This window comes from Aotus nancymaae, unplaced genomic scaffold (genome assembly GCF_030222135.1).
Source record: "Aotus nancymaae isolate 86718 unplaced genomic scaffold, 86718_ANA_hifiasm-v0.15.2.pri h1tg000011l, whole genome shotgun sequence".
NCBI lineage: Eukaryota > Metazoa > Chordata > Mammalia > Primates > Aotidae > Aotus > Aotus nancymaae.
In genome coordinates, this window is record NW_026988422.1 from 5,813,009 (window position 1) to 5,957,187 (window position 144,179).

General features: G+C 34.4%; 1 long non-coding RNA gene across 1 annotated transcript; it reads left to right on the forward strand.

Annotated features, from left to right (window-relative positions):
* The first annotated feature begins 43,888 nt into the window (after positions 1-43,888).
* LOC135274155 (uncharacterized) lies at positions 43,889-98,566 on the forward strand. Its single transcript, XR_010341934.1, has 3 exons — positions 43,889-44,071; positions 44,242-44,467; positions 98,505-98,566. It is a non-coding gene; the product is annotated as an uncharacterized LOC135274155 (long non-coding RNA).
* The last annotated feature ends 45,613 nt before the right edge of the window (positions 98,567-144,179 follow it).

Genomic DNA, 144,179 nt, shown 5'->3' on the forward strand with positions numbered 1-144,179 from the left:
ACTTTGACCTCCCAGGCTCAAGAGATCCTTCTGCCTCAGTCTACCAAGAAGTTGAGACCATAGGCATACACTGCCACACCAGGTAATGTTTGTTTGTTTGTTTGTTTGTTTGTTTTTGTAACACAGGATCTCCCTTTGTGGCCCAGGCCAGTCTCAAACTCCTAGGCTCGAGCAATCCTCCTGCCTTGACCTCCAAAAGGGCAGGGATTATAGAGGTGAGCCACCATGCCTGGCCACAACAGAATTTTACCCTCCCTAATTTGTCAGAACATCTCTTTAGAAAATAAACTAAAAAATGAGATTGTTTTCACTTTTGAAGTATTTTTTCCATTTCTTATTTCTTCTAAATGTTTGAATCCAGTTATCAGTCATTTTTTTCTGTGCTCTTGTTACTTCTTCACTAGATTATAAATTCCTTAAGGATAAAGTTGTAATTAATTTTTGAATCAATATCATGTAATGGAGAGAACACCGGCTTTGGAATTACACATATTTAAATTCAGTTTCTAGCTCTATAACTTTCAAGTTTCAGAACTAAAAGTTACCTTTCCTTTTGTAATATTAGCTTCTTTCTAAAACAAATATACTGAGATGGAACAGGTATCCCCTCTTAGGGGCTTGTGGGCTCCACAAGCACAAAAATAAATGAAAATTTTGAATTCTTTAAGGAAAATTCCAGACACCTGGCTAACCCTGAGAAGCAAATGACTTGTTAAGCAAAAATGTCATAGCTTAAAACAGTAGTCAAGGAAACTAGAATCACAGAATGCTTGATTTCCCTTTAGAAACTAAAAATAACATATTATCATATGCCACTGAGTTGTTTCTCAGAAAGCTGGAGGTAAGTATACCTCAGATAAGGGGCAGCTAAGGTCTCAACTCTGACCACTGTTTATTTTTCTTTCTTTTTTTTTTCTGAGGGGCCTGGAGAAACTCACACCCATGAGCCAGACCTAACATTCTTGTCTGCTGACTCCAAATTTATAAGGAAAGCTCCTCTGCCTTAACCAATTACAAATTAGAAAATGTTTGAATCTACCTATGATGTGGAAACACTCACTTCAAGATATCCTACTCATTAGGCCACAATCAATGTGTAGCCTCCGTGTGTTGATTTATGATTTTGCCTGTAAACTACTTTCCTGAAATGTATCCCTGCCTTTAAAACCCTTACCTATAAGCCATAGAGGCTACAGGGACTTAAGCATTAGTGCCTGATTCTCTTGGCTTGGTGCTCTGAAGAAAAGTACCTTTTCCTGCTGCAGTCCTTTATGTGGATATCTGGTCTTACTGAGTGGGGCAAACAGACCCCAGCTGGGTTTGATAATAATACTAGAAGCTACCTCAGAATACAAAGAAACATATAAAGTGATAAGTAGATGTTCATTTGTTCCTTATCAACTTTCCTTCTCCTTATTAAAAATCCTGAATTATTTCATAATATGCCTTGAATGTAGGGAACACTCAATAAATTTTCATAACAGTATAAAATATAAATATATATGTCATTTCAAATAGTAAATACACCCTTAATATTTATTTAATGTTTTTTTTTTTTTTTTTTTTTTTTTTTGAGACGGAGTTTCGCTCTCGTTACCCAGGCTGGAGTGCAATGGCGCGATCTCGGCTCACCGCAACCTCCGCCTCCTGGGTTCAGGCAATTCTCCTGCCTCAGCCTCCTGAGTAGCTGGGATTACAGGCACGCGCCACCATGCTCAGCTAATTTTTTTGTATTAGTAGAGACGGGGTTTCACAATGTTGACCAGGATGGTCTCGATCTCTTGACCTCGTGATCCACCCGCCTCGGCCTCCCAAAGTGCTGGGATTACAGGCTTGAGCCACCGCGCCCGGCCTATTTAATGTTAATTAAATATTTTAAATATATAGAATTCATTCAGTTAACTCCAAAAATGCACAATAATTTCATGAGATTATTATAATTTCTATTAGAAAATTATCAGAATTTCTGCTGATATTTTAATTTTTCATATGCAAGTAAAGGTATTCCTGAAATGATATTAAAATACAATAGACATTGGCTCAGGAATGCTTTCAAGTAAGTATATTTCTACTAAGGTTGTCAAAATGGTGTATTTTTAAAACCCGTAGGTATTTTCTAAAAATTGCCACACTTCACATGAAATAATACTTCTAGAACATGTCTCTGCCCTGTCCATTTTTGTGCCAGTTGGTACAACAAAGCTTGCTTGTAGTGAATTGGCAAAGAATCAACTTTGTCTCACATTCAAATGGATGATAATTTTTCTCAGGTATAGGGATTTTTTTTTTTTTGTAAATATACCCGTGACCAAAATTGCGATTATAGAAGGTAAAAAATAGTCCAGAAGAAGTGGAAATCTGTCTCTCTCTCTCCCTCTCTCTCTCTCTCTCACACACACACACACACACGCATGCATGCACACACATGCTTCTCAAAATCCCTATGACAAGATGATGCATGAAGAACTCATATCAAGTTTGAAGAAACAGGTATTTTCCAGACCTAATATACCTTCAGGGTGTAGTGTATAACAGGAATTTCTATCTGAAAACAAGATCTTATCAGTTCAATATGGAGAAAGGCACATTTGAAACATTTATAGCAACTCCAGAGGAGAGAAATGAAAGTTCTACCTCCAAAGAATTAGGAATCAGAGATTATGTTTCTGGTTGCATAATTTTTTAATGATATTAAGTATAGTATAAGACATTTTAACAGTGCAGTTAGCCCAATAAACTAGGAATGCTTGATTCATGCCCTACTTTATCAAATAAAATTGTATGACCGCCATAAACAGAGACTAATTAAGTAGAAGAGAAGAATTAAGCTCTTGAAAAAAATAAAGGTTGATGAAATCATAAAAGGAAGAATCTAACAGCCAGATACAGTAAAGATAAGAAACAGGAAAATATTAATATATCTCTAGACCTAAGACATTGCCATCAGGATGATTTATCTTCTTGCATTCTTGAGAGACTTCATTTAAAATTCAAATTTCCATGAAAAGATAGAGGGAGAATCATCTTGTTTGGATTCTGTCTGCTTTCCCATAGCAGGTTGTCTTCTGCTTTTACTTTAATCTCTGGCCTTGAATGCATAAAGTTTGTGCTTTCTGATAATTCTCTAGTGAAAGAGTTTACAAATTTAAGAATGAGGAAACAAAGCTTAACTTAGACCATGGTCTTAGCTTAGTAGACTAAAGAGTACAGTTCTGAGAATATATAAATTTCATTTTAAATAAAGACTATTTGGATTTCACAATTATTGTCACCACTTTGCTTAGGGTTATTTAATTTAAGGAAACACACACAAAAAAAAAACAAGAAATATTTAAAGATAAATTGGATTTCCCCATGTAAGTAAAAAAATAAATGTTTTAAAAGTGGCCCAAGAAGGTTACAAGTTGAACATATAGGTAACAGAAACTAAGTCTATGAATTAGAGCTAAACTTGCAGTTTGCAAGCCTGGAGTCTGTCAGATATTTCACTGACATGCACTGATTATAACTTTGCCTATCAGATGAAAGCAAAGTCAGAATAGCCTCAGTCATCCCTCACAGAGCCTAAGATGCCTACATACTTATTAATCTTTCCCCTATATATGTTAATCACATATTTGCTTAGCCTTTGTATAACATCATTGAACTCCACTCAGGATTATAAGAATATCACCTTTGCTTCACTACCCTTTTCTCTCATTTTCTATGTAACAGCATGTGTGAATGCTTAGTCTCATGTAGCCCACTTTGAGACACATTCTTAGTTTGTCCTGAGCCCATATTTTTGAGCTGTTAGTCCTCAACTTTGGCTCAGAATAAAACTAACTCTAAATTTTCTTATGTCATAGTCCTTGATATTTATACAATCAGTTGACACTTAGAATGAAGAAACTCTATAATGAAAAAATGAAACTATAGAAACTATTTTAAAAACACCCAGCAGGGGTATACATATATACAAATATAAAAGAACATTGATTGTGTAGAGCAACAATAACTACATCATATATGAATTATAATATCTATAAATGTAAAATATATAGCAATAGCTCAAACCACAAAAGTAAATGAGTAGAGTTAAAAGTGTAATTGCCTAGTTTTTCCTGCCCCCTTTACAAATAAGACCAATACACTGAGACCATGGTATTACAGTAAAAAAAAAAAAAGGGCGGGGTGGGGGGGGTTTAATTGACCTGAGTGCAACCACATGGGAGATAAGAGTTCTTACTCAAATTAGTCTTCCTGAAGGCTCAGAGGTTAGAGAACTCCAAGGATAGTTTGGTCAGCAGGGTACCGGGGAATAGATGCTACTGATTGGTGGGAGTGCAATCATAGGGGTATGGAAAATGGTCCTCATGTACTCTCTGTTTGGGAAGCCACAGGACAGGTTGAGTCATGAGTCATAAGTCTGGGTAAGGTCAGTAAGTGACCAGAATGCAAAAGTCTGAAATATATATCAAAAGACCAATGTTAGGTTCTACAATAATGATGTTATCTATAGGAACCATTGGGGAAGTCACGAATCCTGTAACCTCTGGCGAATGACTCCTAAGCAGTAAGGGTTTATAGAAACTATACCTACAGCCTATCAGAATTCAGTCCTCTGTCATAATTCTAATCTTGTGGCCTTTCATTAGTCTTACAAAGGCAGTTTTTGGTTTCTGAGCAAGGAAGAAGTTAGTTTTAGGAAGGGACTATTATCATTTCTGTTTTCAAGTTAAACTATCAGATAAGTTTGTCTCATGACTAGCTTGGCCTATGCCCAGAAGGGAGTAAAGACAGCCAGCTTGTTAGGCTAGAAGTAAATGGAGTCAGCCATGTTGAATTTCTCTCTACTAGGTATTTATTCAAAAGAAAGGAAATCCGTATATTGAGGAGATATCTGCACATCTATGATTATTGCACCATTATTCACGACATCTAAGATTTGGAAGCAGCCTAAATGTCCATCAACAGGAAAATGGATAAAGAAAATATGACACTTGTACAAAATGGGGTACTTTGCTTCCATAAAAAAATGAGATCCTGTCTTTTGCAACAACTTAGATGAAACTGGAGATCACGGTATTAATAAAGTAAACAACCCAGACACAGGAAAACAGACTGCATGTTCTCAGTTGTTCATGGGAAAAATTAAAATAAACTTATGGAGATTGAGAGTAGAATGATGGTTACCAGAGGCTGGGAAGGGCAGTGGGCAGGCAGGGCAGGAATGATTGATTAATAGGTACAAAAAAAATAGAAAAAATAAATAAAATCTATTATTTCATAGTACAAATGATTGAGTATAGTCAATAATAATTTAATAGTGCACTTAGAAATAATAAAAAAATTATAATTTGATTGTAACACCAAGAATAAGTGCTTGAAATGATGGATATCTGATTTACATTCATGTGGTTGTTATACACCGTATGCTTGTATCAAAACATCTCACATACCTCATAAATACACTTACTATGTACTCACAAAAATTAAAAATAAAAAAAAATTAATACTAACTTCACCCAACAGACATTTGATATTTTTCTTTTACTGATTTATAATACTTTGTGAAATTATGGGGTGCATTTGTATTTGTTACATACATACAGTGTATAATGGTCCAATCAGAGTATATGGAATATCTATTACCTTGAGTGATTATCTTTTCTTAACGTTGGTAACATTTCAAGTCTTCTATTCTTGCTATATCTCTTTCTTTCCCACTCCCACCCTCATATTCTTCCCAGTTTCTTGTGTTGATTATTTTTTCTCTATCTCTATGAAAGTGAAGTTTTTTAGCTCCTGCACTAGAGTGAATAGAGATGTGATATTTGTCTTTCTGTACCTTATTTCTCTTAACACAATGACATCTACTTTCATCTATGTTGCTGTAAATGACTTGCTTTTTAATGGCTGTGGGGTATTATATTGCACATATAAGCCACATTTTTTCATTCATTCATTCATTGATGGACACAAATTGATTTTATTTCTTTGCTATTGTGAATGATACTGCAATAAAATGTTAATGAAGGTATCCCTTTGATGTACCTAATGCTTGTTCTTTGGGTAACACAAAGTAGTTGAGTTATGGTATTGTATGGTAGTTCTATTTTTAGGCTTTTTTCCCCCCCAAAATCTCTATAGTGTTTTCCTTAATAGTTATACTAATTTACATTCTTAGCAACAATGTATAAGAATTTCCTGTTCTCTATGTTCTTGCCAGCATCTTTTATTTATTTTTTTGTCCTTTTAATAAAAGCCGTTCTATTAAGGGTATCATAATACTTACTGCTTTTTGATTTGCATTTTTCTGATGACTAGTGATGTCAAGCATTTTTTCATGTGCCCGTTTGCCATTCATGTATCTTCTTTTGAGAAATGTCTATTCATATTCTTTGCTCACATTTTTATGTGATTATTGGTTTTTGTTTCTTTATCATTTAGTATTTCTTTTATATTCTGGATATTTGTCCCTTGTCAGATGAAAAGTTTCCAAATATTTTCTTTCATTCAATAGGTTGTCTGTTCACTCTGTGGCTTGCATTCCTTTGTTATGTATAATATGTTTTTAGTTTAATATAATCCCATTTATCTATTTTTTATTTTAGTTGTCTGTGCTTTTGGTGTCATAGACATAATGTGATGGCCTAGACCAATGCCCTCAACTATGTTCCATATGTATTATTCTAGAAGTGATAGTTTTTGGTCTTATATTTGCTTTTTTCATTCCTCTTTAGTATGATATTTGTATATGGTAAGAGACAGGAGTCCAAATTCCTTTTTCCACATATAGATATCCAATCTCTCCAGCACTTGAAGAGGGTGTACTCTCTTTAGGATATGTTTTTGGTGCCTTTGTTGAAAATCAGTTAGCTGTAAATATGTGAGTTTATTTCTGGGTTCTCTATTCTGTTCCTTTGGTTTATGTATGTCCATTTTTATACTGACCATTTTTTTTATAGCTTTGCATTATATTTTGAAGTTCACGTAGTGCAATGCTTTTAGTTTTGTTAGTTTTGCTCAGAATTGCTTTAGCTTGCCTAGATTTTTTGGTTCCATACAAATTTCAGAATTTTTTTTTCATTTCTGTAAAATATGACATTGATATTTTGATAGAAATTGCACTGAATCTGTAGATTGCTTTGGGTAGTATGTTTGTTTAAACAATATTACTTCTTCTGATCACTAAGCATAGGATGTCTTTTAATTTGTTTGTCTCTATAATTTCTCTCATTTATGTTTTGCAGGTTTTTTTTATAAAGGTGTTTTACCTCTGTGGTTAAATATATTCCTAGAAATTTTACTTTATTTAAAGCTATTGTAAATAAAATTGCTTTCCTGATTTTTCTTTTAAACTCCTTCATACTGGTGTATAGAAATCTGATTTTTGTATGTAGATTTTTGTATTCTGCAATTTTTACTAAATTTATTACTTCCAAAAGTTTTTGTTGTGTATTTGATTTTTTCTAAATATAAAATTATATAATCTGCAAAGAGGAATAATTCGACTTCCTCTTTTACATTTTGAATGCCAAATATTTATATTTCCCTCTTACCAGAACTGCTCTGGTTAGGACTTCCAGCACTATTTTGAAAGTGATAAAAGTGCGTATCCTTATCTTGTTCCAATTCTTAGAGGAAAGGATTTTAACTTTTCCGCATTCAGTATAATGTTGGCTATGCCTAGTTTATTGAGAGGCTTTATCATGAAGGAATATTGAATTTTATCAAGCACTTTCTGCATATATTGAGATAATCAGATGTGATGTATTATGCGGATTGATAGGTGTTTGTTGAACCATCCTTATATCCCTGAGATGAATCCCATTTGAATATAGTGCATCATTTTGTTGATACGCCATTTGGATTAGGTTTACTAGTACTTTCTTGAGGAATTTTGAATGTATGTTCATTAGAAATATTGACGTGTAGTTTTATTTATTTGTTATTTTTTGTTGTTGTGTGTTTGTTTGGTTTTGCTATCAGGCTAATAATGCTGGATGCATAGAATGAGATAGGAAGAATTCCCTCCACTAGTGAGCATTAGGTTTTTTGTAAATTTTGTGGACTTTGGCAGTGAACCATTGTTGGGAGACTTTTATTACTGATTCAATATCATTACTCATTATTAGTACTGTTCAGATTTTCTAAGTCTTCCTGATTCCATCTTTGCTAAGTTAATGTGTCCAGGAATTTAGCTACTTACTCTACATTTTCCAATTTGTTAGTGTAAAGTTGTCCATTATTGTCTCTGATGTCTATATTTCTTGCTAGACTTGGGAAGTTTTCATCTCCTGTTTTGTCAAATAGGTTTTCTAACTCTTTCATTCTCTTTCCATCTTCTACGACCTCAATAATTCGAATATCTATTCACTTTATTGTGTCCCGTATGTCACTATTTGTTTTCTTTTTTGTATTATTTTTTAAATTTTGTCTGTGTTGTTTAAACATTTCTGAGATTCTTTCTTCTGCTCAATCTAGTATATTGTAGCTTTAAAATGCATTTTGTATTTTATTCAATATATTCTTCAGTTTCAAAATCCTTGATTTTCAGAATTTCTGGGCAAGATGGTTGAATAGGAATAGATCCAGTCTGCAGCTCCCAAGACCAATGCAGAAGGTGAGTGATTTCTGCATTTCCAACTGGTTCATCACATTGGGACTGGTTAGACAGTAGGTGCAGCCCATGGAGGGTGAGCAGAAGCAGGGTGGGGTGTCACTTCACCCAGGAAGTGCAAGAGGTCAGGTGACTTCCTCCCCTAGCTAAGGGAACCCATGAGGGACCCTGCAGTGAGGGACAGTGCATTCCAGCCCAGTTGCTACACTTTTCCCAAGGTCTTTGCAATCTACAGACCAGGAGATTCCCTCAGGCACCTACACCACTAGAGCCTGGGTTTCAAGCACAAAATTGGGCAGCCTTTTGGACAGAAACTGATCTAGCTGCAGGAGGCTGTTTTTCATAACCTAGTGGCACCTGGAACACCAGTGAGACAGAACCATTTACTCCCCTGAAAAGGGGGCCAGAGCCTTGGAGCCAAGCAGTCTTGCTCAGTGAATACCAACCCCATGGAGCCTAACAAGCTAAAATCTACTGACTTGAAATTCTTGCTGCCAGCACAGCAGTCTGAAATTGACCTGGGACACTCCAGCTTGGTGGGGGGAAAGGTATCCACCATTACTGACACTTGAGTAGGTGATTTTCCCTTCACAGTATAAACAAAGCCACTGTGAAGTTCAGACAGTGGGGAGCCCACCACAGCTCCACAAAGCTGCTGTAACCAGACTGCCTCTCTAGATTCCTCCTCTATGGGCAAGGCATCTCTGAAAGAAAGGCAGCAGCCCTAGTAAGGGGCTTATAGATGAAACTACCATCTCCCTAGGACAGAGCACCTGGGGGAAGGGATAGCTAAGGGCACAGCTTCAGCAGATTTAAAGGTTTCCTGCCAACTCTGAAGACAGCAGCAGATCTCCCAGCACAGCACTCAAGCTCTGCTAAGGGACAGACTGTCTACTCAAGTGGATCCCTGACCCCTGTGCCTCCTGATGGGGAGACACCTCCCAGCAGGGGTCAAAAGACACCTCATACAGAAGAGCTCCAGCTGGCATCTGGCAAGTGCCCCTCTGTAATGAAACTTCCAGAGGAAGAATCAGGCAGCAATCTTTGCTGTTCTACAGCCTCTGCTGATGATACCCAGGCAAACAGGGTCTGGAGTGGACCTCTAGCAAACTACAGCAGACCCGAAGAAGAGGGTCCTGCCTGTTAAAAGGAAAAATAACAAACAGAAAGGAATAGCATCAACATCAACAAAAATGACTACTACGCAAAAACCCCATCCAAAGGTCAACAACATCAAAGACCAAAGATAGATAAATCCACAAAGATGAGGAAAAACAGTGCAAAACCCAGAATGCCTCTTCTCCTCCAAAGTATTATAATTTCTCACCAGCAAGGAAACAAGACTGGATGGAAAATGAGTTTGATGAATTGACAGAGTTAGGCTTCAGAAGGTGGGTAATAACAAACCCTTCTGAGCTAAAAAAGCATGTTTTAACCCAATACAAGGAAGATAAGAACCTTGATAAAAGGTTACAGAAATTGCTAACTAGAATAATCAGTATAGAGAAGAACATAAACGACCAGATAGAGATGAAAAGCACAGCATGAGAACTTTGTGAAGCATACACAGTGTCAATAGCTGAATCGATCAAGCCAAGAAAAGGATATCAGAGATTGAAAATCAATTAATGAAATAAAGTGTGAAGACAAGATTATGGAATAAAGAATGAAAAGGAACAAACAAAGCCTCCACGAAATATGAGACTGTGTTAAAAGACTAAACCTATGTTTGACTGGTGTACCTGAAAGCAAAGAGGAGAATGGAAGCAAGTTGGAAAACACAGTTCAGGTTGTTATCCAATAGAACATCCCCAACCTAGCAAAAAGGCTAACATTCAAATTCAGGATATACAGAGAACACCACATAGATACTCCTCAAGAGGAGAGAGGAGCAACCCCAAGACACGTAATCGTCAGATTCACTGAGGTTGAAATGAAGAAAAAAATGTTAAGGGCAGCCGAGAGAAAGGTCGGGTTACCCACAAAGAGAAGCTTGTCTGACTAACAATGGATCACTCTGTAGAATCCCTACAAGCCAGAAGAGAGTGGGGGCCAAAATTCAACATTCTTAAAAGAATTTTCAACCCAGAATTTAATATCCAGCCAAACTAACCTTCATAAGTGAAGAAGAAATAAAATATTTTACAGTCAAGCAAAGGCTGAGAGATTTTGTTGCTAGCAGGCCTGCCATGCAAAAGCTCGTGAAAGCAGTACTAAATATAGGAAGGAAAAACCAGTAGCAGCCACTGCAAAAACATACCAAAATATAAATATTATGACACTGTGAAGAAACTGCATCACCTAGTGTGCAACATAACCAAATAGCATCATGATGAGAGGTGGCTCAGATTTACACATAACAATACTAACTGCAAATGTAAATGAGCTAAATGCTCCAATTAAAAGACAAGGACTGGCAAATTTGATAAAGAGTCAAGACCCATCCAGGTGCTGTATTAAGACCTATCTCATGTGCAAGGACACACATAGGCTCAAAATAGAGGCATGGAGGAAGATTTACCAAGCACGTGGGAAGCAAAAAAAAAAAAAAGAGAGAGAGAAGGGATTGCAATCCTAGTCTCTGATAAAACAGACTTAAAACCAACAAAGATCAAATAAGACAAAGAAGGACATTACATAATGGTATAGGGATCAATGCAACAAGAAGAGCTAACTATCCTAAATATATATGAACCCAATACAGGAGTACCCAGATTCATAAAGTAAGTTCTTGGAGACCTATAAAGAGACTTACGCTCTCACACAATAATGGCAAGAGACTTTAACACTCCCCTGTCAATATTAGAAAGATCAATGAGACTGAAAATTAACAAGAATATTTAGGACTTGAACTCAGCTCTGGACCAAGTGGACCTAATAGACATCTACACAATTCTCCACTGCAAATCAATAGAATATACATTCTTCTCAGCACCACATAGCACTTATTCTAAAATTGACCACATAATTGGAAGTAAAACACTCCTCAGCAAATGAAAAAGAATGGAAATCATAACAAACAATCTCTCAGACCACAATGCAATCAAATTAGAACTCAGGATTAAGAATTTCACTCAAAACAGTACAACTACATGGAAACTGAATAACCTGCTCTTGAATGACTACTGGGTAAATAATAAAATTAAAGCAGAAATAAATAAATTCTTTAAAATGAACGATAACAAAGGCACAACATATTAGAGTCTCTGGGACACAGCTAGAGCAGTGTTTAGAGGGACATTTATAGCACTAAATGCCCACAGAAGAAAGCAGGAAAAATCTAAAATTGATACCTTAACATCACAATTAAAATAACTAGAGAAGCAAGAGCAAACCAATTCAAAAGCTAGCAGAAGACAAAAAATAACTAAGATCAGAGCAGAACTAAAGGAGATAGAGACACAAAAATCTCTTTTAAAAAAGAGATTTTTTTAAAAAAATCAGTGAATCCAGGAGTTGGTTTTTTGAAAAGATTAGTAAAATAGATAGACCATTAGCCAGACTAATTAAAAAATGAGAGAGAGAAGAATCAAATAGACACAATAAAAATGATAAGTGGAATATCACCAATGATGCCACAGAAATATAAACTACCACCAGACTGAGCAATCCCCTGGCCCCTGGACTGTGTGCTCTGGCACAGGGTGACTTGGCAAGACCAGGCCAGATGGGTTTGTTCTCAGGTCCCCTGATAGTATGTGAAGGTACCAGGCATAGTAGGTAGGTGTGTGACCATCCCCAGGCCACTGGCAGAATGTTTGAGTTAGGTACAGCCTGCCATTGGCAAAGGTAGTGTGACTTTCTTAGGTCAGCAGGTAGGAAACACATAGGCCACTTGTGCCTCAGCCCCAGCAGTGGTAGCTCATGCTTTGGTTGTGCCTTTGCTCTGGCAATGTCAGCTCATGCCTCACTTGTGCCTCAGCCTGTACTTCTTTTCTACTTCAGGCCTGGTACCACTGGGCCTCAAGACAGTCTGAAGCCTGTTTCAGGAAGGGCTCTAAAATGGCACCTCACTGTAACTTCCTAGGTCTCAGGGAGCGTGTGGGACCAAGTGTGAGCTTCCTCTCTGAAGCAGTGCTGTCACACAATCTCTAGATGCTCCCTAGTTAGTTTCATGGTTTGTGAATGTTAAGGGGCTCTCCCATAGCTAAGATTGTAAAAGTCCATGGTGTGGGTGTGGACAGCTGAGGGTCTCTCACTTACCCTGTCCTGTATTGAGGAGTCTCTTTTGGCTCCCAGGCAATCCGAGCCAAATAGCCTGCCTTACTTCTCTCCTCTTATTTGCTTTAGTTATTTCTAGTCACTTGTTTTGTTGTTTAATTCCTATATTGTCTCTTGGATGATCTATTAAAAATGTGATTAGTCACTATTTTGGTTCTTAGGAAGGTACTTACAGTCAGTTGTCCTGAAGCTCCTGATAATAGATATTTTAAAATAGTATGCTCACAACTGATAATTACACAGATTTTTCAAATGTGCCTATAACTCATTTCAAAATCAAGCCATGAAAAGATGCTCAGCATATTTAATTATCCAGATAAATTAAAATTCAAAATCATATCATTATGCAGTCACTAGAATTGCTGAAATAAAAGACCAACAGCACAACATGTAGGAGGAAGTGCAAAGCAATCAGAGCTCTCATATACTGCTGGTGTCATAATAAAATAAAACATACAATTAACTTATCACCCAACAATTCCCAAAGGTTTCCCCAAGAAAAATATAAACAGATTTTAACTAAAAAAAAGTATACATGTTTTAGAATGAAAGAATGTTAATTAAAATGTCATTCAAAATAACAAAAATTTAAAAAATCTAAATATTCATCAAAAGGATAACAGAAAAATAAAATATGATATATACAGCCATTGAATACTGTTTAGTTATCATAAGGATAAAATACTGATACAGTTGAATACATAGATGTATCTTAAGATTTTCTTGTATTAAAAAACAATTTTAAGAGTACGTACCATACTGTTTTATTTCTGTGAATTTCAATAACAGGAAAAACAAGTCTTTAAGTATAGAAATCAGAAAAGTGCTTGGCTTTAGGAGTGAGAAAAAGAAAGATAGGCAAAATAGGTGAAAGGTTAGAGGTTCCCAAAAGAGAATTATAATCTATTTAAAAAGATCAAATAACACTGTAAAAGTGAATAATAAATTATTTAAAAGTTAGCTCAGTAAATGTGTTTAACACATTCAATTAAAATAAAAAAGCATAGAAATATGGAAATGCAGGAGAGAATGGAGTACATCAAAAAAGACAAATGTGTGGATAAATGTAAATAAATAATAAGTACACACAGCAATAATTGTGATTTTTGTAAGTTTAAATTATATGTAGACATGAAAATCTAGAGAGCACTAATGAAGAAGGTTGAGAGTTGAGTAAATGGAGTTTAAAAGTTCTAGTTTTCTGTCATATTAGTAAAATGTAAATATGTTTATTTCTATTATATTAAATAAATGAATGGTAAAAAGAAGAGAGTACATAAATAGTATTTAAACAGAAAGAAAAATAAAATGACAAAGCACTGATAAAATGAAAAAATAAAAGGAACAAGAAAACGAAGTAGATGGTCAAATTAGCAAATCAATAGTAATAAGTTAGAAAAACTTGTTAGGTAATTATGTTGAATATAAATGGACTGTGTAAAGCCAAGTAAAATATAAAACTCTTAAATGGTTAAAATGCAAGCTTACATGTATTCTAATTACAATATATACATTTTAAATATGTTACAAAAAATGCTGAAGGTAAAAGAATATGAAAATATGTAAATATTACCTATAAGAAAGTTAGAGTAACTATAGTAATAGCAGACAAAGAAATTAAAGCAAGAAGCATTGCAAGATATAAAGCAAGATATTTAAAAATAATTAATAAAAGTTTAACAGGAAACTGCCAAAATTTTAAATCCACGTTTACCTACCAGTATAGCTTCATAAAGAAAAATAACTGACAGAAATTTTAAAAAATAAGGAAATTTACTACTAGAGATGTATATTTAACAACAACAAAAACCTCTTTAATAGCTATTATGGTAACCATACCACGCATCAATAATAATTTGAAATAACTGATCTGGAAATGAAATTATAGTAAATGACAACACTTCCACAAATTTGATGAGATTTCTAATTGTTAAAAATGTGTATATAATATTCACCAAAAACAAGTGTGTGTTATTTTTTAAAGAAAGCCTAAACAAATGTCTTAAGATTTTAAACTTTTCTATCTTCTAACAACAAAGGATGAAATTGCCATTAAAATATAAAATTGAAAGTAGAGAAACAAAAAACACCAGGAATTTATGCAGTAGACATTTAAATGTCAAAGAAGACATCAATGACTATTAGAATATATCATGACATTGATGATAAAGTAGAATATATAAAAGATTATGGTTTGCAGTTAAAACCGTAGTGTCGAAAAATGTATAGCTCCAAATGCATATTTTAGAAAGGAAGAAATGCTGAAACTCTATGATTTGCCTAACTCATTAAGTTAGAAAATCAGTAACATTAAATTAAACTTAAGAAATGTAGAGGAGAAATAATAAGGACATGCAAAATTTAAAGAAATTTAAAAAAAATATAGAATGTAAAAATACAAACAGTTATAATGAGGACATATTACAAACAATAAATTTGAATATTTGACAAATTGAATTAAATGTATAGGCACATCAAAATAATATTTACAAAGAAACCAAAAATAAATAAAAAATTTTGATAGTCTAGTTTCTATTGAATAATTTTAATGTTTTGCTAATAACCTATATGCATATACACATATTCAGAAGTCAGGATAGCTTCACTGTTTAATTCTTCCAAATATTTAAAGAAGAAATAACACCAATCTTATATAAAGTGTTCTAGAAAATATTGTAATAAGTGACATTATGTAACCTTTTTTATGAGGCCTGAATCAATTTAATGTTTCTATTTCACAAAGATACTAATAATACAAGAAATTATGAAACAGTCTTTGTCATAAACATAGTTGCATATTTATGAACAATTAGCAAATGTAATCCAATAACATGTAAAAATAAAAATTTAGTATAAGCAAAAAATAGATTTAACATAATAATGATTCCACAGAGCTTTTCCTTGGAAAGAACGTAACATGCTGATTTTATGTAAATATAACAAGCAAAACAATAACCATAGTAATCACGAGAAATAAAAGACTTTTAACAGTATATCAGAGAACTGAAAGCAATATAAAACTAGTAATTAAGACACTGTGGTACTGGCATAGAATAGAAAAATTACAAACAAACCAAGAGTTTAGAAGCATTCCCTAAAAGTCAGCACATCAGAAAACAATTTTTCTGTTTTTTAATAGCTAGTGTTTTAACAATTATATATCTGTATAAACAAAAATATGACTTGTCTTATCTGACAAAACTTATGACATTCATAAAAATTAATTTCTGATGGATGACACCTAAATTTAATATTTTAAAAATAAAGATTAAGAGGACATCTTAATGACTTTGATTTAAGTGAAAGTTCTTAAAGGTGATCACAAGTCACTAAAAATAAAATAGAAAGTAATATATTGACATACACTGAAGCTATAAAGTTTTATGCTTTCATAGTGTATTAGTTCATTCTTACACTGCTGTAAAGAACTACCTAAGAGTGAATAATTGATGCAGATAAAAAGTTTATTGACTCACAGTTCCACAGGCTGTACAGGAGGCATGGCTGGGGAAGCCTCAGGAAACTTACAATTATGGCAGAAGGGCAAAGGGGAAACAAACACATCTTCACATAGCAGCGGGAGAGAGAGATCTAAGGAGGAAGTGCTACACACGTTTATTAAGTTGGTGCAAAAGTAATTGTGGTTTTCGTATTACTGTCAATGAAAAAATCACAATTACTTTTGCACCAACCTAGTAAGCAGATCTTGTGAGAACTTTATCCCTAGATAGTACTAGAGGGATGGTGCTATACCACTAGAAACCACCTCCAGCATCCAATCACCTCCCACCAGGCCCTACCTGCAACACTCAGAATCACAATTCAATGTGAGATTTGAGTGGGGACACTGAAGCAATCAGAATCACAATTCAACGTGAGATTTGAGTGGGGACACTGAAGCAAACCACATGAAATAGAAAGTAAAACGAAACCCAGAGCAAAAAGAAAGATGTCTACTAGGAGACGGAGCAAAAGAAAAAATAGAAGCCTCCATTGATTGCCCCCCACCCCCGCAAGGACGCCAATTTAACAACTATCTACACACACACACATAAACACACACAACGTTCATGAGAAAATAATCAGGTTAACTCTCCTATTACCCACTTTTAACCTCACTTTGCTAAAAGGGGCAATGAACACGCAGAAAAAACAGTTTTGAATCACTTACAGATGCCACCCCTGTCTCGCTCCCCAGCAGTAGTGGCTGTAGAGTGCAGCTCTGGGCAGCAGGGAGGGAGAGCACAGCAACTGTGAGGCATCAACTCAGTGCTGTCCTATTAGAACAGAAAGAAAAACTGAATCAAACTCAACTAATGCCTGCACACGGAAGAAGCATTTAAACCAGTTCTAGCCAGAAGGTAATTGCCAATCCTAGCAGGCAGAATTTGAATGTTTGGAAATTTAGCCACTAAGGATCTAAATAAAATTTGATAGGCAGTATAGGCCACAAGGGCTGTAACTCTTAGGTGAGTGCTAGTGGTGAACTGGCCCAGAGACAATGGACTGGGAAGCATATGACCTAACCCCAAAAAGTCACCTCCTTTCCACATGAAGAGAGGAGAGGGAAGAGTGGGGAGCATATTGTCTTGAATCTTGGATATCAGCTTAGCCACAGCAGGATAGCGCAACAGTCAGAGTTGTGAGGCCCCCATTTCAGCCCTCGCTCTGGGGTGACATTTCTGGACACACATTCAGCCAGAAGGGAAAATGTGACTTTGAAGGAAAGTACCCAGTCCTGGAAACATTCATTACCTGCTACCTGAAGAGCCCTTTAGCTCTGAATAACCAACAGTGATACCCAGGTACTACATAGAGGGCCTTGGATGAGCCTCTGAGACTTGCTGGTTTCAGGTGAGACAACATTCCCAGCTGTGGCGGCTGTGAGGTGAAACTCTTTTTGCTTCAGACAAGCAGAAGGAAAAGTGAAGATAACTTTTTCTTGTAGTTTAGGTACCAGCTCAGACACAGGAATATAAAGCACCAGGCAGGCTCATGGGGTTCCTGTTACCAAGACTTGACAGATGGGTAGCATTTATGGACCTTCCCTGGGCCAGAGGTGAGCCCCTGTCCTGAAGGGTGAGTCCTGGGCCAGGCAGAATTTATTGCAAGCTGCCTGAACTGCACTTGTGCCTTAAAGGAACACTGAGGGTGGTCTGGTAGTACTCCACAAGTCCTGCGGTGATCATGGCTCCAGGGTAAGAGTCTTCTGCCTTTGGAAAGGAGGAAAAAAAGGACTGTTTATGGTGATTTGAGGGCCAGCTCAGCCACAGTATAATAAAACACCAGATAGACTTCTAAGGTGTTTGACTCTAGCCCCTGATAGCACTTCTGGACTTACCCAGGGCTTGAGGGAACTTGACACCCTGAAGGAAAATATATAGGCCTATCTGCCTTTGTCACCTGCTGATTGTAGAGTCCCAGAGCCTTGAGTAAACATAAGCAGTAGCCCTGTTGAGCTTGGCCTGTCCTATAAAGCAGATAAAGCTTAGTTCACAACGCCCAAGTTTTTTGAATACTGGAAAGCCTTCCCAAAAAGGATGAGTACAAACAAGCTCAGACAATGCTCAGACAATGAAGACTACAATAAATACCTAACTTTTCAATGTCCAGACACCAAGACCATCTACTGGCATCTCCACCATCCAGGAAAACATAACCTCACCAAATGAACCAAATAAGGCACCAGGGACCAACCATGGAGAAACAAAGATATGTGACCTTTCAGAAAGATAATTCAAATATCTATATTGTGAAAACTCAAAAGAATTCAAGATAACACAGAAAAGGAATTCAGAATTCTATCAGACAAATTTAACAAAGATTGAAACAACTTAAAAAATCAGGTAGAAATTCTGGAGCTGAAAAACCCAAGTGACACACTGAAGAATGCATCAGTCTCTTTTAGTAGCAGAATTTATCAAGCAGAAGAAAGAATGACTGAGCTTAGTAACAGGCTATTTGAATATACACATTCAGAGGAGACACAAGAAAAAAGAAAAGATAAACAGTGAAGCATGCCTACAGGTTGTAGAAAATAGCCTCAAAAGGGCAAATCTAAGCATTCTTGGTCTGAGAGAGAAGGTAGATAAAAAGATAAGTTCATTCAATAATGTTCATTAGTAATGGAGAACTTCCCAAACCTAGATAATAATATTAATATCCAAGTACACGAAGATTATAGAACACTAAACTGATTTACCCCTAAGAAGTCTATCTCGGGGTACGTAATAATTGAACTCCCAAAGACCATGGATTACGAAAGGATCCTATAAGCAAAAAACAAAAACAAAAGCAAAAACAAACAAAAATTCAATGGATCTCCAGTATGTCTGGCAAATGACCTTTCATTGGAACACTTAGAGGCCAGGAGAGATTGGCATGGCAAATTTAAAGTGATGAAGAAAAAAAAAAATACCTTTACCCTAGAAAAGTATATCTGGAGAAAAATACTTCAAACATGAAAAAGAAATAAGCACCTTTCCAGACAAACAAAAGCTGAGAGATTTCAATACCAGACATGTCCTACAAGAAGTACTAAAGGGACTATTTCAGTCAGCAAGGAGAGGATGTTAATGGACAATAATCACTGGAATGTACAAAACTCTCTGATAATAAGTGCAGAGGAAAACACAGAATAGTATAACACTGTAGCTGGTGTGTAAACTAGTTTTATCCTACATAGAAAGATTTGAATATATGCTAGTCAAAAATAATAATTATAAAAACTTCTCAAGAATAGTGTCATATATAAATAGAAACAACAAATAGATAAAAAGTAAGCATGGAGGGTAGGCACAGTGGCTCACGCCTGTAATCCCAGCACTTTGGGAGGCTGAGGCAGGCAGATCACCAGGTCAAGAGATTGAGACCATTGTAGCCAACATGGTGAAACCCTGTCTTTACTAAAAATACAAAAATTACCTGGGTGTGATAGTGCGCACCTGTAGTCTCAGTTACCCAGGAGGCTGAGGCAGGAGAATCACTTGAACCTGTGAGGCGGAGGTTGCAGTGAGCTGAGATGTGCCACTGCACTCCAGCCTGGTGACAGAGCAAGACTTCATCTCAAATTTAAAAAAAAGTTGGGAGGCTGAGGCAGGTGGATCATGAGGTCAAGCGATCAAGACCATCCTGGTCAACATGGTGAAACCCCATCTCTACTAAAAACACAAAAAATTAGCTGGGCATGGTGGTGCGTGCCTGTAGTCCCAGCTCCTCGGGAGGCTGACGCAGTAGAATTGCTTGAACCCAGGAGGTGGAAGTTGCGGTGAGCCGAGATTGCGCCATTACACTTCAGCCTGGGTAACAAGAACGAAACTCCATCTCAAAAAAAAAAAAAGTAGATGAGTGAGGATAAGTTGTAGTTTTAATTCACTTCCTTTTCATTTATTTGTTTTTTAAGCAAATGGTGATTATAAGATAGTATTTGCAAACCTTATGGTAACCTCAAACTGAAAAGCGTACAAGGGAGACACAAAAAATAAATGCCAGGAAACTAAATCACATTACCAGAGAAAGTCACTTTCATTAAAGGAAGACAGAATGGAAAGAAAGAAGGAGAATTAGACCAAAAACAACCAGAAAACAAATAAAATGACAGGAGAAAGTCCTTATTTGTCAATGAAGCATCAAATGTAAATGGATTAAACTCTCCAACTAAAATACACAGCCTGACTGAATGGATGAAAAAACAAGACTCATTGATCTCTTGCCTTTGAGAAATATATTTTAGCCTTTAAGGAAACACATAGACTAAAAATTAAGAAACAGCAAGATATTCCATGCCAATGAAAACCAAAAAGAACAGGAGAAGCTATACTTATATCCCACAAAATAGATTTAAAAAGCAACTGAAAAAAAGAGGAAAAAGTGGTCAGTTCAGCAAGATACTACAACAATTTTAAGCCTATATGCATCCAACACTTGAGGACACATATATTAAGAAAATATTATTTGAGCTAAAGAGAGATAAGCCCCAATACAATAATAGCTGGCGACTCAACAGCCCACATTCAGCATTGGGAAGATCTTCCAGACAGAAAATCAATAAAAAAAATTAGGCATAATCTACATTATAGACCAAATGGATCTAATAGTTATTTCCAGAACATTTCATCCAAGAACTGCAAAATACACATTGTTCGCCTCAGCACATGGCTTATTCTCAATGATAGACCATATGTTAGGTCAGAAAACAATTCTTAAGACATTCAAAAAATTGAAATAATATCAAGCGTCTCCTCTGACCTCGGTGTAATAAAACTAACAATCAAAAACAATAAATCTTGAAAACTATAGAAGTTAAACAATATGCACCTGAATGACCAGTGGATCAATTAAGAAATTAGGAGGAAAATTGAAAAAAAAATTGAAACCAGTGATAGTGGAAACACAACCTACCAAAACCCACAGGACATGGAAAATACTGTACTAATAGCAAAGTTTACAACTATAAGTGCTTCCATCAAAACAGAGAAAAAACTTCAAATAAACAATTTAATGCTTAATATGAAAGATCTAAAACAGCAAGAGCAAACCAAACCCAAATTTGTAGAGAATATGAAATAATAAAGATCAGAGCAGAAATAAATAAAACTGAAAGGAAAGAACAATAAACATCAACAAAAATAAAGTTTTTTAAAAAAAGAATTAAACAAAAATGATAAAACTTCAGTGACAGTAACAGAGAAAAAAAGTAAATCCAAAGAAATTAAATCAGATATAAAAAAGGAGACATTAAAACTGTTACTGTAGATTTTTAATGGATCATTAGTGGCTACTGCGATCAACTACTTGCCAATATACTGGAAAATCTCAAGGAAATGGATAAATTCCTAGACATGTATAACCTACGAAGGTTGAATCATAAAGATTAGATTTCTAATCTTTAGAAATCTGTTGATTAACCTAAACAGACCAATAGCAAGTAATGAGATTGAAGCTGTAATAAAAGAGATGCCTAGGACCCAATGGCTTTATTGCTGAATTCTACCAAACATTCAAAGAACTAATACCAGTTCTACTCAAACTATTCTAAAAAAAAGGAGGAGAAGGGAATACTCCAAATTCATTGTACATGGCCAGTATTACCCTGATACCAACACCAGATAAAGACAGATCAAATACATAAAACTACAGTCCAATATATTTGATAAATATGGTGCAAAAATTCTCAGTAAAATAGTAGCAAACCAAATTTAACAATCTATTAGAAATATCATTCATTGTGATCAAGTGAGATTTAACTCTCGGATTCAAGGATGGTTTAACATATGCAAAACAATTAACATAATACATCATTTCTGCAGAACAAAGAATAAAAGCCATATGAATGTTTCAGTTGATACTGAAAAAGCATGGAATAAAATTCAATGTTTCTTTATAATAAAGGCCCTTTAAAAAAAAAAAACCTGGGAATAGAAGGGTGATACCGCAACATAATAAAAGTCATATATGATAGACCCATACCTACTATCATCCTAAATGGAAACAAACTAAAAGCTTTTCCTATAAGATCTGAAACATGATGAGAATGCCCACTCTCTCCATTGTTACTCAATATAGTACTGAAATTTCTAGTTAGAGCAATCAGACAAGAGAAATAAAGGGTATCCAAGTTGAAATGAGAGAAGTCAAATTATCATGATTTGCAGATGATATAATCTTATATTTGGAAAAGCCTAAAGACTCCACCAGAAACACTATTAAAACAAATTTATTAAAGTTGAAGATAAAAAATCAACATACAAATCTCAGTAGCATTTCTATATGCCAACAGTAAATGATTTGAAAAAGAAATTTAAAAAGTAATACCATTGACAATAGCCACAAATAAATTAAAATACTTAGGAATTAATTTACCCAAAGAAGGGAAAGATTCTGTATAAGAAAAACTATAAAAACACTAATGAAAGAAATTGAGGACATCAAGAAATGGAAAGATGTCTCATGTTCATGGATAGAGTCAATATTGTTAAAATATCCATAATACCCAAAGCAATCTATAGATTGAATGCAATCACTATTAAAATACCAATGGCATTCTCACAGAAATAGAATCCTTATGAGTTTATATGGAACTAAGAAAGATCCAGAATAGCCAATGCAAAAAGAATAAAACTGGAAGAATAACATTACATGACTTCAAATTATTCTATAGAGCTCTAGTAGGCAAAACAGCATGGTACTGGCATTAAAAAAAAGACATATAGACTAATGGAACATAATAGAGAACACAAAAATAAATCCACATACCTACAGTGAATTCAATTTCAAAAAAAGTTGCCAAGAACAAACATGGGAAAAAAGACAACTTCTTCAGTAAATAGTGCTAAAAAAAATGGATATTTATATGCAGAAGAATACTACTAGATCCTTATCTCCCACCATATACAAAACTCAAATCAAAATGGATTAAAGACTTCTCAGGACAGTAGCTCACATCTGTAATCATGGCACATTGTGAAACTGAGGCAGGCAGATCACTTGAGCTCAGGAGTTTGAGACCAGCCTGGCCAACATGGCGAAAACTCATCACTACTAAAAATACAAAAATTGGCTAGGTGTGGTGTCACACACCTGTAATCCCAGCTACTAAGGAGGCTGAGGCATGAGAATCACTTTAACCTGGGAGGCTGAGGTTGCATTAAGCTGAGATCACAACACTGCACTCCAGCCTGGGTCAGTGGTCTTACAAAAGAGGAGTAAAATGGATTAAAGATTTTAATTTAAGACATCAAACTATGAAACTGCCACAAGACAACATTGGAGAAACTCTCGAGAACATTGAATTGGGAAAATATTTCTTGAGTAATATTACACAAGCACTGGCAACCAAAGCTAAAATAGACAAATGAGATTACATTAAGTTAAATAGCTTTTGCAAAACCAAAGAAACAATCAATAAGGTGAAAGGACAACCCACAGAATGGGAGAAAATATTCGTAAACTACTCATTTGAGAAGGGATGCATAACTAGAATATAAAAGGAGCTCAAACAACTGTATAGGAAAAAATTTAATAATTTGATCAAAAATAGGGGACAAGTCATCATCATGGCAAATGGCAGGCAGGACTAGATTGCAGCTCCCACACAGATGAACAGAGCAGCATGTGGAAGCTTGCACTGTAGATTTTACCTACAGATCTAAAATGCAAGAACAAACCAATAATTCTAAGAGGACCCACAGACCCTCTGAAGGAAGCCTACTGCTCCTTCAGGAACTGAGAGACACCCCAAATACAAAAGTGGAAAAGGAAAAGCTGCCTCTTCTGAACACACACCCCCACTGAAGAAACCGAAGATCTGTTTGTGGGAGAAGTTTCTGAACTTACCTGGAGCTGAGTCCATTTAGAGAGCCGAGAGAAACACAGTCATAGAGAAAGCATCAGAAAGGCCCTGGGAGTTCTTTCAGTACCCAAGCAAGCCATTCTTGCCTGGCGCCACAGTGATCCAGTAGGAGGGTGGCTGGATGGCGGTGCGGGTTGTGCAGGGGAACACCACAGGGAGAAGGAAATCTCCAGAGGAATTTTGTAACAATTTGAACAGTGCAAGAAGCCTCCTGGCCAAAATGCAGGGGAGGGTGCAAATCTGGTGTCAGACTCCACAGACAAGGGAAGAACTAAGCCCTTTTCTTTCGCACCTGGGAGGCCTGACTTTCCCACAACTTGGAGACAGACTCAGTGCTGTGAGGAGATCACAGAGTGATCTATGTATTAAAAAATTGGTAAATGAGGGAGAGCAATAGGGGAATTGGTTGGCAGAAGCTTCAGGAAAGGGTTACATTTGGTATAGTCAAAAGAAATAGACTCTAAAGGGCTAAAGTTGACTTTTATCATTTATATACTCACTATTTTTACTTCTATTTTAACTGGCTATGTCAAGTTCTGAAAGACATATTTAAAAATCACCAGTTATAATTATGTTTTTGTCAGATATTCAGTGTATTTTTAGGAATATTTCTTTTTTATGTGTTACTGCTATTGTTGTTCTATTTAAAATGATTTACGACTCTTGTACCTTTTTTCTAAATTATACCTTTTATTATTGCATAATGTGACTCTGGGTCCCACTTTCCCACTTAATGTTTTTGACCTTAAATCTCACAGTTTCTGCTATTAATATTGCCATTTATGTTTTTTTCCCTAGTTTCTGAAATCTCTATTCATCACCTTGACCATTTTTACCTCTTTGTTTTAGATTTTTGTTGTTTTTTTCTTAAGAAACATATAGTTGGAATTAATTCCTAACCACTAATGCAGTCATTGTCTTGGAATATTTAGTTGATTCATAAATAATGTATTAACAAATGTCCTTAATTTATGTCTTTGATCTTGTTTTTTTTTTTTTTTTTTTTTTTTTTTTTGAGATGGAGTTTCGCTCTGGTTACCCAGGCTGGAGTGCAGTGGCGCGATCTCGGCTCACTGCAACCTCCACCTCCTGGGTTCAGGCAATTCTCCTGCCTCAGCCTCCTGAGTAGCTGGGATTACAGGCACGCACCACCATGCCCAGCTAATTTTTTGTATTTTTAGTAGAGACGGAGTTTCACCATGTTGACCAGGATGGTCTCGATCTCTTGACCTCGTGATCCACCCGCCTCGGCCTCCCGAAGTGCTGGGATTACAGGCGTGAGCCACCACGCCTGGCCGATCTTGTTTTTTCTTTAACATGGACTTTGTTAATTTTGGTTTTCTATTGTTTTTGGCTTAATACATATTATTTTCTTTTTGTTCATATTATCAATTTTTAAATTTTACTATAATTTATTTTATTAATTTTGAACTTATTTTTTATAAAAATTTAAGGTCATAGCAAAATTGAGTAGGAAATACAGAATTTCCACACACCCTTTCCGTGCCTGCACATACATACAGGCTTTGGCAATATCAATATACCAGTGTGGCATATCGGTTAACAATTGATAAGCCATCATTGTCACATCATTATCAACCAAGTCCACAGTTTACATTAGGGTTTATTCCTGGTATTGTACATTTTATGGTTTTTGTTTGTTTGAGATTGGGTTTCACTGTGTCACTCAGGCTGGAGTATAGTGGTATGATCATAGCTCACTCTAACCTCGAACTTCTGGACTCAAATGATCCTCCTGCCTCAGCCTCCTAAGTGGCTGGAACTACAGACAAATTCCATCCTGCCCGACCAACTAAAAAAAATGTAGATAAGGTGACTTACCATGTTGTCAAGGCCAGTCTGAATCTCCTGGTCTGAAGCAATCCTCCAGCCTCAGCCTTCCAAAGTGCTAGGGTTATAGGTATAAGCCATGGTACCTGGCTCATTCTATAGGTTTTGACAAATGCATAATAACATGTATCCATTATACAGTGTGTGGACATTTCAGATTGGTTTCTTTTACTTAGTAATATGCTTTTAAGATTTCTGTGTTTTTTTTATGCCTTGATAGCTCATATCATTTTAGTGCTAAATGATATTCCATTGTCTGCATGTACCACATTTTATTTATCTATTTATCTTTGAAGGACACCTTGGTTGATCCAAAGTTGTAGCTATGATACATAAAGCTGCTGTAAATATAAGCATGTGGAGGAAAGAAGGGAACTGATTGTTTAATAGATATGGAATTTTGAAGAGCAGGGCTAATAAATATGGTCTGCAATTAGTAGAGATAGTTGTATAACATTGTGAATATATATTAAAAATTACTGAGTTTTATAATTTAATATGATTAAGAGTAAATTTTAAGTAATGCATATCATCTTTATATATACATATCTCATATACACTCTCTCTTGAGTTGTGTAAAGACAAATTAATTCAACTTCTAGCAAAAATATAGTAACTATTTTTAAAATATCATCACTCTAAAATAACACAAAACCTTAGCTTTTTAAAAAAGTGCTATTTGAAGGATAACAACCAATGGAGCTATGACTTAAATGTCCACTCATCAAAGATAACATTAAAATATAAATGCAACCTGCAGAGTAAAGTACTTGCAATTACATATATATACACACACACACACACACACACACACACACACAAACACACAAAAGGCAAATAATCTATCTGACAAATAGCTCAGAGCCAAAATATATAAGAAATGTCGCATATCATTAAGAAAAGAACAAACAATTCAATATAAAAATGAAAAAATATTTGAACAGATTATTTACAAAATAAGATATTTAAATGACAAATTGGTATATAAAAATTGCAAACTATCATTAATCGTAAGAAACACGACAATTAAAACTGCTTTGAAATAGGACTACACCCAACACTTGAACAAAAACAAGAAACTAAAGGGACAACAACAAACTTTAGAATGGACATAGAGTAATTAGAACTTTTATATAATGCTATTTGGAATGTAAGCTGTTTTGGACAACTGAAGTGTCTGCTAAGGTTGAATACATGAATAATGCTTGACTTAGCAATTATTCCTTTAAGTATGCACTCACAGTAGAAATGTACAAGCATGTTCATAAAGAAATCATTCATAAAAGTTTTAAACTGGAAATGCAGTAAAAATTCATCCACAATAAAATGGCTAAGTTACTTGAAGGAACTTCATACAATAGAATGTGAGGAAGTTAAATAGGATAACTACTACTGCATGTATAAGAGGGATGGATTTCCTCAGACATAATACTGAATGAAAGAAACCAGACCTTAAAAAGTGCATTCTGTACAAATGACCTTACAGGAAGCTCAAAAATTAGTAAAATTAATGATAGCGAATTCAGGATAATGTTACAATTGATGAAATTAATGACTGAAAGGAGGCTTGAGGGAGTCTTCTTGGGGTGTCACTAATGTTCTAAGTATTAACCTGTTTTATTCCCAGGTACGCTCACCTTGTAGAAATTCATTCAGCTGTACTTAAAATTTACTTTCCACATTATTCATGTCACAATAACATTATTTACAATAATGAAGTATAGTTGTGGGGAATAATTAATGATTACTAATTATCAAACTAACTATAGTAGATCAGGGAAGAAATAATAATAAGTTAAATTAAGGCAGTAGTGTGGAAATGTAAAACATTAGGATGAACTAGGATGGACAGGTCTTCCTGAACAACAGATGTAAAATAAGAGAGAGGGAGCTTTTAGTGTGTACATTGACCCTCTGTATCTATCCTTAAGCCTTTATAATGGAACTGACAGTATTTAAGTGAAATACAAGGTACACGAGATACTACTACATATGCTTTTGCCCAACTGAGATCAACCAGATCACACAGGTAGAACAGTCCAATTGAATTTGATAAAGTATAATTAATAATGGTTATTTTAAGCCATTGTATTTAGATATTTTATGCTGTAATAAATAAATAATGCCAACAACTGTTTTATTTTTTATCTGAGCACTTATCACTACCTAATATGACTTAATCATTTATTTAGTTTCATTATCTACCTATCTAAAATTAATGAAAGAAGCAAGCTTTTTGTCTTTTTAATTGCTTCATTCCCTGAATCTGGAAATGCACATACATTTGTACTTATTTCTATACCAACAAATACATTTAAGTTGCTTTATTTGTTTTCTGTGAGGGAATGCTTTCAAAAGCTGGTTACTCTCCAACTCCCCAACTCCCCACACCCTGCTGAGATAGCATGGGGAGAAATGCCAGATATAGGTGAAGGGGAGGAAGGCAGCAAATCACACTACCACGTGTGTACCTATGCAACAATCTTGCACGTTCTTCACATGTACCCCAAAACCTAAAATGCAATGAAAAAAAAAAAAGAAAAAGAAAAAAAAAACTGGTTACTGAAATATTACCATGGTTTGCTTCAGGTTTTTAGATGTATGCTCCTGATATAGTTTATTTACTTTTTTCTTCTTTTGATAACATGATAATATTTTATGTATTATGTTTAAGCAATAAAATAATTATTTATTTTAATAAAATTAAATATTTTATTTATTTTAATAAAATGAATTATTTTATTATTTAAATTATAGAAGTGAAATGTAAATGTCAATTATGATTATAATTATGAAAGGGCTAAATTAATTATTAAAAGATAAATAACTTTGGAGTACATAAAAATATGTAACTATATAAAGTGCATAAAAAAACAACAATGAAAAGTGTTTTGGAGGGCTGGACACATTGGCTCACGCTTGTAATCCCAGCATATTTGGAGGCTGAGGCAGGTGAATCACGTGAGGTCAGGAGTTTGAGACCAGCCTGACCAACATGGTGAAACCCTGTCTCTACTAAAAATACAAAAAAATAGTTGAGTGTGGTGGTGTGTGCCTGTAATCCCAGCTATTCAGGAGGCTGAGGCACAAGAATTGCTTAAACCCAGAAGGTGGAGGTTTCAGTGAACCAAGATCAGACCACTGCACTCCAGCCTGGGCAACAGAGTGGGGCAAAAAAAAAAAAAAAGTGCTTTGGAAAAGAATATACTGAAATTATATCAAAGATATGTCAGCCAACTGCAAATAAAAATAAGAGCAAAAATTGACATCAGAAACATAGAATTTAAAGCGAAAGATGTTAACTGATCCAAAAAGAACCACTGTATTTTAAAGAAGAGTATAAAGAATTACAAACACAGTGGATCCTTAATTGACATGGAGATTAGTGGTACTGATGTCTTTCTTGCACAGTTAAAAATTCAAAAATAACTTTTGACTCTCCCAGAACTTAACTAGTAATAACCTACTGTTGATTGGAGGCCTTAAAAATAACATAAACTCTTGATTAAAACACACTTTGTATGTTGTATTTATGACATACTATATTCTTACAATAAAGTAAGCTAGAAAAATTATATCGAGAACAATCATAAAGGAGACAAAATCAATGTGTTATTCATTAAGTCGAAATGGATAATCATAAATGTCTTTATCCTCATTTTCTTCACATTGAGTAGGCTTAGGAGAAGGACAAAGAAGAAGTTGTCTTGCTGTCTCAGGTGTGGCAGAGGTGGAAGAGGTGAAGGAAGTGGAAAAGGAGGCATGAGAGGCAGGCACACTCAGTGTAACTTATATTGAAAAATATGTGTATAAATTGACTCATATAGTTCAAACCAGTGTTGTTCATGGGTCAACTGTATTTGGAATTCATGAACATTTTTGGACAAATTTCATAGCATTGCTATTTAAAAAAAACAAGAGAAAAATTTCCTAAAATAAGGAGAAAATATACTTTTTTCTGGAAAATATATTTGAGTAAACAATCGAAATAATAGTAACATTAATAAATGGATATCAAATATATACAAGTATCTAAATGTTATTTATTTCCCACAAATTAATTCAAGAGCTCATAGTTTTTGGTAATACTATTAAGACAAAAAAATCATGACATAAAAAAGAACAATGGCCTCCAGCTCTATCCAGGTCCCTGCAAAGGGTATGATCTCATTCTTTTTTATGGCTGTATAGTATTCCATGGTGCATACATACCACATTTTGTTTATCCAGTCTATCAGATGGGCATATCCGTCGATTCCACATCTTTGCTATTGTGAATAGTGTTTCAATGAACATTTATATGTCTTTATAATAGAATGATTGTATTCCTTTGGGTATATTCCAAGTAATGAGATTGCTGGGTCCAATGGTATTTCTGTCTTTAGGCCTTCAAGGATTCATCACACTGTAGTCCACAATCGTTGAACTAATTTATGCTCCCACCAACAGCATGTAAGCATTCCTTTTTCTCTACCACCTTTCCACCATCTGTTATTTTTTGACTTTCTAATAATAGCAATTTTGACTGGTGTGAGATGCTATCTCACTGTAGTTTTGATTTGCATTTCTCTAATAATCATTGATGTTGAGCTTTTTTTTTTTTTTTTTTTTTTGTCTCAAGGAGCCCATTATGCTTAAACTAACAGAGAAACAGAAAACCAGATATCTCATGTTCTCACTTATAAGTGGGAGCTGACTGATAAGAAATCAAGGACACATGGAGGGGAACAACACAAACCGGGACCTTTGGGATGGTGAAAGCTGGGACGAAAGAGAGCATCAGGAAAAACAACTACTGTGCACTAAGCTTAATACTAGGTGATAAAATAATCTGTACGACTCCCATGACATATCTTTACAAACCTGCACATGTATCCCTGAATTTGTAATAAAAGTTTAAAAAAGAAAATGATGAACAAAGAAGGAAAGAAATAGAAACAAATCAAATTTTTAAAATAAAAGAAAAAGGATAAATAAGGCAAATCATGAGTCAAAAATAAAATCAAGTAAAAAAATAGCAGTACAAACAAAATTATGAGATGTGGCACAAATCAATATGTAAAGAAAACCATAATCCTAAAATTTTTAATATCAAATAAAAAAATAAATTCCTCAAACCCAACATCCAACTAAGTAAACAAGGAAATGCATAATAAAAAAAAATCAAAGTAATGTAGAATAATTACTACAATAAAGATAACATGAGCAATTTAGGAAAAAGAAATGACAAATAACAAATAGAGAAAGCAAGTCTTTTAAACACTAAAAATATTAAAAAATATTTCTTACAAAGTAATCCAAACTAAATTTAAAAATAATCATAAACAGTTGGCAATGAATGAATGAATAATGTGATATAGCTGCATAGATCAAATACATTTTTAAAACAATGGAAGATTGTATCAAATAATCCATATCAAAAATCATAGGAAATTATAGGATATTCTGAGAAAATATAATTGATCAAAGCTGAATAAATTAAATAAAATCTAAATATGTCATTATGTGAGAATAACAACAAACACAACAGCAAATTATCTTCCAATACACCTATAATGATATTGAGTTCAAACTGTTTTATAAGAGATTTCCATAGAATTTTTAGACAATAGATTAAATTTACATAATTAGAATTGCTTCAGCACACAGAACAGCTAGCTAAAAGTGTTTGCCATTGCATTTTTTGAACTCAGCATATTTCATGCAAACTTGCAGAGGATGGCATTAAAGCAAACACAAATTAAACCATGTATATTTTTAATTAAATTAAGTAGCATGTACAAAAATAAATATAATAGGATGAACTAGTGTTTATCCCTAAAATTTAAGTATGACCCAATTAGAGAATTCATTAGCTGCAAATTATGTCAAAATAAGTTAAAGATGGACTTGATCAAATTCTACATTCATTCCTGGCAAAACAATCAAACCAGAACAGACTATTTCTCCAACATAATAAAATAAAACTGTATCAAGCCAAAAGCAGTAGTCCTGGTTAATGTTTAAATATTCCACTGATCAAACATCTGTATTAAAAATCAAGAACAAGACAAAATGTTCAGTCTCATTCTAAATCAATAACACAAGAAAACAAAATAAAAAAAATCAGAAACAGGAAAACCATTTCGATGTTTATGAATTGCCTACCTAATCAGCTCAAGAAAGAAATTAAAGAAATCAGCCAGTTGCAAAATATTTTAATACAACTTTCAAAAAAATATATGAGGATAAAAATAATCTCTTTAGGAACAGTTGCTCAAAATCATGAGAAACTTAATCACATCGAATAATCACATCGAAATATGTGCTATGTAAATGGAACAGGAATTTAACTATTAAACAAGATAATTTAAATAAATGCTCTGGGATAGCCTGCATTAATATTTTCAAAGATACATTACTTCTCATGTTACCCTGTTTGTTAGATTTATAATGAATATTTTATTAGATTTTAGAGCTGGAAAATAATGATTCTTAAGTTCATCTAGAAATATAAAGATTTGTGTCAGAAAATGTAATTAAAAAGTCTAAATTTATTATATAATAAATGAGGTTACAATTTTATTTTAAATAAATGGTCACTAGTGTCAAGTTACATAGTATAGGATAATCACATTAAATTTAAATTTAAGAGTTTATGTTGAAACATATAAGAATAGTATTTCTTTTTAGTGGGTAAAGGATAGAGGTTTATCCTATAATTAATGCCAAAGTGAAACTCATCTATATTAAATATTTAATATATCAAAAATATAAATACAGTTATATATCATCAAAAGTCCATATAGGTAAATACATATATAATCATAAACTAGGAAACAATATATTTAATAACAAAGTCAGTTGACTACATAACGTCTTTTTAAAGTCTGTGTGAAGAAAGACCATAGTCTTTAAGAGGAGACAAACATCAGGAAAACTGTTTGCAACAAATAAAAAACACGAGGTTAGTATCATAAATATGCAAAGCTATTCTTACAAAATAATTTCAAAAATTCAATATCTACATCTTATAATTCACTATATGTTATAAAAATTGAACCATAAAACACTAAATGCTTGTGAAAAAATATATCTGTGTCAATGCTAATTATAATAGTAAATACATTATTTAATAACTATAATGTATATTAATAAATATGTGATAAATAAACTGGAAAATCCAAGAATAAGCTAAATTTAAATAAGAAGGGATTTGTTTAAATGTATCTTTATACATCTAAGGTAATATTACAAATTTTATTAAAATAGCATGCATTTTACTATGAAAATTATTTTATGACATAGTTCATGTGCAGAAAATACCAATGATTTAAACATCCTTAAATATTAAAGTTTTAAACTTTTGTGAAATAAAAAGTATAGTTATATAAAACTAAGGCATAGAAAACTGTAAGGATTTATATGTATCTAAACATATCATAAGAGTTATCTCTGGCTAGAGGAATAACAGTTATCTCTGGCTAGTGAAGATACTATATATTTTCATTTTCCTCGTGCCTTCTCTACATTTTTTAAAGTTATGGGTTGCTTTTATATTTCATAGGAGTTTTTTGTTTTCCAAGGCTGTAGATTAATAAGTACAAATATTAAAGTAGGATGCCTAGATAGAGACTTGGATGAATTGTGAAAAATATCCTTTAGAAATACTTTATCTCACAAGCTCTAGTCAAATAGCTAGGACCTAAATACATCAATTTGTTCTTAGTCTTGTGCTTTTTTTTTTTTTTTTTTTTCCATTTTGTGTGTATCTACATACCTGTTGCAAGATTAACAGTATGGAGTGCTGACAAGCTAGGAAGCAAGGAACTATTCCTGTGACATCAGTAGTTGGGGGCTTATTGCTTGGAAGAGGAACAAGATCTTAAAAAAGAATATTGAAAGAATCAATGAAACATTTATTAAAATCTAGGTACTGATTTTCACAATTGTCTTTATGATTCACCTAGTGGCCAAACTAAGATAATTGTTGATGCAGTTTTACTTAGGTTCCAAAGTAAAGACTACTAATTGATTCATATTAGTGGAAATATCGTGTAAAGCTAGAAGTTAATGTATGCCATATGTCTGTCCCCTCAACTGTATGTTGAATATTACCATTGTGGTGGGAATTAACTTTTCCATGATGTGTGGGCAATCTTTAGGATAGAGGTTAACATTCAACAGCCAGAAACATCAATCATAATGCTTTTCTTCTGCACATGTAGGATCTCATAAATACTTTATTCAAAATGACATTTGTACAAAGAAAATGAAAATAATAATTACCTTGAATTGAGTTGTAAGAACTCTTCCTTTTATGAGCAATGTTGAATTTGAACAAGTTTATGGGTAAATATACAAATTCTGATGTAAAGTGCTAATAGGAATTTTTTGGATTATGTTCATGAAAATATATATTGTCTTCTGTTTCACATCTTTTGAATGTATGTATTAATATTTGACTATTATTCATTGGGGTATGCATTTAGAGGATAGGAATAACATTTTTTTTCTGAAATTAATATTTTAATTTTCTGGTTACAGAAAATGTATGTCTAAGAAAATTTGGGATATATAATAGTATAGTAAGGATCACATCTGGTCAGACCACTCATAGATCTATAACCCTTCCATTAATTCATATCTTCTTAATATTAATTAATATTTATTAATGTGTATTGGCTTCCTGCTAGCTTTGTCTTTTTTCTCTTTCCTTTTCCTTTCCTCCATCTACTGCTTTCTTCCTCTCTCCCTCTCTTCCCTTATGTTCTACCTTCCTTATTCCTTTTTTCTCTCTTTGTCTCTTTTATTTTTATTTTTTTTAATGTATCAACTGATCTATCAGACAGATGATCTCTCATCTTTCAAACTATTTATAGTTAAGGGCATATTGTATATGCATTCTCCAATTTCATTTGCCTTTTTAAAGATTAATTTTTTATTGTGAAAATTTTTAACATATTGAAATGTTTGCTATAAGTATAATTTTGAATGGTTTATAAAATTCTACAATTAAAAGGCCTTGATTAAGTCACGCCATTAATGTTGGCTTGAAATCCTTCTTTATATTGCTGTTTTTTAACTGCCTCTTTTTATTGTTGCTATAGGACAATGCCAGAATTTCTATCTCCTAAATGACTTTAAAATGCTGTACACATCAACAAGGTATTTAAAATTTAGATGAACTTTCTATATATATTTAGAAATATTACCTAGATATATTTAATTTAATTTAGTGCATGTGTGTGTTTGTAAAGTTCAGCTATTGTAAAAGAGTCATCACTTTCATGAAAAAAGATTATACTTACCAGAAATTATGAAGATAAATTTAATATATACCTAATTCATCATTTTTCAGCCATGTTTTCTAAAACTCTTCCAAATTGAGTGTGCCCATTGGACCTCAATCAGAGACATAAAGAAAAATGAAAACAAAAACAAATAAACTAGATTGAATTATACAAGCTCAGTAGAATTATTGTGAAAAGGAATCAGCCAATATAACTATGTATTTTTCTCATATCTTTATTGATAAAGTGAAAGTTGTCATACTGCCAAGAACAAAATCATCTGTGAATTCTCAAGAAGAAAAATAAATACTATTGCCATAGGTTATTTTCAATCCAAGGCCAAAATAAAGGTTTTTAGAAAGAAAATTGGTGCTCCAAAGTAACCTATCTGAAAACGAAGTCTGTGGAGCCACCACAGAAAACCGTTAATAGTCACGTCTGGGGGATTCTAGACATTCTGTAGCTGTTTTCTGGAGTTCAGAGTAATCAATCCATGCAATCTCACTTGCCTTACCTACTGTACAATGTTGTGCCTCAATTTTTTCCCTTTATTTTTCTATCTATGACTCAAGATTAAAAAGTACCAGACCGTGAAAGAATGCTACAGTGTTAGAGCTCATATTGCAGTAATTTCTGTTTGCTGTGCTGTGAATTCTCTTCCTTTTTATTCTTGCTTTTTTCCCTTTCCTTTTTATAAATGAAGTCTGAATCAGTTACTACTGCATAAAGATAAGGCTACTGATATGAACACCAAGAAAATTGTTATTTAGTAAAATGATAATGCATTAAACTTGGGTGGCACTTTTCCTCACAACCTTTCTTGAACATTAATCATCCTCAGACTTCCCCCATCAGGCAGGAAAATTGGACAAAGAGGCAAAACGATATGCTGAGAACTGTCAAACTTGTTAAAAGCCAAAATGAAAACAGAGGCTAAAGTTTTTCAAAAATAAACCACAGATTTGCATTGGTATCTGCCTGTCTTCTTTTATAGATAGACCAGTCCAGCAGGAGATAGAGCTTGCTCATTGACAGATTTATGCAATGGGAATAAAAAGTCAGGAAGGTGATAAAATACTATTCCCTGTGCTCTGACATAAATATCTGTAAGAAGGAGCAAGCAATTTTTTCAGAGGTCAATATTCTCTTAATTAATTTACTTTTATTACTTTTTTTTCAATGGGACATAAAGTTAAGGGTATATTTAAGAAAACCCCTCTCTGCACCAGAGAAGCATTGACCATGTACTCTATCCTCCACCTGTGAAAATAAATTCTGATGTAACAGAATTGATATTCAGGGGCATACTGTGGGATTTTAGAGCTTTTGATGGAATACAAAAAAAGTTTCAAGTATTTTGGGTATTCCTCTTATGGTTTATTTTGGGTGGTTTTTTGAAATGGCCTTGTGTTCTCTTTTCTCTCTCTTGTATTCAATGCCCTCTACTAAGGAGAACAAAGAACACACCTATATTTGAACAAGTTGAGTTCATTTCCCATTGTAGCAAAGGACAATGCACATCTTGGGGAATTGTGGAGCATCCCTGTAAGTGAGTTTTAGAAATGACTTATTCTATCTGAACTTTGCTTTAGTGATTTTGGGGAAGATTGTAAGAAGTGGGGCTTACTCTGAATTGGATGTTATCATAAGGTTTAGACAATTCTATGACTGAGTTTAATGTACAAGAACGATAGGTGAGAGCAAGTCTAACACTGTGTTTGGTAAGGAAATAACATTCACTCATATTAACTGGTTTAAAGAAATGTTTAGTCACTTATTGGATGTGAACAATGCTTATGTTTTGCCTGTGTACAGGAATTATTATGAAGAGGCTTTGTCTTAGTCTTGGTCTATCATAGTGACAGAGTAGCCTTTGTCAGCTATTAATATTTTCTGAGATTGTTTATGTACACTAGATGAATATCAAAGCCTAGTTGAAGAGCCAGGACAGCCCATAACACCACCAAGACTTAGCTGTTACTACTAGCAGGCCGACTCCTGGAACTCAGGGGTTGCCATTCTCTTTCTCTCTTCCTCACTACAATATCCCAGGCCTGAATCTCATGTCTCATGGAGAGGATATTATAGAAAACCAAGCAGGCAATAGATGATAAAAAACAGAAGTCATAAGAAAGGGCAAGGCTTAAATTACACTTTAGTATAGACAAAAGAAGGCATCAGGCTTCAGAAATAGCCTAGCTAATTTCAACATTATAAGATTGTGAATGTATTTGAGTCAAAAGCAAGATATGATCATGAACAACATTCATTTGACTTTAAGTAAAGTGAAAGGAGAAAGAGAGAGACAAAGATTTTATTTAAGAACCAAGTACCTGAGGCTGAGCAGTATTCAGAGATGCTAAAGACACTATTTTTCCATAGGAATTAAGAAGCACTATGTAATTTTCATCTGTACCCATATATCATCATCATGCAGAAATAAATGTATTTCATGGTGAGACATGGAATTTTTAGTCAATATTCAGATATCATACTTTTTAAATATGTTTTCTATGTTTAAAAATTTATATTAGTTCACTCCATTACACATTTATGCATCAATTTATTTATTTCGTGAAAGTGTTACCAAGTCCACGTGGTATACTAAGTGAAGTGGATATTGAATGAAGCAATCAAATATAGTTTCTGCCCTTTCAGCACCAACATTTCACATGGTAGGAACTTATTTTTAAAGTAATTAGGAAAACATTCTTAGAAGAATTAATTGCTCATATGGGCTTCTGTCTTCCTCTCACATCGGAGCACTGAAGAAGTCAACTAAATGAGAGAGAAGCAAATGGATCCGAGGAAAGTAAAAACCTACAATAAAAATTATAAAAAATCTCCTGAGGAGAAAAAATTCATCTGTGACTTGTATATATATATACACACACATATACATGTATATATATACACACGTGTGTATATATATGTGACAGTAAAGAAAATGGTTTGGGGAAAGCATTATATGTAGTCAATTTCTGTGCCCCCATGCTAAGCAGGACAACACAAAGAAACCAGAGGCTCACTGGACAGATGAGCAGATAATAATGTGTGGTGCTAACCACCTCCTCATTCCCACAAACACAGCTTTCACACCAATGCTTACACGCACTCACGCACCAATGCTAAAGGACCTTTCTTAAAATAATAACAGCTCTTGGAAAACAAGATCATTGGTAGTGGAAGTTCAAAATGTTACTAAGGGAAGTAGAAGGATTGAGGTTTGGAAACAGAATGGCCAATAGGGGTGGTTCTCTGTTATATGTAATCCCTGTACACATGTGCATACAAACACACACACATGCCCAAAAACTTAAACATAGTGATAAGGGCAAAAGTTAGTCCTAAAGCTTTGAAATTTTCCTGCAGTATACATTTCCAGTCAAAGTACTTGATAGTCTCATAAGAAAAGAAGCTAATTGGCAGAAAATAACAGAAATAATTATAATTACCAGGTATATAATTAACAAATAACTGTTCAACTTGTACGAGTACAATGAGAGTTTATAGAACTAAGATAAAGATTGGATAATTAAATATTATCAAAGAGATAGGAATTATAGGTAACAATGAACATGAAGTTATTAACATGAAGCTATGATGATGGAATGAATAAGCAAACATTTATGGATAAAGAATAATTTAGTAACCTAGAATACAAGGTGAGAAACTCTTAAAAATAACTAACTGTATACATAAATAAATAAAAGCATCAGAAAGGTAAAGTAACATTTTAAAATGTGCAAAAACAAAAGAAACAAATTAACATATTAACATCTATGTCATTGGAATTCTTAAGATATGAAGAAAGTAAATGTAAGGGGAAGAATATTAAGAAAAAGAACTGCAGAGTTGCAACAATTAATAATAATGAATTTCAGATTAAAAAGACTAATAGGGAACTAACCAGATACCTGAAGCAAGTCTGTACCTAGACACTTCACAATGAAAATAAAACCAAGGGATTATCAAAAGTAATTTGAAATATTCCAAAAAGAGAAAGATTCTCCACAAAATAATAGAAATATATTGCCATAATATTTGAAAAATATAAATTAGAATAAATAATAAAATTGAGTAATATTTTCAAAGCATTAAAGACAATTTGAAACATAAACTTTTGCTTTAAGATAAAATAATTTTTTTCTTTTTTTGAGACGGAGTCTCCCACTGTCTCCTAATGCAGTGGCGCCATCTTGGCTCACTGCAACCTCTGCCTTTTGGGTTCACGTGATTCTTCTGCCTCAGCCTCCCGAGTATCTGGGATTACAGGTGCACACCACCATGCCCAGCTAATTTTTTGTGTTTTTGGTAGAGACGGGGTTTTGCTATGTTGGCTAGACTGATCTCGGACTTGACCTCATGATCCGCCTGCCTTGGCCTCCCAAATGGTTGGGATTATAGGCAAGAGCCTTGGCACTCAGCAAGATAAAATAGTTTTCTAAATGTGAGAGTACAATCAAGATATTCTAAGATAGATAAAACTGCTGAAGTTGAATTCTACAATTATTTAAAAATCATACTTGGAGTAAATAGTCTAATTAGCAGATACATAAATCCAAGAGAAAGCATTAAGATAGAAAGATAATATCAGTAATTAAATATAAAAAGTTTATTTTCTAAAAACATCCAGTACAAAACAAAATTACATATTTTAGAAGAGGTAATTAGTCTTCGGAAAATGTCCAAAAATACACAAATGGGTTTTTATCAAAGCAAAATTAAAGGAAAAAGAAAGACTCACCTTATTAGATAATAGGATGACAGTGTATGCTCCAGTACATGCAACAAATTCCTAGTACTCAAAACAACATGGAACTAGTTTAGAAACAGCAAATAGATTGATGAAGTAGAATAAACAAAAAAAAAAAACCTCTCTCTCTCTATTTATTTATATGTATAAATAGTATATGATAAAGGGAGAAAAATACAGATAACTTTAATAGATGTCGTTGGGGGATTCATATAATGTTAAAGATAATAAAGCTGAATTTCTGCCTTATACCATATACATATGTATGCTCATAAGTGCAGTAAATTTATTGTGAGTTACGAATAGAAAAGTATAATTAACTCAACTTTTCTGAAAGTACAAAAATAAAGAAAAAGGCAAGAAGGCATAAAAAATCTTGTAAAAGCTAATATGTATTTTGTGTTTTACAAACACTAAAGAGCTATATAAACTTTATTTATTCCAGTCTTATAATAAAACTTTTGGAAGCATAGTTAGTCAATAAGTGACTGTTACAGCAATCTAGGTACCTTAATTTGTCATTTTTATCAGTTATGTATAAAGCCATGATATTAGAAGAAAGATTCATAAGTAAAAACATAAACATTTGTTTGTGCCTTAATAATCTCCATTGATGTTTTCCTTTTAAAAAAGGAACAACTATTTTTTGGTTAAGTTCAGAAAGTTTTACATAATACCATTTTGTAATATTTGTATAAATACTGCCTTGTAAAATGACTTATGTGATAGCATTTTATATGTTAGTTCATATTTAACCTCAGTCCTTAGAAGAAAAAAAATAAAGTCACTAATAATCCTCGGCATATACTTAAGGGTAAATAATTTGGTATCAAATTATGTTCTTATAAAACAAAAGTATTTCTAACTTGAATTTTCCACAACTTGCACCTGTATACTTGGCTAAGATACAGTTAAATTTTTCTTCAAGTGAATACACAAAGGAAGATCATGAAAGGAAAATAATTGTTTCAAATGCTTAACCAAAAGTTACATCGTGTAATTTTTCACTTCTTCCTTTTTTCCCAATGTATTATACCTAAACCCAAGATGGAGTCTTATTTCGCATTACCACTAAACATCACATATTTTTGATAACTAGGTAAAATTTGGAAAAATCATAAAATTTGTCTCAAATTTTATTCACTGTTGGTTCTAGAAACTAAGCTCTTAAAAGACAGAGATAATTAGACTCATACATAAAAGTTATTAACTTTGGGAGAAATATTGTAGTATATTAAAATAGTTTTAAAGGAAAATAGAAATATTTCTATCTTAAAATAAATGTATGTTTCAATAAGCACTTGTAGGAAATTCCTTTTATTAAGAAATCTTTGATATAAAAAGAATATTTATATTTTCTGAATCTAAGGTTCAGCATTCCTGAATTCAATAAATTGAGCATGGATTCAATTTATTTGGGAAAAAAGAAAGGGAGAGATTAACAGACTTAAATCAGGAAATCAAAGTTTTTATAAGCAATTTCATTTGTTAAATTTTAATTATTAACATTTTCCAACAATGGGAATCAAATATATAGAAAAAATATATGGTTAAAATAAGAATTGTGTCTTTAAAATTACTTATATTCTCTTAAAACGTCCAGTAAAGTTCAAATATTTACTTGAAGTCTGTTACAGGGTTTAGGTCTTAATACATTTCCACCATGAGGTTAATAGAAGTCCAAAATTCCAACTGAGCTCTTCTTCAGAACTTTCAAACCTCTGTTAATCTTTCTTCATACACTGATTGCTATCTATGATGATAAGGGAGTATTCAGGACATTTTTAAAGTAGCAACTATCCATCTGTTGCAATCCAGACACAATGTGCCATGTCGAATAGACAGAAGGGGCCTAGAGCCAAAAAATTCTGACATTTAAAAGGTCTTGACACTATCCAGAGACTCATGCTCAGTTACAAGCCAAGGATAGTTCACTCTCACAACAGAGCTATTGTGTAGCTGTGCAGCACAACTCTGTTTCTGATTATTTCCTCTTTCTTTGTGACAGCATAATTGGAAAGGTCAAGAGTTAACCATTAGTTTTTCACCCAACACTTTGAAATAGACTCTTTTCAGCCATTTATTATGATTATTCATTAGAAGTTTTATACTGAAAAAATACATCTTTGATTGAAAATAATTCAAGGAAAGAATTTTTAAATAATCCATCAACTATGTTTCACATTATTTTAATTCATTTTAAAAATGTGTACATTTCTCTCTTATTTGTATGGTTTCCATGTTGATTATGGAATGTGCCTTTGATTTCTTCTCATCTGGTCTCTTTTCTAAGTATCATTAATAGAATGGCACGTATTTGTTCTACATATATTATTATTATTAGTGTATCTGCCTGTAACTATATATAGCATAGTATATTGTATTATATTCAAATAATTTATCTATTTGGAGAAATTCAACCATGAAAGCTATGAATAAGTGAAATGCACTTGAACTAGCCAATACCTATAGGGAATGTATAATACATTATGATGCATAATAATACATAATGATACAGAGCTGCCTCAGAAATCTCAGGGAAAATATCCTAGATCTCAGAATTGCACTGGACTATGACCACACATGATTATTTCCATTATCTCAGATATTTAAAACTGAAGTTTGGACTCAGATTCTGGTTTTGTGAGTGAGAATCTAGTGCTCCTTTTAGCATAAAACTAGCATTAATCTAAAAACAATCAGAAGTCTCATGGGCATTTCACATAGCTGAAATATATATCTCCTTAATAGCCCATTCATTTTTTTTCTTTTGAATTAAACTCTTAGGAAAAGATATGCATTCGTATCAACAAATCCAGAAGGACAGTTGCAGATTTAATGTCTTTAAATAGCAATTGCAATAAACATTTGTGGACTTTCCTACTACATTTGTGCTGAAGGAGTAAGGAATATGCCATCCCAAAATATGTCACTCTGGCATAACGACTATTTTGAGGTAAGGACTTGAAAAACAGCAGGTGCAAGAAGATCACTCTGAATGTCATGCTGTTTCTTAAAATCAGGAGATAAAAATCTGTTGTGAAAAATGTCCTTTTCTTCATGATCAGAAGGAAAATATCAATAGGAAGTTGAGGTTAAGAGAAATTTGTACAAACCAACCTTGTTACACTAACTTATCTTTCTAACAATTTCTCCACTCAACTTTGCATTGCTTTGTCATTTTCATAATTTACTACTCCTTGTTTAATTCAATACACAAGGGTTCAACTCTAACAGCATTTTTGGGTCTTTATTTCCTTATGAGAGCTCCCAAATCACATAAAACTTATAATAAATAAATGTATATGCTTTTCTCTCGTTGTTGATCTATATGCTACCCCGAGAAGGTAAAGATAACAGTTTGTCTTCCCTACTGGTACAAGTGCACTTTGGTAAAATCGTTACAGATATCACAATTATACATTGTGTGTGCCTCTAAGGGGAGATCACAAAATCTCAGTCCACACATAGCCAACACACAATCTTCTGCTTCCTCTTTTGTAGGGCACTGGTTCAAGGAAAAAGTAATATGCTAAATAACCAATGTTATAGAAGTATGACTAATCATTTTGTTAGCAAGAGCACCTCCGCATTAGACAAGCAAAATTTTATAGTGGTAATGGCTGAAGACATTGCTCTCTTCAGTTGCCTATCTGACTTCTGTTTTATGATAACACACATTAACTTGGTGATTGGTTATGAATATGTAATGACTACATTGCAGACATTATGGGTTTTTGTTTGTTTGTTTAAATAGAAACATACCTAGCCGGCAAAATCCTATTCAAGTAAAAGTCTAAAAATTGAATTTTTGTTGCAGATTCCAAAAGATGTATGGGCTTCATCTTTCTCTGGTGACTTCTCAATATGAAAATGTGAACTGAAGATAGGGTCAGAAGTTCTGAGTCAGAAAATTTTGAAAGTTTGGATGTTATTTTTAACTATTCCTACTTGATATAAGAAGTCAATCACAATAAAAAAGCAAACATTATAATTCTTCTCCCTAATTTTACCAGGTAAGAGTAAATGTTCTTGTCTTCTATAATAAGATATTGTCTGTGGCAGTTTTAATGTATCACCTTGTATACTTTAGAACATACTTTGTTCTAATTCATTTTTCCCATCACCTCTATGATTTTTAATGTCAAGAGAAAAATGTAATTTTTTTTTTTTTTTTTTTTTGTAGCTGCTCAAGTACCTAATTCACGCTGGATGCTCAGCAAACATTGCAGATCTCATGGATCATCACCCATAGCCCTTGATTGATCTATTACATCAGGGAGAAAGGAACAGTGGAGCAGATCTTGACAGCTGGGGCAAAGCTGTGGAACTTAACAGATTACAGAGATGTGCCCTCTACAAGACTGCAGTAATCTATTAATAGAGAAAATATTGCACCGTTCTGGAAGAAGGTGAGTGGTTAAGGTCTGATCCAGACAGGTTGCTGTTCTGGGAACAAAGAACTTCACTTGGAAGGAAAAAGAAAAGTACAGTATATGCTATTTCTTCATTTGGGAAAAAAATATAGCATCAAGTAAATTTGCAAGTCATAAAATCTCCATATCATTCAACAAATGTCCCACATGTGACCCTACAGATGCTTTATCATAAGGAATGCAATATGCCTGGAGATCTCTAACATAAAATGGTAAAGTATGGACATTCACTAGGCTGTGCCTAAATGTGAGAAGGTGGAATACAGATGAGGAAGAATAATTAAAAACAACAGAGACCAAATATTTCTAAATGGATTATGAGAAGATAGCACATGTAGTGTATTTACATATTTCTTAGAAACTTATACAAATAATTTAGTTAGCTCTGTCTGCAGCTATGCTTACAATCTGTCTAATGTGCACTTGCTTTTTTTGTCTGAAAAATCAATTTTCTTCTCGTTTAGAAAGTTGGCTAAAAGAACAGAGAATTGCAGATACACAGGATGTATTGAAAAACAGGATATATTAACTTCACATTTTCTCACTAGAGAGCCTTTCTACTGTTGTGAAAAGAATAAAATCTCATACATAACTTTTGAGGCATTTTTCATAAGCATTCACCATGAGCTCTTCATTCATCTCAGGAGGAAATTGAGTTTTGTATTAGAAAAATGTTACCTGAGTACATTCAGTTTCTATATTCTCTGTGCTTTGATTCAGAAACATGAGGTAGCATAATGTATTCATGAAATCTAATAATGAATCATATATGTATGTTTTAAAATTTCAACCCATTTTATTTTATAATCACAAGTATGTGAATCATAGATTTCAAATTATGGATAAAAGAAACCATAGAACTTGGAAATTATAGAAGTTAGCCCAACTAAAAGAAAATCCATCCAATTAAAAATAATTATAATACCTTTTAAATGCCTCCAGATATGTTAGTCTCTATCTTAGCAATAGGATTTTAAGTATAATGAATTTATGTGCTTCTTATTCTTACTAATATATTTCCTATAGTGTATGCATAAATGAGATATACTAAATTAAATATTAGATATTGATTCTCTGATGTTTGAAACCTATTAACTACAGAGCATTGTTTTTCAAAGTGCAGTAGAATGATGCTTTTAAAGTTTTTTATTTCATTTTGTTTTCTAATTTGAAAATATAAAAATGGCATTAAGAACCTTCATAGATATGCTACTCAAAATATGCTAAATTTACATAAGTAAAATGTTCATCCATTTAAAAAATTTGTTCTAATTGTCTCATCTGCTCCTTTCTTCCTTTCCTACTTTCTTTTGAGATAAACAAATAGGGGTGGTTCCCGACACACAATGGTTCCACTTACTACTTTTTTACTTTATGATAGTGCAAAAGTGATACAGTCATTCTGTTTTTCACTTTCAGTGTGTTTATCAGTAAATTACACAATGTATTAAACCATTTATTATAAAATATACTTTGTCTTAGATGATTGTGCCCAACCATAGACTAGGTCAGTATGCTGAGCACATTTAAGGTAGGTTAGGCTAAGGTATGTTGTTAAGTAGGTTGGCATATTAATTGCAGTTTCAGCTTATATTTTCAACAAAGAATGTGTTTATCATGACATAATCCCATCATAAGTCAGGAAACATCTGCACTTTTGCGTTCCACATTGTTTGCTCTATTGGATTTTTCAGCTATTCCCCTTTGCACTATTTTTTTAAAGTTACTCTAGGGATTACAATTTGTTACAGTCAACACTAATAAATATACTACTTCACTAATAATGTAAGCACTTTGCAATTAATTAATTTCATTTATTTCTTTATATACAGTTATGCTATTGTACATATAATTTCCACCATATTCATATTGATTTAGACTTAAGCAATCAATAATATTTTAAATAATTTTAAATACTCTTTTGTATTTATCCACATATTTATGATTTCCATTTGTCTTCCTTTCTGTGGAAGAAAGGATTATCCAGGCTTTCACCTAGGATTATTTCCCTTCAAAATAAAGACACTTCTTTTGTATTTTCGCAAATTTCTTGTATCCAGTACAAAATTCTTTTGAAGTTTATATTTCTTGAAAAGTGTTATTTCACTATCAATTTTAAAGTAATGTAGGATTTGAAATTTATTTATTCAGCATGTTTAAAATGTTGCATTTTTCTTGCTTCCATCGATCTGACAAAGGGGGAAACCACAGTACTTTTTTTTTCCCTCAGAATTCATTGTATTTATTTTTCATGACCTAATTTAATGTTCTTGCATTTTTGAATTTCATCAGCTTGACCGTATTGCATTTGGTGGCGGTTTTCTTTGTATCTATCCTGCTTGGAGTTCATTAAGTTCTTGAATCAGTCAGTTGACATTTTTCATGAATTTTGGAAAATTTCTGTTGTATGTTTTCTCTCCTCTCCTTCTGGAATGCCAGCCATCTCTAGATTTGCTATTTTGATTTATTCTCACAGGTCTCAGGTACTCTAATGTTTTATTATTATTTTTCTGTTTGTAATTCAGTTTGTACAATTTATATTGATTTTATTTCATTTCAGTATTTATTTTGCTTTGTCCAGTCTTCTATTTCCAATTAAAATTGTTTTATAAAGATATCATATTTCTCTCTCTAAAGTTTCCATTTGCATCTTTTATTTAGGGATTCCTTTTTTTTTAATGTCTCCATTTTTTTCACCAATTTTTTTCCAGTTTTTCTCTAAACTATTTTAAAATATCCAATTGTTATACTAAAGTCCCTGTCGGCTAATATTAATATCAGTGTCATCTGTAAGTTTACTTAGCTTACCTGTATTTATTTTACTTCTGATTGGAAGTCCTATTTGCCTCTTTTTAAGTAGGCAAATAAGTAGGTATTTTTATTATATATAGATGTTACAGATGATATATTATAAAAACTGGATTGTATTATCTTCTATTATAGATTATTGAGTTGTTCTGGAGGGAATTTCTATTACTGTTGGATCACTTTGATCCTGTCTAAACTTAGTTTTAGGTTGGGGAGGTGGTTCTATTTTAGGTGTGTTTTCAGAATTTGTGTGCAACTCTTTTTTTATATAATGATTTTTATTCTTACATTTTTTTCTAGTTGATGAAAGCTTGAAATGTAAATAACTCCTCAGTAATTCACTTCAAAACTCTGTTTAATTCTCAGATGTTACCTGCTAATGATTACAAAATCTTGTTCTTTAAATGTGTAGTTTAGGATTCAGTCAAAGAACAAAGAGCTCCACTACACAGATTTCTGAATCTTCTTCACTGCAACCCTTCATATTAGGTGTTGTTCCTCACAAATAGCCACCACTTTGTCACTTTTTTGATCTGTTTGTTCTGTCCAACAAGACTGCTGCTGCTTCTTTGGGCTGTACTTCCAAGGGTTAGGAATGACTTGAACCAGAAGCCAGGTGATGATATGTGCAGAGCTCACCTTTGAGGCATCCCTTCTTCAAGTCTCAGAGCCCCGTGCTGTCTGTTCTCAAATACATGAAAAGAGCCCCTTGACAGGTTTGTTGAATTTTAGAATTTTCCAGAATAGTAGAGTAAGTCCAAGACCAGCTGTATTGTCACTGACAAATCTAGAAGTTAACATGAATTTATTTTTAAATATCATTTTATTTAGATTGTAGTGATTCTCCTATAAGCTGCAGAAAGCTTACTGTGGTTATTTTTTATTGTTTCTAGTAAACATTATTGTCATTTTTTATCATAACTAATATATATTCATTACTTTAAAAAATACTGTACTTTATAGTTTTAAAAGTCCATTGATTTTTTTTTTCTTGAGTGATGGCAAACTTTGTTTTCTCTTATTCTGGGTATTATTTTTGTTGTTGTTATTGCTTTATTCTAATGAGTTCAGTTCAATTAAAATATGTTGCCCCAAAGCCAAAATTGACAAATGGGATCTAATTAAGCTAAAGATCTTCTGTACAACAAAAGAAACTAACATCAGAGTGAACAGGCAACCAACAGAATGGGAGACAAATTTTGCAATCTATCCATATGACAAAGGGCTAATATGCAGAATCTTCAAGGAACTGAAACAAATTTACAAGGAAAAAAAACATTAAAAAGTAGTCAAAGGTTGTGAACAGGCATTTCTCCAAAGAAGGCATTTATGTGGCCAACTAACATTTGAAAAAAAGGTCATCATGACTTGTAATTAGAGAAATGCAAATCAAAGTCACAATAAGATACCATGTCACACCAGTTAGAATGGCCATTATTAAAAAGTCAGGAAACAACAGATGCTGTAGAGGATGTGGAGAAATGTGAGAGTGTAAATTAGTTCAACCATTGTGGAAGACACTGTGGCAATTCCTCAAGGATCTAGAACCAAAAATACCATTGACCCAGCAATCCCATTACTGGGTATATATCCAAAGGATTATAAATTGTTCCACTATAAAGACACATGCACACGTATGTTTACTGCAGTACTGTTCACATTAGCAAAGACTCGGAACCAACCCAAATGCCCATCAGTGATAGACTGGATAAAGATAATGCGGCACATATACACCATAGAATACTGTGCAGCCACAAAGAAGGATGAGTTCATGTCCTTTGCAGAGACATACAGGAAGCTGGAAACCATCATTCTCAGCAAACTAGCATGGGAACAGACAACCAAACACCACATTCTCACTAATAAGTGGGAGTTGAACAATGAGAACATATGAGCACAGGGAGGGGAACATCACACACTGGGGCCTGTCAGGGGCTGAGGTATAGGGGAGAGACAGCATTAGGAAAAATATCCAATGTACATGATGGGTTGATGGGTGCGGCAAACCACCATGGCATGTGTATAACTATGGGACAAACTTGCATATTCTGCACATGTATCCCAGACCTTAAAGTATAAAAAAAGTCATAAAATAACATATAAATATAAACTTTTAAAAACAAGTGACTCAAGCATTTCTTCAGCAGTAAAATTAGTTTCCATAGATGAGGGAAAAGCTGTATTTTGTGGTCCACTGACACATAAACTCTTCATCTATTTGAACTTTCTGAAAATCAATAATTGAAAAAATATTACAGTATTATACATGGAAAAAAGCATTCAGTAATCAAAATGTTGTTTAAAGTAAAATCTCTTGGATATTGAAACCAAGAAGAATTTGGAATTAAGTCTAAACAGTTTCTATTAATATGAATGTTAAACTCAAAATAAGTCTAAAAATACACTTGAATTAGAAGTAATACAATTTAAGAGTAAACTGATGACATGGGAGATTGAGATGAACACAGTATATTCTAATTTTACATAATGCTTAAGGAAAGAAAATAAATGTGGTTTAATTATTTAATATTAACATAATATGGCAACTTTTTAATTATATACTATACTTTAAGTTCTGGGATACAGGTACAGAACATGCAGGTTTGTTACATAGGTATGCACGTGCCATGGTGGTTTGCTGCACCCATCAACCCGTCATCTACATTAGGTTTTTTTCCTAGACCCCATCCCCTGACAGGCCCTCGTGTGTGATGTTCCCCTCCCTTCTCATTGTTCAACTACCACTTATGAGTGAGAACATGTTTGGTTGTCTGTTCCTGTGTTACTTTGCTGAGAATTATGGTTTCCAGTTTCATCCATGTCTCTGCAAAGAACATGAACTCATCTTTTTTTATGGCTGCATAGTATTTCATAGTGTATATGTGCCACATCTTTTTTATCCAGTCTATCACTGATGGGCATTTGGGTTGGTTCCAAGTCTTTGCTATTGTGAGCAGTGCTGTAATAAACACACGTGTGGATGTGTCATTATAGTAAAATGATTTATAATCCTTTGGGTATATACTCAGTAATGAGATTGCTGGGTCAAATGGTATTTTTGGTTCTAGATCCTTGAGGAATTGCCACAGTGTCTTCCACAATGGTTGAACTAATTTACACTTCCACCAACAAAGTAAAAGCATTCCTATTTCTCTACATCCTCTCCAGCAGCTGTTGTTTCCTGACTTTTTAATGATTGCTGTTCTAACTGGGGTGAGATGGTATCTTATTGTGGTTTTGATTTGCATTTCTCTACAAGTGATAATGACTGTTTTTTCATATTTGTTGGTTTTCATAAATGTCTTCTTTTGAAAAGTGTCTGTTCATATCCTTAGCCTACATTTTGGTGGGGTTGTTATTTTTCTTGTAAATTTATTTAAGTTCCTCGTAGATTCTGAAAATTAGCCCTTTGTCACATGGATAGATAGCAAAATTTTTCTCACATTGTGTAGGTAGCCTGTTCACTCTGGAGTTTCCTTTGCTGTGCAGAAGCTCTTTAGTTAGATCCCATTTGTCCATTTTGGCTTGTGTTGCAGTTGCTTTTGGTGTTTTAGTCATGCAGTCTTTGCCCATGCCCATGTTCTGAATGGTATTGGCTAGGTTTTCTTCTAGGCTTTTTATGGTTTAGGTCTTATCTTTTGTTAAGTCTTTAATCCATCTTGAGTTAATTTTGTATAAATTATAAGGAAGTGATCCAGTTTCAGCTTTCTGGATATAGCTAGCCAGTTTTCCCAATACCATTTATTAAATAGGGAATCCTTTTCCCATTGCTTATTTTTGTCAGGTTTGTGAAAGATTGGATGGTTGTAGATGTGTGGTGTTATTTCTGAGGCCATGTTCTATTCCATTGGACTATATATCTGTTTTGGTATCAATACCATGCTCTTTTGGTTACTGTAGCCTTGTAGTATAGTTTGAAGTCAGGTAGCGTGATACCTCCAGCTTGGTCTTTTTGCTTAGGATTTTCTTGGCTATGAGGGTTCTTTATGGTTCCATATGAAATTAAAAATAGTTGTTTCCAATTCTTTGAAGAAACTCAATGCTAGCTTGATGGGTATAGCATTGTACCTGAATCTCTGGGATACATTTTAAGCAGTATGTAGAGGAAATTTTATAGCACTTAATGCCCACAAGAGAAAGCCAGAAAGATCTAATATTGACCCCTAACATCACAATTAGAAGAACTAGAGAAGCAAGAGCAAACAAGTTCAAAAGCTAGCAGAAGACAAGAAATAACTAAGATCAGGAAAGAACTGAAGGTGATAGACATGAAAAACTCTAAAAAAAATCAGTGAATCCAGGAGCTGGTTTTTTGAAAAGATTAACAAAATAGATAGACTGCTAGCCAGACTAATAATGAAGAAAAGAGATAAGAATCAAATAGACACAATAAAAAATAATAAAGGGGATACCACCACTGATCCCACAGAAATACAAACTACCGTAGGAGAATATTATAAACACCTCTATGCCAATAAACTACACAATCTAGAAAAAATGGATAAATTCCTGGACACATACACCTTCCCAAGACTAAACCAGAAAGAAGTCAAATCCTTTGATAGACCAATAACAAGTTCTGAAATTGAACCAGTAATTAATAGCCTACCAATCAAAAAAAGTCCAGGACCAGATGGATTCATAGCCAAATTCTACCAGCATTACAAAGGAGTTGGTACCATTCCTTTTGAAACTCTTGCAAGTAATAGAAAAACAGGGAATCTCCCCTAGCTCCTTGTATGAAGCCAGTATTATCCTGATACCAAAAACCTGTCAGAGACACAAAAAAAGGAAAATTTCAGACCAGTATTCCTGATGAACATTGATGCAATAATCCTCAGTAAAATACTAGCAAACTTAATCCAGCAGCACATCAAAAAGCTTATCTGCCATGATCAATTCAGCTTCATCCCTGGGATGCAAGGCTAGTTCAACATACACAAATCAATAAATGTAATCCATCACTTAAACAGGACCAATGCCATTTTATGACTTTTATAATTGTGGAGAATAACTCTGACTCCAGAGTTGTTCATCACAAACAAAACAAATACTAAAACTGTCCTGCTTTTGTTTTGTTTTACTTTAATTGTCTACTTGTTTTCTTTCTATTTCATTTTATTAGATTTTATCTTTATCTTTGAAATTTATGAATGTAATAAAATAGGTGATAGCATACATTCCTATAATACATAGTACAGTTACTTGTTAATTCCTTTTGTTTTGAAGAATAAATCTTTTATTATATTTATAATTTTAAATGAAACTTTTTATAGAGATGTTATTATTGTAGAGTTCCCTGTGCCTTTAAGAAATTATACAAAAATATCTCATATAGCCTTTCCCTGAAAAGTAATATGCAAAGCTATAGTACAGTATCACAACCAGAATATCTACATTGATGCGATCTGCCCATCTTATGTAGATTTCCCAGTTTTGTTTGTACTCATTTGTGTGTTTGTGCATGCATGTGTCTAGTTCTGTACAATTTTGTCACATGTGCAGGCTCATGTCTCCATCATTAGCCAAGAAACAAAACAGATTCATAACCAGAGAGAGCCATCATATTGCCCTTTTTAAATCATGTGCATCTCCCTCCCGGCCCCATGGACATTCTGAACTCCTGATTGTCACTAACTATTTTCCAGTTCTAAAATTGTTTCCTTTAAAAAATATAATGTAAATAGAACCATATAGTATGTAATTTTTTGGAACTGGCTTCTTTTTTCACTCACCACAATTTTCTGGAAATTAGATTTCACTTTGTTATTACTCCCATTCCATCTTTTCTGTTTCTCATTCCAATGTTTTCTTGTACCTGTGCGTGATGTACCTTATATCTCGTCTCTTTTCTTTTCTGGAACCAGAGTCATCAGATCTTTTTGAGTTTTGAGATTCTCAGATTTAAATGCATACTAAATAATTTGGATCTTTGTCAAATTTGTTCCATTGTTATTACTTCCAACACATCTTAAAATTCTATAGACAATGTTCTCTTATAAATAAAAAAAAGTCTCCTGTTCACACATTTTTAGCTAGTTCCTCCTTCATAGAAGAAATATTTTCTTGTGAATCAATAAACATACCAGTTTATGCATATTTCAGAAATTCACCTCTAGAAAAACTATTTTCTCTAATTATTTACATTGGTCTCATATTCTAAAATATTATTTTTGTAAAACCCTTTCATTATTTTTTATTAATTTGTAAGGAGAGATTATAATATCATTAATGCTCTTCATTGAAAGTGCTATCACAAATGTCTGAAATTCTTTTGGGTCCATATCAAAATTAGAAAGAAACTTACAAAGTTTTATTTGCTTTGTGGTTTAGGGTACTGGAAGAATTTGGAGGTAGTCTTACATAGGAAATTTTCCCCTTATTTATTTTTGTTTTGTTCTGTTTTCTTTTTTCTATTTGCTATCGACTGAATCGTCCCCTCACCCCCTAGTCGTATGTTGAAGTGTTAACTCCAATGTAATGGCATTTGGAGATTATTAGGCTTAGATTAAGTGTTGAGATCTGGAGGTCATCCTCATGATGAAATTAGTGTCCTTGAAAGTGATCTTATAAGAAGAGGAAGAGACATCGGTGCACTCGCCCTGCTAGATAAAAACATAATAAGAAGGCAATCACCTACAATTCAAAGATAAAGCTCTCACCACACACCAATGCTGCTAGCATCATAATCTTAGCCTGTAAAAATGGAGAAAATAAATTTATGTTTAAGTCATCTAATCTTTAGTATTGTGTTATAGGAGCCTGAGCACACTGCATTAATATCAAAGTGTTAATTTTTTATTTTTTGTTTTTTGAAATCTAGGAGTTTGGTGGAAAGGTAGCAAATTTTTAATACTGGGGAACTGCTTGTAAAGTAACCAGTCATAGATGTGATCATCACTTATGACTCTTTACCAGGTAATACCTCAAAAGATGAGAGTCAATCATGGTCATATGCTATACTGTAACTTATGAGGAGTTTTGATGTTATCTATTGTGAACTTCAAATCACTTCTACATTTCCTCAATCTAGTTCTGCAACTACTCTAAGTTGTGTTACTTCTTCCAATTTTGAAACTTTACAGAAAAATAACTTTAGTCTCTAGAACTTTGGTAGGCTGAATAATGGACCCCAAAGATATCCCCATCTTATTTCCTAGAACCTTTGAATATGCTACCTTACATGGAAAAAAGACTTTACAAACAGAATTAAGTACAAATCTTGAAGTGGGAAGATTATCTTTAGTTACTAAATAGTCTCAATGAAAAAGCAACAATTCTTATAAAAGGAAGGCAGGAGGCCCACACAGACAGAAAGACAGTGATAGAAGCCAAGGATAGAGAAAGAAGTTGGAAGATGCTATCTTGCTGGCTTTGAAAATGGAAGATTGAATAAATGGCTAAGGAATGCACTAAGCTTTCAGAAACTAGAAAGGACAAAGAAACAAATTCTCTTCCAGATTCCCCAAAATGATTGTGGTCCTATCATTCTATTTTAGAATTTCTGACTTCCAAAATTATAAGAGAACAAATTTGTTTTCTGGAAAAAACTTTTTGATAATTTGTTACTACAGTAATAGAAAACTATTGCAAATACTAATATAAATATTTTGAGTTCTAAATGAGTTCAATAAAAAGTATGTTTCATTGGCTAAATTGGTGGTTTAAACTGTAAGCTGAAATACATAACAATAAAATTTTAATAATAACTAGATTAATATATGATCTTGTGGTTTATAAAGAAGTATACATATCTTTTTTTTTTTTTTTTGAGATGGAGTTTTGCTCTTGTTACCCAGGCTGGAGTGCAATGGCACGATCTCGGCTCACCGCAACCTCTGCCTTCTGGGTTCAGGCAATTCTCCTGCCTCATCCTCCTGAGTAGCTGGGATTACAGGCACGCGCCACTGTGCCCAGCTAAGTTTTTGTATTTTTAGTAGAGACGGGGTTTCACCTTGTTGACAGGGATGGTCTCGATCTCTTGACCTTGTGATCCACCTGCCTCGGCCTCCCAAAGAGAAGTATACATATCTTTAACTATTTTCAGAACAAAGCAGATTCATGTTATATTTTAATCTACTTACAGAGTACTTTAGAAATAATTCAGAAGTAAATATTTATATCTAATGATACAGTTTGAATATTTGTCCTTTCCAAATCTTATGTTGAAATTTAATCCCCACTGTCAAAGGTGGGGCCTGTTGGGAGGTGTTTGGGTCATTTGGGGCAGATCCCTAATGAATGATTTAGAGTTTTCTTTGTGATAGTGAGGATTTCTCATGTTTAAAAGTGTGTTTGCCACTTCTTCACTGTATCTTGTTCCCTCTCTTGTTATGGGATATGCCTGCTCCCCTTTTGTCTTCTGTCATGAATGTAAGCTTCCTGAGGTCCTCACCAGGTGCAGATGCCAGCACCATGTTTCCTGTATAGTCTGCAGAACTGTGAGCTAAAACAAACCTGTTTTCTTTATAAATTATCCAGTCTTAGGTACGTATAGCAACTCATAAACAGCATAATACAGAAAACTGGTGCCACGGAGGAAAGCAGTGCTATAACATTGTGTGAAAATGTGGAAGCAGCTTTGGAACTGGGTAATAGAGAGAGGTTGGAAAGGTATGAAGGGCTCAGAAAAAGGAGAATGAAGGAAAGTTTGGAAATTCTTAGAGACTAGTTAAATGGTTGTGGCCAAAATGTTGGTACTGATACAAACAGTGAAGTCAGGGCTGAAGAAGTCTCAGATGGAAATGAGAATCTTATTGGTAACAAGAGCAATAGGCAAGAATAGCCTTATACAGAAAATTGGTGCCAAGGAGTGAGGCATTGCTATAAAGATACCTGAAAATTTGGTAGCAACTTTGGAACTGGGTAATGGGAAGAGGTTGGAAGAGTCAGAAGGGCTCAAAAAAAGGCAGAAAGATAAAGGAAAGTTTGTAACTTCTTAGAGACTGGTTAAATGATTGTGACTAAAATGCTATTAGTAATATGAACAGTGAAATAGTCCAGGCTGAAGAATTCTCAGCTGGAAATGAGGGATTTATTGGGAATGGGAGCAAAAGTTACCCTTGTTATGCCATAACAAAGAATTTGACTCCATTGTGTTCATGACCTAGTGATCTGGGGAAGTTTGGACTTAAGAGTGATGACTTAGGGTATCTGGCATCAGCAAAGCACTCAAATTGTGGTCTGACTGCTTCTAACAGTCAACTGTCAGATGGGATTGCAAATAAATAACTTAAAGTTGAAACTTATATTTTAAAGCAAATCAGAGAGTAAAAGTGGAAAATCTGCACCCTTGCCATGTGGTAGAAAAGAAAATCTAGTTTTCAGGGGCAGAGTCCAAGCAGACTTCAAAGAAATCACTTGCTAGAGTGATTAGCTACCTAAAAGAAAGCCAGAAGTGAATAGCCAAGACAATGGGAAGAAGTCCTGAATGATATTTTAGGGATTGCTAAGGCAACCCCTTCTATCACATGCCCAGAAGTTCAGGAAGAAAGGATGGTTTCAGGGTCCAGACTCAGACTACTGGTGAGCCTCAGGAAACTGCTCTCTGCATCCTGGCCACTCCACCTCCAGCTTTGGCTCAAAGGAACCAGGTACAGCTTGGTCGCTGCTCCACTGGTTGCAAGACATAAATCTTGGTGGTTTCCACAAGGTGCTAAGTATGCAGATGCTCAGAATGCAATAATGAAGTAGATTTGGGCTTCCTCCTAGATTTCACAGGATGTGTGGGAAAGGCTGGATGTCCAAACAGAAGCCTGCCACAAGATCAGAACCCCCACAGAGAAAATCTACTAGGGCAATGATAAGGGAAAATGTGGGGTTGGAGCCCTTACACAAAGTTCCCACCAGGGAATTGCCTAATGTAGCTGTAGGAAGTGGGTTACCACCCTCCACACCTCAGAATGGTAGCTTAACCACAGCTTGCATCTCTGACTGGAAAAGCCATAAGTACTCAATTCAATCCTGTGAGAGCAGTCATATAGGCTGCACCCTTCAAAGCCAAATGAGTGGGGCTACCCAAGGCCTGGAATACCACCCCTTGAACCAGGATGTGGGACATGAAGTCATGGATTATGTTAGAGCTTATGATTTAATACCTGGGTTTCAGACTTGTGTGGTGGCTAATACTTGTTTCTTTTGGTCAATGTCTCACTTTGGCAACTGAAATGTTAACCCAATGCCTATATTGCCATTGTATTTTGGAAGTAAATAACTTATTTTGATTTTACAGACTCATAGGTGGAAGGAAATGAAACTCAGATGAGATTTAGGACTTTGAATATTATGTTAAATCAAGTTAAGATTTTAGGGGACTACCATAAAGAGATTATTATATTTTGCAATGTGAAAAGGACATAATATTTGAGGAGCCAGAGGCTGGATGATATAGTTTGCATGTTTGTCTCCTCCAAATCTCATGTTAGAATGTAATCCTCAGTGTTGAAGTTGGGGCCTGGTGGGAGGTGTTTGGGTAATGGGGGTAGATCCCTCATGAATGGCTTAGTGCTGTCCTCATGATAGAGTTAGTTCTTATGATATCTGATTGTGTAAAAGTGTGTGGCACCTCGCCCCTTTCTCTTGTTCCTTCTCTCACCACATGACATGCCTGCTCCCCATTCACCTTCTGCCGTGATTGTACGCTTTCTGAGGCCCTCAAAGAAGCAGATCTCGGCACCATGATTCCTGCATAGCTTGCAGAACAATGAGCCAAAATAGACCTATTTTCCTTATAAATTACCCAGCCTCAAATATTTACGACAGTGCAAAAATCGTCTAATACAGCTAGCTAGTCATCAATAACTGCATCTGTAATATAAATATGTGAAATACAAGATAATTGGATACATCCAAGAAAGTTACCTAATAAGATCCTTTGAATTTAGGGTTGGGAAAAAACCATTTTGAGAGAGGAAGAGAGAAAGAAGAAAGAGAATCACAAATCTGATCTCATCATCTCACCTCTAGAATAATCTAGAAAGGGAAATAATAGTGACTCTTTTGGAAGTATGTGATCAATAAAAATAGCACAAATTGGGCTACCTATAAGGACAATGTGAAAAAAAAAAATAACTGAAGGATTTTCCTGGAGAAGTAGTAGGTTTTGTTTGTTTGTAGTTCTAAAAATCGTGACTGGGACTTACACATTTGGAAGATGAGGTAGACTACATTTTTTTTTCCCACTAAGTATGAGCAAAAACCATCAACATTATGTGTAAGACAAACATAAGAAGACTCCAGAAGAAGGAGACAGAAAAGGAGAGTTGCTAGAGACCCAAGAATCAGATCGGAATTTTCTTTTTGCCTCATGTATTCCAGTCTGAATACCAGAAGCTGACAAACTGAAAATGCCAGTAGGAACAGTAAGTCCAAGAAAAGCCATTTCTCCTTTACCAAAGGAATAGAAAAGTGGCATCCTAGAGAGGCAAAAGCATTCAGACAATAACTATTCTGCTCTAGCCACACACCACAAAAAATAATTATAACATCTACCTCCCCAAAACACACACATGTGCCAGCAATGTTGAGTGAGGAATTTAGGATTACATTATTTCCAGACTATAATGAAGCACTCCAGGCACCAGCTTGATATTAGAGAAGGCTGAGTAGGAATTTGGAACTTCTATCACCACTGGACTATAACAAGGCCTCCTAGTGTCAGTGGAGACCAACTGGGAAGCCTGGTACTTTATGCCTGCCTGGCGGTAATGAGGCATCCCTCTCCCACTTTGCTGGACTGATTTCCAAGAAGACCAGTGGAAAGTTAGAACTGTCACAATCACTAGGTTTATTAAAAGGCACCCTCTCCATTGATGTCAGATAAGGACAACTCTAGGTAATAGTAGTAAGGTGATCCTCACAGCCAGGGCAGTGTTTTGGGAGGCCCAACATGGGAATCTGAACTTCTACTCCATTGTAGTAGTAAAAGGAGCTTCTCATCCACAGCCAGTATCAATAATGTCCAGGTGGAGGAACCAGAGTTCCACCTCAGATACCAATAACCAGAACTTCATTTCCCCTTCACCAATCAGAATAGGGTTGGAAGAGGCCTGGAAAAACATAAACCTTTAAATAAGAACCAGAGTCTTGTATCACAATACCACAAATGTGCAGGTTTTGATCAAACATCACGCTTTCTTTCTTTATACCAAGAATGATATTTTAAATTGAATGAGAAAATACAATCGACAGATGCCATGATGAAGATAACACAGATGGTAGAATTGTCTGATAAGATTTACAAAGCATCTATCATAAAGATGCTTTTGCACAATGAGCAATTATGAATATGTTTGAAACAAATTAAGAAAAGAAACTCTCAGCAAAGAAATAGAAGATCTAAAAAAGAAATAAAGGGAAATTTTAGAACTTAAACATATAAAAACCAAATTAAAAAAAAACTAAACTGAATAGATGGATTCCACAACATTCTAGAAAGGAGAGAAGAATAAATCAATGAGCTTAAAAATAGAACAATACTGATTACCAAAGCAATTTTCTCTTATTTTCAGAGAAAATAATCTGAAAAATCAAAACCTAAAGATGTAAGTATAATAAAAGATCTAATACTGATACTTCAGTCCCAAGAGGAGATGAAAAAGGAGTTGGGAATAAAATGTTATTCCAATAAATTATGACTTAAAATTCCCTAAATTTAGCAGAAAAAAAACAACATAGATTCAAGAAACTGAAAAAACTAAAAAGGTAGGCCAAAAAGAATCCAAACCAAGCCCCATCATAGTGAAAATTTTGATAATTAAAGACAATGAAAAAATTATGAAAGTCACTAGAGAGAAAAATGCATCCTGCATATTAGAAAAGCGATTTGAATGAGAGCTAATTTTTCAAGCACTGAAAGAACTGTTAACACAGAATTCTACATCCAGTGAAACTATCTTTAGTAATGAAGGGGAAATTAAGACAGTCTTAGATGAAAGAAAACTAAATTATCAGCTTATTTAAATAAAAAAATAAAATTATAAAAGGAGGAAGCTTGGAACATTATGAAAAAATAATGCAATCAGCAAAAATATGAGTCTATTAAATAAATTTTCTTTACTTTTTTTTAAATTACATTTGATGTTTGAAACAAAAATTATATCACTAATCTGGTTTGCAATGTGTGAAAAACATTTAAGAAAGAAATAAAATATCTAAGTTAGTGGAGAGATATGTAATATTCCTTGGTTGGAAGACTCATCTCAGTAAAGATATGAATTCCTTCTAACTTGGTATGCAGATTTTACACAATTATCAAAATCACACCAATAAGTTTGGTATATATAAACAAAATTATTCTAAAATGTATTTGGAAGATAAATATAGAATAGTTAAAACAATTTTTAAAAGTATAATTAAATGAAAACTAAATCCCTACCTGCTTTCCAGAATTACCATATAGCTACAGTACTATATCATATGAGTTAAAGGATAAACACATAGAATAGAGAACCCAGAAATAGACCTATACCAATTTAGCCAACTGATTTTTAACAAAGGAGGAAGACAATTTAATTGGAAAATTACAAAATCAACAAATGGTACTTACTGTAGCAATGGGATATCGCCAGGGAGTGGTGGGGAATAAACTTGACTAAAATCTCTCTTACTTAACAATATTTAACAGAAAATAGATCACAGATTAAAGTACAAAATGTAGTGTAAAACTTCTAATGCATGTCACAGAAGAAAATCTTAAGGATTTAGGACTTACTGAAGAATTCTTAAAATGGGATTTAAAGCATGATCTATATAATAAATATCAATAAATCAAAATTTACAATAAAATTCTAGCAGAATTACAAGATATTGAATAAAATTTAGCACTTCTTGCTCTCTCTGCCTTATTTCAGTCTCAGGTCCACCCTTTTAGCTATAACCACAAGAGAGTTCTAACTACCTTATTGTTGTTACTGTTTTTTCTTTTCACTTCATTTATTCTTTACTAAACCTGATCTGGATTTCCAATTTCTAGAGTATTTTTTAATCATTTTATTTTCAAACTGCCCATTCTTCTAATAACAATCTAGCCTCTTTTTTCTCTTTTGCTCCTTTTTTGTCCAATTGCATTTTCTTGTGAACTAATACCTGCCCACCTAACAGGCCAATGTTTCTATTTCCTCATTGACATCACTGCTGCTGCTATGTTAAGGGGTCCTCTCATGACTCACAAACAAGATTAATATCCACAAAAGGTCTCATTTACCCTTTTTTTCTAAATAATTACAGTTATTCTCCCAAAACTAAAATTAGTTTTCTCCTAATAATTGTGTTGATCATTGCCAATGTGGACACAACAGGTCCATCATGTAGATAAAAACAATTTTAATATAATTTTTTTTTTTAAAAAAACCTTACATTTTATTTATTGAAAGTATATAATAAGAAATTTGAGAATTAGATTATTCTTTATACTTAAATAGACAACATATATCAATAGTTTTTGGTGTTTTACCCTGAGACTAGTTGAATTATTCTCTATCGCCCATCTCCCAAAAAATACTCAAATGGCCAAAACACAGAATTTCTCTTTCTGTGGGCATAGGAAGAGTCAATATTTTCTTCCATGTTTAAAATTCAGGAGTGACACTCTCAGAACCTTCCACACAGTTTAAGACTAGCCATTAGAACATTTATGCAAATAGACTACTCATATGCCAGTACTGAAAATTCATACATTTTTTGTTGATATTTAATTACCTTTGTTCATAACAAATCTTTAATGTCCATTACTGATAGTTTATATTACTGATACACCATTATTTTTACACATACTAAGGCAATTACTTGTGTCCACAGACTTCTTAGGCCTATTCTTATTTAATGAGTAATGAGCAGCAGAAGAAACAATATTTTTTGAAATTTCCAGATGTTGAGCATAAAATGTATATTTGCTTTAGTCCTTAGGGCTTTCAAACTTTCTGTTCTATAGGAGGGTAGAAAGTTACAATGGGAGAAAAGACAAAGAACAAGATGGGTAGCTGAGATATGGCAGCCTGCTAAATAGTTATGATAAACCTGCAATATTTGCTGTGTAGCAAGTGAAACAGCACTCTGCATTGTGTAGAAGTAATTAGGGAGAGGTTCCCTCGGCTACTTTAGTCAACACTATTTGAGGAGGCAAAATAATATATGAGACAACACTCATTAAAGGAAACTCAAAGCTAATGGGATATATTACTAATATTGTAAATGTGGTGTTTATTTAAAAAAAATCTTAATCGAAAGAAAAAAAGAAATTGTATTCCCTTTCTTACGTGAAATAATCAGAAAAAAATATGATTCAGCGGCTGAAATCCTGAAGAAGTCATATACAAACAAGTGAAATAAATCAAATATTTAATTAAAACTCAAACTTACTCAAAGAAAGCTCAATTTTGGTATTGTATGCAAATTTCAGCCAGTAATATTTTTTCAAGTAACATAAAATCTGAAAACTAATGTTAATATTAGGTTATTTTTCACTGTGCTAAAACTCTATCCATTTTGTCATTTGCTTTACAAATTTTTACTTGACCAAAATTATTTACATAATACAAGTGATATAGTTGGATTTCCTATATATTTGTTTATTTTATTCAACCATGAAATGGAATCTTGTTAGGGGAAAACAGTTAATTAAAATTTGTAAACAACACATAGCTAAGCACAGCAAACACACAAAGAGTAATATAATGAGGTAGTTTCTGGTGCATGGAAATTAACATCCCCTTAGGGAGATTAAATAACTGAAAGAAAAAAAGAAAAAAAAACTGAAGAATGGTGTATTTAAACTTGATTGTTGCATCAAGTGTATAAATATTGTAAAATTTTAGCAAAGGAAGGGTCTGTTATAGCTTGAATAGTAGAATGAACTCTCCTAATGGAGGAATGGTTAGCTTTCATGCAAAAATCTTAGTATAATTAGAAAAGACCGTGAGAATGGCATCATTGTTATTTGTCCAAAAAGAGGAAGAGCAAAAACACAAAGGTAGAGTACATATGAGAAGTGAGCCAAGGGAGGAAAGCAAGCAAATGGAGTATCTCTATCATAGCAAAACAATGTTCCTTTAAGATGCCCATGTCCTAATCCCCAGAATTTGTGAATATGTTAGGGTTATATGGAAAAGGGAATTAAGGTTGCTGATAGAATTAAGGATGCTAATTAACTATCTAAAACTAGAGAAATATTTTTCCTTATCCAGGTTTGCTCAGTGTAATTAAAAGATACCTAAAAGTCAACAAGAAAAACCTGAGAGTCAGAATCAAAGAGGCAGATGTAACTACAGAAGCAAAATTGGAGTGCTGAGGTGTGGCAATTATTCAAGCCTACTATGCTGGCTTTGAAAATGAAAAAAGAGGGTAACCCACCAAGGAACACTGGAAGCCTTTACATACTGGAAAAGATAAGGAAACAGACTATCCTCCACAGCCTCTAGAAAGGGAAGAAACCCAGTATTAGTCTGTTTTTACACTGCTATAAAGATACTACCAGAGACAGGGTAGTTTGTAAAAAATAGAAATAAAAACAGTTGACTTGGCTCACAGTTCAGCAAGGCTGGGGAGACCTCAGCAAACATACAGACATGGTGGAAAGAGAAGCAGGCACATCTTACATGGCAGCAGGAGAGAGAGTGTGTGAAGGGGAACTGTCAAACATTTATAAAACCATTAGATCTTATAAGAAATCATTCATAATCATGATAATAGCACAGCAGAAACTTCTATCATGATCCGTCACCTCCCACCAAGTCTCTCTGTTGACATGTGGAGATTATGGGGATTACAATTTGAGATGAGATTTGAATGGGGACACTGAGCCAAATCTTATTATTCCATCCCTTACCACTCCCAAATCTCACATCCTTTTTACATTTCAAAACCAATAATGCCTTCTACAGTCCTTAACTCATTGCAGCATTAACTCGAAAGTCCAAGTCCAAAGTCTCATCTGAGACAAGGCAAGTCCCTTCCACTTCTGAGCCTGTAAAATTAAAAAAACAGAAAAACAATTTAGTAACTTCCAAGATACAATGGAGGTACAGGCATTAGATAAATGCTCCTATTCCAAATATGAGAAATTGGCCAAAACAAAGAGGCTACAAGGCCAGAAAAGCCTTAAATCCAGCAGAGCAGTCATTAAATCTTAATGCTCCTAAATAATCTCACTTACCTCAATGTCTCACATCTAAGACATGCTGATGCAAGAGTTGAGCTCCAACTGTCTTAGACAGCTTTTCCCTCATGGCTTTGCAAGGTACATCCCCCATCCCAGCTGCTTTCATGAGCTGGTTTTGAGTGTCTGTGGCTTTTCCGGGTACACAGTGCAAGCTATCAGTGGATCTACCATTCTGGGGTCTGAAGTACAGTACCCCTCTGCTCAAAGCTCGGCTAGTCAGTGTCCCAGTGGAGACTCTGTTGGGACTGAAACCCCACATTTTCCCTTCTCATTGCCCAAGCAGAGGTTCTCCATTGGGGCTCCACCCCTGCAGCAGACTTTCACCTGGACATCCAGGCATTTCCATACATTCCCTGAAATCTAGGTGGAATTTCCCAAACCTCAATTCTTGACTTATGTGCACCTGCAGGCCCAACATTATGTAGAAGCCACCAAGGCTTGGGGCTTGCACCCTCTGAAGCAATGGCCTAAGTTGAACCTTGACATTTTTTAGCCATAGATAGAGTTGAAGTGGCTGGGACACAGGGTACCAAGATCTGAGGCTGCACACTGCCTGGCTCATGAAATCTTTTATCTTCCTTAGGCCTCCAGGTCTGTGATATTAGGGACTGTCCCCAAGAACATCAACATGTCTTGGAGACATTTTCCCCAATGTCTTGGCAATTAACATTTGCCTTCTTGTTTCTTATGCAAATTTCTGCAGCCAGCTGAATTTCTCTTCAGAAAATAAGTTTTGCTTTTCTATGGCATTTGTGGGCTGCAAATTTTTCACACTTTTAGGTTCTGCTTTCCCTTTAACATAAGTTCCAATTTCAGATCATCTTTCTTAAGTTCAAAGTTCCAGAGTTTTCTAGGGCAGTAGCAAAATGCTGCTAGTCTCTTTGCTGAAGCATAGCGAGAGTGACCTTTGCTCCAGTTTCCAAGAAGTTTTTAATCTACATCTGAGACCACCTCAGCCTGAACTTCATTGTCCACATCATTATCAGTATTTTGGTCACAACCATTCAAGTTTCTAGGAAGTTCCAAACTATCACACATCTTCCTGTCTCCTTCTGAGCACTCTAAACTATTCCAACCTCTGCCTGTTACCCAGTTTCAAAATCATCCCCATTTCCAGGTTAGCTTTATAGCAGTATCCAACTCCACTGGTACTAATTTACTATGTTAGTACCATTTTCACACTGCTATAAAGACACTTCCCGAGACTAGGTAATTTACTTTAAAAGGAGGTTTGATTGACTCACATTTCCACATGGCTGAGGAGGCCTCAGGAAACTTACAATTTTGGTAGAAGGGGAAGCAGGCATATCTTATGTGGCAGCAGGAGAGAGAGCGTGTGAAGGAGAAACTCCAATGCTCATAAAACCATCAGATCTTGTGAGAACTCACTCACTGTTATAAGAACAGCGTGGGGGAAACTGCCTTACCTCCATGATCCAGTCACCCCTCACCAAGTCCCTCCCTCAACATGTGAGGATTATAAAGATTACAATTCCAGATGAGATTTGGGTGAGAATACAGACCAAAACCGTATCAAGCCTTAATGACACCTTTATTTTAGTTCACTAAGACTTGTCTTGTTCTAACCTACAGCACTATAAGTATAAGGAAGGCAAAGTTTTACCTCTGCCCTCTTAGAGCCTCCTGCTAAACCTGAGAATTAAATTGATATGAATAGATTTACAGGAGAAAAGCATACATGTGTAATATGTTTGACACAACAAGGGAGCTCTCATAAGGTAATAAAGACTCAAAGACATGACAAAATTTACGTACCTTTGTAGTAGGTTCAGCAAATAGAGGCAATTGTACAAAAGCGATTGTATTGTATGGTGAGGCTAAAGAAAGATAATTATTTTAACAAGGTCTAGTTGTATAAAATTATCTTGTTTATGACTCCGCATCCCAAAATGTTTCTTTTTTCTTGGTATAGCAGGGAATCTTTCACATGGAAATTTTTATCTCCTATTTGCAGGAGAATGTTGAAATGCCCTTTTTGCATCTGCTATTTTTCGAGTGCCTTTATATTGAAGTAAATCTTATGTCAAGGTGGCATATTTTGGGGTGGATATTCTGCCACCATTCAAAAGATAGTATATTTGTATTCCTTTAAACCACTGTGTTTATGGTGCCTAGAAGCTTGAGTTGTTATCATTCTAAGGATCAATATTCAGATAAAAAGGAACATCTTTTATTAATGGTGTGAGAATGAAAATCAACATAAAATAAGAAAAAATATATATTTTTAAGTCAAATCTTGGAGACAAAAATAAGAGAAATATGGATGATAAATATATTTTTTGAAAAGAGATAAATTGGCAATATATAGGATGATTCTTTTCAATTATTGTTTAGTTACTATTTGTATAGGAGTTATGTGAAATTAACAAAACTTTTTGAGGAACAATTTTCTTTATTATGAATTGGATTAACATTTCCAATAGAGGTATAATGTGTAGATAAAAACATCTTACTAAAGCCGGGCGCGGTGGCTCACGCCTGTAATCCCAGCACTTTGGGAGGCCGAGGTGGGTGGATCACGAGGTCAAGAGATCGAGACCAAACTGGTCAACATGGTGAAACCCCGTCTCTACTAAAGATACAAAAAATTAGCTGGGCATGGTGGCGCGTGCCTGTAATCCCAGCTACTCGGGAGGCTGAGGCAGGAGAATTGCCTAAACCCAGGAGGCGGAGATTGCGGTGAGCCGAGATCGCGCCATTGCACTCCAGCCTGGGTAACGAGAGCGAAACTCCGTCTCAAAAAAAAAAAAAAAAAATTTACTAAAGTAGGAAGAATTTCCGATATGTACATATAATACGCACCATATATAGTAAAATATGTCATCCAAATGTATAAATATAATTATCTCAATTTTATTTTTAAAAGGCATACTCATTAGAAAAGAGAAATTTGTAAGGTAATGATGACCTCAAGTACATTTTTCAATTTAAGTTATATAATTAATTTATAATTATTTTACACTAATGATAAATTCAGATCTATATACATTGAAATTAATCACTGTCAGCATAATTCACATCATGACTATTAAAAATAACAAACATAAGATTCTATAGTTTATTTAATCTTATCCTCAGTCCACCATATCGTTTTTACTTAGTAACACAAATGCCTCACAAACTATAAATAACTCCTCTTTTCCTTTTTTGTTCTCCATTATTTTGAATGGAAATAGTTTGACTATTTCAAAATATGGACTAGGGTTTTCACCTAGTTCATTTCTTTTTTGAGATAGAACCCAGGGACATTTTACTGATTTTAGCATATTTTATATCAACCTTTTTGAGACTATTTTGTTTGCATTAACAAGTGAATATTTCAGACCAGCATTCCTCAAGGTCTTTCAATAACTTAAAAATTCCTGTCAGTGTACTCAGTTATACCATTATATCTCTGTGAACAAAAATGAACTGTGAGAATGAACATTGGCATGTAAACTACAATCTTTCATGCTTTCTCATTTTATAGTTACCTGTGTGTAATGCCAGTTTTATAATAACACTTCAGTGACAAAAGTACGCTTTCAAACTAGGAGTAATCTTCGATAAAGAGAACAGAATAAAGGCTATTTGTATAATAATCACATTCTGATAATGAATCACTTTATTCTTTATTTCCTGTAAAACTATATACATAGGCATGAACAATAAGCATACAAAGGTACGAGAATGAGTTATTTAGCAATTATGTTATCTTTTATAAGTACTTTAAACTGCATAATTGTTTAATATCTCTTTTAGCTTTCAGGTTTCTTTTATTTATTCACTACTATTTTCTTCATACTTGAGAAAGGTTGAAAATATTTATCACTAAAAAACTGAAGCTACTAGACTCCAACTCTCAAATAATAAACATTTGATTATATTTACCTTAAAAAAAATAATTTATAGACTTTATAGGCCATTTCTTCCCAGCAACAGAACATGAAAATAAACACTAATAAATGATTGTGTGGGTATATACATGTGTACATATATATATATATATATAAAATAGGTACCTTATGGAATATATTAAAACATTAATAAAATGAACACTAATAAATGTGTGTATACATGTGCACATATTTCTTAGCCTTCATGTACTCATATACATATAAATTATATGTAAATGACATATATGACATGTAAATCATTTGCATATAAATGATGTGTACATGAAAGCTAATACAGAGTTTCTCACTACAGAATTATTATTTCTGGCTGCATGATGAAATGTTTCTCAGAACAGCTGCTCTGAGGGCTTTTTGAGATCACTATCTATAAGAACAGGTGTCATTGTCTTTTTCACTTCTTTGACACTTTCATTGATGGTGCAAAAACAGTAGTAGATGAGAGCACTAGCATAAATTAGAGCAATGGCATCAAACTGTAATTGTAGTCTCTTGCAGAAATTAAAACATCAGTTTCAGTCAAGATTAGCCAATAAAATTTATTCATTTGTTTAAATAAAATATACACTTTTAAAAAGGTACAGACTTTAAAAAATATTTCTTGTAACAAAATGGGAAGCAAATTATAGTTATATTCAGATTTCAGCATTTGGAAGACATTTTACTAAAACTGAAAAAAGGAAGCCTTCCACTTCAAGGGAAAAAATGACAGTATGTCTATCTAACGAGAAAAATTAAGGTATTATGAGAAAATTAGAATTTTGGAAAACTTGTATCTGTTACCATAATTTGGAAGCTTTCCAATTCTTAAAAGACTTTCTAATTCCATCAGTAGTGATATTAACACACAAAATTTTCTTTTGATATTTTAAAATGAAAAGTGATAACATTTACATAATTAGTTACATAATACCGTAAAGCAGTAGTTTTTAAACGACCAATATATGATTTCAAAAATCACTTATGGGTAAAATATTATTTCAAAGTGCAAGTTAAATTAATAGCATTTAACACTTGAGTAATGTTTAGTCATAAGCTTTCAGAGTCTACATTGCAACTTATTTTCTGAACTATACCATGTGGCGAGTTTGATATGGTAACAAAAAATCCACTATTATGTTAAACTATTATTATAATACTTTCCTTTTTCTAACTACACTTATGTGAAAACTCCGCTTTTCTTCATATGTTTCAATCAAAGGAACATATTAAGATTCTTGTCTTTTACAGTAAGCAGTTAATGAGATTTAGATATATGTAAATCTCTACCTCTATCACTAATTTTTATTATTCTGAAATATATAATTCTTTATTTTTATAAGAGATACACACCATTTTTTATCAAAATGGAATGTTTTGTACTGTTGTTATATGAATTAATAATTGAATACTCAATTTTTTATTTTATATTTTCTCTTTTTTGATTAAAATTATTTGCTTTATTACATCGAGGTTAGAAATTAAACTGTTGTATGCTAGGCTGTCTAATCCCTATAAACTCAAAATAATGTCACTGAGATATATATATAAGATATATATATTATATTTATATATATATTATGTATCTATACATATATACATTATATATATAAGTATAATATATATAATATATATTATATATATATATAAAGCATGAAAAGATTCTATATCTATAAAACTTATGTGTGGATCTGTTAACCAGAATAATATTTGAAAACATAGTAGGTGCAGGGAGACAGAAGAAAGGCAAGAAGACTGAATACAAGCCTCCAGTGATCTTTCCCTCCACAAAACACCAAATTTAACAACTACCCCACACACACACCAAAAAACACCTTCGTAAGACCCAAAACTCAGGTCAATGACCACAGTACCTGATTTTAAAATCCTATTAAGAAAAGAGACACCAAATAAGGTAGAAAAGACAGTCGATTTGCCTACATCACTTCTCCCTAACCCCAGCAGAGGCTATGTGGCACGGAGAGAACCTGTGCACTTGTGGGAGGGAGGGTGCAGTGACTGTGGGGTTTTGCATTGGAACTCAGTGCTGTCCTGTCACATTAGAAAGCAGCATGAGGCAGAATTCAGCTGGCACCCACAGAAAAAGCAATTCGACCAGCCCTAGCCATAGGCAAATCGTCCACCTGAACTTGCTTGAGTTCCAGCAAGTTCTGCCACCATAGGTTAAAGTGCTCTGGGATCTGCAATAAACTTGAAAGGTAGTCTGTGCAATAAGGACTGCAATTCTTGAGCAAGTTCTAGTGCTGTTCTCGGCTGAGAATCAGTGGACTTGAGGTGTATATGACTAAGTAAGACACCAACTAGGACAGCTAAGGGAGAACTTGTATCACCCCTCTCCCAAACCCAGGCAGCAGAGCTCCCAACTCCATCAAACACATCTTTCTTTTGATTGAGGAGAGGTGGAGGGAAAGTAAAGTGGACTTTGTCTTTCAACTTGGATGACAGCTCAGTCACAGTAGAACAAAGCATCAGGCAGGGTCCTGAGGATCCCATTTCAGGCCCTAGCTTCCAGATGACATGTCCAGATACACCCTGTGTGAGAAGGAAACCTGCTGCCTTGAAGGGAAGGAACAAGTTCTTGTGGGATTCATCACATACTGACTAAAATCCCTTGGGCATGGAATAATCAGCAGTGGTGGCAAGGGAATACTTGCCACAGGCCTTTAATAAGCCTGAGAGAAACACTGGCTTCAACTGGAACCCAGCACATTCCCAGCTGTATTGGACACAGGAGTGCTTGTGTTACCCCTCTCCAAATCTAAGCAGGTCAGCACTGAGAGAAAGAGAGAAGAGAGGTGTGAGAGAGAGAAAGAGAGAGAATGAAAGAGAGAGAGAGAGAGAGAGACTAACTGAGACTCTGTTGTTTGAGAGAAAGTAGGGGATGAGAACAAATGCCTATGCCTGGTAATCCAGGGAATTCTCCTAATTCTCACCCAAGACCATCAAGGTAGCACATCCATATGTCTGAAAAAGCCACAGCAACACTGGACTTGAGGTGCTCTCTAATAAAGATGCAGCTGAAATGACCAATGACATAGATTGCAACGCCCATGTTCTTTCAAATACTTGAAAAGCATTCCCAAGAAAGACAAGTAAAAACAAACCCAGAGTGAAAAGACTGCAAAAAATGTCTGAATCTTCAATGCCTAGACACCAATGAACATCCACAAGCATCAAAACCATTCAAGAAAACATGACCTCACCAAATGAACTAAATAAGGCACCAGTGACCAATTTGATTCATATGTGACCTTTCAAACAGATAATTCAAAATAGCCATTTTGAGAAAGCTCAATGAAATCCAAGATAACACAGAGAAGGACTTCAAAATTCTATCAGATAAAGTTAACTAAGATATTTAAATAATTTTTTAAAAATCAAGCAGAAATTCTGGAGCTGAAAAGAGCAATAGACATGATGAAAAATGCAACAGAATCTCTTTAACAGCAGAACTGATTGAGCAGAAGAAAGAATTGGCAAGCTTGAAGACAGGCTATTTGAAAATACACAGTCAGGGAAACAAAAGAAAAAAGACTAAAAAAATGAAACATGAAAACAGGATGTAGAAATAGCCTCTAAAGGGCAAATCTAAGTTTTTGGCCTTAAAGAGGAGGGAGAGAGAAGGTGGGGGGAGAGAGAGAGAGAGAAAGAAAGAAATAAGGGTATAAAGTTTATTGTCAGCATCATCCTGTTACAAAAACCTGGCAGAGACACAACAAAGATAGAAACTACTTCAGGACAATATCTCAATGAATAATGATGCAAAATTGTTCAACAAAATACTTGCAAACTGAATTTAGCAGCACATCAAAAAGCTAATCTGCTACAATCAAGTAGGTTCTATCTCTGGGATAGGAGATTGGTTCAACATACACAAATCAATAAATGTGATGCATGACATAAAAAGAACTAAGAATAAAAACCACGTGATTATCTCAATAGATGCAGAAAAGGCTTTCAATAAAATTCAACATCCCTTCATAGTAAACACTCTCAGTAAACTCATTATTGAAGGAACATACCTCAAAATAATAAGAGCCATCTATGACAAACCCACAGCCAACATTATACTGAATGCACAAAAGCTGGAAGCATTCCCCTTGAAAACCAGCACAAAACAAGGATGCCTTCTCTCACAATCCTATTCAACATAGCATTGGAAGTCCTAGACAGAACAATCAGGCCAAAGAAAGAAATAAAATAAATTCAAATAGGAAAAAAGAAAGTCAAACTATCCCTGTTCTCAGATATAATGATTCTATGTTTAGAAAACTGCATAGTCTTGACCCAAAGTCTCCTTAAGCTGATGACTTCAGCAAAGTTTTGGGATACAAAATCCATGAACAAAAATCATTAGTATTCCTATACAACAAAAGTCAAACTGACAGCCCAATCAGAAATGCAATCTCATTAACAATTGCCACAAAAAGAATCAAATATGTAGGAATACAGCTAACCAGTGAGGTGAAAGGTCTGTACAATAAGAATTGCAAAACACTGCTTAAAATGGAATGGATAGAAAGAATCATTATTATTAAAATGTCTATACTGTCCAAAGCAACTTACAGATTTAATGCTATTCTTATATCAAACTACCAATTACATTCTTCACAGAACTAGAAAAAACTATTTTAATATTCATATAGAACAGCAACAACACAAAGACTGTATAGCCAATACAATTTTTTGTTGTTGTTGAGACCCTAGGTCTCACTCCAGGCTGGGGTGCAGAGGCATGATCATGATTCACTGCAGCCTCAACCTCCTGGGTTCATGCAATCCTCCTACCTCAGCTTCCCAAGTAGCTGGAACTACAGGCATGTGCCACCATGCCCACCATGTGTATTTTTACTAGAGACAGAGTTTTGCCATGTTGCTCAGGCTGGTCTTGAACTCCTGAGCTCAAGTAATTCACCTGCCTTGGCCTCCCAAAGTGTTGGGATTATAAGTGTGAACCACTGCACCTGGCCCAGCCAAAGCAATTCTAAGCAAAAAGAACAAAGCTAAAGGCATCATGTTACCCTACTTCAAACTATACTAGAGAGCTACAGTAACCAAAACAGCATGGTACAGGTACAAAATCAGACACATAGATCAATGAAACAAAATAGAAAGTCCAGAAATAAGGCCACACACTTACAACCATCTGATCTTCAACAAAGCTGACAAAAACAAGCAATGAGGAAAGAACTTCCTATTCAATAAAAGGTGCTGGAATAATTGGAAAACCATATGCAGAAGATTGAAATTGGACCTCTTTCTTACATCATATGCAAAAATCAACTGATGATATATTAAAGACTTAAATGTAAAACCCAAAAGTATAAAAGAGAAACCCTGGAAAGCAACATACACAATACTATTCTGGATATAAGAACTGGCTAATATTTCATGAGGGAGAGGCCAAAAGCCATTGCAACAGAGCAAAAATTGATAAACAGGACCTTATTAAACTACAGAACTTCTGAACAGCAAAATAAACTATCAATAGAGTGAAAGGACAACCTATAGACTGGGAGAAAATATTTGCTAGCTATGCATCTGAGAAAGGTGTAATATCCAGAACCTATAGAGAACTTAAATAAATTTACTAGAAGAAAACAACCCCATTTAAAAAATGGGCAAAAAGCACAAATAGACACTTTTTCGAAGAAGACATACACACTGCCAACAAGCATATGAAAAAATTCTCAGTATCACTAATCATTAGAGAAGTGCAAATCAAAACCACAATAAGATACCAGTTCACACAAGTCAGAGTGGCTATTATTAAAAAGTAAAAAAATAACAGATGCTGGCAAGGTGATGGAGAAAGAAAAGACACTCTGTTGGTGGGAGTCTAAATTAGTTCAGCCATTGTGAAAAGCACTATGACAATTCCTGAAGGAGCTAAAAACAGGAACTATCATTCAACCCAACAGTCCCATTACTGGATATATCCTCAAAGAAATGTAATCGATGTAACATAAAGATATATGCACACATGTTCACTGCAGCACTGTTCACAATAGCAAACATAAAATCAACCCAAATGCCCCTCAATGGTAGACTGGAGAAAGAATATGTGGTACAGAGACACCATAGATTATTATGCAGCCATAAGAAGAATGAGATCATGTCTTTTGCAGGAACATGAATGAATCTGAGGACCATTATCCTTAAAAAACTAACACAGAAACAGAAAATCAAATACTGCATGTTCTCTTAAGTAGGAGCTAAATGATGAGAACACATAGACATGAAGAGGGAAACAACAGACATTGGGGCCTACTCGAGACTGGAGGGTAGGAGAAGAGAGAGGATCAGAAAAAATAACTATTGCTTACTAGGCTTAGTACCTGGGTGATAAAATAATCTGTACAACCCTCATGACATGAATTTGCCTGTATAACAAACCTGCACATGTACCCCTGAATCTTAAAGAAAACTTCTTTTTTCAAAAAAAAAAAAGGGGGGGATTTTAACAGAGAACTTCCCAAAGAGAAAGAAGTCGATACTCAAGTACAAATTTATAGAACATCAAACAGATTTAACCCAAACAAGAATACCTCAAGACATTTATTAGTGAAACTCCCAAAGGTCAACAATAAATAAAGGATCCTAAAAGCAGAAAGAGAAAAGAAATATATAACAAAGGAGCTTTAATATACCTGGCAGTAGACTTCTCAGTGCAAACCTTACAGGCCAGGAGGGAGTGGCATGACATACTTAAAGTGCTAAAGGAAAAAATAGTTTATTCTAGAATAATATATCTAGTTAAAATGTCCTTCAAACATGAAGGAGAAATATGTTTCCAGACAGATAAAAACTGAGTGATTTTATCAACACCAGAACTACCCTATAAGAAATGCTAAAGGGAATGCTTCAGTCCGAAATAAAAGAACATTTATGAGCAATAAGAAATAATCTGAAAGTACAAAACTCACTGGCAGTAGTAAGCACACAGAGAAACACAGAACATTATAACACTCTAATTGTGGTGTGTGAACACTATAATTGTGGTGTGTGAACTCATATCTTGAAGAGAAAGATTAAAATATGAACCTATCAAATAATAACTACAAAAACATTTCAAGACACAGGTAGTACAATAATATATGAATGAAAACAACAAAAAATTAAAATTAGGAGGATGAAGTTTACAGTTTTTATTAGTGTTCTCTGTGTGTTTATGCAATCAGTCTTGTCATTTAAAGCACAGGTTATAAGATATTAGCCTCATGGCAATGCTAAATTAAAAAAAATAAATATACAAAAAACAAAAAGGAAGAATATAAAACAGAAGACCAGAGAAAACCACCTTTGCTAAAAGGAAGATAGGAAGGAAGAAACAACAAAAATGAAGACCACAAAACAAACAGAAAACAAATAAAATGGCAGGAGTAAGTTTGTACTTGATAATATAATTTTAATTGGACCAAATCCTCCAATTAGAAGTCATAGAGTTGTTGAATGGATTTAAAAAAAAAGAAGACCAAATGACCTGTTGCCTAAAAGAAGCATACTTTATCTATAAAGACACACATAGAATAAAAATAAAGGTAAAGAAAAATACATTCTATGCAAATAGAAACCTAAAAAGAGCAGGAGTCCAGGCTAGGGGCTGTGGCTCATGCCTTTAATTTCAGCCCTTTGGGAATGTGAGGCAGGAGCATCACTTGAGTCTAGGAGTTTGAGATCAACCTGGGAAGCATAAGGAGAGTCCTTCTCTACAAAACACAATTTTAAACATTTAACTGGGCAAGGTCGTGGATACCTGTGGTCCTAACTACTCAGGAGGCTTAGGTGGGAGGATCACCTGAGCCCAGGAGTTTGAAACTGCAGTGAGTGATAATTGTGCCACTGCACTCCAGCCTGAGTGAGAGAGTGAGGCCCTGTCTCAAAATTAAAAGGAATCAACTTAAATTTAAAAAAAGATTAGGAGTAGCCTTAGTTATATCAAACAAAATAGATTTCAAGACAAAAACTATTAATGAGACAAAGAAAATTATTATATGATGATAAGGTATCAATTCAGTCAGAAGATATAACAATTCTAAGTTGGTACCCATTACTGGAGCACCTAGATAAATAAAGCAAATATTATTAGAGCTAAAGAGAGATATAGACCCTAAAGCAATAATATTTGGGGACTCCAGCACCCAACTCTGAGCACCAGACCGATCTTACAGACAGAACATCAACTAAAAAAGATTAGACTTAATCTGCACTATAAACCAAATATACCTAATATATGTTTATAGAACATTTTATCCAGTAGCTGCAAAAAATACATTCTTCTCCTCAGCACTTGGGTCATTTTGTAGGATAGACAATGTGTTGGGCCACAAAGCCTTTAAATATTCCAAGTCCTTAAAAATTCAAAAAAAATCATATAAAATATCTATTCATACCACTATAAAATAAAACTAGAAATCAGTATCATGAGAAATTTTCGAAAGTATAAAATACATGGAAATTTACATAATATTCTCCTGGATGATGAATGAGTCATGAAAAAATTAAGCAGGAAATTTAAACATTTCTTGAGAAATGAAAATGGAAACAGGACATACAAAAAACCTATGGAATATGGTGAAAGTAATAGGAAAGTTTATAGCAATAAGCACCTACATCAGAAAAGTAGAAAAACTTCAAATAAACTACCTAACACTCCATCTTAAGAAATTAGAAAAATAAAAACACACCAAATCCAAATTTAGTAAAAGAAAACAAATAATAAAAATTAGAGCAGAAATAAATGAAATGGAAATGGAAAAACATACAAAAGATCAATGAAACAAATAGTTGCTTTTTTGAAAAGACAAAACAAGTTGACCAACCTTTAGCCAGATTAAGTAAAAAAAGAGAGAAGAAACAAATAAGATCAGAGATGAAAGAGGAGACATTACAACTGATAGTGCAGAAATTAAAAGGATTATTAGAGGTTACTATGAGCACCTGTATGCCTATAGATTGGAAAACCTAGAAGAAAGGAATAAATCCCTAGATGCATAAAACCTATCAGGATTGAACCATGAAAAAATCCCAAACCTAAACAGACCAACACAAGAAATAAGATTTACTTATTATTTGTAAATATAGCGAGTGTTTACTAAATCTCATTAGGTTGTGTTAGTCTTTTCAGGTTTTGGATTTCTTCATGGTTCAATCTGTAATAAAAAGTTCCTCAGCAAAAATAAATAAATAAATAAATAAATAAATAAAAGCCCAGGACCTGATAGCTTCACTGCTAAATTTTACTAAACATTTAAAGAATAACTAATGCCAGTCCTACTCAAAGTATACTGAAAAATAGAGGAGAAATGAATACACTCAGACTCATCCTATGAGGACAATATTATCCTAATAGCAAAACTAGACAAAGACACATCATAAAAAGAAAACTACAGGTCAATATCTCTGATGAATATTGATGCAAAAATCATCAACAGAATATTATTAAACCGACTTCAACAATACTTTAGAAAAATCATCCATTATGACCAAATGAGATTTATCCTAGGGATGCCAGGGTGGTTTGGTATTTTCAAATCAATCATTGTGATAAATAATATCAACAGAATAAAAAAAAACATATGATCATTTCAATTGATGCCAAGAAAGCATTTTAAATTTCAATTGATGCTAAAAAAACATTTAAAATTCAACATACTTTTATCATAATATCTTTAAAAAAACTGGGTATAAAATGAATATACCTCAACACTGTAAAAGCCATAGATGACAGACCTGCAGTTAGTATCATACTGAATGGTTAAAAAAAAAGAAAACTGAAAGTGCTTTCTCTAAGATCTGAAACAATACATGAACACACACTTGCACTGCTGTTATTCAACACAGTACTGGAAGTTCTAGCTAGAGCAATTAGTCAAGAGAAAGAAATAAAGAGCATCCAAATTGGAAAGGAAAAAGTCAAATTATTTGACTTTTTTTCAGATGATATGGTCTTATATTTGAAAAATCCTAAAGATTCCACCAAAAAATTATTAAAAGTAATAAACAAATTTAGTAAAGGTGAAGGATACAAAACCAACATACAAAAACCAGCGACATCTCCATATGTGAATAGTCAACAATCTGAAAATAAATCAGGAAAGCAATCCTATTTACAATAGCTACAAATAAAATAAAATTCCTAGGAATAAACTTAACCAAACTAGTGAAGATCTCTATAATGAAAACTATAAAACACTAATGCAAAAAACTGAAGTACACACCAAAAACTAGAAAAGTATTCCATGTTTATAGATTGGAAGAATCAATGTTGTTAAAATATTCATTCTACCCAAAGCAATATACACGTTCAATGAAATCCCTATGAAAATACCAATAACATTCTAACAGAAGAAAAAAGTAATCTCAAAATTTATATAGAACCCCCGCAAAGACCCAGAATTACCAAAGCTATTCTTAACAAAAAGAACACAACTAGAGGAATCACATTACATGATTTCAAATTATACTACAGAGCTATTGTAACTATTAGCATACTACTGGCATAAAAAGAAAATCATAGGCCAATGGAACAGAATAGAGAATCATGAAATAAATCCATACATCTACAGTGACCTCATTTTTGAAAAATGTGCCAAAAACATACACTGGGGAAAAGACATTCTGTTGGTACTGGGAAAATTGGTCATCCATATGTAGAAGAATGAAACTAGATCCCTATGTCTTACCATATACAAAAATCAAAGAAAAATGAATTAAATACTTAAATTTAAGACCTCAAACTATGAAACTACTAAGAGAAAACATTGGGGAAACTCTCCAGGACATTGATCTTCCAAATACTTCTTGAGCAATATCCAACAAGCACAGGCAACCAAAGCAAAAATGGACACATGTGATCACATCAAGTTAAAAAGGTTTCGCACAGCAAAGCAATTAACAAACTGAAGAAACAAACCACAGAATGGGAGAAAACATTTGTAAACTGCTCATTTTGGAAAGGATTAATAACAATATATAAGGAGCTCAAACAACTTTATAAGAAAACATCTATTAATTTTATTTTAAAATATGTAAAAGATTTGAGTAGGTTTTTCCAAAGAAGATGTTCAAGTGCCAAACAATATATTAAGGTGCTCATCGTCACTGTTAGAGAAATGCAAATCAAAATTACAATGAGATATTATCTCAACCCAGAAAAACTTTTCATTTTGTCACTTCTTTGTTCGTGTTTAAAATTAAAACAATTGAACAAGTGGAGATAAAAGAATAATAATGGTTACCAGAGGTTGGGAAAGGTAGTAGTGGGTGAAAGTATAAATGGTTAATGAGTACGAAAGTGTGGTTAGATAAAATGAATAAGACCTAGTATTTGATGGCACAACAGGGTGATTATAGTCAACAATAATTTATTGCACAATTTAGCATAACTAAAAGAGTCCAATTTGGATTGTTTTTAACAGAAAGAAAGGATAAATGCTTGAAGGGATGGACACCCCATTTAACTTGATGTGATCATTATGCATAGTATCAAAATAACACCTCCTATGTACCCACAAAAATAAAAAAATAAATAATAAGGTTAATTGAGAAATTAATGCAATCTATTATTTATGAAAAGAATAAATGACATACATTTTCTATGGAGAAAAATGAGTGCTCTGCATGGAATATAGAGAAACAGGGTGACACTGAGAAGAACAGTTGTAAAAGTATTGTTAAGAAAAAAGGATAGCCAATTTTAAAATAAGAATTTTTTAAAGTAGAAGTTTGGGAAATAGAAAAGAATTTATTGCAGTTAACTAGAAAAAACAGACTTGTGAACACTAACTTATAGATTAGAAACAGAAGTGAGAAAAAGTAAAATAAAAGAACTCATTATCTTAATTCAAAAATACTATATATTTAATATGTACTTCTATTTTATAATGAATTGAATATTTTATTATTAATAAAATATTTAAGAATACTTAAAAATACTAAAAAGTAAAGTGTTTATCATATTATCTGACATCTAATATGAGTTCTTCAGTATTATGTCACTAAATTTGTAAATCAAAGGTTTCAGTTAATTACATTTCTGGATATTATAGAATTTGATTCAGAAAATGCTTTTCCAGGAATTTCAACTTACTAATAAAATGCTAAATACTTCTTTATGATGAGCAACAGTTAAATTATCTAAGTAGATATCTCATCTGTGTCTATTACAACACATGGTTTAGAATCTTTTAACAGAGTTTAATCCTTCCATCTAATTTTTAGTTTACCCAATGTGAATCAACTCAGTGTTTCTCAAAATGAACCTTGATATTCAATTTTTTTTTAGCTGAAGAAACTAAAGACATTGACTGAATTAGTTTTATGTTCCTTTCAATTTATTTATATGCATTAACTCTTTTATAAATATCAAAATTCATGACATCTTAAAATGTGTCTATTTGTAGTGATTCATTTATGTTTAAGTTGTCTAAGATTTTGAACAGGCATGCAAAAGTCACATTAGTGGCAGAAAATATTCCAGATGGATATGTTTTTTCTGCATTTGAAGCTATATAGTAGTAATATAAAAATACTTCATGATATAGTCATCCAATATGTAATTTCATTTTACAACACAAAGTGAGGGTAAAAAGTAAAAGGTGATAGATCCCACTAAAACCATTGGTGCATTAAATGATCATTAATGTATAATTTCACATTCTCTTTTATATGGAAAATTGAAAATTAGTTTTGCTATTATGTTGAATCAAATTACTCTAAATATGCATGAATATTTACAGCTTTCCTGTCTGTCCTTTTGGATAATGAATATGAACGCATACTCTCTAGATGGCAAAGCACTATTTAAATGTAGGTTCTTATTATAAAAATTTTATCTTACTAGTGACAAGGAAAATAATGCTTCATGGTACTTATTTTAAGAAAATGTTACGGGATTTTTTTTCTTTTCAGATCTTGGTATTAACTCAGGTCATCATCAATTTTTCAACCTAACTGCAAAGAGTTCATTAATTTACTAAATTGTGTTTTAAAATAGTATGAATGCCATGTGTACCAGATTATTTGTGTTCAGCTCTCTCCTCTTTTAGATTTAAAGAAGTTCGATTGATTACAGCTTTCTAAGTCAATTAGTTTTTTTCCTACTCTTTTTCTCTACTTTTCTATTTTCATAAGAAGCTTAAGCTGATAACTGAAAAAATGTTGATTTCTGCTTCTCTCTCTTTGCTATTTCCTGTAGTTTTCAGGGGCGATATTTTAAAATCACTCAGGAAGTTGTGTGCTGTTGCTTGCAGTATTATCATTTGATTTTATAGCCAAATAATCAACTTAGATTTTCCAAGACAAACAGATGGGAATATGTAGAAAAAGAAAACTACAAGTGAGAATTTCTCAATATGTCATTTTTCATATACTATGTAGACATCTGATTAAGCATATTTTAAACATCTATAGATTTTACAGAATTTATAGTTAAATACTAATAGTAAAATGTATATGAAAATAGCAATGTATATACACATGTAACTTAACCTATTAAAAGTCTTTAGAGTACATTAATCCAAAAATATTCACTGAATATCTTCTATGCTTCAGGCACTACTCTGAGTGGTTGGACTAGGAAAGGAAATCAGAAATAATTCTTGCTAAGAAATTGACAGTCCTATGGAGGACTGAGACAAGTAACAGACATATATCCATGAGGTAGGAGAATGTAAACTGAGCATCTCACCAAGGCTTTGTGGTTGAGATACTTTTCTACAGGGGAAAAAAAATGTCCAAATTGATACCTGAAGTTTAAACAGGACAGAGTCTAGATAAGAGTTAGTGGACAATTCTAGCCAGAAGAAGAGTGTCTTCAAATACTATAGATCAGTGGGCAAGGTGCATTGGGAAAACACAAGAAGCTCTAAATATTTGAGTGTTACATTCCAAGAGAAAACAGCTATGAGGTCAGGCTACAGGGGTAATCAGGGCCCAGGTCAAAATCAGCCATGTTAAAGCACATGGATTTGATCCTGGGGCAATGGTGAGGCAATGGAAACCCTTCACAAGAGCTGCACACCCTCAGACCTCAGATTTGCATTCTTGTGGACAGTGCAATCACAGATTGATGAATTAGGAGTCACGAAGATGAGGTTTGAGGCAGTCTTAGTAAAGCAAGATGTGGTAACCTTGACTTATGTAATAATGCAAAAGAGAAAGATATCAGGATAGATATTTGGGTGAAGCATAATACATATAAGACTAAGAAAAGATATCTTGGCTTAAAAATGAGTAAATTACTTAATAAACTCTCAGAAAGTTTGCCAAGAAGATTTCCCTTTTAATACTTTGAGTTATGTGGTCATATAAATACATATACAGTGTCCAATCTGCAAAGGAACAAAGTAAGATTTTTCATTCTGTGTAAGTTCATAGTAAAATAAGTAACTGATGGGCACTTCATCACCCTGAGCAAATTTATTCATTATTTGCCACAAAATAATCCTCATCATTATTTATTTTCTATTATGTAAATGAAGAAAACACTCAAGTATTTTAAAATTTTAGAAGCATTCTAATTTGGTACCTATTTAGGCCTTACTTTAATGGTATAATCTTGCTAGAAAAAGCATTTGTTTCATAAATCCCTTTGAAATCATTTCCTAAAGTTTATCTTTACCACATAATCATATCCCTCTTTTTATAATGGCTTTTGCTGGTATAAATAGACATGCAGAGATTGAGTTCCAGTCAGTAATAATAAGCTAACCGTATATGGTACAATTAATTTTTTTACTAAGCTAAATAAATGAGGTATTGTTTTATTCATACTTCAAACTGAAAGCTTTTAGATTATATGTGTACATTAGTGAACCATTATGCCCTGCACTATATTATTGGCTTTTTTTTTTTTTTTTTTTTTTTTCAAAAAGAGGCTGCCCACTTGACTACATTTTATTAAATGTCTTTTCAAAAAAATAAATTGTGAAACACTACTTCCATTTCCAATAAAGTTCTCCTCTTTTTATTCTATTCTTAAATGCAAAACAAGTCCAAAGTTAATTGCGGTAACCTATCACTTTTCTTAGCAGAATGCAATATAACTGCTACAGGATCATTTAACATTCCTACCAATCACCAGTTTCAGTGCACTTTCATACCAAATTCATTAGCAATGGGAAAGAATTTATCCCACTCCAGTAAGCTGTGCTTTGTGCCTAACACTGTGTCTTTCTATGCAGCATTTAATCTCGTGATTCCACTCTAATAATGTTATACATTCTTATAAGTCTAACATTTGAATTTAGAAATCTGTTTGCCTTAAAATGATACCAGGCAATTCAAACACAAACCTATATGTTTCAGTTTATTGCAAAGTATAAGAGAGTATGTTTTTCTATTGTTTCTTAACCATGTGATGTTTATATCATCAAAGCTCATTTGTGATATGTGGTATTTGCTTTCAAAAATCACTAGGTAATAAAGATTAAGTAGTTTTTGTTGTTATAAGGTGATACATATTGAGTTGTTTCAATACAAGTAAAAGAATTTCTATATAAAATTTAAATTTGAACCATCATGTTAACAATAACCTCTTCTATAAAAGACCTGGTATCTTAGCTCATGAAATGTCTCTAATGAGGAAGGAAGCCTGGTAAGTAAGCATACAGTCTCTTGACACCTTATTAAGCAGACAGATCTCATACAATGCCAGCTGTAGCCACATTCTTCAGGAACAATGAATAAGATCAGAGTAAAAAGATTTGGCAGTCTGAGGAATCTGGTCACCAGCACTACCTTTAATACCAGTCCAGAGCCTCTTCTGACCACCACCATTTCCTTCAGTGTCCTCAACTGCATGATTTACATATTCAGATATAAGTATTCTCATATTGTGATTGATCTCCTTTCCCTCTTGTTAGTGATTGAATTGTGACTCCTTGAAATTTGTATGTTAGACCCCTAACATCCAATGTGGCTAAAGTTGCAGCTCAAGAAGACACGCATCTGCATGCTAAGGATAAAGACCTCAGGAGAAACCAACCCTGATGGCACCTTAATCTTGAAGGGCTGTGTGTATGTTTTCACATAAACACTTACTTCTCATGGTATGCTTATGCACTGCCCTGAATGAGAATAGGAATCAGGTGATCAGTGATAGGAGTGAAATCCCACCAGCCTTAAATGGGGTGGGGCAGTGCCAAATATGTGAGTCCCTTGATGGCTTTAACCTTACAAAGTTGAGGCTCACAGAATGGAATAAAAGCATCCTTATCTGTTCTCAATTTGCTGACGTCTCCTTACTTGTAATGGGAGTGAATCATGAAATTGTATCATTTCTTTCAAGAATGGCAGCAGTTTTCCAAACCAACAATTACTCATATCCTTTGAGAAAAAATAATTCCAGTCTGTTTTTTAGTATTATGACCATAGTCTATGTACAAATTTCATCCAAAAGAAAGTAGATGGCCATTCTGGCAAACTGATTTGATGAATTTTGTGCGATCCAGAATATCATTCCTGCATTCAAAGAGACCCTCAACTCTTAAGAATATCAGAAATTCACTGACATGGCCTTTAACAATTCCAGATATATCCTTCAGACATCTGCTCTATAGTGTTGAAAATGTTGCCAAAATACAATTATATCAATGAGAGGGAAAAGCAAATATTGAAGAGATGACCGTTGGACTGCCATGGTTACACTGAGATGAGATTGTCTTCTGTCAAGTAATTGTGAAGTCTAGCATTTCTGGAATGAAAATCATTTCGGCTACAGTGATAGTGGGAGTACACCTCATTGTCTACATTCTCAGTCCCTATAACAGTTTAAAAGGAAAAGTAGTAGTCAGATGCCAGGGAGACACTCATTCACCGATTTTTCCATGACACTGGAAATTTTCATCCTGCACAGATCCAATCTACATACCATTAAGTGAGAGAAAGTAATTCAGAACCATTCCCCTCATACATCATATGTCAAAGAGATAAAGAGAGCATTGTGTCTAATAGGGGAAATATGTGGGCATGTGAAAACACACATACCCCTTCAAGATTAAAGTGCCATCAGGGATGATTTATCCTGGGGTCTTCCTGCTTGGCTTGCAGATGGCTGTCTTCTTGAGGTGTCCTCACATGGTCTTTTTCTGTGAAAGCACTCTCCTGTGTCTTTTCCTCTTCTTATAAGAATACTAGTCCTATTTGGATCCATGTTCATGATTTAATTTAATCTGAATGACCTCCACAAAGGCCCTTTTCCAAATTCAGTCACACTGGATGTTAGGGGTTTAACATATAAATTTTGAGGGGACATCAATTCAATTGAAAACAAAGAGAAAAGTAGATTAATTATAAAGCTTTTCCAGAATCCCAAATAGTGTTGGATATAGATATTGTCAGTAAAATGGAAAGAAGAAAGTGAATCTGACATATATTTTGGATATATAATGAGCAGGGTAATGGTAGATGGTGTCTCCTTCCTCCTTGCTCTGATTTGAGGTGATATTTATTGCTGTTAGCTGGACCAGAAGAGAACAACTCGGAAGCTAAGGAAAGAAGGAAGGAGACGCAGGTTCGTTTTTGTCATAAATGTGTGATACTATGCTTATGAAATGCCTCAGGAACATCTCCTGGAAGAGGATATACCTAAAATAATTTTATATGCCAAGTGAAATATACTTTAGTTAAGAGGGTAGAAGAAATGAGGCCTGTGGAATAAATGCATTTGGTGAATAGAGACGAGCATTTGTAATAGCTCTTGGATGGCAAAAATATTTTTCACATGGTTTGTGGGTCTAGTTAGAGAGGAAAACAATTTTTCTTAGGTCTAATTCACCTTGTAAGATAATTTGGCTCTATTCTAAATTCAGAAATAGGTTTTCTTGGGAATTTGCATCATAAGAGATCTAACTACAAAAAGATATATAGAAAACACTCAACTTGGTACTTCTCAAATAAAACTCCCTATTTATAAATAAAGTACTTTTATTTGGTCAGGAAAAAACACCTTATATGATTATGTTATGTTTGATCCAGAAATAAAATGGTACACAGAAAAAAAAAAAACTTGGCAGTAATAATTTTCTGAGCATCAAGTGGAATAATCACATTGAATTTATTTTCCATAGAAACTCATAGAGCTGGAATATGCATAATGTTAATATTGTTTATACTTGATTCAGTCAGAGAACTTTCAATGTTTCAAACTCAATATTAGTTTACTTGGATATTAATTACTGGGATCATCATCAAAGGCCAAATGACACCTTACATATTTATAACAAATCAGTATTAAGTTATAATTTTAAAAAATCCTACACTATTGAATAAAATATCTATATTTGTATTGATCTACCCTCCTCTACTTGTTTTTAAATGTATGATAATTGGCTTTGGGAGTTAAAGCAGCTAGGCTTTCTTACACAAGCAATGATTGAATTAAAGGCTAACAACAGTGAGAGCTTCACCAGAGCAGATTTTGGGGGCTATAACTAAGCAACTCCTGATTGGGTTTTGTTTTGTTTTGTTTTGTTTTTCTGAGACAGGGTCTCACTCTGTTACCCAAGCTGGAATGCAGTGGCGCAATCATGGTTCACTGCAGTCTCCATCTCCCGGGCTTAAGTGATTCTCCCACTTCAGCCTCCTGAGTAGCTGGGACTACAGGCATGAACAACCATGCCTGGCTAATTTTTGTATTTTTTGTGGAGATGGGGTTTCACCATTTTGCCCAGGCTGGTCTCAAACTCCTTGGCTCGAGCGAACTGCCAGCTTTGGCTTCCCAAAAGGCTAGGATTACAGGCATGGACCACAGGGCCTGGCCCAAATCTCAAATGTAAACAGAATTTTTGCACATGGAACAAGAAGACAGTTAACAGTTGATACGGTGAGTATCATTACAGGTAGATGTGAACTTCATCATTCTGGTTAACAAGTTAAATTTAAGCTGGTCTTTTTGAAAATCTCAACCATGAATTATATGATTCTTGAAAGTATTACAAGCAGTTTTACTCTTTCACGGAATATACTTTCTGTAAAGATGAGGATTTAGTGAGCTGTTGAACTCGATTTTTACAAAAAGGTGAAATCTAGATCATTATACTTCTAGTACAAGATTAATAACTGTATCACTTTCATTCACAAAAGTTTTACAACAGAAGATTAGTTTAAAAATGTTAGATGAGAGTTAGTCATGGTCCTTTATTTTCATCTGCTGGTTTTCTTTATATTTTTGTCTTTTCCTTTTGCTATTTTGGATAAAGGCAATCTTAATTATTTTCTATGAAAGATTGAGCCTTGTATAATCATTGAAATGATGTGAATATCCCTGTAGAGAAAAATAATTTGAAGCAACTTATATGTGAATGTATTTATCATGGATTTTTGCTCAACTTAGCACAATTAATAATTGTGGGCACAAAGTCTCAGTCACTGTGAAAACATGCAAGTTTAGATGTTATTTCATGAAGCTTTAGCCATTGCACTACGAATACTAAAATAAAATAATGATCACAAATACCTCAGCTTTGGGCATCAAAAAAGGAACTGTCATATAATTCTTTCTGATTAACAAGCTATCAGTGGCTTATTGAAATATTGAGATAAAAATGTTATTATAAACACAATGAATCATGTTAGTGATAAGAAAATTTTTACATTAAAGTTTATATATACTAGGGGAAAGACTCCAAGAGCCATAGACAGCTAACTAATGGTAAGTATTTGCATTAGGGGTCGTTATATTTCTCTACTCACCTACACAAAAAATTAGGTTTCAAATAATCAATAACAATAGTATATAATCACATAATCTTAGATCTGGAAATTTCCTTACTTAAGTGTAAACTGGTCTCAGCTTTCTTCCAAAGTAGGCATGCATCAACTTTAATTTCTGGCAGATGTTTTCTCAATCATATTTAATAAGAAATAAATTCAAATTTGACAACACATTGTGGTGGACTCTCCAATATTTATTCTCTTCCTCCCAAATCAAGTATAGGTTTACTTAATTAGCCTCATTAGGAATGATCCTGGTAATCTTATCTCTTTTGGTTGGTTGAAGAAATTCCTGTGACCAAACTGTCAACAATAAGACACAAAGAGGTATATGTTAAGAACATATATCCCCAATTGCTGTTGACAACTGTTCATTGATCATGATGAGAATCAGGCTTAGAATGAAGCAGACAAAAAGAATAAAAACAAGCAGAGTTGCAAAAAAAAAAAAGTGGATCCTTAAAGACCTGAGTGTGTGACTCATCTAACCAATCCTGAAACCCAAATTACCTCTAAGCATTCTTTTAAGTAAATGAATACATTCGCTTATGGTTTAAGTGAATTTCAGTTGAATTCTCTATTTCAGTAATTGCAGCTGGAAAATGCCAAATAGTAATCAAACCACTCTCTAAATTAAAGGTCCTTCTTTATATGCTTACCACTATGTTAAATTCCCTCTGAATACAATATATATGAAGTGGGCCTCATGTTTTTGCCTTTGAAAAATCCACTGTGACATAGTATACTTCTATTCAAAAATGTGCTATATAATTAATGTTTGAATTTCTCCCTCCTCAATGACCTTGTTTGTTCCAAACACATAGCTATAAAAGACAAATTATCAGAGTAAAAATGATGAATAATATGCATTTACAATGTAATGCATGCCATGGATAAGAGTAGCACTAACACAGTAGACATATAGAGCACCAGACTCAGAAACAAGCAGAAATGTCCAGGAGTTCATATTTTAAGTTAAAAGAAAGGCGGAATGTCAATGCTTTCAATGAGAGTCAGAGATCTAGAAACAATTGTAATGAAAAAAAGTCATGGTTAGATGTTGACAAACTAAACAAAATGAATCAAAGGATACAACACGGTCAGTCTTTCAAGTGAAGCTTATACACTTGATAACTTAGAAATTCAGAATACTTTGGGAGGCCGAGGCGGATGGATCACAAAGTCAAGAGATCGAGACCATCCTGGTCAACATGGTGAAACCCCATCTCTACTAAAAAAAATACAAAAAATTAGCTGGGCATGGTGGCGCATGCCTGTAATCCCAGCTACTCAGGAGGCTGAGGCAGGAGAATTGCCTGAACCCAGGAGGCGGAGGTTGCGGTGAGCCGAGATCGCGCCATTGCACTCCAGCCTGGGTAACAAGAGCGAAACTCCGTCGCAAATAAATAAATAAATAAATAAAGCAAAAATACTCTAAGGGCAGATGGGTAGGCAAATAGAAATTCTAAATGTAAAACACTAGTCAGTGAAATAACAAAAAGATAAATTTTAACAAATTCTAATATAGTCAAGATACAATAATAAGGTAATTAGTGGGTTGGAAAAACATACAGGAAAAAATTGTCTATTATGTAGAACCTTATAAAATATCTCATGAAAATGTAATTAATTGGCCAGACGAGGTGGCTCCTGCCTGTAATGCTAACACTTTGGAAAGCTGAGGAGGGAGGATCACCTGAGGTCAGGAGTTCAAGACCCTAGCCAACATGGTAAAACCACTTCTCTACTAAAAATACAAAAATTAGTCAGGCGTGGTGGTGTGTGCTTGTAATCGCAGCTACTCAGAAGGCTGAGGGAGGAGAATTGCTTGAACCCAGGAGGTGGAGGTTGCAGTGAGCAGAGATCATGCCATTGCACTTCTGCCTGGGCAACAGAGCAAGACTCCATCTCAAACAAACAAACAAACGGTAATGAATTATATACTGCGGAGTACTTTGTCCCTATTTCTTTCATTTAACATAATCTTTACAAGGTTCATTCATATTGTAACATGTATTTTTTTATTGCCTAATAAGTTTCCATTATATGGATGTATCACATTTTTTCCATTTATCAGCTAATGGATATTTGAATTATTTCCATTTCTTGGCTATTATTAATAATAGCTGTGAATAATTGTGTATAGGCTTCTGTGTGAACATATACTTTTATCTCTCTTTGGTATATACCTCAGAGTAGAATTGCTGGGTCATATGGTAACTCGGTAACTCTGTGTTTGACCCTTTAGGGAATTGCCAAACTGCTTTCCAAAGTGTCTGCACAATTTTAGACCCTCTTCTCAATACTTATTATTACTATGCTGTTTGTTTTGTTTTCAACTTTAGACATGATAGTGAGAAATAATATCTCATTCTAGCTTTTATTTGCATTTCCAAAATGACTAACAATGTTGAGCTTGTTGTCATGTGCTTATTGGCCCTTTGTGTAACCTCTTTGGAAAAAAGTAAAGAACTATTGATTTCAATATTTATTTATTTTAAAATTTGGTTATTTGCTTTCTTATTATTGAATTGTAATAGCTTTTTATATATTATAGAGGCAATCTTTTATTAGATATATAATTTGCAAAATTTCTCTCATGCTGTGGGTTGTCTTTCAATTTCTTGTTGATTCCTCTCACAAGTCTATTATGTTAATATATAGAATTTCTTTTTCGTTGCTTGTTTTTTTGTCATATCTAAGAAATAATTGCCTACTCTAAAGTCAAGATGACATACACTCCTTTACTTTCTAAATGTTTTATAATTTTAGCTCTTGCATGTATGTCTTTTATGTCTTACTATTTATTTACACCCATTTCTAGTTCATTTTTATACATGCTGTGAGGTAAGGACCAATTTGGTTCTTTTTCTTACTAATATCAAGTTATTCCAGAACTATTTGTTGAAAAGACTATTTTTTACCCACACTGAATTTTCTTGGCACATTATTCAAAAATAAATTGTCTGTAAATGCGAAATTTTATTTCTGGATTTTTAAATCTAGCCCATTTATTCATGTGACTGCCTATTCTTATGCGAATACCACACTGTTTATTACTGTAGCTTTATAGTTCATTTTGAAATTGAGACCTACAAATCTTTTAACCTCATTCTTCTTTTCAAGATTGTATTGGCTGTTCTGGATCGTTTGAATTTCCTTTTATGTTTTAGAAAAGACTTGTTAATTTCTGCAAATAAATCATTTGATTTTTGATAGGGGTTTTCTTGACTTTGCAGATCAATTTGGAGACTATTGCCATCTTCACAATATTAAATCTTCTGACCCCCAAACATCAGGATGTCTTTACTTGGGTCTTTCTAATTTCTTTTAAAAATGTCTAAAACATTACTTTAGACATTTTTTTTTTTTAAGAAAGAAAGAAAAAGAATAAAGAAGAGGAGGAAAAAGGAAGAGAAAGAGAGAGAGAGAATGGGAGTATTGCTTTCTTGCCCAGGCTAGAATGCAGTTTAATAATGGGTATTGAAAACCTCTTTTATACCAATAATTATACTTGATGTAAACAGGAAGGAATAAGGGAAGAAAATAGCAAACGAGCAGCCAACCAATATTTCATTTAAACCTATGAAATGCTATGCGATTACTCAGGAGTGATTTACTTCCAATTATGTAGTCACTTATGGAATAGGTGTGAGGTGGTAATGTATGTTTTATGTATTTGAAGTGGAGAGTTCTATAAATGTTTATTAAGTTTACTTGTTCCAGGTCTGAGTTCAAGTCCTGGATGTCCTTGTTAATTTTCTGTCTCGTTGATCTATAGAATTGTTAGCTCTTCTTGTTACATTGATCCTTTTGCCATTATGTAATGTCCTTCTTTGCCTCTTTTGCTCTTTGTTGCTTTAAAGTCTACTTTATCAGAGGCGAGAATTGCATCTCCTGCTTTTTATTTGTTTATTTTTACTCTCTGATTGGTTGATAAATCTTCCTCCTTCTCTTTGTTTTGAGTCTTTGTGTATCGTTGCATGTGAGATGGGTCTGGATGCAGCATACCAATGGGTTTTGGCTTTTTATCTGATTAGAATATATATAACTTTAATACTGGCATTTGATGCTAGCTGGCTGTTTTGCCCATTGGTTAGTGTAAATTTTTCGTTGTGTTAATGTTCTTTTCTTTTTGATATATTTTTGGAAAGGCTGATATCTGTTGTTCCTTTATATGTATAGTGCTTCTTTCAGAAGCTCTTGTAAAGCAGGCCTGGTGATGGTGAACTCTCTAAGTACTTGTTTGTTCGCAAAGGATTTAATTTTTCCTTCGATTATAAAGCTTAGTTTGGCTGGATAGGAAATTCTGGGTTGCAAGTTCTTTTCTTTAAGGATGTTAAATATTGGTCCCCACTCTTTTCTGGCTTGTAGGGTTTCTGCTGAGAAATCTGCTGTAAGTCTGATAGGTTTCCCTTTATGGGTAACCTGACCTTTCTCTCTGTCTGCCCTTAGTATTTTCTCCTTTATTTCAACCCTAATAAATCTGGCAATTATGTGCCTTGGGGTTGGTCTTCTTGAAGAATATCTTTGTGGTGTTCTCTGTATTACCTGGAGTTGAATATTACCCTGCCTTGCCAGGTTGGGAAAGTTTTCCTGAATGATATCCTGAAGAGTATTTTCCAACTTGGATTCATTCTCTTCATCACATTCAGGTACACCTATCAAACGTAAATTAGGTCTTTTCACATAGTCCCATATTTCCTAGAGACTTTGCTCATTCCTTTTCATCCTTTTTTCTCCAATCTTGTCTTCTTGTTTCATTTCACTGAGCTGGTTCTCGACTTCTGATATCCTTTCTTCTACTTGATCAATTCGACTGTTTAAACTTGTGCATGCTTCGCGAAGTTCTCGTGTTGTGTTTTTCAGCTCCATCAATTCACTTATATTCCTCTCTAAATTGCCCATTCTCGTTAACATTTCGTCAAACCTTTTTTCAAGGTTCTTAGTTTCTTTGCATTGGGTTAGAACAAGTTCTTTTAATTCACAGAAGTTTCTTATCACCCACGTTTTGAAGCCTGCTTCTGTTACTGGAACACACTCGTAATCTATTAAGCCTTGTTCCGTTACTGATGAGGAATTGCGATCCCCTGTAGAGGGAGAGGCATTCTGATTTTGAGTATTCTCTGCCTTTTTACGCTGATTTCTTCCCTTCATTATATATTTTTCTGTCTGTTGTCTTTGTAATACCAACTTTCTAACTAGGTCTCTGAGCAGACGTCCAACTTGTTGATTCCCAGCGCCGAAATCTGAGCAATCCACTGCTCCGGCCAAAACAGCGGTGTTAAGATGGATGGTGCTTTTCTGCTCGGGAATCTCCGGACTCTGCACCAAAAACTGGCGCGCTAAGGCACCAGCAAAACTGCCGCGCCGGCCACAAGTGTCGCCCTGGCGACACGTGGGGCTCCTCTGCTGGGAATCTCCTGGTCCGTGAGCAACAAATATTCGTCTGAAAGTGTGGCATCCTCTCGTTCTCTGCGCTTTCACTGGGAACTACGAGCCCAAGCTGCTAGTGGTCAGCCATCTTGGATCTCTCAATATATATTAGGAATAATATAATATTCCTAAATACTATATTATTTTTGATGTCACTACAAATTGAGGCTTTATTTTTTTTTTTTTTGGTTTTCATTTCATTTTTGGTTTGTTCATTGGTACTGTATAGAAATAGATTGGTGTATATTTACCTCGTATCTTACAACCCTATTAAACTCACTTATTAATTCTAAAAGTTTTTTTCTTTATACCAGATCACATAATCTAAATAGAGACATTTTTACGTCTTCCTTTCTAATATAGATGCCTTTTATTTCATTTTCTTCCTTAATTGCACTGGCAATTAAGTTCTACTTGCAGAACGATATCAAATAGATGTGGTAAGACCAGATATCTTTCTCTTATTCCTGAGATTAAGGAAAAATCATTCAGTCTTCACAGTCAATTATAATTTTATCTGTGTATTTTGCATAATGCAAAACCAAGAACACAGAGGAAGAGACAAGAACTGCTGACACTTGTTCCCAGGGAACAAAACTGATCCTCAGGAAAAAATCTGGCAATGTATATCTAACTACATATAAAGCTTGTTATAACCTGTGCCTTCTATTTGCCTGTTTTTTTTTTTTTCCCTTCTGAAATGAGTTATTTTGCAGTTACCATTTCTTTCACTATTGTAAGTTGGATGTGTTGCAGATCTTCAGACCTAAAGAGATTTATATCTATCTGGAATTGATCTAGATAATAAAACCTGAATGCCAATTTCGGCCTAGTCTGATGAAAGGAAGCTTTAGTATTTGTTGAAAAGAGTGGCTGTATTTTACATGAGAGAGGAATTTGAATAATTTGATGAACATAGGAAAAACTGTAATGTATTTGAAAATGAAGGAAATTGTGTGTGTGTGTGTGTGTGTGTGTGTGTGTGTGTGTGTTTTACTGGGCTCAAAAAATAAGTAAATAATAAATAAATAAATAAATAAATAGTAAAAAAAGAAAAAAACATTAAGCTGAAATTACAAAGGTAGAAGTAATTATAAAGCAGTCTATTCTCCCTTGAGGCACAAAGCCAATACTTTGAAATCAAATTTTATGAATTAATTGATACTCTTGTAAATGAACCTTCAGGTCAAACAAAGCTGAACAGATCTCTGATAGGCTACCTTATAAAAACAAGAGGGCGATGTTTACAGGATCTATGCCTTCATCAAAAGGGAAGCTCTGGAAAACTTTTGCCTGGCTGAAAGCTAAAGGCAAAAGGAAGGCTATCATTAGGCTGTCTGTTTTTATAACTGAAAAATCTAAAAGAAATAAATATATTTACAGTAATAATGCTTTCACAAAATATTTGAAGCCATAATCCTACCTTCAAATGAAGCTGGGTCTTACAGTTACGACCACTCCTCCTTACTATGTCAAGTAAACTTCATGTCAAGATCTTAAATTTAAGAACATTGAGTTATGTGTATTTCTGGAGTGTGGCAGAAGCCAATACAAAACACCTTGTAGAAAAACTTCTTACTTCTTCTCTCAAAATTTACTCAAAGTAGCCAATTAGAATGATAGAACCCAAACCCACTAAATTAGTAAAGAAATAATAAACCTTGCAATGACAGTAATATTAAAAATAAACAACTACTTGAGGGAATTGCTTTAAACTTTCAGATATTAGAATAATCATATATACTATACAAAGTAACCATGTAGAAATAAAATTTTTGAAATAGCCATGAATGAATCTACTCCAAATTACCACTCATAAATAGAACAAAAGAAACATAAAAATGACAATAATCAAAATAAAATATATTTAATGGGTTTGTTTGAATAACAACTTAGATATAGCTGACAAGACAATTAATTTATAAAATTATAAGAAATTATTCAGAATATGTGAAATATAAAATATGAAAAATTAACGAATATACATAATAGAATGAGGCATGCCATAGGTCTAATAAGAATTTCCAGAGGGAAAAAAGTAGGAGAAAATTACTCAAAATGAAATTAGTAAATTTTTTTTCCAAACCTGCTGAAAGAATAGAAACTACTAATAAACTAACATAAACTATTGCAAGTAGAATTAATAAAAGTAAATCCAGAGCTAGATATAATATGGTGACACTTTAGAACACCAAACACAAAAAAAAACAAATAGAGAAGACACCACCACCAACAAAAAATACAAATAACATTATAACAGTTTTCAAACAACAGCATTGAAAAAATAAAGACAAAAGACTATGTAATAATACTCTCAATTGTTAAAGAAAACAGCTTTCTTCCTGACATAATACTTTAATTGCCTAAATAATTATTCAAATTGGAGAAAATAAATATATTTTTCAGAAACCAAAAAATTATTGTAAACTGCCACTAATGTTACACAAAAGATAAATTTCTGAAGTTATATACTTCAGTAGAAAGTCAAGAATGATTATCAAAGAAATTGATATAGTTGTGAGTAAATCTAAAGTAATACCATATCAAATGATAATATCTAATCTATAGGGTTAAAAGAAGTAATTCAATATAGAGCTACAATAAATGATAGTGTAGTGTGAACTATGAATAGTGTGTGAAACAGAATTGTTCACATAAATAGTAGCAACATTGATTAATTTTGGATTTTTCATGGTAGTGTATATGAAATACTTTAAAGAGTCTACAAATAAAATAGTAGTAAAATATGTTGTTTCTAAACTAGTGGAGAGAAAAAAATTAGAAAATTTAATTCAAAAATTATTTAAAATGGGAAAAATATAAAGTGGAAAAATCTGTGCCAAAATAAGTCAATGTACTACAATAATCAAAACAAATTTAAATGTACTGAATTTACTAGTTAATAGAATTTATCAGATTTGATTAAAAATTCACCTATTTCCTGTTTTTAGGAAAAATATAAATATTAGAATGCGTAAGATTGTGTATGAAAATATTGAAAAACAAAATGCCAGGCAAATGACAAGCCGATGATACATGGGGCATTTATATTCACATCAGACACAAAAAAAGATACTCATCAATAATAAACAATTTCAAACTTGATGCACCCAATAAGTAAGTCTGAAAATATATAAAACAAATCTACATCATCCTAGAAGAGATAAACAGATATTTTAAAATTATGATTAGTCCTAGAATCAAAGTTATATGAGATGTAAACAATTAAAATGAATAATTTATATAAGATTACAGAAATCTGTACCAATGAAACAATTTATATTTGTTTCTCATATATGAGATTTTTATTAAAATTCAGCATACTCAAATTAGTTGTCCATACAGGCTACCTATGAAATGGGAAAAAATTGCAAACCTTGTATCTAATACAGGGTTAGTATCCAAGATATATAAGGAATTCAAGAAGCCCAATAAGCAAGAAAACAAATAACCTAATTAAAAAATGGGCAAAGGATCTGAATAAATTCTCAAAAGGAGACACATAAATTATCAACTCGCATACAAGAAAATGTACAATATCACTAATCATCAGGGAAATGAAAATTTAAAACACAATGGAATATCATCTCATACCTGTTACGACTGCTATCATCTAACAGAGGAAAGATACATGTTGACAAGGATATCAAGAAACTGGAGACCTTGTACACTGTTGAGTGGAATGTACATTAGTAGAGCCATTTTGGACATAGTATGGAGGGTCTTAAAATATCAAAATATATAACTACTATAAGATTTAGTAATTCTATTTCTGCTTATCTATCCAGAAGAAATAAAATTCATATATCTTCATTTTCAGGTTCATTGCAGCATTATTCACAATAGCTAAAATAAAAAGTCAGCCTAAATGTCCATCCGTGGACAAATTAATAAAGAAAATGTGGTGTACATACAAAATCGAATACCATTCAGACTTTGGAAAAAGAAATCCTGTCATTTGCAACAACATACATAAACCTAGAGGGCATTATGGTAAATAAAATAAGCCAGACACAGAAAGATACTAGATCCTCTCATTTTTATGTCAAATCTAAAAAAGACAAACCCATAAAAGCAGAGAGTAGAATAATGGTTACCAGGTGCTGGGGTAGGCAGTGGGATGGAAGTGGAGAGATGTTGGTCAAAGGACACAAAATATCAGACTAAGGAATAAATTCAAGAAATCTGTTATACAACATGATGGCTATAGTTAAAAACAATGTATTGCATACTTGAAAATTACTGAAAGTAAAATTTAACTGTTCTCATCATAAAAGATAATTAGTGAGGAAACACATATGTTAATTAGCTTTATAGTGCCACTCCACCGAAATGTCTACATTTTCATAAACATCATGTTTTACATCAGCCATATATATATAATTTTAATTTGTTAATTAAAATTTAAGGTATTAACTTAAAATAGCTCTCAATACTTTTCACAGGGTTGCATGGAAATTAATGTTTCCAACTAAGTAGAAAAAAAAAATAGCAGAAATGCCTCAAAAAGGTGCTAAAAACAGAAATACATTATTTTTAAACATGCCAAACAATAATTCTCTGATGCTGTCTACTTAAATATATTAAGAGAGCCAATAACCATTTAGTTGCTGAACCAATTCTGGAATTGGCCTGATGTTACCCTCTTTTTATATAAAAATCAATGTTGTTATTATTTAACCTTTATAGTTAATTCTTATGCTGGCAGTTGTAAATAATCGACGTCAACTTTGTGTATAAATCACTGTTTGATAATACCAGATATTAGTAATGCTGAGGGGAAAGTACATTTTTCTACAGGCTGAGTACACAGGCAGTCAGAAGTAAGTTGGTGTTATTTATTAATCATTAGAATATGATATTAAATATTTTATACAAATTTAGTTATATTCAATTTTTATATAAATTGCTATTTATTGCCATTCTCTACTCCTGAATGCCACAAGAAAAAAATTTTCTCCAAATATTTTTCTCTTCTTTCCAGATATCATTCAACTTGAGGAAAAGAACTGAACTAACCCAACTGATGAGTTTGAGAGAAAAAACTGCACACATGCAGGTGAACAACTTTCTTTCTCCCTCGAGTGTCCGTCTGTCTATGGACTTAGAATTCTTTTCTACTTTTCCGTGCCACTAGTTTTAGAGGACTGATGGGATGGCAGATACGTTGCAATTTTAGATAGTAAGTTAAATTCAAACAAGTGTTCAAATCTTTTGCTTGGGCCAAGAATATACAGTTTTAAAAGAAGAGTTATAGAAATTGGGATAATACCTTTTAAACAAAAATTGAAACGTTTTACATGACAAAGGTGAGTGAATTTAAACTCTAGTGGTGTTTCTTAATGATAAACCCCAAGCAATTTCTTGAATTTGATTGCTTGTGATTGCCTCTTTTGTACAGTAGGACTGCTTTTACAATTGTGTGACAGACACCTGGGCAATGTTGATTGACAATTGTCCATGGATTTCCTACCTTTCTTCACAATTTTGACAGTACTTATTTCAGATAATCTGTTCAAATATGTTTGTATAAAACATAATATAAATATAGTTTTGGAATATAAACGTAATTTCTCCCTCTAGGAGACAGGGCAAATTTATTTGCTGTCTAGGAGACTAAAGACAATGTCTTCCTCTGGGCAAAGATAGGGCGCACATGCTACTAGTCTTCTTATAAAGTTGAAAGTGTTTTAAGCTGTGGTTTCGCAACCATGACACAAATTTACTATGTGTGCAGTTCCTACTTGGGCCATTTCTCATCCTCCTGTGGGAGACGAAGTAATGCAAACATAAAGCTCATGTTGCCAGTGCCACAAGTGATAAAGTCCTTTGTCTCTAACCTAGGAATCTTGCTTCTTCTACCAGTATCTATGAAATCGTGGATGGTTAATTTGTTAGCTCATAGAGTGAAATATCAAACCATTCTCAGATCTTAAGGAAAGAGGCATTAAGTCCTAGGTCATATGCTATTTTGATGTTTTGATGGTTGTTCTGATGTCTATATTTACAGAAAAATAAATTTTTAAAAATTCTATGTAGAAGTTACAGTTTAACAAAAGGTCTATAGGTTTCAGCAGAGCAAGGCTTTACAAAAGGTCTGAATAAGATTAGAGATCTCAAAAGCTAAGAATGGTATAGAAGGGCTATATTGGCAGCTTCAGACAAATGATAGGACTTTATGTTGATAGTTTGCTTCTGGTGACTTTTGCTATGAAGAATTCCTGTCCTAATTTGCAAATGAGGGTGGAGCAGCATTATAAATCTTTAGTTCTAGGTGAGGAAAACCACCAATGCTGCTAACCTGAAAGGCAGTTAAACTCTACTGGTGCTCCACAACTGGAATGAAATTCTAACTTTACATCATTATTCTCATTCAGTGTTGATACATCTGTTGACCCATTTTTTTTTTTCTTAAAATGACATTCAGGGCCTAAAGAAGAAACTCTGGGAGTGACTATCCTTGAATTAATGTAGTTTGTTCAAGTTTACTCTGTTCATTTCAAGATCTATAAACATAACATTAGTTTTCTGAAATGAAAATTATGACTTTAATCAAAGAATGGGAAATACATTTTAATAATAAATATTCACAAAAAGTGTTTATGATAAGTTCTTCTTACAAAAGTACAAAACACCCTTTGTAAGGACAACTTACTGTATTGGACTGAAGGCCAACTTATCATATTAGATTTCACTGAAACTCCTAAGATCTTTCTAGCCCTTGCCACTAAATGCATTGTTCATGAATCAGTAGCATTGGCACTATTCATGATATATACACATCCTCATCTATTTCTCATACCACAATCCAAGAATTAAAAGTTGCATATTATGAAAACTTTGGAGTATTTTTTACTTGTGTTGAAGTTTGACAAATACAGCCTTAATAGAACCTACATTGTTCCTGGGAATTAGGATTGCTGTGAAAAATCAAAAATAAGCTGAAGTGTTTTGAAAAATGCTTCTTATCAGCAAAGGAGCAATTGAAAACATGAAAAAATAAAGGAAGATAAGTTGATTAAGCTGGAGGTGGAAAGAAGTTTCCTTAGGTGGAAGCATGAACTCTAAAGAACAGACTGTACAAATAAAACAGGAGAGATTAAAGCTTAAAAGTCAGGATAGATTGATCTAAAAAGGCAAAATAAATACTCCTGGTTGTTTAAAAAGATACTTTAGGCCAGGTGTGGAAGCTCAAGCCTGTAATCCCAGCACTGATTGCTTTAGCTCAGGAGTTCGAGACCAGCCTAGGCAACAGGACAAAATCCTGTCTCTACAAACAAAACAAAACAAACAAAAAAGCACACAAAAATTAGGGCATGGTGGCATGAATTGGTGTTCCCTGCCTCTAGGGAGGCTGAGATGAAGGGATGCAGAAGGCGGACGTTGTAGTGAGCTGATATAGCAACACTGCATTCTAGTCTGGGCCACAGAATGAGACCCTGTCTCAAAAAAAAAAAAAAAAGAACAAACCAAAAAGCTATATTTTACCCTTACTAGGTCAGAAACAGTGTCTGGAGCCCTACAAAATATAACAGAAGACAAGAAAGAATCAGGTCTCAGAGAGCAAACTACAATGACTTTTGCAGAGTCCTTGGGTCCAGAAAACAATTGAGTAGATGCTTCCTAAAGCTACAGATTGAGAATGAAAAATAAACAAACACACCTACACAAGTGTTTACAAAAAATTTGAGCAGTTTTAAATGGACTAGATGAGGGAGACATTGTAAAATATTTAAAGAATTACTAGGTGAATTTCAAGGTGACTCCATTTTTGTCTATGTGAATCCTGATATTTCCTGAGTGTCCTAAGGATATACAATTATGAATATATGGAATTAAAATTCTACGAGAAGACAAATAATAAAATATGTTAAGAAGACGCTAGATAGGACAATAATAGATGGAGGCAGGGCTAGAGTTTATGGAGAGAATACTCCATGGGAAAAACCTTCTAGGTGGAATTATTCAATGAATGTAAACACATTTTTTGAATAGCAGATGATTTGGTAGGTACAAAAGGTACTGATAATGAAACCTCATTTGAATTATGGGAGATCCCTCAATTTCAATTCTTAAAGGATATGTTGGAACAATGTCTGAGACAGGAAGCAAATGGAAATGGAAATTTAAAAGGATTCAAACAAAAACTACCTTGGATAGGCAAAGGCAGAGTTGAACTACAAATGGTTTAAGCTATTATAATTTCAACTAAGCCTTCCAAAAGGGAAAGAAAAACACTAGAGACATATCTCACTATAGAAAAATTGCTACTGTAAAAAAATGTTCACCAGAAAGAAATGCTATCAAATTTCTGCATTATTCAAAAGAACAAAAAAGACAGCATGATAAGAAGCACAGCAGATGCAGCTTTAGTTCAGAAAACCCTAGTGGATAAATTTCCAGCTGAAACAAATGTGTGGTTGGGAGAAATCTGCCTAAGAGAGGAGGTTCATAGGCTTAAGTTGCCATGTGGCACAGGATATAGAAGACTGCTCACAAGAGATAGTAAAGGCCACATCACTAGCAGAGACTACCTCCATGTAGTGTTGTCCTGCCAAAAATGTGGGGCTCCAAGGAGAATTGTAAATTAAGAATTTGAATATGCTGGATGATAAAGAAAGCCTTGTCAAATAAGACCTGGTGATTGAGACTGTCACCATTGCAAATTTCTAACCTTTGCCAGAAGGCAGTAATATCTCAAATGCTGTTCTAAGTGAGGGAACATTTGCATAATGGAATTTCCCCTCAGATATCCTAAACATAGTGGCATAATTAACCTCTTTTTGTAAGATACTTTCCCAATCCATCCTATATTCACAGACCATGGACTCTAGACACCTGCATCAATAAATGGTACTTTGGCAAAGCTGAAATCCAGATGTTACCTTTTTGCCCCTTCCTCAGATATCATTGAATTTGTGGTATGGTCTATGGCAGCACTCAGTATGGGCTTCTGAAAAAAAAAATTGCCTTGTGTAACTGCACTAGTGCTCAAACTTTGATACATTTTCCAAATTTATTGGAAGATATGCCAGTGCTAGGATTAATTTCATATCTGTGGATTTTTAAACTGAAGAATATCAGAGCCTTGTTATTGATCAACAATTTCTTTAGGAACTAGCCCATTTCAGTAAGATGCCAAAATCATAGCTACTCAAGAAGCCACAGCTCCACCAGCTTGCAGAATTTATTTGGCTTACATAGAGGAACTGTGAAATAAGATGGAATAAAAACTTGGCAAAAAAGATTAATGTAATAATTTTTTACTTTGAACTATTTATGATATTATTTTGAGATTAATTTCCCATAGCTAATGAAGAAAATTTAATTTGTAAAGAAAATTTATAATTAAACCTAAGAAACAAATTCAATGATATCCAGAAAATCTAAACTGGACGTCTTCTTTACATTTAACATAAATTTAACTCAAGATAGATTAAAGACTTTAATGTAAAACCCCAAACTATAAAAATCCTAGAAGAACATCTAGGCAATACCATTCAGGACATAGGCACAGGCAAAGATTTCATGATGAAAATGTCAAAAGCAATTGCAATAAAAGCAAAAATTGACAAATGAGATCTAATTAAATTGCTTCTGCACAGCAAAAGAAACTATCATCAGACTGAACAGACAACCTACAGAATGGGAGAAAATTTTTTGCATTCTCTCCAACTGAAAAAGTCTAATATGCAGAATCTTCAAGGAACTTAAACAAATTTACAAGAGAAAAGCAAAACAAAAAAAGGCATTAAAAAATGGCAAAGAACATGGTAAGACACTTTTCAAAAGAAATTTATGTGGCCAACAAACATATGAGAAAATTCTCAGCCTCTCTGATCATTGGAGACTGCAAATGAAAACCACAATGAGATACCACCTCACACCCATCAGAATGGTGATTATTAAAATGTCAAGAAACAATGAACACTGGTGAGGCTGTGGAGAAATGGGAATGTTTTTACATTGTTTGTGGGAATGTAAATTAATTCAACCATTATGGAAGATAGTGTGGTAATTCCTCCAAAACCTAACCAGAAAAACCATTTGACCCAGAAATCCCATTACTAGGTATATGCCCAGAGTCATTCTACTATAAAGATACGTGAATGCCTATGGTTCATTGCAGCACTATTCACAATAGCAAAAACATAGAATCAACCCAAATGCCCATCGATGATAGACTGGATTAAGAAAATGTGCTACCTATACACCATGGAATACTATGCAGCCACAAAAAGGAATGAGATCATGTCTTATGCAGGGACATAGATGGAGCTGGAAGCTATCATTCTCCACAAAATAACACAGGAACAGACAAACAAATACTGGGTGTTCTCACTTATAAGTGGGAACTAAACAATAAGAATACATGTACATAGGGAGTAGAATAACACACACTAGGGCCTATTGTGGGAGCAGGAGGAGGAAGAGCATCAGGATAAATAATTAAGGCATGTGGGGTTTAATACCTACTTGATGGGTTGATTGGTGCAGTAAACCACCATTGCACATCTACCTATGTAACAAACCTGCATGTCCTGTACATGTATCTCAGAACTTAAAATAAAATAAAATTTCCTAAAAAATTGGCATGATCTTTTCCTCTGAGCATTACTCTAAAATTACCATATCAAAAATTTGATAGATCAGAAAATATAGAGGTACCTAGTTCCTAGTTATAACATCTTTAGATTGGAGCATATTCATAGACATTGCAATGAAAAACTGAAGAGTACATTTTTGCTTATTAATTTTTATTTTTTTATGATTGAATCATGAATATTGCTACCATATATTTGCTTGGTTGGTGGCATTTTAGGAGAATAATGAAATATTTCTGGACTAGATAGTTTATAAGACAGAGACTCCACAGAAAACCCCTACCCAATTCCTGATATTTAAAGTCAGAACAGGGGTTCTTAACTTTGTATGCATGGACAACTAAGGTTAACATGGAAAGTTTCACTGTCAATAACCCTTTGAAATTTGAAGTGCTTTTATTCTAAAGAGAAAAATTATGTCATATTTTCAAAGACCTGTGCCAAAAAAATCTAAGAATCACTACTCTAGTCACATGTTCCATCCTATATTTCAAATCAAGTAAATTACCAGCTCTTTTAAGAAATTTAAAATGATTCTTGTTATAACAGAAATGGGTAAGTATTGCAAAAGACTGCTAGAAAATTTTGCAGAAACTCTGCTTGTGTTACTTTGTTTTACTCTTTTTTTTTTTTGAGACGGAGTTTCGCTCATTACCCAGGCTGGAGTGCAATGGCGCGATCTCGGCTCACTGCAACCTCCGCCTCCTGGGTTCAGGCAATTCTCCTGCCTCAGCCTCCTGAGTAGCTGGGATTACAGGCACGCACCACTGTGCGCAGCTAATTTTTTGTATTTTTTTAGTAGACACGGGGTTTCACCATGTTGACCAGGATGGTCTCGATCTCTTGACCTCGTGATCCACCCGCCTCGGCCTCCCAAAGTGCTGGGATTACAGGCGTGAGCCACCGCGCCCAGCCACTTTGTTTTACTCTTTAAGGTAAAAGGCAGTAATTGGGCCCATCTTACCAAGTTACATGTAACCTAAATTTTGGAGCAGATTTAATTCCCTGATAGATACCAGAGTACAGATAAGTAGAACCAAAGAGTAAAACCCCAGATGGCTAAATCCAGTATCATAGGAGGCTTTACAAAACCAGAAACTAAATCTGGAGGTTTATCTAGGTATGAAGTTAATTACAAATACCAGAAATTTTTAACCTAAACCACAGAATTTGATGGAAATTCAATAATGTAGATTATGAGGTGGTTATGTAACTGAGGAACTCAATTCACAAAAAGAAAATAGAGGGGGTGAGGCAATGACAGATATTCCTTCAGTATGTCTTGAATAACAGAATTTTTAGGAAAAAAATCCTTATTCTTTTAGTTTAACAGATTGCTTTGTCAAAGCATTTAAATGGGAGGTGAAAGAGCTACTCTTCAAAAATAGTTAGATCATAATGTAATAATAAGATATACAATAGATAGAGGTGAAATTGGAAGGCAAGGTGGGCAGAAGAAACATTATAAATACGCCTAAGGAAAAGGAACTTAATGAAAATTGGCAGTGGCTCTCTGGCCAGTATAGAAAAGGTTATTTTTTAAAAAGGAAGAGCTCTAGAGAAAGTTATTAATTCTCAAGGGGGAAGAATATTCCCTTCACTTTTCAGGATTAGAAGGATTATTTGATGCAAAGCCACAAATTGAAAGCTGGCTAAGAAGCCTGTGATGACTTCATGGCTCATAAATTCTCAGAAGGCAGCAACTAGCAGATTAGAGTACAAGCATGAGGCCAATAGGTGGATGGTGAGGAGATAGTTGCTCTTCCAGGATAGAACGGAGAGGATTTTTCAGCCGTTTTCTAAGGTCCATTCCTGCTATGTGGACAAAAAAAAAAGGTGGAGGGGGGGAAGCATGCATTCATGAAAAATTGCCCAGTGCCAGCCTTAAGAAGTCCAGAGTCCATATTCTTTCTGGAATACTGAACAGACAGGGATAGTTAAATTTGCATCAAAGGCAGCATATACCCCTAAGGTTCCATAGGTGAGTAAGAAGATTCAGCCTTGCAAAGGCTGCGATGGCCCAGGACACTGCTGTATCTTTCTGTGGGGTATAGTTACTGCTTATTTTGGGTGAAAACTGGTTTTTACAGTGAGAGGGAATATTCCTGATTCTGTTACAGTTGTAGATGCAAAGTATAGGAGCAAGTAAGAATTTGACAGATAGACATGAACATAGAAAGCTGAGAGACAGGATTTCAAAATCATAGGGCAATATAACTTGTTTTACTTTCTAACACACACCTAAACTGCAGTCAGATTTTCCTGAAAGCTTTTATCCTAGAGAAGTCAATCTTTTATTTTAACTTCAAATAAAGAGCTATAACAGATTTGTCTACTTGGATTTCAACTTTAACGCTGTTGACATTTTAGTCAGGATAACTCTTCACTATACGGATTGTCCAGGGCATGCTAGTAGCAGGCCCTCCCCTCATTGTTAAAAATGTTCCCTGTGGGACAAAACTGCCTTGATGAGAACCACTGCATTATGCAAGTGGCATTTGGCAATGGCTGGAGACATTTTTGGTTGTTACAATTGGAGGTTGGGAATATGCCACAAGTGTCTAGTGACTAGAAAGGATTCTGCTAACTGAACAAAGAATTATCCAGTTAAACATTTTAAGTATTTCTGAGATTCAGAAACCCTACTTTAGCATAATAAAAGTAAAAGCCTCTTCATTGAGAGTAATCTTTATGAGCAAGCACCTTTTTAAAAAATATATAAAACAAGCATACTTTGTGAAGTTTAGAGGAGTAAAATACTAACAAATCAAAACTGGATTTTAATATTATCACCACATCAAAAACAAACCCTGAGAACATCAAACATAAAGAAAAATGTTAGAAGATCAAAGTATATGAAATAACACAGAGTTCTGTGAGGTGTTGCCTTAATTAAACTAGACTCACACAAAACTTTTCAATGTGATGCATAAGGAGAAGATATGATTTGATTTCTCAAATGTAAAGAAACCAAGGTGGAATTACTATTAGCTTCCATCCTCACAGTGAGCAGCTATAGGAAGTGTGGAGGAAGAAAATTTGAAAATACAAATTATTTTAAAAGCTTGAAGTGAAAGGGTACAGCTTCCTCCTCGTCCATTTTAATGGCTCCAGAGGATATATCTGGCACACTGCTCAGTGTTATCTAAAGACATTATAGTGACTGAGTTTCTGGAAATGAGTTTAAAAAGTTTGGCAGAAATGTTTTGCACTAATATTGTGAAAATGCATACTGGGTGTGTGACAGCAAGTGGGTTGTGTAGGATTCAGCCATCAGAGGACCAAGATAACCAGAGGACCTGATGCTGCCTAAAACATCTCCTCCACCCCTAAAGAATGCTGAGCAGATTGTAGAGAATACAAACATTCCCTTTAAGCAGAGAGAAAATAGATTAAGAAAACAGACAGCTGAACACACCACAAGTGACTTTTTTTCCTCCTTTCTCTTTCCCTTTTCTTCTCATGGTCGAAAAGACTTGAGAGGCATCAAATGCAAGCTGGGAGATCTACCACATCTTGCTGCTGCCCAAGACCACTGCTTCTCCTTGTATGTAAGTTTCCACTTAGTAAGTCCTTGACAACCTACCAACTGCTTTTCCCTATATGCAAGTTTCCACTGAGTAAATCTTTGACTACCTACCAACCTGGAGAGGTCTGCCTGTTTGGTCTGGTCTTTCCCTCTGCTTATTGAGAGCAGTTCTTGGTTGTGGCAGGGAGTTTTACCAGCAAATGTGTAAACCAGAAGTATTAGGTTGGCTGGTGCAAAAGTCATTGTGGGTTTTGCCATTATGTTTAATACAAGTAACTAAAGAAAATGTTGAAATACAAAGCCTAAATAACTGAACTCTGATTCAGAATCTTTGGCCAATGACTTCATGAAAGTTGCTGATTTTCAAACATGAGAGCATGAGAGATCACTTCCAAAAATTTCAGATGATCTCAGTTTTTTTTTAATTTAATTTTTTTATTGAGCAATTTTATTTTCTTTCATATATATTTTGTATTGTACTTTAGGTTCTGGGTTACATGTGCAGATCATGCAGGATTGTTGCATAGGTACATACATGGAAATGTCTTTTGCTGCCTCCATCCCCTGTCACCTATATCTGGCATTTCTCACCATGTTATCCCTCCCCAGCCTCCATACCCCCTGCTGTGCCTCCCTAGTCCCCCCCTCCTCAGCAGACCCCAGTGTGTGATACTTCCCTCCTTGTGTCCATGTGTTCTCATTGTTCAACACCCACCTATGAGTGAAAACATGTGGTGTTTGATTTTCTGTTCTTGTGCCAGTTTGCTGAGAATGATGGTTTCCAGATTCATCCATGTCCCTACAAAGGACACAAACTCATCATTTTTTATGGCTGCATAGTATTCCATGGTGTATATGTGCCACATTTTCCTTGTCCAGTCTATCATTGATGGGCATTTGGGTTGGTTCCAGGTATTTGCTATTGTAAACAGTGCTGTAATGAACATACGTGTACATGTGTCTTTACAGTAGAACAATTTATAATCCTTTGGATATATACCCAGTAATGGGATTGCTGGGTCAAACGGAATTTCTATTTCTAGGTCCTTGAGGAATCACCATACTGTCTTCCACAATGGTTGAACTAATTTACACTCCCACCAACAGTGTAAAAGTGTTCCTATTTCTCCACATCCTCTCCAGCATGTGTTGTCTCCAGATTTTTTAATGATCACCATTCTAACTGGCATGAGATGGTATTTCAATGTGGTTATTTGCATTTCTCTTATGACCAGTGTGGATGAGCAATTTTTTCATACGTTTGTTGGCCTCATATATGTCTTCTGTTGAAACGTGTCTGTTCATGTCCTTAGCCCACTTTTGAATGGGTTTTGTTTGTTTGTTTGTTTTTTTCTTGTAAATCTGTTTTAGTTCTTTTTAGATTCTGGATTTTAGCCCTTTGTCAGATGGGTAGATTGCAAAAATTTTTTCCCATTCTGTTGGTTGCCAGTTCTGGGATACATGTGCAGGACATGCAGGTTTGTTACATAGGTAAATGTGTGCCATGGTGGTTGCTGCACTTATCATCCCATCCCCTCAGTATTAAGCCCCACATACATTAACTATTTATCCTGATGCTCTTCCTCCCTTCCTACACCACCCGAGTTTTTAACCCCACTGTCAGATATTCTTTAGCTAAATATCTCAAGCAGGTTAATCACCTTATTGGAATCACAATTCTCAAATCTGTATATTTTTAATGAAATAAAATATGTAAATACAGTTGCTCCTTTGTATTTATAAGGGATTGATTTCAGGACTCCCTATGATAACAAAATCTTAGGATACTCAAGTCCCTTATATAAAATGGCATCATATTTACATGAAACCTACACAATTTGTCCTGCATAATTTAAATCATCTTTCAATTACTTAAAATACAAAATGTAACATAAATTCTATGTAAGTAGTTGTTATACTTATATTGTATTAAATTATAACAAATTATTTTTGTTACGTTTTGAAAAAAATAGATTTTTTAATTTTAGGAATAAATTTTAAGAAAATTTAGCCTAAATAATTAATTTAATTAAACAAATGTAATATCATACATTATATTTTACATAGCTCATTCCTGGATGGAACATATATTAAAAGTCAATTTACATGTTCCATTTTTCTATTAAAATTTTGCAGGTGAATTTTGTTTTTCTAGTGTCATTTCATTCACTAAGCCTGAAGAAAGTATTTCACCTGTGCCTAAGCACTATCTTAGACCTGATGTACTTTGGTTGTGAGCCCCTTTCTCCCACATTTTCACTATTGTACAGGATTAGCCCATGTTAGAGAATTCCTTATATAACATCTAACATTTAAAACAATCTTATCTTGGATTTCTTCAGTATTCATCATGTAAGAGACCCATTGAAACGGATCATAATTTGCATTTTGTTAACATCAAGTTTCACTTGCATTTCTATTCCTCAGCCCAATTTTTTTTGCTACATTCACTCTACCCAGCATCTCCACATATACTGCTTGTATCCAATAATTGTCAGTAAACACTGACCAATTGATATTCTATTGCTGTGAAAACAATTGTATTAGTCCGTTCTCACAGTGCTGTTGATAATAAAGACGTACCCAAGACTGGGTAATTTATAAAGGAAAGAGGTTTAATTGACTTGCAGTTCAACATGGCCAGGGAGGCCTCAGGAAACTTATGGTCATGGGGGAAGGGAAAGCAAACATGTCCTTCTTCACATCGTAGCAGTAAGGAGAAGTGCCAAGAAAAAGGGGAAAAAGCTGCTTATAAAACCATCAGATCTCATGAGAATTCACTCACTATCACGAGAACAGCCTAAGGGTAGCCACTCCCATCATTAAATTACCTCCTATCAGGTCCTTCCCACGACATGTGAGAAATATGGAAACCACAATTCAAAATGACATTTGGATAGGGACACAGCTAAACCATAACAAGAGTCTAAAAAATTGCTCACTTTATGATAAATTCTTAATAGAGTCCTGAAATTAGCCTTATGAGTAAAACTATACACTGACCACTGCAAAGGAAAATAATTTAAACAACTTAGTCCTAAGTAAATAGAAGTAAGTAGGATACAGTTAGTATTACTAATGCTTTGTTGTTATATCACTACTGTTCAAAAATTAATGCAAGGCCTTATAGAACTTCAAAGTGTCAAATTACCCTATAGGCTATATGTTTTGGGAACTTAAGGGCTGAACATTGTTAAATGAAATATACATTACTTTACAAAAAAAATTCAAGCATACACTTGCTTATATGCAGCCTATTTTTCTAATCTCTGAGTATGTATCTTTTCCTAAAAGGTTTTATTTACAAAAAAGGGGGTCAAAATACAATAGAACTTAAAAAATATATTAAAAATCAAATAATTCTTCCACTTATTTTATAGATGACAAAAATGATACCCAGCTAGCTCCAAATCAAGGGTTAAACCTATCTTCTAACTTTGTTTATGGTGTTTATTTCCATTTTATTATCCTGTTTTCTTTGTCTTTGGTGACAATATATTAATTGATTCTTTTTAAGTATTTATGACTGAAAACTATCTTGAAATTAGGAGCTTAATTGGTTGCACCACAAATAAATTCTTGGGCAATATTTTATGAAATAGCAACCATGATTATATATGACCTTAACTTCCCCAGACTTTTTGCCCCTTTCCCAAAGTCACATTCAGAACCAAAGTCCACATATTAATTAAAGTGAACTTTACATAAAACCTTGTTGGTTGTTGCAGGTTTCCTTTTGTCTCCTTGACTTTGATATGCTTAATTTACCTAATGTGATCTAATGCCACTGGTAAGAAAATGAAAAGAAGATAAAAAGTAAGTGAATCTCAAAGAATAAGGGAGATTTTTTGTAGAAAGGCAGCTTGCTTGCTTCTGAGTAAGAATGGGAGGAAACAGAACCTGATAAAGCTTAAATTAAATGAGGTACAGGCAATGATCCTTAGCTGTGACTGGGCAAGAGGGCAATGTGAAAAAAAGGAATTTGTCACTCAACAAATTAATCACTAAACCCCAAGACTCTTACTTTGTGTGTGGTAGGCTAAAAGGAATTTGAAGAAGATAATAGTTTTACATTGTGATACATGTGTTATAAATAGAAGGATAATTTTTAGAGAGAGAAAACTCCTGAACCAATAGAACAATGTGAAAGACCATACTGTGAAAAATAACAAGTGATTGACACCTTTGGTTAAATTTGAAGTAAAATAAAGTCTAAGAATATTGGAGGAGGTATAGGGATTTTGTGTTTAAATAGCCACTTCATAATTCTTTTGATTAAAACTATTTGCCATCAGTTGAAGAAGGGTGTTGGCAATGGGAAAGACGGCAGATTGTCAAAGATTATAATTTCTTATTAAAGGATGTTTGCCAAAGGTACTGTGGAGTAACCTGGGAGATATTATCTTTGGCAAAAGCACTGACTATTTGAAGATTGTGCAAAGTTACTGGTTTAGATTTTCTTTTTTAAGAGGGGAGAAACAAAAAGATGATAGCAGTTCATAGTTTATTTTGGGGACCTGGGGTTATCATCCTGATTTGTGGTGAATAGGTTGTAAGGGGGCCTGCATAATATTCTCCTCTTGATGTTTACATTCCTGTATAATACCCTCACCTTTAGTATGAGAACTGCGAAATGGTTCTAATCAACAAAATACTACAGAGATGATAAAATGTGGATCTTTTAAGTACATTACATTATGGAAGATTTCTTCTTGGAAGACTTACTGTCTCCCCTTCTGGTTCTGAAGAGGCCATGTTGTAAGAGGGCCCATGGAAAGGTTCACATGGCAAGTAAATGTGGATGGTCTCTAGAAACTAAGATGGCTTATGCTTGATAGCCAGCAAGAAACCAGGCCCTTCAGTAATACTGCCATAAGAAAATGAAATCAGTCAACAATCTTAGTGAGCTTGGAAGTAGACTCATTGCCTGTCAAACCTCCTGGTGAGAGGGAGCCCTCACCAGTATCTTGATCTTGGTCTTGCAGAGGACCCTGTTAAGCTATGCCCAGACTCCTAGTTCAGCCAAACTGTGAGATAAAGATGTGTGTTGTTTTAAGACACTAACTGTGGGGTAAATTGTTACTTGGCATGAAATTTAGTATATTGTAAAAGAACAATGGGAAAGAATGGACAGTTTTTTTAGGTCTGCAAAATGGGAATTATTACAAATTGAACTATGCTAAGTGTATACTTATTAACAATTCTGCAAAGCAATATTAAAAGATAAATTGTTTTTATTTTATTAATGAGAATATTGATACATAGAGATATTAAGAAGCTTACCTAACTCACCTAAAATTGATAAATGACTGCCAAATAATATTTATCTTATGAGTTCCATGTCCTGCCTGATTTTTTCACAGCATGGACCTTTATAACTGGAATACCCATTCTTCTACTCATAGCCATCACTATACCAGGCCAGCTCCCATAACACCATGGCTCAGGCCATTCTCTGAAAATTCAGGCTTCAGGTCAGCCATAGCATCATACCAGCCCCAACAGACCTAGTATTCAGAGTGGCCCCTCTGTACCCAAACTCCAGGTCTTCCCTTGTGCCACGCCAACCCAAGGCTCTAGTCTGGTCTTGTGGTACTAGGTTACAAGCCCACCTAAGTACCAGAATGGACCCCAGATATCCAGCCTCCAAACCTGCTCCAGCTCTAAGCTGGCCCCAATGGTCCCAGGCTCTAGACCAGCTGTATTAGTCAAGGTTCTGCAGAGGGACAGAACTAATAGGATATATGTGTATATAAAAGACAATCTATTAAGAATAATTGGCTCACAGGATCACAAGGCGAAGTCCCATCATAGGCCATCTGCAAGGTGAGAAAGAAAGAAAGAAGCCAGTAGTGGCCCAGTCTGAGTCTGAAAGCCTCAAAAGTAGAGAAGCAGACAGCACAGTCTTCAGTCTGTCACCAAAGGCACAAAAGCCCCCAGCAAAGCAATCATGCAAGTCCAAGAGTCCAAAGGCCACAGAACCTGGGGTCTGATGTCCAAGGGCAGGAGGAGTGGATGGAAGCATCCAGCACAAAAGAAAAATAAAAGCCAGAAGTCTCAACAAGCCAGCTTATTCCAAATTCTTCCACCTGCTTTGTTCTAGCCATGCTGGCAGCAGATTGGATGGTGCCCATTCATACGGAGGATGAATCTTCCTCTCCCAGTCCACTGATTCAAATGCTAACCTCATTTGGAAAACACCCTCAGTCAAACCTGGAAACAATACTTTACCTAATGTAGGTGACCGGGTGATGGATACAGCAAACCACCATGGCACATGTATACCTATGTAACAAACCTGCACGTTCTATACATGTACCCTAGAACTTAAAGTATAATTAAAAAATAAATAAGACAATACATCAGAAATGCAAAATTTATTAGTTTTTAAAAATTAGTGCAAATTGTTATGTTAACCATAGAAAGCAGAAAAATATTTGGTTTATCTCCATAGATAAATAAAAAAGCACTTGCAAGAGAGACCTTTAAAATTGTCCTCAGTTTAGAAAAGGAGAGTGGACATTTATACCTTTACACGGAGTAGTAATTAGCTGCAATCTGCCCCAGGAAAGGGATGTGATTTTGAGCAAGGTTCCTAAGAGGACTTGCAGCTCTCATAAGGCAAAATTTTCAGTAGCTAAGGGAATAAGGCCTGAAGGACTGGGTGTCTCTGCACAGTATCCATTATAATCTTTCATGTGCACTGCAGAGATTCACTTGCTTAGCACAAACTCTAGGAGCATCTGGTCTTGAAGCCACAAATTATATTTATTCTCTCCTTCCTCTGTTTTTCTCTCTAGATTCCTTTTACTGTTGGCTAGTGTCTCTATATTGGTACTAAAGGTTAACCTGGTGGAGTAACCCAGAGTCTCATTCTGAAGTAGTCCAAATTCCTGGTCACCATGCTCTGACCAGATTGTGGCAGCTGCATTTATCTGTTCACCATCAAATCTGGAAAAGGAATATAATCATATTTTCAATTAGCTTACCTGAATGACAAATGTATTCCTCCTCATCTTCTTTGCTTAACAGCAGAACTACTTCCTTCACAAAACAGGATAATTTACATTTCCCAAGATAGTGACTCCTTTACTTCTTCCCTCTTGACATGCAGAGGCCAAAGTGTTCAGGCAGCAGGCCCAGTTGGATAGATGTCCCATAAGAGAAATCATGCACTCTTTGTCTTTCTGTGACTGACTTATTTCACTTAGCATAATATCTTTCATGTCCGTCTACAGTGTCATAAATGGTAGGATTTCAACCAAAATAGTCAAAGGTAAAGGAGTAGACAATAGAATAATGGCTAACAAGGGATGGAGAGGGGGAGGTATGAGGAATCATTTTCAATGAATATAAAGTTACAGTTACACAAGAGGAGTAATTTCTAGACATCTTCTGTACAATACAGTGCCTATAGTTGACAATACGGTATTGTGAACTTACAAATTTGTTAAGAGGATAGATTTCATGTTAAGTGTTCTTACTACTGTTGGTGGGCCTGTTTAGGTTTTTGACTTTGCAGCACAAAAGAATTTGAGAGTGAGTCCAAAGTAGAAGTAGGCAAAGTAATTTATTGCAAAGCAAAAGTACACTTTGAGAGGCAGAGCGAATTTCTCAGAGGGAGAGACAGCAGCTAGTACCTTAAGAGGAATGTCTTTTAGGGGAGTTGTTTATGCATATTCATAAAATACTGCTGAGATTAAAAATGCAAAGGCAAACCTGCAGTTGGTGCATGCACTTAGCATCTACATGCTCTAACATGCGTGGCTTGGATCATTAGCATATAAAATCTCCATCTCAGGGTGTGTTTTTTACCATCAAAATGAGGAAAAGATCACTATAAGCTAAACCCTGAGCCTTGCTATGCGTGTGAGACACAGGCAATAATTTGTAGCTAATAGCTTCTTAGGCTTCGGTGCTGATTGGCTGGAAATTAGGGAAGTTACATCAGGAATAAGGGGATTTTGTTCTCTTTTCGGGGCTGTACTAGGTGTCAGGAACTTGTAACCATCTGGAAGTCCACTGGTATCCTGTAGGACCACTTACCTTGCAAAATAGGTGCTGATACATGAGAGTGCAAGAGAAAGGGGCCTGCTGTGAAAGGATCCTGTGGGGCTTCACATTAAGGGACAAGTCAGTATGACCTCCTAGCATTACTTATCCTACCTCCTTTCACACACACATTCACACCCTCAAAATCAAATTCTTGTTGTTTCTCTGAGTGATAGTATACCCCCATTAAGAATCAGGACCTTCAAATCCATAGAACCTAGATTTGCAGAACAAAAACCAAAACTCCCCAAGTAGGTCACTGGGGGTCATGCTAAACTAAAAAAGCTACTTTATTTTCACTCTTTGATTTCTGTGTTTACGTATTCAATATAATTTAGCATCGTAGAATGGTTGTTGATTTTGGTTGTATATGACATCCTGGTGGATGGCGGCTTGCAGGGTTCCATTTCATAGCTGACATCTCAACTGCATCTTCAAAAGTCTCTGCCATTGTTCTATAAGGACAGCAGCTTATGGGCTGTACTGTATGTGATAGGATTTTAGTCATCTGCCCACTGACATATTTCCTTTTCTGATAATTCAGTCTCTTGATCCAATACTATGTGGAATTTCATGTTTGTAGGCGTTCATAAGCCTCATTCTAAAGGCTAAGCCTTTTGGGTAGAGAAGGCAAACCCACCCTTGGAATATATATTGATTCTAGTCAGATGAATTACTTTTAGTTCTAGAGTAGAAGAGATATAACATAGTCAACTTGCCACCAATGTGTCATGTTTGTCTCTGAGAGCAGATGTTGGAAAATTTTTCTGCAAAAGGATAGATGAAAAATATTTTAGGTTTTGTAGGCTAAAGTCTCCATTATAACTCAGCTTTTCTGTTGTTGCATAAAAGCAGTCATAGAAAATGCATAAACATATGAGAGTGGTGTTGTTCAGATAATATTTTATTTACAAAAAAAGGCAGTGAGTTGGATTTGGATCATCAGCCATAGTGTGTCAACCCCTGGCTAAGAGAACTGCCCATGTCAAGGAGCTTGAAATTGGTCTTTATTGTTGGGAAACTGAACAGTCAGCAGCAGCAGTAGCTATAAAGTCACTCAGTATTGGTGAGTGACTTTGCTTTGAGGGCCATTCACAGCTCCCAGCCTGGCGATGGCTTCTTTATGTATGTGTTTATATTGCCAGCAGGTGGGTTATCAATTACAGAAACTGGCAACTTTATGAATCCTTCTGTTTAGTTAATTTGGTACCTTCTGATAGGTGGTCCTCTGAAACTGCATATAGAGTTTATCTCCCAGTGATACTATCTGGATTTCCAGACCTTTCAGGTATCTTTGAACTTAAATTATACTGTAAGGGGAGAGCAGACAGGTTTGTACAGCCATGGGACCAGACTGGAACTGTTAACTGTTATCTAGTCTAAGAAAATCTTGGCTAAACATGGCCAAGGGTGCAGGATCCAGTTTCAGAGGCTTTTACTTGTCCTTTACAAATAAAGTTGCCTTTAACCCGTAATCCAAGGTATTGGTATGCCAATCACCCATATGTCTATCCTGTTGATGTATTGATGACCTGGTGAAAAGCCATAATAGAGTCTATGTAGCCAGTAGATGACTCACTCTGAACTGGCATTATACCAGGACTTGGTTTACTACCTGCCTTTTATATGCCTCCACTCTTAATATTAGTAAAATGGTGATACTTTTAATCCTGTATATCAATATCTGTTCAATCCTTGTGTGTCCTCCAAATATCTGGTTATTCCCCACACACCAGCAATGCTTCACAAAGAAAATACAGCTATACATTCCTTTAGGAAAGCATTGAAAGAAATGAGAGATTTCATATTTTAAACACTTGTAGAGTTGCAGGACACTTTCTCCTAAGGAGTCACATTTTCCTTAGTCAGTGAGTTCTGTATTTGAAAACAGCTCGGTTTTGGAACCCAGGCACAAGATTATTATGCCTTTCTTTGAGGCCAGCTGCCATCAGCCTCCTGAATATATATTCTTGATTTCTTTGGCTTAAATATTTTTAGCAATGCTTTTGTTGGTTGGCCTTTTATCTTGCTCATAGGATGCTATGTTTCACAAAGCATCATTTTAGTCTGTTCAAATCAAACTCTCCATGCTGCCTCTAACATAATTCCACTTGCTATGATAATTTTACCCACCTTGCTTCTAATAGTTAAGAAACATCACTCAGACTTTAGTATTTTAGGTTCCTAGCATCCCCACTGCTGGTAGAAAACTTAAATAAGTAACCATATCTGCTACCATCAACCCTAGCCTAAACAGGACAGCCACCAATGAATGGCTCATTCGTGCTGGCATCCTTCTCAATAGGTCATTATCGCTTTTATAAATAGAAAGCTCTCCAAATTTTTTGTTGCAATATAATTATCTAATGAGTATCTTGGCCTTGTTCATTATACTCATTCTCTAACATGCCTAAATTTCTGTGCCTTTTGATCCCTTCTTATATCATCTTTGATGGGAGTTCTGGCTTTTTTACTTCATTTTTTAGGTGCTTCCATTTTCTCCAAGTTTTTAAAAGCCTTTCTAGCAGCATGTTAGCATTTTGTCTGAGATCTCTTGCTAGGATGTTAATGTTATCAGAAAAATATTATCATATTAATAAGATGTCTATTATCCAAATTTATGTTCTGCTCCGAGTCATCGTCTTCTGTCTCCTATGTACTATTTCAGCCCATCCTAACGCCTATTGTACAGTCAAGCATTTATAACCCCCTATTATTCATTTGCTGACACAAGACTTCCCTGGATTGGTTATGTAGTAACTTAACTCTGGTTAATGGCTTAGTGGCCATAAAAGAACTTGGGGATGATTCTGGCGGGGTGGGTTCTTTTCATACAGGACAGAGTCCTGTGCAGCATATTCAAGAAAAAAGATCGGTTTCTTAGCTGCTTTGAAGCACCACTTATAAAACTTAGGAGTCTGAGGGAATCTGAGAGTTTTATGTACCACCCAGATGTTCCCTTTTAGAGATTTCAGTTGCATTCCTTCCCAGTCAGAGTCCTGACTTCAAGATAGCAGACCTGTCTAGTTGAAAATGCAATATTCTTTGAAGTTCTGTTACTCAGAACTTAATTCTGGACCCGATTTTCAGCTTTCTCTGCCCTCTAGCTGCAGGAAACCAGAATATCTTCACTTGCTGCCAAGGAAGTTTTCTGGCTTTCATATTCTAGCCTTTAATTACTGATTGATTACCCTCCACCTTTTATTATCTTTCTGCACAAAGTTCAGGAAAGTGTGCCAAGCAAAATTTATTCCATTCAAAAGCCATCAATCTAATTCTTTATATTACAAATGACTGATAGTATTGTGCCTGTTAGTGCGTTTTCTTCCACAGTTTATTCCATCCTAGTTCTCCATGAGTGAACACTTTAACAATTGCACTGCTATCTTAAGCTGGGCTATCCCTGTTCCATTACCACCAGTGAGATTCTCTCCCATCTGGCCAACTTATGATCCAGCTCTAAAATATTAGCATGAGGCCAACTTTCACTGCCAATAACCATTATCAACTATTATATGTTGTTTACCTGGAAAGTGGACATTGAGATGGAAGTTGGCATATGGAAATTTATTGGGGAATGCATACCAGTGAGGGAAGGAAAGGGTCAGAATTGAACTGAAGGAAAATTTAGCTTCGATGAAGTCATAACAAGGCCTTGTGAAACAAGGATTACTTTTCTGATTTATCTTTAATTGGAAAAAAGAATAGGGAAAATACAACTCCAAATAGGCCAGTTATTGGTTTTAGGCTGACCCTAGAAAGAATGTGTGATCTTGTCAGCCATATCTGGAAAAAGCTGCCAGCTGAGAGCTCCTAATCAGCAACAGTCTCAGAAGTCAAAGTGAAGGTTTGGTGGTTGAGTGCAATATGCATTTCCTTAAGGTTACCACTATTTTGTTTCATGTTACATGAATTCTCATCAGTATTTGATAGTCATGATGTACATGAAATGACATGATTTATTTTTTATTCTTCTGATTACTTCTTTTTTTTTTTTAACATATAATGTATTCTTTTCTTCTTCCAAACTTTGTTGTTAGATTATCTCATCCATTCACTGACTTAGATATCATCTATATAAATCAAGACCCCATAATTCATCTCTTCAGTCCACATCTTTCCTCTGAGCTCTAGGTTCATATATCCATTTGCTTGTCAGACAATTCTGCTTCATTGTCTAAAAGGTAATTCAAAATTAAGTCTCAAAAGTAAAAGAACAAATTTTGATTTCATTCATTATCCCTGTCTAAATTTGTCTGTCTACCAATTTGCTAATTGTCAGCAAATGTAATGACTATCTAGCCTGGTGATCGTATCAGAACTTTTGAGGTTTTACCTCCCATGGTCCTCACCCTGAATTCAATCCATAATCAAAGACTACCAGTTTTCTCTACTGCCTTAACCTTATTTTAAGCTATCATATTTCTGTTCTGGACAAAGTCAATATTCTCCTTACTCATTTCTTTTTTTTTTTTTTTTTTTTTTTTTTTTTTTTGAGACGGAGTTTCGCTCTTGTTACTCTCGGCTCACCGCAACCTCCACCTCCTGGGTTCAGGCAATTCTCCTGCCTCAGCCTCCTGAGTAGCTGGGATTACAGGCACGCGCCACCATGCCCAGCTAATTTTTTGTATTTTTAGTAGACACGGGGTTTCACCATGTTGACCAGGATGGTTTCGATCTCTTGACCTCGTGATCCACCCGCCTCGGCCTCCCAAAGTGCTGGGATTACAGGCTTGAGCCACCGCGCCCGGCCTTACTCATTTCTTAATTCTATCCTTGTCTACTCATCACTTTCTTCATTCAGCATTGAGAGTAAACCTCTCAAAGCATAAATCAAGTCATTTCACTGCCACCATTGAAATAATTTAATTTTTTTTGTAATATTGTTTATACATTAACATCTCCATATTATGGTGTACAAAACCCATCTAACTTGTGGTTTCTCATTATCTTGGCTTCCCCATACTGTCAAGTAAGTTTCCACTCCATGTCCCTCTTCTCATTTCCTCAAATACAGCGAATTACTTCACATATCAGGGTCTCTCATATGACTTTTTGTTTTCCTGTATCAAACTTTCTTGAATTTTTTGCATGACTGACACTTGCCTCCTTTTCTTCAGACTTCAGCTTGTCACATTTTCAGAGATATCTTCCTTGCCCACTGTTCCTAAGTATAGCGCCCATATTTGAAACTTGCTATTCTCTATGCCGCACTACGATCATTTATGTAGCTTACTGCCATTTACCATACTATATTTTTTAGTTGCTTGTGGTCTCCCTACTCTAATAGACATTGAGCTTCATGCAAACTTAGACTTTACCTACTTTGTTGGTTTTTTTGCTTGTTTGTGTGAATATTTGCCTGAAATATAGTGGACTTCTATTATATATTTTATGAATGTGTACTAAATACCAATTTAGTAAATACAAATTGTTTTTTACTGATAAATCACAGAAATCTTGTCCTGCCATGGGCACTTCTACGTTGTAGATACCTAATCTGTCCTGAAAACAAGCACATTTACCTTTTCAAATAAATCATTTTTAGCCACATGAATAGGAAGCTTTCAGTGAAAATTTCTAGTCTTATTGTGAGTGCAAGGCTGGAGTGAAGCTATCTAACGTAGTATCAAAGTTTAATACAATTAACACATCAGATATAACACATTAATCATTCTAACTATTGAAACCAATTTACCCTTATTTGACAGCAAGACTACTTATAGACCAACTGCAAGGGGTTTTAAGATAATTAGAATTTTAAAAAATTACTAATACTGCTGCAATCAAAGGGGAAGCCAGTGAATTTATCTACATGATGCTTTACAGTTTTTTTTATAGTTTTCTGAAATTTGAATATTTTATAATGAAATACAGATTATTTTGAATATTAAATTAGTCATGCTGTTATTAAGTGTTCTATTACGTTTTTATACCTCATTTTGTAACTGAGGCCACATATTATCTTGACTGCCTTTGATTTGTTTCTATTTCTTTGCAGCCATTTTTTGCATCCATATACTCAAGGACACACATATCATGAAGCTACCTTTAAATGCTATAATCTCAAAAAAACCTCCATTTATTATTTTATACATTCAACATTGGGTATATTTCATTTATTCTGTTCATATGAATGAGAATGTCTTAATTCACTATCGCATTTAATATTTCTAGAGAGAGAGATCCCATTCATGATCTCTCCTGTAGCCCTAGATTAACTACCAATTCCTACCATTCATTGACTTGAGCTATTTAAATATTTCACTACACAACCAATTCTTATGGAGCACTGCCTGTGTTCCAATTATTTTTCTACCCAGTGTGGTAACTTTACGTAAAAAAGAACAGACAAAAAAAATCCCACCTTTGAGAAGCAAATATATTAATAAATTTGACAGACATGGAACCATAGTTGGTGAATAAGTTGTATAGTCCATTATTAGACAATCATTGCACTAAAATAAACAAAGAAAGAAAACAGCAAGTAAGAGGAATTTAGAGTATAGTGTCAGGGGAAAATGTTACTATCATAAATAGTTAATATTTAACTACCTTAAGGGGATGTCTCATGAAGTATATCTTGAACAGGCTTGGCCTTAGTGACTAAAGGAGCTATCTAGATACATGAAGGAAGAGCATTTCAAAGAGAAGCAGCTAATGGAAAGGCCCTGATGTTGATGCATCCCTGGCATTTCTTGACATGACACAAGAGACCAATATGCAAAGTGTATAAGAAAAAGAGAAGAGGTCAGAAAGAAAATGTTTAGTATAGGGGCTAGAAATGGAAGTCAAGCAGATCTCTTTTTTTATTATTATTTATTTTACAAATCCTTGTGTCAAGGGCTGACTTTCAGTAGATCACAGCAAGGGAGCTATGCAGATTCCTTAATGTCTCAAATCTATAATACAGACTTTCATTTTTATTCTAAGGTAATTTTGGAACGATTGGATGGTTCTGGGTAAGTTATGACTCGTTTTCTAAAGCACATTTTGACTGCTGGATTAAGAAAACACTGGAAAAACCTAAGTAAGAGATGATGGTAATTTACATCAGGAGGAAAGTGGTTAAAAGTAATCCATTTCTGCATATATTGTGAAAGTAGAGCAAAAAGAGTTTACTTTGAGAAATGATATCTGTCAGCAAACAAAAGATATTTTATTTCTAATTACTAAAATACATTTAAAGTTATTCTATTCCACATCCATAAGATACCTATCACAGGAGTATCCAGGCACTTTGCAGAGTGACTACAGATAAAATACAGATAATAACCATTATATCACAAAGTGACAGAACCTGGGATAATACTACTGTCAAAACCAATATCCTCATAAGATAAATATATGTGTGTCGCCTGTCTTGCAAGCGTAGACTAAAAATTTTAGATGGGTTAAATTTTGTAAGTGATTTGAACATCTGTAGACAAAAACATCTCACATATTTTATAGATATACATGAATCTGTAAATAAAGGAATGAAAGAAATACACAGCAACCAGGTCTGTTACAGCAGAAAGGAAAAGAAAGGTACATTAAATTTTTGCTGTGAGGTATGCAGTGGTAATAACTCATCTGCTCCCTGTGGTAATAACAGCTCTGTTGCTAACATTCAAGATTTTTAAAAAATAATATTTGTTGAAAATGAATTGTCTGAGTGTTAGTCATCCTTAAATTTTAAATAGCAGAGCAGTGGCTACTTATATTCTTTTATAAATTGGGAAAATGAATAACCAAGATACTCTTTTAAAAATATTCATTTTGACGTGTTTGTAGTATTGAAATAAAATTGTAAAATGCAAGTGTCTCCAGAGAATTACTGAAAATTTCTTCAATATATGTAAATAATTCACTTTATTAGGAAAAGTATCTTCAGTGTATAGAACCACACACATGCATATACATATGTTATATCACTTAACATTTAAATTCTAATGTGTAAAATATACACATCTAACAAACACATGTATTTCTTTTACTTTTGTTTTTCTCTGTTTCTCCCTTTTACCTCTTTAATTTTTGTTTGTTTCTATTGTCTACTCTTTTAAAAACTTCAAGAGAAACAGAATATTATCTCAATATTTAAGTTGAGACCATTGCACACCTGATGTCATGCAGTCATTTTTATTAAGATCACTAATATAGATGGATCTTGGTTGTTCTTTGAGTTATAGTAATATTTCTATCAATGAAATCAAAACAACTATTAAGCAGTCTATGCACAATTCAGAGTTTACTATTTAAATATAATTTTAAATACAGAAAATTCAACCATATTTGATACAGTTTTAAGCATCTAACCCTAGAAAATTAGCAAAAGAATATATAAAAATTCAGAAAGAATTGATGTATGTTTACCATTGCAAAATATAAAATTAATATATGGATTTTTTCTTTTTTATTTCTGATTAAAGTATAGCTGAAGTTTTATATTCTGTGCAAGTGTATGAAAATAATAAGTGAAAGGTGAATTTGCTGATAGTATAAACACAAAGAGCTTATTTCAAGATTCAACTCTTGCTGCTGGTTCTTCATCTTTTCATGTAGCTACATTCTTTACCATGTAACATTGCCATTCCTCCCACAGTTCCAGAGGACACTGTTCTCCATCCTGGTTTTAGATTTAGCCAAGCAAATTGATTTGCCACATGGGATGTAAGTGGGTGTGACATAAGGAGAACCTTAAGATCTGCTTGTGAGGTGGGCTTTTCTTTTGTGTTTTTAACACAGCCATGAGAAGAGATTTCCTCTGTTATCAACTTCATCTTCAGCTTGGACCTAAGAATGATTTCTTGTGGTACATAGCCAAAAGAGGCTGAAAAAATAGAAAAACTGAATAGAACTGTAAGGAGTAAAGAGATTGAATCCATAATTAAATAACTCTCAACAAATAAAATGCCAAGGCTAGATGGTTTCACTGGAAAATTCCACCAAACCTTTAAAGAAAGAGTACTACCTATTCATCTCAAATTCTTTCAATAAATAGAAGAGGAGGGAATACTAGCTAACTCATTCTGTGATGCTGGTATTATAAGGACACCAGAATAAGACAACTGCTTTCACCACTTTTATTTATCATAGTACTAGCAGTGCTGCCCAAAATATGACAAGAACAAAAAAGAAACAGCATCCAAATACAAAAGGATAAAGGAACGCTGTTTTCTAGATATTCAATACCATTAGCCATTAAGGAAATACAATTGAAAACAACAATGGGATACAACTTACTCAGGTTGTAGGACAAGTTCTTGAAGAATACGGCTACTCCAGTGAACACATAAATGAAAGTAAAACAGTCTTATTGCCGACATGGAGAAATTTTAGCGGTCAGGATAAGAGATCAAAAACAGCTGCAACATTCCCTTAAGGTAAAGCCTAATTTAGGGCAAAGTCTTAACTCTCTTCAATTCCAAGAGGTAAGAAAGTTGCAGAAGAAAAGTTTGCAGCTCTCAGGGATTGGTTTATGATGTTTTATGAAGAAAGCTGTCTTCATAACATAAAAGTGCAAGCTGAAGCAGCAACTGCTGATGTGAAAACTGCAGCAAGTTATCCAGAATACCTAGCTAAGAGACTTGATGAGGCAGCTACATTAAACAATAGGTTTCTAATGTAGACAACACAACTTTAAAGAGGAAGATGTCGTTAAGGACTTTTCATAGCTAGAGAGAGAAAGTCAATACCTGTCTTCAGAGTTCATAAAAGACTGCCTCTCTCATTAGAGGTTAATGTAGCTAGTAACTTTAACTTGAAGTCAATGCTCACTTACCATTTTGAAAATCTTAGGGCCCTTAAAAATAATGCTAAGTTAACTCTGCCTGTGCACCCTACTCCCACTTCACCCACCATACCTGCCATACCACCATTGTCATCAGACCATTGGCGGGCACAAAGCCAGCCAGCCCAACCATTTTCAGCACCCTGCTCCTGCACAGGATTGCTGGCCTGAAATTACACATTGGAAAGGGTGGGCTCTCCCTAGTACTGAGCAACCACTGTTGCAAGCCCAGCATGAATAAGACACAGGGTGCATACAGTCCTGTGACTATCAGCACCCTGCTTCTGTGCTGACACTGCCACCAGTGCAAATGCATGCATAGTCACCAATGGGTCCCCACCCCAAGACATGCTGCCACCACTGCTGCTCCAATGCCCACACAGAAGCTTAGCACCCTGTAACCCAATAGCATCCTGCCCCAGCTGATAAGCAGGCAGCCTGCCATGCTGCTGCTGCTGGAATGTATGAATGGGAATGGATTTCACTGCCACTGCCCTACGAAGTACCTTGACTGGCACCACCCATCAGAGTGTTGGAACCAGTGGTCTGGGAGCACCTGGACCCCTCCAACACAGCCAGTTTCTAAGCTCAAGGATCCAGAAGTCAAAACTGGGATCCAATTACAGTCCCCCAGATAGAGTGCATAGCTCAGGAGTACTGAGCTTAACCATGGCCCCCTAAAATGTTACAGGAATAAAGTCAGCTTATTGAACCCACTTTATACCAAAATCAAATCCCAAGCTCATCTAATAGAATAAAAGGAAAAAAGTAAAATCCATCCAAAGGATAGTAATTTCAAAGATCAAAGGAACATCAGTCCAGAAAGCTGAGAAATAACTAGCACAAGAACTCTGACAACTCAAAAAGCCAGAGAATCTTCTTTTCGCCAAATGACCACATAAGTTGTCCAGCAAGAGTTCTTACCACAACCAACATGACTAAAATGACAGAAATAGAATTCAGAAAGTGGGTAGGAATGAAGATTATCAAGATTCAAGAGAATGATGAAACCCAATCTAAACAAGCTAAGAATCACAGTAAAATGATGCAGGAGCTGACAGACAAAATAACCAGTATAGAAAAGAACATAACCAATCTGATAGAACTGAAAAACACTCTATATGAATTTCATAATGCAATCACAAGTATTAACAGCACAATAGATCATGTTGAGGAAAGAATCTCAGAGCCTGAGCTGGCTTTCTGAAATGAGGGAGTTGACAAAGTATGCAGAATGGAAAGGAACAAACAGAACCTCCAAAAAATATGAGATTATGTAAAGAGGCCAAATCTGACATATTGGCTTCCCTGAAAGATGTGGTGAGAATGGAACCAACTTGAAAAACATATATCAGAATATCATTCAGAAGAATTTCCCCAACCTAGCTAGAGAGGCCAACATTCAAATTCAGAAAATGCAAAGAACTCCCACAAAATACTTCACAAGATTATCCTCAATATACACAATCATCAGATTCTCCAACGTGAAAATGAAAGAAAACATGTTAGAGGTAGCTAGAGAGAAAGGACAGGTCACCTACAAAGGGAAACCTATGAAACTAACAGCAGACTTCTCAGCAGAAATCCTACAAGCTAGAAGAGATTGGGGGCCTATATTCAACAGTCTAAAAAAAAAAAAAGAAATTACAACCCAGAATTTTATATCTAGTAAAACTAGGCTTCATAAGCAGAGAGGAAGTGAGATCCTTCTCAAACAAGCAAATGCTGAGGCAATTTGTTACCATCAAACTGCCTTACAAGAGTCTGAAGGAAGTACTAAATATGAAAAAAAAAAAAAGATGATTACCAACCACTACAAAAACACTCTTAAGTACACAGACCAGTGACACTATAAAGCAACCACACAAACAAGTCTGCATAATAACTACCTAACAACAAAAAGACAAGAAGAAATCCTCACATATCAATACCAACCTTGAATATAAACAGGCTAATTGCTCTAATTAAAAGGCAGAATGTCAAGCTGAATAAAGAAGCAGAACCTAATGTTATGCTGTCTTTAAAATACTAATTTCACATGCAGTGACACCCATAGACTCAAAATAAAGGGATAGAGAAAAAAATTACCAACCAAATGGAAAACAGAAAAAAGCAAGGGTTGTAATTTTAATTTCAGTCAAAATAAACTTTAAATCAACAAAGATTTAAAAAGACAAGGAGATTACAGAATGGTAAAGGGTTCAATTCAAAAAGAAGATATCACTATCCTAAATATATGTGCACCCAACACTGGAGCTTCCAGATTCATAAAGCAAGTTCTTAAAGACCTTCAAAGAGACATAGACTCCCACATCATTAGTAGGAGACTTCAACAACCCACTAAAAGTATTAGACAAATGATTAAGCCATAAGATTAACAAAGATATTAAGGACCTGAACTCAACACTGCACCAAGTGAATCTGATAGATATCTGTAGAAATCTCCACTCAAAAGCAACAGAATATACATTATTTTCATCTGCACATGGCATATACTCTAAAATAAACCAAATAATTGGAAATGAAACAATCCTCAGCAAATGCAAAAGAAACAAAATCATACTAACCTCTCTCTAAGACACAGTAAAAGTGGAATTCAAGACTAAGAAAATTGCTCAAAACCATACAATTAATGAAACAATCTACTCCTGAATAATGTCTTTTGGGTAGTAAATAATTTAATGCAGAAATCAAGAAATTCTTTGAAACCAATGAGAATGAAGATACAATGTATCGCAATCTCTGGGACACAGTTGTTAAGGCAATATTAAGAGGGAAACTTACAATACTAAATACCCACATTAAAAAGTTAGAAAGACCTCAAATTAACAACTTAAGATTACAAATAAAAGAATGAAAAAAAAAAAAAAAACAGAGAAAACCAACCCCAAACCTAGCAGAATACAAGAAATAACCAACATCACAGTTGACCTGAAGGAGATTGAGAAACACAAAACCAATCAAAAGATCAATAAATCCAGGAACTATTTTTTTGGAAAAAAAAAAGTGAATCGGATAGATAAATAACTAGCTAGACTAATAATGAAGAAAAGGGAGATGATTCAAAGAAGCACAATCAGGAACAACAAAAGGGATATTACCACTATCCCCACAGAAATACAATTAACTATCAGAGGATATTATGAACACCTCAATGCATACAAAATAGAAAATCTAGAAAAAATGGATAAATTCCTAGACATATACACCCTCCCAAGGCAGAACCAGGAAGAAATTGAATCCCTGAATAGACCAACAATGAGTTCTGAAATTAAATCAGTGAAGAATAGCCTACCAACCAAAAAAAGCCCTAGATCTGATGGATTCACTATGAAATTCACAATCAAATCAAAGATCTGGTACCATTTCCACTAAAAATATTCTGAGACATTGAGTAAGAGAAACTTCTCACCAACACATTTTATGGGACCAGCATCATCCTGTTACAAAAATGTGGCAGAGAAACAACAAAAACATGAAAACTTCAGGCAAATATCCTTCATAAATATTGATGCAAAAATTCTCAATTAAATACCAGAAAACTGAATCTAGCAGCACATTAAAAAAGCTAATTCACCACGATCAAGTAGGCTTTATCCCTGAGTTGCAAGATTGGTTCAGCATACACAAATCCATAAACATAATTCATCACATAAACAGAACTAGACAAACACCACATGATTATCTCAAAAGATTCAGAAAATACTTTCAATAAAATTCTACACCCGTCATGTTAAAAACTCTCAGTAAACTAGGCATTGAAGGAACATACCTCAAAATAATAAGTGCCATCTATCACGAACCCACAGCCAACATCATACTGAATAGGCAAAAGCTGGAAGCATTCCCCTTGAAAACCAGTGCAAGACCAGGATAACCTCTCTCATCATACTTCTATTCAACATAGTATTGGAAGTTCTATCCAGGGATATCAGGCAAGAGAAATAAGTAAAAGGAACTCAAATAAGAAGAGAGGAAGTCAAACTATCCTTGTTTGCAAATGACATGCTTCTACACCTAGAAAGCCTCATAGTCTCAGCCAAAAAGCTCCTTCAGCTGATAAACACCTTCAGCAAAGTTTCAAGATACAAAAATTACTAGCATTTTATACACCAACAACAGCCAAGGCCAGAGCCAAATCAGGAATACAATCTCACCCACAATTATCACAAAAACAATAATACACCTAGGAAGACCAGCTAACCAGGGAGGTAAACGATCTGTGCAATGAGAATTACAAAACAGTGCTCAAATCAGAGATGATAGAACACAAAAGACATTATATAGAAGCAGATTTAAATGACCATACTGCCCAAAGCAATTTACAGATCCAATGCTATTTCTATCAAAATATCAACATTTTCAAAGAACTAGAAAAAAATGTATTAACTGATGTGAGACCAAAAAATAGCCCAAATAGGAAAGATGATCCTAAACAAAAAAACAAAGCTGGAGGTATTATGCTACCAGACTTCAAACTATGCTACAGGGATATGGTAACCAAAACAGCTTCATACCGGTACAAAAACAGACACATAGACAAAGGGAACAAAACTGAGAGCCAAGAAATAAGGCCACAACCAACATCCATCTGATCTTCAACAAAGCTGACAAAAACAAGCAATGGGGAAAAGATTCCCTATTCAATAAATGGTGCTGGGATAACTGGCTAACCATATGTGGAAGGTTGAAACAGGACTCCTTTCTCACATCATATACAAAATTCAACTTAAGATGGATGTGTTAGTCAGGATTCTCTAGAGGAACAGAACTATTAAGTATATGTATATATAAAGGGAGTATAGTAAGGAGTGCTGACTCATACAATCACAAGATGAGGTTCCACAATCGGCTGTCTATAAGTTGAGGCGCAAGGAGGCCAATCCAAGTACCAAAGCTGAAGAACTTGGAGTCCGATGTTCAAAGGCAGAAAGCATCCAGCACTGGAGAAAGATGCAGGCTGGAAGACTAAGCTAGTCGAGCCTTTTCACATTCTTCTGCCTGCTTTTATTCTGGCCAAGCTGGCCACTGATTAATTAGTAACCCCAGATTGACAGTGGGTCTGCCTTTCCCAGTCCACTGACTCAAATGTTAATCTCCTTAAGCAATACCATCACAGACACACCCAGAAACAAACTTTGCATCCTTCAATCTAATCACATTTACAATATTAACCATCACAATGGATTAAAGAATTATATGTAAAACCCAAAACTATAAAAACTCTGGAAGAAAACCTAGGCAATGCCATTTAGGAAATAGACATGGGCAAATATTTCATGACAAAGATGCCAAAAGCAATTGCAACAAAAGCAAAAGTTGGAATGGAATCTAATTAAATTTAAAAAATAGAATCTAATTAAATTGAAAAGCTTCTGCCCAGCAAAAGGACAATTAACAGTATAAACAGACAATCTACAGAATGGGAGAAAATATTTGCAAACTCTGCATCTGACAAAATCTAATATCTAGCATCTATAAGGAACTTAAACAAGTTTACCAGGAAAAAAAAAAAAAAAAAAAAACCAATCCCATTAAAAAGTGGGCAAAAGACATGAACAGACACTTTTCAAAAAAAGACGTATACACTGCCAACAAGCACACAGAAAAAAAAAAGTTTAATATCACTGGTCACTGTAGAATGCAAATCAAAACCATGAAAGCTATCATCTCACACAAATCAGAATGGCCATTATTAAAAATTCAAAAAAATAACAGATGCTGGCAAGAATGCAGAGAAAAGGAAATGTTATACACTGTTGGTGAATATGTAAATTAGTTCAACCATTGTGGAAAGCAGTGTGACAATTCCTCAAAAAGCTAAAAAGAGAACTACTGTTCAACTCAGCAGTTCCATTATTGAGTTTATAGCAGAAGGTATATAAAATATTTTATCACCAAGACACACGTACTTAAGTTAATTGCAGCACTATTCACAGTAGCAAAGAATGGAATCAAGCTAAATGCCCATCACTGGTAGTCTGTAGTAAAGAAAATGTGGTACATATACAACATGGAGTACTATGTAGCCATAAAAACGGATGAGATCATGACTTTCAGGAACATGAATGGATCAGGAGGCCATTATCCTTAACAAACTAAAGAACACAAAACCAAACACCATGTGTTCTCTCTTATAAGTGGGAGCTAAATGGTAAGAACATATGGGCACAAAGGAGAGAACCAAAGCCTCCCAGAGGGTGTAAGGTGGAAGAAGAGACAAGAGCAGAAAAAGTAATTGAGTACTAGGTTTAGTACCTAAGTGATGAAATAATCTGTGCATCACCCCCCCAGCAAGAGTTTATCTATATAACAAACCTGTACATGTACCCCTGAACCTAAAATAAAAGTTACAAATGAGAAACAATAAACAAATTAATTAATTAATTAATTAAAATATTTGGCTTGTTGACAATGCACTTAGTCAGCCAAGAGCTCTGAAACCCTGATGGAGATGCCCAAGGAGATTAATGTTTCATGCCTTCTAACACAACATTCATTCTGCAGCCATGAATTAAGGAGTAATTTCAACTTTCAAGTCTTATTATATAAGAAATATATTTTGTAAGGCCATAGCTGGCAGAGAGAGTGATTTCTCTGATGGTTCTAAGTAAAATAAATTGAAAACCTCTGGAAAGGGCTCACTATTACACATGCCATTAATAACATTTATGATTCATGGGAGGAAGCCAAAATTTCACCGTTAATGAGTTTGGAAGAAGTTGATTTCAACCCTTGTGGATAACTTTGAGGTTCAAGTCTTTAAGTGAAGGAAGTACATGCAGATGTGGTAGAACTAGAAGTGGAGCCTGAAGTTGTGATTGAATTGTTGCAATCTCATTCTAAACTTAAATGAGTAAGAAGTTGCTTCTTATGGATGCTTGAAGAAAGTGGTTTATTGAGATCAAATCTACTCCTGGTAAAGATGCTGTGAACATTGTTGAAATGACAATGAAGCATTTTGAAAATTACATAAATTAAATTGACAAAGCAGTGACAGGGATTGAGAGGATTGAGACTAATTTTACCAATTTACTATACTTATCAAACATCATAACATACCACAGACTAATATTTATGGAAGAAAGAATCAATTGATGTGGCAAACTTCTTTTTTGTCCTATTTTAAAGAATTGTCACAATGACCCCAATCTTCAGCAACTACCACCCTGATTAGTCAGCAGCCGTTAATATAAAGGCAGACCTTCTACCAGCAAAAAGATTGTATACAACTCACTGATGGCTCAGATAATTGCTAGCATTTTTGGTAATAAAATATCTTTAAGGCATATATGTTATTTTTCAGACTTAATGTTATTGCAAAGTTAGACTACAGAATGGTGCAAAGATAACTCTTGCATGCACTAGACCAAAAAAATTGTATGACTCACTTTATTGTTGTGGTGTGGAATCATATCTCTGAGATATGCTTATATATACAGCCAATACTTCTACCCCTAATGTACACAGAAACTTACAAGTATCTTTCACCTTTTTTCTTATTTAGTTTTTCTCTAGCATTACCTCACTTTACCCTAAGGTAGCTTGTTAAGGCTTCTACTGAATCTTGTGCTTTATGAAACACCTCATTCAAGAAATTTTATTTCTTCCTCATCAAGATGCTTTTGCTTTATATTATAGTGCCTGATAGTTTGGCCCTTTGGAAGGAATATTGTAAGCCAACTAATGGAGATATATGTGATTGGGAAAATTGAGTGACAATTCAATAAACACTTAACAAGTTTGAGTTTGGTTGGGATTATAAATTAGGTTCGTAAGAGATGCCATATTTAAAAAATAATAGCCTGATGAAATAGGAAACACATACTATGCCAGACAGAATTTAAAATATCACTCTAAATAATAATAGTAGTATAGTACACTTATTAAATGCTCACTTTGTTCTAAACACAGTGACTAACTTTTAAATTCATGGTGTTATTGTACCGTCTAAATGATCTAATTAATTAGGTACTAACAGTATCTAATTTATACAGATGGGAAAACTTGAAGTCAGGGACTTTACATGGTTTTCTCAAAATTATATTTAGTAAATGAGAAAGATGGAATTTGAACCCAGATATAACCGGCATTAAGGCCTAGTCTCCACGGAAACCATTAAATTGTCTTGCTGTGCCTATTTCTTTGTGGGTGCATATAGAAATCAATATATTTATTACTTAATTTTCTTTCTTCTTAATTGCAATCCAAATTGTATTTTTAAACCTCAATTTTATTTTGCTAGTTAGAGAATTCAGGCTTAGCCAATTCGAGATGTTCTCTCTCTGTTTCCTAGGGCTGTTTCTGAATTCAATCCAGTTTCAAGAAGTATGTATGTGTGATGCAAAATATATTAGGCATTTAATTAGAGTTTTCATCCCTTTATTCTGCCAGTGACTTTTTTTATCATTATTTGATTTTAGTTCAACATATGGTACACTATTCAGTTCTAGATTCACCTGTGGTCCACATAGCTGCCTGCTGTGTTGTCTCTTTATCTTATCCAGGAATTTCCTTGGATCCAGCTCTTCTCTTTCAGGTCTTTAGAAGTTCACTCTTCAGGCCATAGAAATCTTAAATATCTGATTGGCCTTGTTATTTACCTAATATTTAAAAAATAATAGTCCACCAGATAATAAATGCATATTTCTATCTCTTCAGCAACTCTATGCTTTTTGTATCTCTTCAGCAACTCTGTTAAACAATGAACGAGCAGCTTTATACCCATTCCACACAAGAGAAAACTGAGGCTTTACACATTATCTAACTTTCTGAATGCTTTGTGATTAAAATCTGGTAGAATGAGAAAAATAACGCAAATATTCTATATTCCCAACTTAGAGCTTTGAAAGTAAAACAAAAGTGCTGCATAAATCAATTGAAGGAAGTGATTATGTTTGGACAGGAGGTTGGAGTATATGGAGAAAGAATTATTAAACAAGATTAGAAGAGGCTTCATGACAAAAGTGTCATTTTAAGTAGGTAAAGAAATAAATACCACATGTTCTCACTTATAAGTCGGACCTCATATTGGGTGCACAGAGACATAAATATGGGAACAGTTGTAACTAGGGACTCCAAAAGGCGGGAGGCAGTAAGGGAGGTAAGTTTGAAAACAGCCCATAGCGTATGTTGTTCACTATGAGAGTGATAGAAGCCCAAACTTCAGTATCATGCTATATACTCATGTAACAAACCTATACATGTACCCCTGAATCTAAATGTTTTATCCAAAAAAAGTTTTTTTAATTTCTCAAAATTCATTAATAACAACCAAACTCATATTTTTATTACATAGGATTCTATTATACAGGCGTATAATAATTAATTGTATCAATCCCCTTCAAGGAACGTTTGTTTTTCTCCTAATCTTTGTTTACAAACATTGCTGCAATAAGTAAAATTATTTTACTTGCAACCAAGAATACATGAGGACCAAAATAAAAGGATGGAGGAATATTTACCAAGCAAATGGAAATAAAAAAAAAAAAAAGTGGTTTCAAACCTAGTTTCAGATAAAACAGACTTTAAACCAACAAAGATCGAGACAGACAAAGAAGGGCATTACATAATGGTAAAGGGATCAATGCAACAAAAGAGCTAACTATCCTAAATATATTTGCACCCAATACAGGAGCACCCAGATTCATAAAGCAAGTTCTTAGAGACGTACAAAAAGAATTTGACTCCCACACAATAATACTAGGAGACTCTAACACCCCACTGTCAGTAGTAGACACATCAATGAGACACAAAATTAATGAGGATATCCAGGACTTGAACTCAGCTCTGGACCAAGCAGAACTAATAGACATCTAACAAACTCTCCACACCAAATCAACAGAATATACATTATTCTCAGCACCACATTGCACTTATTCTAAAATAGACCATATAATTGGAAGTAAAACACTCCTCTGCAAATGCAAAAGAACAGCAATCATAACAAACAGTCTCTCACACCACAGTCCAATCAAATTAGAACTCAGAATTAAGAAACTCACTCAAAACCACACCACTACATGGAAACTGAACAACATGCTCCTGAATGACTACTGGGTAAATAATGAAATTAAGGCAGAAATAAATAAGTTAATTGAAATCAATGAGAACAAAGAAAGGCACAACATATCAGAATCTCTGGGACACAGTTAAACCAGTGTTTAGAGGGAAATTTATAGCATTAAATGCCCACAGGAGAAAGCAGGAAAGATCTAAAATCAACACCCTAACATCACAATTAAAAGAACTAGAGAAGCAAGGTCAAGACCCTAACATCACAATTAAAAGAACTTCAAAAGCTGGCAGAAGACAAGAAATAGCTAAGATTAGAGCAGAAGGATATAGAGAAACAAAAACCCTTCAAAAAATCAATGAATCCAGCAGCTGGTGTTTTGAAAAAATTAACAAAATGGATAGACTGCTAGCCAGACTAATAAAGAAGAAAAGAGAGAAGAATCAAAAGGAACACAGTAGAAAATGATAAAGGGGATATCGCCACCGATCCCATAGAAATACAAACTACCAGAACAGAATACTATAAACACCTCTATGCAAATAAACTAGAAAATCTAGAAGATATGGATAAATTCCTGGACACCCACATCCCCGCAAGACTAAACCAGAAAGAAATTGAATCCCTGACTAGACCAATAACAAATTCTGAAATTGAGGCAGCAGTTAATAGCCTACCAACCAAAAAAAGTCTAGGACCAGACAAATTCACGGCAGAATTCTACCAGAGGTACAAAGAGGAGCTGGTACCATTCCTTCTGAAACTATTTCATACAATAGAAAAAGAGGGATTCCTCCCTAACTCATTTTATGAACCCAGCCAACCTGGCAGAGACACAACAAAAAAAGAACATTTCAGGGCAATATCCCTGATGAACATCGATGCAAAAATCCTTAATAAAATGCTGGCAAACCGAATCCAACAGCACATCAGAAAGCTTATCCACTACAATCAAGTCGGCCTCTTCCCTGGGATGCAAGGCTGATTCAACATATGCAAATCAATAAACATAATCCATCACATAAACAGAACCAATGACAAAAACCACATGATTGTCTCAATAGATGCAGAAAAGGCCTTGGATAAAATTCAACAACACTTCTTGCTAAAAACTCTCAATAAACTAGATATTAATGGAACATACCTCAAAATAATAAGAGCTTTTCATAGCAAACCCACAGCCAATCTCATACTGAATAAGCAAAAGCTGGAAGCATTCCCTTTGAAAACTAGCACAAGACAAGAATGTCCTCACTCAATACTCCTATTCAACATAGTATTGGAGGTTCTGGCCAGGGCAATCAGGCAAGAGAAAGAAATAAAGCAGATTCAGATAGGAAGAGAGGAAGTCAAATTTTCTTTTTGCAGATGACCTAATTGTATATTTAGAAAACCCCATTGTCTCAGCCCAAATATACTTAAGCTGATAAGCAACTTCAGCAAAGTCTCAGGATACAAAATTAATGTACAAAAATAACAAACATTTCTGTACACCACTAATAGAAAAAAAAGAACCAAATCATGAGTGAACTCCCTTTCACAAATGCTACAAAGAGAATAAAATACCTAGAAAAACAACTTACAAGGGATGTGAAGGGACCTCTTCACATCCCTTGCAGTCCTCTTCAGGGAGAACTACAAACCACCGCTCAAGGAATTAAGAGAGGACACAAACAAATGGAAGAACATTCCATGCTCATGGATAGGAAGAATCAATATCCTGAAAATGGCCATACTATCTAAAGTAATTTATAGATTCAATGCTATCCCCATCAAGCTACCATTGACGTTCTTCATAGAATTAGAAAAAACTACTTTAAATTTCATATGGAATCAAAAAAGAGCCCATGTAGCCAGAACAATCCTAAGCAAAAAGAACAAAGCTGGAGGCATCACACTACCTGACTTCAAGGTAGTATACCTATACCTGTACTGTATACTACAAGTCTATGGTAACCAAAACAGCATGGTACTAGAACCAAAACAGATATGTAAACTGGTGGAACAGAACAGAGTCCTCAGAAATAATGCCACACATCTTCAACAATCTGATCTTTGACAAACCTGACAAAAACAAGCAATGGGGAAAGGATTCCATATTTAATAAATGGTGTTGGGAAAACTGGCTAGCCATATGCAGAAAACTGAAACTGGACCCCTTCCTTACACATTATACAAAAATTAACTCAAGATTAATTAGAGATTTAAATGTAAAACCTAAAACTATAAAAACCCTAGAAGAAAACCTAGGCAGTACCATTCAGGACATAGGCATGGGCAAAGACATCATGACTAAAACATCAAAAGCAATGGCAACAGAAGCCAAAATTGACAAATGGGATCGAATTAAACTAAAGAGCTTATTCACAGCAAAGGAAATTATCATCAGAGTGAACAGGCGACTACAGAATGGGAGAACATTTTTGCAATCTATCCATTTAACAAAGGATGAATATCCAGAATCTACAAAGAACTTAAATTTACAAGAGAAAAGCAAACAACCCTATAAAAAAGGGGGTGAAGGATATGAACAGACACATCTCAAAGAAGACATTTATACGCCAAAAAACATGACAAACAGCTCATCATCACTGGCCATTAGAGAAATACAAGTCAAAACCACAGTGAATACCATCTCACACCAGTTAGAATAAGGATCATTAGAAAGTCAAGAAGCAACAGATGCTGGAGAGGATGTAGAGGAATAGGAACACTTTTACACCATTGGTAGGAGTGTAAATTAGTTCAACTATTGTGGAAGACAGTGTGGCAATTCCTCAAGGATCTAGAACCAGAAATACCATTTGACCCAGCAATCCCATTACTGAGTATATACCCAAAGGATTATAAATCATTCTACTATAAATACACATGCATATGTATATTTATTGCAGCACTATTCACAATAGCAAAGACTTGGAACCAACACAAATGCCAATCAATGATAGACTGGATAAAGAAACTGTGGCACATATATACCATGGAATACTATGCAGCCATAAAAAAAGAATGAGTTCATGTCCTTTGCAGAGACATGGATGAAGCTGGAAACCCTCATTCTCAGCAAACTAACACAAGAACAGAAAACCAAACACCGCATGTTCTCACTCATAAGTGGGAGTTGAACAATGAGAACACATGGATACAGGGAGCAGAATATCACACACCAGGGCCCTTTTGGGGGGTGGGGAGCCGGGGGAGGGATAGCATTAGGAGAAATACCTAATGTAGATGACGGGATGATGGGTGCAGCAAACCACCGTGGCACATATATACCTATGTAACAAACCTGCACTTTCGGCCCATGTATTCCAGAACTTTAATTAAAAAAAAAATCTGGAAAATATAGAAAAGTATAAATAAAAATGATCCTCCACTTTGACTGTGAAATAACCAAAAAAGCGAAAACTGAATAAGAGTAATACACACATTTCCAAGATTTGCCTTGAACATAGATTTGTATTAGACCACGTAGTATATGTTGTGTATATATATATATTGTGTTCGAATATTTTAATAAATGTTAAAGAATTATTAACTCTGCTCTTTGTTTCCAACTAATTTGCACACTATTTCATCATGAATTAATGTTTTGATTATGCCACATAATGCATACTTGTTTTTACAGGACCTTTCAATATTATATTTTAAAGCACAAATGATGACAACGCTGTATAACATGTAGCAGTGCATAGAATGTTTAGATACCTGAAAACTTCCTGTAATACCTGAATTGAGATCTCATAGGTTACTTATGAAAAAAGAGAAAACTTCATTTATGTTCTATGGTAGGAAGGCATCACTGATACGCTGACTTATGGAACTGAAAAATTTTTAGAAAATTTAGTGGGCCACATCATAGACACTATTATATGAGAGTCACTTTATACAGGTTGATTAATTTAATGTGGTTAACCCTACTAGTTAACATAGTTTTTCTTACTTTAGTGGTAGGGGAAATATGGCACAGAGCCCAAGAACTTGATAAATTAAATTGGCTGAGAATTGAATGCAAGTCTTTTCTACTAAGAGGCCCTCCATTATCACTTTTTATAGCTTAGTGCGTCTCCATCATTGCTGTAGACATGCAAAAATATTTTTATAATCTTAAAGTCTTCAAACAACCTACGTTGGGACACATCTTAAAATGAATCTTATATGTGATAAATCTTATCTCTCATATAAAGTGAAATAATTAACTATTTTCATTTATTTATGAAGTGTATTATTATAATTACACCCCCCAAAGAAAAACAAATTGAAAGAATGGCACAATGAGCACATGTATGCACTCTTTCAAAATTTATCAACGTTTTGCCCTATTTGTTCCACCTATATACAAAGGTATAATTTACATTAAAAATGTGCCATTTTAAAATACAAAGTTGAATGAGTTTTGACAAATATGCATAGTAATGTAAAAGCACTATTACCATGAGAACATAGAAGATTCCTGTGTTCTGGAATTTTTGCCATCAGTTCCTTTTTAGTCCATTACTTTGTCTCGCCCCAGTCCTTGGCAAAATGTATTTACTTTCTTTCCCTTTGGTTTTACCATTTCCAGATTATCAATGTAAATGAAAGAAGACTATAGTCTTTCATATCTGTCTTCTTTTACTTAACATACTGCTTTAGCGTTTCCATTTTGTTGCATACATCAGTAGTTCATTCCATCTAATTTTTCAGTAGTATCTTACGGTGTGGATATACTAAAATTTCTTTACCCACTTTCAGATTGATGGAGACATTTTTTTTTAGTTTTTAGCCATTATGAATAAATCTGTTATAAATCTTTGTTTACAGGTCTTTGTGTAGCCCTATATTTGCATTTATTTTCAGTAAATAACTAGAAGTGACATGATAAGATCATATGATAATCGTTTATGTAACTTTATAATTAGGTGCTCTAATTGCATTTCAGGTGCTCTACTCCCTCAAGAAACTTTCAAACTGTTTACATGGATAGTGTCTGTATAATTTTGCATTTCTACCAGCAAATATGAGAGTTTCATTTGATCCATATCACCAAGACTTCAATCTGTCAGATATTTTTTAAAAAATTTTACCCATTGTAATGAATATATATGGGTATCACATCGTGGTTTTAATTTTCATTTTGCTGGTGAAAAATGTTGAACATCTTTTCATGTGTTTATTAATGGTATTTATTCTTCATTGACATTCCACTTCAAATCTTGTCCATATTTTATATTTTATTGTTTTTCTTACTGAGTTGTAAGAGCACTTTTTAATATTTTGGGCACAATGCTATTGCCAAATACATATATTTTTAAGTATTTTTTTCCATTCTGTGGCTTGTGTTTACATTTTCTTAACATTGTGTATTGAAGAACAGAAGCTTCTAATTTGGTGACACCTGTAAACTGTAATAGAAAGTTAGATTTTATTTTGATGTCTGTGAATAGCTTTCATGCCCAACACATATCACTTTGCATTCTGCCTCACTTCTATGAAAGCTGATAAGAAATTTCGGGTGCTCAGCCAGGCATGGTGGCTCACGCCTGTAATCCCAGCACTTTGGGATGCCAAGGAAGGCGGGTCACGAGGTCAGGAGATCTAGACCATCCTGGCTAACACAGTGAAAGTCCATCTCTACTAAAATATAAAAAATTAGCTGCGCGTGGTGGCGTACCTATAGTCCCAGCTACTCGGGAGGCTGAGGCAGGAGAATCCAGGAGGCGGAGGTGAGGAGGAGGTTGCAGTGAGCTGAGATCCTGCCACTGCACTCCAGCCTAGGCGACAAGAGTGAAACTCCATCAAGAAAGAGAAAGAGAGAGATGGACTCCCTTATTTGATGTTGGCAGGAACTTCAAAACAAGCAAGCTCAGCTCATGCAGGAAAACCCTAGCTCCACATCGTAATCAGAATAAAACACCAAACCCAATCAATTCTTGCTCTCTCTCAACTTTTGAACCTGCCTAGAAGCCTATGCTGATCTTCCCAGAAAGCCTCATTGTGAGAGCTGGGTAAAATAGCAAGACCCGGTCTCGAAATAATAATAATAATTAAGGAATTCTCCAGTATCTGTCATCTTGGTGCGTGAGTGGAGTCATCAGTCTTGATATTCGTATCAGTTGTCTGTAGATACTGTAGCAAATTACCAAACAAGTAAACTGACTTTAAAGAACACAAATTTATTGTCTTATGTATTCTATGTTTTAGCAGTTTTACTGGACAAAAGTTCTTGTATTGGCAAGACTCATGAACTTTATGGAGTCTGTGGGAAATAATTAATTGCTTTGCTTTTTCCAGCTTTGAGATGTCACTCATAATCCTTAAATGATAGCTTTTTTCTGCATCTTCAAGGCCTCAGTATTGCATCTTAAAATGTCTTTCTGACTCTGACCCCTCTTTTCCATATTCTACTTTGTTCTTACATCAAGTCCACACAAATAATCTGGATTATTTTCCCATTTTGAGATCCACTGCTTAGCAATCTTAATTCTATTTGCACCTTAGTTTTCCTTTATTCTGTAAATTAACAGATCCCCAGGTTACTATTCCTTTATGCCAAGGTGTCCCTAGGATTTTAAACTGGCACAATAGTTCACACTTGGCTTTTAATAACTTGTTAAAAGTACAGGCTTTTTTTCTTTTTGCCTTGATAGTTTCTACCTCTTTTTATATTCTCTGCGAAAGTTGCAACATTTTATGTGTCTCCATCTCTCCTCAGAGGTGTTTGGTACTCCTGTGGCCACCCTGCAAGTTTAGCTCTCAGATAAGCTTAAAAGTATAATTTTGTAGATTATTCTGCTTTTTCTGGTTTTTAGTGTATGGCATTTCTTTTTTTTTTTTTTTTTCGGCAGAGTTTCTCTCTGTCTTCCAGGCTGGAGTGCAGTGGCATGATCTCAGCTCACTGAAACCTCTACCTTCCAGGTTCAGGCGATTCTCCTGCCTCAGCCTCTGAAGTATCTGGGACTACAGGTGCCTGCCACCATGCCTTGCCAATGTGTGTGTGTGAGTGTGTGTGGTCTTTTTTTTTTTTTTTCGTATTTTTACTAGAGATGGGGTTTCACCTTACACCATGTTGGTCAGGCTAGTCTCAAACTTCAGATCTCGGGTGGTCTGTCTGCCTCAGCCTCCCAAAGTGCTGGTATGAGCCACCGTGCCAGCCTTTTAAAATTTTAACTCAAAATGCACCTTATTTACTGCTTAAAATTCCTTTCAGTGTTAACATTTGGATCCACATGCAGAAGAATGATCATGTAAATCAAATCATGTAAATCAGAGTTCTGTGACCTCACTCCATGACTAAAACTATGTTTTCTTCTCAAGTAATAAAAGCACACATTCACTGAAAAATCAGAAGAGCAGTGAACAGTGCTAATTGTTTTATATGCATTTTTCTTATGTAATCAGCAAACCAACCCTTCGAGGGAGTTGCCTTATTATCCCCATTTATATAAGGAAATCTTAAAATGCCTATAAGTGCACAGCTAGATAGAATGTGGCAGAAAAAAAATCCAAGTTTTTAAATTTCATACCTATACCCTTAATTATTAAGTCATACAGAGTTTCCATTTAATAACCTATTGCTTTATGGACAAGTCACAAATGTTTGCCTCATTTTATAAGTCATGACAAAGCCTAAAGTCAGATTTCTGAAACATGTAATCACACTAGATCTTTCAACAAAGGCTCTATAAATATGTGAATATAGTTTTCATCTTCAGTTATGAAAATAACCCTTGCTCATGTTTTTGTATTCCTCTTTTTAATGGGACCCCTGCCACAAGTTTCAGGTTTATGCCAGATGGTTGTAAATTGAAAAACAAATAAAAGGGAAAATAAAATATCCTTTTCCTTCTGCTCCCTGGCCACATGTATCCGATGAAAACAATAGAGAGCATATTAGTTTTGATAATTAATTGACTTTTACCAAAGAGTATGTTACCTTAAGAAAAAATCTGACAAAAAAGTTTTATGTGACACTAGGGAATTAGTGTCCTTTTAACAAAGTAAGAGAAAAAGAACTCTAAACAAAGGTAAAATTTATAATACATATTTCTAGTAATAAAGAGCTCAAATCAGTGATATTCTGAGTCTCTCATGATAGTGCAAGTTGGCTGGAAATGGTGATAGTGGAAGAGAAATTTTACTGAACCATAAAAAAATATGTCAAATGATAGAGCTCTCTTTTTGAACCATTCTTCAGTCTTGTCAGACTACTTTCTATTATTATATTTAAGAATTCAACAGAGAAGAATCTATTTCCAAAAGAGCCAGAGGAAAATGGAAGTATCTTCATTCCTTTTGCAAATATTCTCCCATGTTATGAGAAAAGAAATCCATTTTGACAGCAAAAGTGAAGAATGTGCTCACTGAATCTCTTATTGTGCAATCCCATCTCTCTTCCTTTGTCTACCTTGTCATATTTCATAGTCATTTCTTCACCTTTTATCATCAAGTTTTTTTTACCTTTTTTTCTGATCTTTCCCATTCTTCTTAATAGTCCCTTTTCTTCATCTCCCTTACCAAAATAAACCATTTTTCATGTTCATACAGTATATACTTTCTTTTTTCTTCACTGTGACATTAATTCCTTACTTCTAAATGGGGTAATAGGAAATTGAATTACTACCAATTTCCTTCTGGTCTAAGTGGAATAGTGAAAAATCAATAATTGGGAATAGGCCAACCAAAGGTCTTGTCAAATCCCATTG